This window comes from Lepidochelys olivacea, assembly GCF_965140295.1.
Source record: "Lepidochelys olivacea isolate rLepOli2 genome assembly, chromosome: 7".
Classification (NCBI taxonomy): Eukaryota; Metazoa; Chordata; order Testudines; family Cheloniidae; genus Lepidochelys; species Lepidochelys olivacea.
In genome coordinates, this window is record NC_140417.1 from 37,526,454 (window position 1) to 37,670,632 (window position 144,179).

The 144,179-nt window shown below is 43.3% G+C and overlaps 3 protein-coding genes across 11 annotated transcripts; 1 reads left to right on the top strand and 2 right to left on the bottom strand.

Annotated features, from left to right (window-relative positions):
* Positions 1-19,003: 19,003 nt before the first annotated feature.
* ISY1 (ISY1 splicing factor homolog) lies at positions 19,004-40,949 on the bottom strand. The gene is made up of 11 exons (XM_084633724.1): positions 40,786-40,949; positions 39,938-39,960; positions 38,261-38,312; positions 35,869-35,934; positions 35,288-35,330; positions 34,059-34,171; positions 31,330-31,447; positions 28,718-28,840; positions 24,367-24,476; positions 22,254-22,340; positions 19,004-19,912 (listed from the first exon to the last, which is right to left on the bottom strand). Exons 1-11 carry the CDS (start codon positions 40,786-40,788, stop codon positions 19,805-19,807), a joined length of 846 nt encoding a protein of 281 aa, XP_084489850.1. The 5' UTR covers positions 40,789-40,949; the 3' UTR covers positions 19,004-19,804.
* Positions 40,950-66,272: 25,323 nt separating this feature from the next.
* Positions 66,273-78,052, bottom strand: CNBP (CCHC-type zinc finger nucleic acid binding protein). 8 transcript variants are annotated; one of them, XM_084635562.1, is made up of 5 exons: positions 77,938-78,052; positions 68,757-68,897; positions 68,255-68,347; positions 67,875-68,076; positions 66,273-67,360 (listed from the first exon to the last, which is right to left on the bottom strand). In XM_084635562.1, exons 2-5 carry the CDS (start codon positions 68,878-68,880, stop codon positions 67,243-67,245), a joined length of 537 nt encoding a protein of 178 aa, XP_084491688.1. In that variant the 5' UTR covers positions 68,881-68,897; positions 77,938-78,052; the 3' UTR covers positions 66,273-67,242. The 8 variants fall into 8 exon arrangements, with proteins under 8 accessions (XP_084491688.1, XP_084491692.1, XP_084491689.1 ...); XM_084635566.1 differs by having other exon boundaries at positions 68,778-68,897; positions 77,938-78,047; XM_084635563.1 differs by lacking the exon at positions 77,938-78,052 and adding an exon at positions 77,776-77,904.
* On the top strand, positions 77,489-84,459 carry LOC311524450 (uncharacterized protein; the record flags this gene model as incomplete). Of its 2 annotated transcripts, none has more annotated exons than XM_084635560.1 (2): positions 77,489-77,742; positions 83,062-84,459. In XM_084635560.1, 2 exons carry the CDS (start codon positions 77,489-77,491, stop codon positions 83,951-83,953), a joined length of 1,146 nt encoding a protein of 381 aa, XP_084491686.1. In that variant the 3' UTR covers positions 83,954-84,459. The 2 variants fall into 2 exon arrangements, 1 of the variants encoding a protein (XP_084491686.1); XR_014712562.1 differs by having other exon boundaries at positions 77,712-77,742; positions 82,683-84,459.
* Between the last annotated feature and the right edge of the window lie 59,720 nt (positions 84,460-144,179).

Genomic DNA, 144,179 nt, shown 5'->3' on the forward strand with positions numbered 1-144,179 from the left:
GTGGAGCTGTAACGCAAACAGGACACAGGCATTTTTACCACACTGGTATCTTCTGGTAAATACCATCTATGGAGTTTGCAGCTAAGAGAACATTCAGCCTAAAAGAACTCAGCTGGTGCCAGCCAAGGCTGGTATCCGAGTACGTGGGAACTGATCTTCCACTCAAGTAATTTCTGAACAGGGTGTCTGTTCCCCAACAGGGGGTTCAAGCAGCAGCCACAATTTGCATTTCACTTTCACATCACAGCTTTTTATACATCTATTTAGTCCTTTCACTACTGAACAGTATGGTGGAACTTGTACATTTTTTTTTTTTAATTTTGCCTTTTCTGTAGGGAAGGATAACTCAGTGGTTTGAGCATTGGCCTGCTAAACCCAGGGTTGTGAGTTCAATCCTTGATGGGGCCATTTAGGGATCTGGGGCAAAAATTGGGGATTGGTCCTGTTTTAAGCAGGGGATTGGACTAGATGACCTCCTGAGGTCCCTTCTAACCCTGATATTCTATGATTTCTTCATAGTCTAATTGCTGTTTAATCATTTTGACATTTGTAAGTGCTTTTTCCACCCTTCACACATCATTATGCTGCCACCTTACTTCACTTTGTGATGTTTTGTAGATTCTGCCTCTTCAATTTTATCCTTCCCAACCATTTTATACTCTCTTTTCCTTTATCTATGTTACAGTTTTTCTTCCATTTCCTAGCATATTAAATATATATACTATGCTAATGCTCAGATGCCATTTTCAGAGTACTGCCAATGCTAAAGTTCAAAAGTCTGACTTAGACCCCCCCAAAAAATCTTGTGTTTTTTTAAAAAGTGGGTTTGGTCCTGCTGTCCACCTCCAGTGTGTTAGACAATTACACCAACTTTTGTAAACTTATACTGAGGCAATTTTTTAACCCCTGTTCCAGGAGGTCTTGCTAGAAAACCCAACCAAAATCAGAGCCCAATTGTGCCAGGCACCATACAACACAGAGAAAGCCCCTGCACTGAAGAGTTTACTATTCAGTGCAAAGCATATTGGTGCATTTGTGACACAGGAACTGGAAATAGGACTCTCCACGCTCACTTCGTATAGGGTGTCAAGGTTCCTTCCCCACTCTGAACTCTAGGGTACAGATGTGGGGACCTGCATAAAAAACCCCTAAGCTTATTTTTACCAGCTTAGGTTAAAACTTCCCCAAGGTACAAACTATTTTACCTTTTGTCCCTGGACCTTATTGCTGCCACCATCAAGCGTCTAACAAAAATAACAGGGAAAGAGCCCACTTGGAAACATCTTTCCGCCCAAAATCCCCCCCAAGCCCTACACCCCCTTTCCTGGGGAAGGCTTGATAAAAATCCTCACCAATTTGCATACGTGAACACAGACCCAAACCCTTGGATCTTAAGAACAATGAAAAAGCAATCAGGTTCTTAAAAGAAGAATTTTAATTAAAGAAAAAGTAAAAATCACCTCTGTAAAAATCAGGATGGTAAATACCTTACAGGGTAATCAGATTCAAAACAGAGAATCCCTCTAGGCAAAACCTTAAGTTACAGAAAGACACAAAAACAGGAATATACATTCCATTCAACACAACTTATTTTATCAGCCATTTAAACCAAACAAAATCTAATGCATATCTAACTAGATTGCTTATTAACTCTTTACAGGAGTTCTGACTTGCGTTCCTGCTCTGGTCCTGGCAAAAGCATCACACAGACAGAGAGAACCTTTGTTTCCGCCCCCAACCCTCCAGCTTTGAAAGTATCTTGTCTCCTCATTGGTCATTTTGCTCAGGTGCCAGTGAGGTTATCTTAGCTTCTTAACCCTTTACAGGTGAAAGGGTTTTTCCTCTGGCCAGGAGGGATTTAAAGGTGTTTACCTTTCCCTTTATATTTATGACATAGGGGCTACCAAACATCCATTAAATGGGAACAACTGTTCAACTCTGTTGAGCTGAGCAGGATTCAAACTGGTGACCTACTAGTGAAAAGCTCTGTAGCTCACTGGCATTACCCCAAAGTATCTGAGCACTATATGTGCTAGTTGTATACTTTCGAGAATGAGACTTGCAGCCTGGAAGGATAAGTTTATTAAGTAAATTTCTAACCTCTTGGAGCTTAGACAGGTAGGGTTTTCCATTCTCTGAATTCATAGGTAAGACCTTCCACACATTGTTCTGCCTCCCAAACACACTAAGGGTATGTCTACACTACGAAATTAGGTCCAATTTATAGAAGTCGATTTTTTAGAAAGCGATTTTATACAGTCGATTGTGTGTGTCCCCACTTAAGACCATTAAGTTGGCAGAGTGCGTCCACAGCACCAAGGCTAGCATCGACTTCTGGAGTGCTGCACTGTGGGTAGCTATCCCACAGTTCCCGCAGTCTCCGCTGCCCATTGGAATTCTGGGTTGAGATCCCAATGCCTGATGGGGCAAAAAACATTGTCGCAGGTGGTTCTGGGTACATGTCATCAGGCCCCACCTCTGTGAAAGCAACAGCAGATAATCGTTTTGCACTTTTTTTCTTGGGTTACCCGTGCAGATGCCATACCACAGCAAGCATGGAGCCCGCTCAGCTCATCGTCACCATACGTCTCCTGGGTGCTGGCAGACGCAGGACTGCATTGCTACACAGCAGAAGCTCATTGCCTTATGGCAGCAGACGGTGCAGTACGACTGGTAGCCGTCCTTGTCTCCTGGGTGCTCTTGGCCAGCCTTGGTGAGGTCTGTCAGGAGCGCCTGGACATAAATGGGAGTGACTCGGGTCATTCTCTTCTTTTAAGTTTGGCTAATGGAGATTCAGTCCTACCTGGAATATTGGCAGAGGGATAGCTCAGTGGTTTGAGCATTGGCCTGTTAAACCCAGGGTTATGAGCTCAATCCTTGAGGGGGCCATTCTGCCTCAGGCTGCTCTCACAGCCAGCAGCACCGCAAGCACCCAAAATGGCTAGCAGTTGTGCTGCACCGTCTGCTGCCAGCCTACCCCTTACTCCTCCCTCCATGAAAGCAACAGCCTACAATCATTTCGTGCCTTTTTCTGTGTGGGCACCATATTGCTGTCAGCATCATCATCCCCCCGCCACTTCCGCTGCGACTCTGCTCTCCTGCTCACGCCATACCACGGCAAGCATGGAGCCCACTCAGATCACCACGGCAGTTGTGACCGCTCTAAACACCAAGCGCATTATCCATCAGTATATGCAGAACCAGAACCTGCAAAAGCAGGCGATGGCAGCACGGTGAGGAGAGTGATCAGGACATGGACACAGACTTCTCTCAAAGTACAGGCCCCAGCAATTTGGCCGTCCTGGTGGCAGTGGGGCAGGCTCATGCTGTGGAATGCCGATCCTGGGCCCGGGAAACAAGCACAGACTGGTGGGACCGCATAGTGTTGCTGGTCTGAGACGATTCCCAATGGCTGCGAAACTTTCGTATGCGTAAGGGCACTTTCATGGAACTTTGTGACTTGCTTTCCCCTGCCCTGAAGCACCAGAATACCAAGATGAGAGCAATCTTCACAGTTGAGAAGCGAGTGGCAATAGCCCTGTGGAAGCTTGCAACGCCAGACAGCTACTGGTCAGTTGGGAATCAATTTGGAGTGGGCAAATCTGCTGTGGGGGCTGCTGTGATGCAAGTAGCCAACACGATCACTGACCTGCTGCTATCAAGGGTAGTGACTGGGAAATGTGCAGATCATAGTGGATAGCTTTGCTGCAATGGAATTCCCTAACAGTGGTGGGGCGATAGACGGAACGCGTATCCCTATCTTGGGACCGGACCACCAAGGCAGCCAGTACATAAACTGAAAGGGGTACTTTTCAATGGTGCTGCAAGCACTGGTGGATCACAAGGGACATTTCACCAACATCAACGTGGGATGGCTGGGAAAGGTACATGACGCTCGCATCTTTAGGAACTCTGGTCTGTGGGAATGGCTGCAGCAAGGGACTTACTTTCCAGACCAGAAAATAATCGTTGGGGATGTTGAAATGCCTATAGTTATCCTTGAGGACCCAGCCTACCCCTTAATGCCATGGCTCATGAAGCCATACATAGGCACCCTGGACAGTAGTCAGGAGCTGTTCAACTATAGGCTGAGCAAGTGCAGAATGGTGGTAGAATGTGCATTTGGACGTTTAAAAGCACGCTGGCGCAGTTTACTGACTCAGATCTCAGCAAAACCAATATTCTCATCGTTATTACTACTTGCTGTGTGCTCCACAATATCTGTGAGAGTAAGGGGGAGACGTTTATAGTGGGGTGGGATGTGAGGCAAATCGCCTGACTGCTGATTACATGCTGCCAGACACCAGGGTGGTTAGAAGAGCACAGCAGGGCACGCTGCACATCAGAGAAGCTTTGAAAACCAGTTTCATGACTGACCAGGCTACAGTGTGAAAGTTCTGTTTGTTTCTCCTTGATGAAAATCCGCCTCCTTGGTTCACTGTACTTCCCTGTAAGCCAACCACCCTCCCCTCCCACCTTTGATCACCACTTGCAGAGGCAATAAAGTCATTGTTGTTTCAAATTCATGCATTCTTTATTAATTCATCACACAAATTGGGGGATAACTGCCAAGGTAACCCAGGAGGGGTGGGAGGAGGAGGGAAGCACCGGGTGGGGTGGTGGAGGAGGGAAGGATGGAAGGACAAGGCCACACTGCACTTCAAAACTTATTGAATGCCAGCTTTCTGTTGCTTGGGCAGTCCTCTGGCGTGGAGTAGTCGGGTGCCCAGAGGGCCCCCCCCACTGCATTCTTGGGCATCTGGGTAAGGAGGCTATGGAACTTGGGGAGGAGGGCGGTTGGTTACACAGGGGCTGCAGCGGCCATCTGTGCTCCTGCTGCCTTTCCGGCACCTCAACCATATGCTGGAGCATATCAGTTTGATCCTCCAGTAGCCCCAGCATTGCATCCTGCCTCCTCTCCTCTCCTCGCGCTTATTTTATGCTTTCCTGGACTCTGACATGGTCTCCCTCCACACATTGTGCTGGGCTCTTTCAGTGTGGGAGGACTGCATGAGCTCAGAGAACATTTCATCATGAGTGCGTTTTTTTCGGCTTCTAATCTTTGATAGCCTCTGGGATGGAGATGATACATGGAGAGATGAAACATTTGCAGCTGTAGGAGGGAAAAAAGGGAGATTAGTCTTTAAAAGGAGACATTTTCGAGAACAATGGGTAGACTCTTTCATGGTGAACCAAGCTGTTAACATTACATAGCATGTGTGCTTTCTTTACAAGGTCGCATTTTGCCTCTTATATCGAGGGCCTGCCAGTATGGTGTGAGAGATCACACACGCAGGGCCGGCAGGCAACAGAATTTGGCTTGCAGGTGGACATGGTAAGCTATAGTCTTTTGGTTTCTTTAACCTTCCTAACATGTGGGAATGGTTTCAAACAGCAGTGCCCTCATTTCACATACCAAGCACCCGTTGGGTTGGCCTTTTAAAATGGGTTGGCCATTTAAAAGGAGGGGCTGCGGTTTTCGGGTTAACGTGCAGCACAAACCCAACTAACCATCACCCTCTCCCCCCCCACACACCAAATTCTCTGGGATGATCGCTTCACCCTTCCCCCCACCGCATGGCTAACAGCGGGGATGATTTCTGTTCAGCCTCAGACAAACAGCACAGCAGGAACAGACACCTCTGAATGTCCCCTTAATAAAATTCCCCTATTTCAACCAGGTGACCATAAATGATATCACTCTTCTGAGGATAACACAAAGAGATAAAGAACGGATGTTGCTTGAATGCCAGCAAACACTGGGACCATATGTTGCCATGCTTTGTTATGCAATGACTCCAGACTATGTGCTGCTGGCTTGCCGTGGTAAAGTGTCCTAACATGGAGGACAGAATAAGGCTGCCCTCCTCAGAAACCTTTTGCAAAGGCTTTGGGAGTACATCCAGGAGAGCTTCACTGATGTCCCTGGAGGATTTCCGCTCCATCCCCATACACATTAACAGACTTTTCCAGTAACTGTACTGGCCGCGAATGCATCCCAAGTCTTCAGGGCAAATTAATCTTTAAACATGCTTGCTTTTAAACCGTGTAATACATTTACAAAGGTACACTCACCGGAGGTCCCTTCTCTACCTTCTAGGTCCAGGAGCCTGCCTTCCGTGGGTTGGGAGGGTACTAGATCCAGGGTGAAAAACAGTTCCTGGCTGTCGGGGAAAACAATTTCTCCGCTTGCTTGCTGTGCTTCAACCTCCTCCTCGTCCCCAAAATCCGCATCCCTGTTGCATGAGAGTCCATTGACGGAGTCCACGCACAGGACTTGGGTAGTTGTAGGGGCACCCCCTAGAATGGCATGCAGCTCATCATAGAAGCAGCATGTCTGGGGCTCTGACCCGGAGCAGCCATTTGCCTCTCTGGTAGGCTTGCCTGAGCTCCTTAAGTTTCACACGGCACTGCTGCGGGTCCCTGTTATAGCCTCTGTCCTTCATGCCCTTGGAGATTTTTTCAAATATTTTGGCATTTCGTCTTTTCGAACAGAGTTCTGATAGCATGGATTCGTCTTCCCATACAGCGACCAGATCCAGTACCTCCTGTTCGGTCCATGCTGGAGCTCTTTTGCAATTCTGAGACTCCATGTGCTGAAGAACTCTGCATGGTCACCTGTGCTGATCAGCTCGTCATGCTGGCCAAACAGGAAATGAAATTCAAAAGTTCGCGGGGCTTTTCCTGTCTACCTGGCCAGTGCATCTGAGTTGAGAGTGCTGTCCAGAGCGGTCACAATGGAGCACTCTGGGATAGCTCCTGGAGGCCAATACTGTCTAATTGCATCCACAATACCCCAAATTGGGCTCAGCAAGGTCAATTTCAGTGCTAATCCACTCGTCGGGGCGGAGTACAGAAACTGGTTTTAAGAGCCCTTAAAGTCGGGAAAAATGGCTTCGTGTGTGGATGGGTGCAGGGTAAACCGATCTAACGCTGCTAAATCCAACCTAAACTCGTAGTGTAAACCAAGGCTCAGTCTACAAAGCCAGATGCTTAAAGGAACAAGTCCTATTAACAAATATGAATAATAAAAATGTAACAGTAAAACAAATTCTAGTTATGCAGGCTCCAAATTGATAAATAAAATGTTTTGCAATACAAAATAATTCTAACAATTACTCCAGGGTCCTTTCACTAGAATGCATGCACACACACACAACTGTATATTTCCCAATCCTATATGGGTCATCAGCAAGTTTAAACTCACAGCCTTTACATCCACAACACAGACCTCTTCCATTTCAGCTATAGAAGTCAATGAGAGGGGTACAGGATGTGTTGGGAGAGAAAAATGCTGTTATTCTCAGTGTACCAGCCCACACATGAAGACAACACACATTGCCAGTGGCTCATGCAAATATTTGCAAGACATCAGTAAAACACTGGGTATCAAAATATTTGGTTTCTATTCTTGGCTCTAGGATAGGACTGTGGTCTACTACTACTAACAGCAGAGGGAAATGGTACGTTTGGGTCACCCGCAGGGACTGGACCAGAGCTTATAGATGGTTGTGAAGGGCACAGAAATATTAAAACAGCACTCTGCAGAAGATTTGAGGCTAGAACAAGTGACTTTGGATTGCACTTTTGTGCCCCTGCCTCCAGGAGCATTGTGTGTGGGAGTCTCTTCCTTTGCTTCCCAAAAATCATGCAACAGCAGGAGTTTCTGTTTTTTGTTTTTTTTTTAAAAACACAATTATGAGACTGCCAAGAGGGGCCAACATCACATTCACTGCAATAAATTCATGAGTGCCAGCAACACTGCAATCAGGACTGAGATCCCCTCAGGCTGGGCACTGTACCAACTACGGTTGCCAGGTGTCCGGTTTTCGAACGGACTGGCCGGTCGAAAAGGGACCCTGGCAGCTCCGGTCAGCACTGCCAACCAGGCTGTTAAAAATCCAGTCAGCGGTGCTGCGGATCCAAGGCAGGCTAGTCCCTACCTGTCCTGGCAGTATGCTGCGCCCCAGAAGCAGCCAGCAGGTCTGACTCCTAGGCGGGGAGGCCACGGGGCTCTGTGTGCTGCCCCCTCCCTGAGCACTCCCATTGGCCAGGAACAAGTAGCACATGGAGCCTCCTGGCCCTCCTGCCTAAGAGTCGGACATGCTGGCCACTTCCAGGGTGCAGCACGGTGTGAGGACAGGCAGGGAGCCTGCCTTAGCCCCTCTGTGCTGCTGACCAGGAGCCACCCGAGGTAAGTCCATGCCCCAACCCCGCGCCCCAACCCCCTGCTCCAGCCCTGCAAACCTGGAGCCCTGTTCTGCACCCTAAACTCCTCATCCCCGTCTCTAGCCCAGAGCCTGCACCTCCAGCAGGATCGCTCACCCCCCCACACACAAACCCCAAGCCCCTGTCCCAGTCCAGAACCCCCTCCAATACCCTGAACCCCTCATCCCTGGCCCCACCCCAGAGCCCACACCCCCTCTTGCACCTAACCCCCCCGCCTCAACCCACAGCCCCCTCCCACACTATGAATCCCTCAGTCCCACCCCCCAGCCTGGAGCCCCCTCCTGTACCCCAACCCCTCATCCCCAGCCCCACCCCAGAGCCTACAGCCCCAGCCAGAGCCCTCTCCCGTATTTCAGGCCCCACCGCATTTCTGGCCCCACCCCAGAGCCTGCACCCCCAGTTAGAGCCCTCAACCCCAGGCCCCAGCCCAGTGAAAGTGAGTGAGAGTGGGGGATAGTGAGCCACTGAGGGAGGGGAATGTAGCGAGCGAAGGGTGGGGCCTCAGGGAAGGGACGGAGCTAGGGTGTTCAGTTGTGTGCGATTAAAAAGTTGGCAACCCTAGTACAAACACACAGCACAGCATGGTCCCTGCTCCAGAAGAGTTTCTCTTCCTCCCTGCCATGGAGGAGGATGGGCGATTCCCACCACAGGAGATGTGGGGGGGCTCTGAATTCCTTCGTCTTATAGATTCAGTGCTCCCTGTGAGGCCGGATATGTATTCTGCCCCATCACCAACTCCCATCCTCTGCAGAGCAGAAGCATAATGTACTGGCCCAGTGTACAGGACTATGGTGCCCCCTAGTGATAAAACCACATAAAAAGAAAAGGAGTACTTGTGGCACCTTAGAGACTAACCAATTTATTTGAGCATAAGCTTTCGTGAGCATGCGATGAAGTGAGCTGTAGCTCACGAAAGCTTATGCTCAAATAAATTGGTTAGTCTCTAAGGTGCCACAAGTACTCCTTTTCTTTTTGCGAATACAGACTAACACGTCTGCTACTCTAAAACCACATAAGATAAGAACAGTGGTACTCGGGCATGCCATGGAACTACATACAGCCAGGACACGGAACCCTGCTCGGCACCTGCCTAAATTACCGGCTTTTGGCCAACAACAAGGGTGAAGAAGTGGCCAGTAAATGAGAATCCCTCCCACCCTCCCCTGCTTCTGCCAGCCAAATCAGTGACCTCCCTCCCTGTAACTCCCTCTTTCAGTGGGAGACACAGAGGGAGCTGCAGAAAGGAGGCCAGGGCAGGGAGTGGTGAATTGCTGGCAGGGGGAAGCAGCTGCACCACCCCAGGAGAACAGTCTGACTGCCATAAAAGGTACTGACTGGACAGGTACAGAGAGGCTGAGAAAGGAGTCATATGTGGAAGGAGAACTGAAGACGTGGGATGAAATGGGGACTCAAAGGACTGGAAGGAGGCAGTGGACTAAGATTGGTGTAGGATGTGAAAATGGGGGTGGTTGGGTTCCAGTGTATCTAAAGTGTACAATTTATGCATAGTTCATTGATAATTTCCATAGAGTTCTACATAAATTGAGTGTATTTTCCTTAAGCTTTTTGCTGCACCAGTATGGGCAGGCCTACTGATGACTGGAGTGTAAGGGTAGGTTTAGTGCCCTTGAATTTCTCCCACCTTAGTATTGGGCCAGGAATGTCAAGATACATCCCTGCTTCCAATAAAAAAAACCCAAAGAACATGCATAAGTGCTAATGTCCTCTCCCCCACTAGACCCTGAATATTCACATTTTACCATACATGATTCGTAAGAAAACTCCAGGAAATCCAGAGTCAAAAGAAAGCAGAATACAGGCTAAAAAAAGTCAGAAATAATGGTTGTCTACATTTACATGGAACACAGAATCCACCAGTTAACTCATCCAATAAACAAGCCCCCATAAGTCCAAATCACACAATATTCTGAAAAGTATTACCCAATATTCAGACATGCTGAGCACCAGTGGCTCCCACTGACTTCGCTGCATGAGCTATGGGTGCTCCGTACATCTGGAAATACCAGGCCAGAAAAGAGTTTTCAGTTATTTTGACATGTTTGCTGAGTTTTATATAAAACATTTGGCAACCCAGGAACCAACTCATGATAACCCAGAACTCTAACAGGGACTAGAGAACTTATTTTTGCTTCATATCTAAAATTAGAACTAACACATAATAGAATCAAAGAAGTGTATGGCTTGAGAGAGCCATAGAAGAAGTCATCAAGTCAACCCCCTACACTATGGCAGGACCAAGTAAACCTAGACCACCCTGACAGGTATTTGTCCACCTGTTTTTAAAAGCTTCCAGTGATGGAGATTCCACAACTACCCAATGGAGTCTATTCCAGACTTTAACTACCCTTATAGTCAGAAAGGTTTTCCTAATATTTAACCTAGATTTCCCTTGTTGCAGATTAAGCCCCTTACTTCTTGACCCACCTTCAGTGGTTATGGAGAACATTTGACCACCATCCTCTTTATAGCAGCCCTTAACATAGTTGACAATTGCTCCCCTCCCCTCAGCCTTCTCTTCTCAAAACAAAACATGTCCACCACCTCCCCCCCCTTTTTTTTTTAAAAAAAATCTTTCCTCAGGGGTCAGATTTTTCTAAATATTTTTTTCCATCCCCCTCTCCTTTGGACAGTCTCCAATTTGTCCACATCTTTCCTAAACTGCGATGCCCACAACTGGACACAGTAACTCCATCTGAGGCCTTACCAGTGATGAGTAGAACAGGATAATTTCCTCCTGCATCTTATAAAGGACACTCCTGTTAATGCACTCCAAAATGGTATTAGCCTTTTTTTGCAGCTGCATATTGTTGACTCATTCAATTTGTGATTCACTGTAACTCCCAGATCCTTTTCAGAAGTAATACCACCTAGCCAGCTATTCCCCATTTTGTAGTTAATGCATTTGATTTTTCCTTCCTAAGTGAAGTACCTGGAACTTGTCTTTATTCAGTTTCATCTTGGGGAATTCAGACCAATTCTCCAATTTATCAAAGTCGTTTTGAATTCTAATCCTGTCCTCCAAAATGCTTGCAACCCATTCCAGCTGGGTATCACCTGCAAATTTTATAAGCATACTCTCCACTCCAAGTCATTAATTAAAATATTGACTAGTAGCAGGACTGACCCATGTGGGACCCGAATAGATATGTCCTCTCTGTTTGACAGCAAACCACTGGTAACTACTTTTTTAGTACAGTCTTTCAGCCAGTTGTGCACCCACCTTATAGCAATTTCATCTAGACCACACTTCCCTAGTTTGCTTATGCAAATATCACGTGGGTCTATGTCAAAATCCTTACTAAAATCAAGATGTAATACCATACACCTGCCCCAAGCAGAAAATTACCCAGCAAGAAACAAACATGATGCCCTCACCACAGTATAGCTATTGCCCATCATCATCATCATCGTCCCTCAAATGAAGACACTCTCTCTCCCCCCATCATCAATATCCTTTTTTTGGGGGGAAGGCAGGTGGGGGATGCTCTCGGGCATGCTAGAACTATAATATTCTCTTTCTATGATGCTAGAAAGTGAGCCTCTCCCACTGTAATAGGGCAATGGTTCTCAACATTTTCCAGGACTCCCTTCCCATTTCACAATACAAAAAAGGCAGGCTAGTTATGATCCCCATGTTAAAGGTGTTGTATGGCTTGCCTACAGCATTTTGAAAACATATAGGAGTTATGTAAGAAAGAAGAATAGTTATAGCACTTCTAAGAACTGGAGAGAGCCTTTTCTGGGGAAAGGAGAATGGTGCATTTACAGGCATTCTGAACAAAACATATGGAGAAGGAAACAGTTGCAAGGGAGGATTCCTCTACAAACAAATTTGGAAAGAAAATGGTGACTTTGGAGAATGCATGTCTGGGTGGTGATGGAATTTTTCATTCTGCATTATTTCTAATGTAGGAGCCAGCCAAAGCAGAACTCATTACTCATTACCAAACAGAACTGCACAAAAATGGAACAATCCATGTGAAAGTGATCCATGAAAAGTCAACTCTCCAGGCTCCTTTACCTGGATGTCCTTGTGCCACCTGGTAAGAGTTTGGCAGTTCCTCAAAACTGGCTGATGTCACAGTTTAACAAACAGTCATCTAGGTAAAATCCCAGCAGAGAGACAGGGCTTCCAAATGTACTACCCTTCCTTTAATTTAGGTAAATAGTAAAAAGTAAGTAATGTGGTCCACTGGATAAGCCACTTGTCTGAGAATTGGGAAACATACGTTCTATTCCCAACTCAGCTATTCATTTGTTGTATCACTTTGGGCATGCCTCGTTTCCCCATCAGTAAAATGAGGAACCATCACATTGTGCCACAGTTAATCCATGGAATCACTATCTTCTCTGTTACTTTTGTCATTCTTCCTCCTGTTTGTCATACTAACTTGTTGCATCTTGATTTAAATTAGACTGTAAGCTCTTAGGAATGGGGACCATATCTACCAGTGTGTTTGCACAATGACCTCCAGCCTTTAGTTACACAGCAGGGGTACGTGCACCTTTATCATTGTAACCTACATTCATTAACCCACAAAAGAGGCTAAGGGCTAAACACAGAATCTAGACAGAATTTTATATTCCGTCACAGGAGATTAAGCATTAACCAAGTCATTTATAAATTAACCAATTAAGACTCTTACTTTTCAACAATTCAATTTGTGCAGTTTCATGCATTAGACTCAAGAGCAAAGGGACAGGCGTTGCAGAGTTCTTCCAGCAATACGTTTGTAGCTACAAAATAGACACGGTCTCTCTACACCCTCATGAGTTCTCTCAACAGCTTCAGTAACATCTGGAGCAGTACTTACCCAGAATATCCCACAAACCGTTGGTACAGCTACAGGCATTGTGGGAGGATCAAACAACCGATGTTGTAGAACTCAGTCCCTTGCAGCTGGCCATAGCTGTCCTCTTCAACACTTCAATCTCTGCAACAGTCAAGTGTTTCCATAGAAAATGCATTCACTTCCCAATTAGCTTACTTACAAAAATCCATTTTAGAGTAAGCAATTCTTGGTCTCCTTTTGTAAATCACAATTCACTGTAAAACCCTTCTACCAGTTCTTCCTGACTCTCAGAAGATTTGCCATACCAGATCATAACAATGGTCCATTAAAACTGGGGTCCCTGCTCCAGTAGTGCCCTTTGCTGGATTCTCCAAAAATAGGCAAACCTCTTATAGTGCACAAAGATGTAGGAGAATCTCTTGATGCTTTACATATACTGTTTCATTACCCCATCTTAGCTTGGCATATCCACAAAATACTGGGCATAAAATTATAGTCTCATTTTTAGAATAATGTCCTCATCTTTGACTCTACAACCTGAATTCCATGAGTTGTCTACATGCTGTGCAAAGAATTTTTTCCTTTTTTAAATTTATTTGCCCTTGAAGTAGTGACCCATTCTCTTAATACAGAAAAGCATAAATAGGGACGGATTCATTTTCACCAAATCCTTCATACTCTTAAAAATACCTCTATCTTCTCTGTAAGAGTTTTCCTGAAAGGCTTGGACATTGAATTAAGCAGTCTTGACAAGTGGGGGATAGCAATTGGGAGGAGACTGTTCAAGCATGATGGAGATTAACAAAATGGTAAGCAGAGAAGGGGATAGTGAGATGAGAAAGAGGAGTGGTGGTTTGGAGTAGGGGAATCGAGGAAAGATGGCGAGGTTTGATAACAGAGTAATAGATGAGGGAATGATAAGGGATTGGGTAGAAACGTGAAGAGCAAAGGCAACAAGTGGTGATAGCAATAGTAAAGTTGACTGAGCAGCACAACTAGTCAGAATTTGAAGAGCCTGGAGACAGGAAAGAAAATTGACCATTTCAAGGAGGGCGTAGGAGGTAAGTGCGGATAGTTGGTCAGCGGTCAAGAACCAGTTAATAGCGAGTACTACTAAAGACTCTACACTATGGCCTGCAGTCATACTGCAAAGCACTCCACAGCATTCCCAGGCAAAGGTTATGGCAGAGCCAAAAGGAAAAAGCTGGAGTGACACTAAAAGGTTATTTGTGGGGTTTAGATTGAAAAATGTACAATAGCTCAGGTCATAAGCAGGGCCGGCTCCAGGCACCAGCTTTCTAAGTAGGTGCTTGGGGTGGCATTGAGCATGGGGCAGCAGTCTGTGTCCTGAAGCAGCAATTTGGCAGCAGCTCCTCCCACCGCGGTGGCTTTTGGGCGGTCTTCCGGGCACGGCGGCTATTCGGCAACGACTGCTTGGGGTGGCAAAACTGGTCATAAGACTAATGATATCAAACAGAAGTGGAGCAGTCAGGATAAGATTAATATGGTCATACTGCTAACGGATGGGAGGAAAGTGTTAATGCAGATGAAGGACGTCACACCAGTACCCAGCTGGCAAGCAGAACAGGAACAAACCAACCATGGTGCAGTAATCCTATTGTGGACTTCTAGCTCTCATCTTTTGATATAGTAATGAAGGTGAGAAAAGGTCAAAGATAAAGCTTCTTAGTGGAGACCCAGAAGTATGCTAAACAAATTTGTAAAGCAAAGTCTCTAGAAAGAGGGAAGCAAAAAATACGAGAACAATTTTAAGTTGTCATGGACTTTAAAGTCCAACTGAGTTAAGGAGGGATATAGAGTTTAAGGCATTCTACACACAGGAACAGGCAAAAGAATCTGAGCAGTGTAGGAGGACAAATAGTAAGTGTGCAAGATGGTAGGGTCTCTCAGAATGTCATTTGTCTCCTGAATCTGCATTTCAGAAAGGAAAATGTTACAGTAATTTTTTGTTCAACAAAAAATGGGACAGGCCTGACTTTTAATCTTATACTTTGTCATGTGAGATACAGCCACGAGGTAGAATGATTAGATAAAATTACATTAGTGTTGGTCAATTAAGAAGTCAGCAGATATCTTAATGAAAGTCATTCACCATGCATGCAGTACAATAACTATAGAACACAAGGCTAGGACCAGACTATTTGCAGGCTTTTGTGAGCCAAGACATAACCAGAAAGTGCCCTAGACCAGTGGTTTTCAAAATGCGGGTCGTGAGGCAGTACCGGGTCACAGAATGTAAGGCACTGGGTCGCAGCAGCTCTGGTCAGCACCCCCAGCCAGGCCGTTAAAAGTCCCAGCAGCAGTGCTACCCGGCTAAGGCAGGCCAATTTCTACCTGTTCTGACACCATGCTGTACCCCAGAAGTGGCCAGCAGCAGGTCTGGCTCCTAGGCAGGGGGAGCAGGGGGCACGCCACTGGACTCCATGTGCTGCCCCTGCACCAAGCACCAGCTCCACACTCCCATTGGCTGGAGGGGTGGGGGGAGCAGTGCATTCAGGAGAGAGCCGTGCAGAGCCAGGAACCAGACCTGCTGCTGCCGGCTTCCGGGGCGCAGCGTGGTCCACAGTGCCAGGACAGGCAGGAAGCATGCCTCTGAACCCACGCTGCGCTGCTGATCAGGAGCCGCCCAAGGTAAGCCTGCGCCCCGACCCCACACCCCAATCCCCTGCCCCAGCCCTAAGCACCCCCCCAAACCCGGAGCCCCTTCCTGCACCCAAAACCCCTCATGACCGGCCCCAGCCCAGAACCTGCACCCCAGCCCAGAGCCCTGACCCCCTCCTGCAGCCCAGCCCTGAACTGCCACCAAACCCAGAGCCCCCTCCTCCACCCCAAACCCCTCATTCCCAGCCCCACCCCAGAGCCTGCATCCCCAGCCCAGACCCCCTCCTGCACCCCAACCCCCTGCCCCAGCCCAGAGCCCCCTCCCACACCCTGAACCCCTCATTCCCAGCCCCACCCCACAGCCCTCACCCCCAAGCTCCTCATCCCCAGCTCCGTTGGGTAGCGGGCATCAACAATTTTCTTCAACTGGGTTGCCAGAAAAAAAGTTTGGAAACCACTGCCCTAGACCAGGGGAGAGCAATCAGAGCGCCCAGTTCTGGAACACTTTTGTCAACAGTTCCATTTGCTTCAGTGGAACTACTCACACGAATAAGGATTGTGGGATAGGCTCAGAACTACTGTGAATGATCAGAAATACACCTGGGGAGGTAGGTGAATTTGCTGAAGGTTTTGAATCCTAAGTGTAGGAGTATGAAGGCTACAGGATTGCAGGATCTTTCCAGATACAATCTGGAATAATTGTAACAGTAAAATTATTTTGGCAAATCCTTCTGGTCACTCTTCTCTCTTCCCAAGATACTAGGATTTGGAGACTGGGACTGACAAGGCTACAGTAAGCTGCCTGCTGATTTACTAAACTCCAAGCCCCATTAATGGCTTCTTACCACTGGGGAGAAGAAGCTGGCTCTTCTAGGACCCTTCTCATGTTTCCTTGGCTCGGGTTCAGGTACTTTAGTTGAGCCAATGTTGCTGGTTCATAAATATGGGTCCTACAGGACCTCTCTACTCAGCATGCCCTCTTAAAGGGCCTATTTCTAAGCAGTATCCCGAGACTGATTCTTGCTAGCTAAGGAGGCTCCAGGCCAGGAGCCCTGGGGAAACATTATTGGCATCTGTCTTGTGTAGGAAAGGAGACTTGCTCACAAAGCAGTCAGCAGCTCTTATCTGCAAACCTAAAGAAAAAGGTAAAGAGCAAAAGCTGACAGCATCATACCTTTCTTAGTTATCTGCTCAAGCATATTTAAACATTAATGTAGGCCAGAAAGTAACTGAATAGCAATTGACATTTTTATGACCCACTCCCCAGGAGTCAAACAGCTACTGGGGGAGGGTCACAACCACCCTGCCCTTCCCATATTGCTAAGTGGAAGATGGATCCCAGCATGGAAGGGGTTGATAACCACTGCTTAAGAGCTGCATGTAGCTATATCCTTCATATGGCATAAGGATCAAACAATGTGCAATGGTTGCACAAACCTACTTAGGAGGTTCATTCCTCCAGAAGGTCTGCAGCTTTTCAAAGACTCCTAAATTGTGTCTTAGCACACCATCTCATGGCTATCCTCAGTGGGATGTTAATACTAGATTTTTTGCATAAGCCTACTGAAATTGAACTCTTAAGAGAAAAAACTGGCAAAGGCCTGAAAGTACTGTGACTGTCTTTAAATGAAGTGAAAGGGCCATGGTATTATAACACAAGTACTTATGGTGCTCATGTCTCCCATTCATTAACCCTCTTCTACAAACAATTACCATGACTTTCCCATCAATGTTCTTTACAGAGAAAAGAGGGGGAATTAAATTAAATAAGCTTGCTAAACAAACTGGTTGAGTCAAATCTTGGTCATGAGCCTACAGTCAGTCAAATTAACCCAATTAGGCAAGACATTAATGCAACAGTCAGCCTAAAATTATGTTCTATAATTACATACTATATCTGTTTTTCCACATTAAAACTAAATAAGCTTTCAGTTGCTAAGTGGAAACAACCCTTTTCGGCAGCTGGTATTCTTCTCATGACCCATTTTCAAATTTCTTCTGAAAAACCATCTTTTCCAGCTACCTCTTATTTGCTCTCATTTTACCTTAGCATACTGTAATTCCATGTGTATGGGGATAAAAATCATTGCATACAGCAATTTTCATAAAGTAGTTGAGTCATGTTGCTAAAACACACGGAAGCCCGTTACATAAACCACGTTATGGTGTAACAAACACTACTCTGAAAATATCTGAAGTCCTTATAGGCTTTGCTGACCCTACTCAATGCAGTTTTACCCCAGAGCATAGCATAGGGCATCGCACTGGGTCTTGGTGGTAGGTTTTTGTGGAAGTGGATAAAATGTTTTTTAAAAACTTCAAGTGTTCATGTTGCCTTTACTGTCACTTAGCACAAGATGGTGTTGAAAAGCTGCAGCCCCTGTTTGAAGAGCTCCATTTTCAGAGGATCCAGAGGACAGCATTGAGCAATTGCTCAGCTGCTCTAAGGGCTCTCTCAAGCAGTAGGTTTCTGGCAATCATCCCGTTCAACACATGAGATGCTACCAGAGAAGTTAGTGAAGTGGTACAGGCTGAGGGGCTTTCAATATGCAGGTCACACCCATCTTTACGTTTGTTTCAATGGACCTGTATGGTAACAGCTAATGGCCCTTACCACAGTGGCTGACCAAAATCAGAGCTCAGATTAGGGTAAAATGGCAAAAACTCAGCCCCAAAACAACTGATCTTATGCTGGCTAGCTAGGAAAAAGACTCAGTAAATTGTGGTAGTATTATCAACTCCTTTGATTGAGGGAGATGTGTATTTGTTACTCAGGTTTCCAATTTAGGTGTTGTCAGAGTCTCTGCTTCTACTCAGATTCTCTACTCTTCTTGTAGGTCTAGAAATAGCAGTAGTGGCCTTGAGTGCTTTTATTTTTTTTAAATATCTGTACTAGGCAAGATACAGACCTCATCACAGTAATCCATACCTTTGCCACCTTCAGACTGGATTACTGCAATGCAATACACAGGGGCTACATTTTAAGACTGCCTGGGAACTTTAGCTAGCACAGAATCTGCCTGTTTGTTGAATGCTACATTTCTCACAGACTATGCTCTGTGAACAGGAGTGACTTCCAGTTAGTCTCCATTCATGCCTGTACACTATAAGATGTTCAGGTTTCATAAGTTATTAAAACTACATAGCTTCGGTACCTCAGAGATTGCCTCATCATGTGCTACAGCACCCAAGAGCAGCTGGTGATGTGAGAGTTAACAGCCCTCTGGCTAAGGGATCTTATGACTTCCCTTCTCTAGTTATAGTAAGGAGAAAACACATTATTTTGAGTCAGATGGAAAACAATATAGAAAAAAATTAGTTTGTATAAAATGCTTTACTAAAAAGATCTGAGTAACTTATTACAAAGGTGAAAAAGTAATTACAATAATTGCTGAAATATCCAGCACTCTAGTAATCCATCCAGAAACAGTTATGAATCATAGCAGGAAAAGAAGTTTAGACTACAAGAAAACTGCACCACTTGGGCAGATAATTGAGAGGTTACTTCTTCAGAGTTTGAGTTATTTTTCCGAAATTTATGAAATAATCATGGAAACGGTCTTCAAACTCCATCTCAGACTAACAGGTTATAGGCTATCCTAATAGTTTAGAATTAGCAGACCTGCACCTAGAGGTCACCATAGGACGGCAGAATTAACAGTCAGAATGTGGAGGAATGAAAAGTATTTGCCAGCCATGTCACTCCTAGGGCATCTCCTCTGGCTTCAGAAGGAAACTCTTTGGTTTGCTTTTCCATTCAAGAGTGGTCGCTATGGAAGTGACCACTAGAGAAAAGGGAAAACAGGGAAGTAGGGGAAATAAATGGAAGCTAGAAAAAAAAAATAGTACTGAAAACATGAAGGAGGCCAACTTATTTTTGTTGGTCATTTTTTGAGACTGAGGGACAACAAATACATTCCTTAGGGTGGAGACAGATGAGAGGACAAACCTATATGGAGTAGACTACCTAAAACACTGGAATTTTTTAGGAAAATATGCAGGAGGATCATCTTTTATTCTTAGCATTAGCAAAGACTAACAGTTGCTGATGAGTCTATATTTAGGGGATCAAAGTAACTGCTGTCAGGATGGATTGTAAAAAAATTTAAAAAAAAATCATGCTACTAAGTGGTGAGACACTACAACCCTAGGAGTCTTTTAGCGTCTTCACTTTGTGCCATGAGAGTTTCACTGGCGTACTTCTGGAGGAGCTCCATCTTCTTTCTACGGACAAGAGCTTCCTCAATCTGCAAATACAAAACATAAAATCATTCAACCTTCAGTTCAATCACTAAAACCCAGAGATTCTAGATCAGGCAGAAAAGAAAGCAGCCTGTGAAGGCTGGAAGAAGTTGACCTTTTATCAGAAAGCGGTACTGCACAGGACAGAAGCAGCAATAGTATTCATATTGCTCCCAACGTTCAGCTAAAAAATAATGCCGGTCAGCAAAGCCTATCACTGAAATGGAAGTAACTGATGACTTTACAGCTTTGCTACTGCACATTAGTATTTAAAAAGCTTCTGTGGACTGACTTATCTTCCATTATATTGAATATGACAATCTGCTCATAACTCTGATTGGATAAAATAATTCAAGTGAGTCATTTTCCCATTACAGGGCTTTGCAATGAGATTTGGATGCACAAACATGACAGCTCTAAAAGTAGGCCAAATCCATACCACAATAGGTTAATTTGTACTGTTTACTTTTCATTTCAAAGTTTATTGCTGTTTTTTAAATAAAAGAAACTGCCTGCATATGTTGCAGTCTTAATAAAATCACCACTAGGTTTCTGACAATTACAGGATTAAACATCTTCACTTGAACTCTATATCTATGCTCAAACACATACAACAGTTTTTTAAAGAGATAGCCCTTAGCCACAAAGTCTGGATCTGAACTTCCAAACACATGAGAAAGTTCAGATCCTGGGTTTTGGTCTAAACCAAGCTCTAGTATTTCAAAAGTTTTGTGCAGAAATTCCAATTGCATGTAAAAAATATGGATTTTTCATTTAAAAGGTTGCCAAGGAGAAAATGATCAACAAGTTCTACATTTGTCCTAAGGATATAAATCAGCAGATGCAATTCCACTTGTACAATCAGTGTTGTCATTTATTTTTCCCCATCTCTCTAATTGTTCCCTCTGAAAGTCAAATATCACCACAAGGAGTACAAAATAAGAAGTGGAATTGCACCTACACTGATTTATATCTTTAGGATAAGGCCTTATTATTGATCATACCTTTTTCAGGAACCTTTACATCAGAAGAGGTACAAAGCTTAGTTAATGTAAAACTGGCATTTCTATACAAACATCACAAGATAATTAAAATACACTCCTCATTCCTTTTGAAATCCACATAATTCTTATTCACAAGTACACTGCAAAATCAATGTTATTCCTATTAAAAACTATTACATATTTGTCTGAATGAGACTGTACCTAGTACATGACATTTAAAAAGTTCATTCATTCAGAGAATGAACACCATTATAAATTATATCCACACTGATTTTGATTAAAAATAACTTCCTCTTCAGCTCTAGCTCTAGGCTGCAATAGGCAAACATTAAAATAAGAAATGGATGATTTAGTCATTAGAAACAGATTATTATATTCCAATGAGTAACACTTGCATATAAAAGGGTCTGGTCCATTAACACTTGCATATATTTACCCAAGAGACAACTTTTTTGCTTTACAACTGGAATCCCCCTATAATTCCCCTTGCCTACATCATTGAACAGTAGTTCAGCATCAGATACCCTGTTCTGACTGTTCCTCACAGGGCTGTGCTCACTAAATCAACAGTACTGCTATTCAGACTGCAGCATTTCTCTCTCCTATAATTTTGCCATCTCATTTTAGCATAGATTAACACTGTGCTTATCAACCATTTCATATGGATATATTACTGTTGTCCTCTCTTTCCTCTGAGGCTCTGGTGCCAAGCATTAGGGGGTATCTAGTGCTAGGTAAACATAAACTAGGTGAGAAGTGTCAAGAGTTGTTTCAGGTAAATTGATAAATTAAGCTAAGTATGTACCCTAAAACAATTTCAAAAGTGAACAGAAAAAGAGTGACTGATTTCAGGCTCATCTAACCAGGGCCATTTTTAAGAATGATCACTTGATTCCCTAAACAAACAAAGCAATCAAAAATAGAGGCATTAAAAGTTAACAAGAAAAAAAGCCAGATGCTAAAACTCCAAACTCAAAAACTTAGGAAGTTATTGGTAGCAAACCAGGATTATCTTTCGAGTAACCCATCATAAAGTATATTCTTATTTGCACACTACTTTACAAAATGTTTGAGACTCTCAGAGGAAAACATTCAAAACTACAAACATTATGTCCGATAATGCTCCTGGAAGGTAAACATCCCCATTTCAAAAGATGGGTAAATGGAGGTGAAAAGCTTTAATGATTTCCATAATGAGCCAATATTCAGGAAGAGAACCCAGGAGTTCTGCCCCTTAACCAGTAGGGAACTCCTTCTATAGGATGCGTGCCATTAATTAGGTCCTGCATTGTAACAACCTGCGAATGTCCATTTGTGCCTTTGTCTCCCAGTTATTTCTTACCTCTTGTTGTGATGGCACTGGAACATGGGCAATAAATTTCTGCTGGCCTTCTTCGCCTTCTTTTTCTTTGCTGCTTTCCTCATCAGACTACAAAATGAAAGAAGTTTAAACAAGCTTATTTTGCAGTTTCCATCAACAGGTTACTACAGCTAAACCTCACTGATCTGCAGTAGTAGAGGCAATCCCAAGGCAAATTATTGAAACTTGAGAACCACAAAGCGCTAAGGGCATGACCACTGTAGGAGACACTGCACTCCACGTAGCAATAGGGAAGTATCACACCACCTTTACCCTGCTATTTAAAGTCCTAAAACAGAGTTGCTTACTTTCCTATGTACCAGGTGCCACCCCTTGTGCTGCTGATGTATGGAGCCATGTTCTTACTTTTCCCACATTTCTCCACATGGATGTGGAGCCATGTTCTTACTTTTCCCACATTTCTCAGCTGGGGCAGTGCAGAGAAACTAGTTAACTCAGGCAGGGGATTGGGGCCTTTACAGAGACAGCCATGCCATTTTTCCGTTGAGTGGTTGCTCAAGAGCTGTCACCTCACTCCGCACCGCTGGGCTCAATGTAGCCATGGGAGTTAACACAGATATAGACAGAGCAAGGTGGTGGGGGAACAGCAAGGCAAACTTTGTCAGCTAGACTAGTTCCTATGACAGGCCCAGCAGAGCTGCATGCAAGCGATCAGAACATGCTTCTGCAATGCTGCTGACCTCCCAGGAATAGGAGACAGAAGTAGCCCTATCTCAAGGTCTCAGTGAGTGTGGGATAGGGTTAGGAGTGACATGCACTCCCCCCACTGCCTTGCAGGAAGCGTGATGTCACAGCAGTACCCCTGCTCATTAACACCTGCAGAACCTTGCTAATCTGTGTTTCACAGAAGAGAAAAGCTGGAGGATAGTTTTGTAGTACATCAAAGTGTGAATAAGTGAAGTTCTACTGTACACAAAACAACTTAAGTTCAACTACAGACACTAAATATTCTACATATTGTATGTACACTGTCGTATCTGTACTGATAAGTAAAAACCTTTTGAGAGATTCAGAATCTCAAATGCCATCTATGCCATCCCCCACAAATAAAAACTCAAAATTAGTCTTCTTACTTGGTTTTCATTCCAATCACAGGAAAAAGCCTTCCCAACCTGCTGACTTTGGTCACACTCTAAGCATGCATTAGAATCAAAAGCCCCATTCTAGTGTTAATTTGTATCAACCAAAAACTCACGCATAGGGCCCTACCAAATTCACAGCCATGAAAAACGCACCACAGACTGTGAAATCTGGTCTTGTGTGTGCTTTTACCCTGTACTATACAGATTTCACAGGGGAGACCAGCATTTCTCAAATTGGGGGTCTTGACCCAAAAGGGAGCTGCAGGGGGATCATAAGGTTATTTTAGGCAGGTTGCGGTATTGCCACCCTTATTTCTGCACTGCCTTCAGAGCTGGGCATCCGGAGAGTGGCAGCTGTTGGCCAGGTGCCCAGCTCTGAAGGCAGCGCCCCGCCAGCAGCAGTGCAGAAGTAAGAGTGGCAATACCATACCATGCCACCCTTATTTCTGCACTGCCTTCAGAACTAGGTGGCTGAAGAGTGGCAGCTGCTGACTGAGGGCCCAGCTTTGCAGGAAACAGAGCAGAAGTAAGGGTGGCAATACCATACCATGCCACCCTTACTTCTGCGCTGCTGCTGGCAGTGGCTCTCCAGCTGCCCAGCCCTGAAGGCTGTGCCACCGCCGGTAGCAGCGCAAAAGTAAGGGGAGCAGTACCACAACCCGCCTACAATAACCGTGTGACACCCCTCCACCCCCAGCTCCTTTTGGGTCAGAACCTCTACAATTACAACACACTGAAATTTCAGATTGAAATAGCTGAAATCATGAAAATTATGATTTTAAAAGTCTTATGACAGTGAAATTGACCGAAATGGACCATGAATTTGGTAGGGCCCGACTCATGCAAACAGTACAGAGGGTAGCAAAATTCTCCTCAGAACAAAGCAGCCATTCTGGTTCCAAGTAATTAATGCTGAAGACATCCAAAGGATACTCATGCTATCCAGCCTATTAATTGCTATCAAGACTTCAGTCTCTTATTCACTGTGGTACCTCATCATCAACGGCATATATGTTTATTTCCTCCTCTTCCTCCTCCTTGTCACCTCCTGCAAGTCGTGCCTCTCTCTCTACTTTCCATTTTTCCACTGCTTCTGCTATGACTGGGTAGAAAAACAAAGTGGAGATACTACATAACTAGGTTTAAAAGCAATGTCAGACAAAAAGTCAGTTCTAGAGCTGATGCTAATTCTTCTGAGTTCTTGTATACAGACTTTTATCATGCACTTGTAACAATGCTCCTGGTTAGATCCACAGGGATTGAACCTGGGACCTCCATCTAAAAACCATGAGCTTCTACTGATTGAGCAAAAGGACTAGGTCCATTAGTTCAAAGGCAGAGGAAGACCCAAAACAAGGAAAGGTAGTTATCTACCAAAGGGAGACAAAGTCACACTTAGTGTGAACTGCACTGTAACCAGGCTGAACCTTGAACGTGACCAAGTTGTTAGACTGGTTACAGAACATGGTTAATGGCCCAGACTCCACACTATAATTGTGTTGGAACCAGATCCAGGGAACACTGTTCTAAATGGATTCAATACCACAGCTATATTTGTAGTGCAAGCAGGCACACGAAAACAGGCTGCTTGATGGCAGTTAACGTACCATAAGGCTGTCAAATACAAAATTTCTCGAGTAATTACTACATGGTTAAACCACGTTCTGCTCGACTCATTTTTATTTTCTCCATTTTATAATCCATGCCAAATGAAATGTACTTCTATTTAAGGTAACTGGACTTGGTTGTAGGGACCTTATGTTGTGGATAACTACTGTTGGGCTACTATACCTGGGGTACTGCAAATGCTAATACACCCTTAACCATAACAGTAGCTGGGCTACTTCAAGTTATAAGTAGTGTGAACGTTGCTCCACTCCTCTTTTCTTCATGCCTTTACCTGATTTTGCAGCCTTCACGTTAGGGTCCACATCTATCTCAAATGAGCCTGCAAATATCCTGCAAGGACTACCAACGTATGCAATGACAGCCCATCTCAACCATTCAAGGTTAGTCAGTCTCCTAGCAAAGAAGACAGCAATGTCTCTAAAAAGCCCACAGAGATTTGCTAATAGCTTTCTTATCATGCAGTTAGAGTTACAATACCCAGAAAGCAGCAATTTTTCATCTTTGACAGCAACTAGGGAATTACTAGCCCTTCTTTACTCATGTAAAGAAACAAAACTACAGGAGAAAAAAAACTGACCAGTGTCATATAGCTGTGCTGCTACGTGATAGCATAAGTGATGAAAAAGAAAGCTACTGCTAATTAGGAAAGTTCAAGTAGTGTTTAACCTTTTAATTCTATATCTCACATGAGCAGACCATAAAAGAGCCTGGATGATGTCTCACATAACTGGTGACCTTTATTTTTCTATTAAAAACATCTTAAAGATGTCATGTGCTACTACTTTGGGGCAGTCCTTCATATACTGGGAGGAAAAAAAAAAATATCTGAAGCACCCATCCCAACAATTCTAGGAGCTTACACAAGCTTTTGAAACACACACACACACACGTTAAAAATCCAAAATATTATTTTCCCGAACTCCAATGAATTGCCCACCAAAATAACAACCTTCTTCATGAGACCTCATAACCCTGAACCCCCACCCAATCAAAAGAAGCTAGAGAAAACATATACTCATTACAGCATGCTCCAGAGGCCAACAAATTCCACCTTACACGAACCAATTAAATTCCCTGCTTCCCCGCATTCAAACCAAGGGGCTTGAGCATCTCCATTTATTACAGATGGCACAGTGTCATTTGGGGAGAAAGTTTCTTAAGCAGTCACGTGAATCCAGTATACTACCCCTTCTGTCTGTAACCAAATGATGCCAAGATAAAACACTAGACGTTTTTAATGTTTGCACCAGCCCCTATATATGCTCAGATCTTATTTTCACTCTAATGCTTCACTCCTTTCTGCGTATTTGAGCTCCCAGCCCTTCCCTGTTCCCACCTTTTGCTACCTTCCACCCACTTTAGGCTCCATCCCACAACACTCCAACTGTTGCTACTCTCATATCCCTGCTACTCTCATATCCATTCCTTCCACTGTGCTTTCCCACTATTCTTTCCACAAAGGATCCAATCCCATTCCTGCCAAATGCTTCTATCCCACAGCCAATGGCAGCCCAGTCCCACACTATTACTGCTGCCTTTACCAACCCTCCTTGTGCGCCAAGCACCCTCCTACTCTCACCAGTCCAACCATTGCTAGATCATCACCCACTCCCTTAGATCGGCTTGATCTATTCTTACCTACTTCTGTCCCTGCACATTCCATCCAGGAGGAAGCCAAATTATGCTCCAACCCTAGGTATGCAGCAAGACCCCGATTTGAGGCACTACCATTAGATCCTGTAGTAACTAGGAAGCTAGGCAGCACCCTGCAGTCTTTAGAGGCTCTCTTTTAACATGTTTCAGAGTAGCAGCCGTATTAGTCTATATTCGCAAAAAGAAAAGGAGTACTTGTGGCACCTTGGAGACTAACAAATTTATTTGAGCATAAGCTTTCGTGACAAAAGCTTATGCTCAAATAAATTTGTTAGTCTCTAAGGTGCCACAAGTACTCCTTTTCTTTTAACATGGTTTCCTATATACCTCTCCCTACTGCACAGCTTTCAGCATTCCTGTGCTACTGAAATTGCAGGTAGTGAAAGGGGACCTGGCTTTGCAGCTCAATTCAAGTGCTGTGTATTGTGCAACACATGGGGCCTGCTCAAACATGTTACAACTGAATGTTTGCTCCTTCTAGCTGCAGCAGAACAGATGCAAGTTGATGACTACACAGCCTGGATTAGCATTTATGGTCAGATCAGGTCACAGAGTAGCTATCCGAAAAGAACAGCTCTGCAGGAAAAACAAGCCTGCAGTTAGAAATGAGGGGGGGAAGCCATGAAAGAAAAGGCTGTTATAAGGGACTTGAAAAAAGGTTGAGTGCATAACCTGTGGCTCTGACATCATTTGACTCAGCTGAAGTATATAATACAGGTTTGTCTCTATGTATTCAAAAGAGACTGAAGTAAACCAGAAAGGGACGAAGTCAATGGAATAATATCAAGTCTACAACGACACAGATATTCATTTCAAGAAGGTATAACCTGGGACTTTTACTGGCTATGCAGATGAGCTAACTCAAGTCAACCTAATGTTTTCTCCATAAATATTGAGGTCATAGTGGGAAGAAAAACCAGGTGAAAGGCAGTATTTCATAACTATTTATAGAGCTTCCCCCTGTAATCAATTACAGCAGCTCAGCTATTTCCTCTGTGGCTCATCTAATTTGCTTTAGGCTCATTCCTTCCATAATATAAGAATTACAATGATTAGTTTCCCCTGTATCCTTGTGATTACAGACATAACAGTTTAGCATATGCTTAGGCTAACTGGAGTCAGGTGGTCAATCACACACATGGTTTCTACTCCTTTATGCAGCAAGCCATTTAGGATCAATAAATAACTTAACCAGTCTTACCAATGCACATTTCTAAATGCTAAGTTTAGGTTACATTCCAATGGACTTTTTTTTGTAAGATGTTCTACTGAATTCATGTATGCCCCACCATAGTAATACTAGCAATCAGGGCTAGTATAGCCCTTTTCCAGTGGACCTTAAAGTTCTACACAAAAGCAGGGAAACTGGTATCTTCATTTTACAGACAGGGAACACGGGTACAGAGAGGCTAACGTGCCCAAAGCCTGTGTTAGTGGCAGTACCTGGTATAGTATCTAGATATCCAGGCTCTCCAGCACCCACTGACTCCAGTGGAAAGGTGTAAGCCAGCTGGCTTCCAAAAAAAATTAGTCCTTGCAGCTGTATACTTTTGTTTGGAAGCAGATGGAGGAATGAGAGAAATTGCATCCCCTCTTTAAATGAAAATATGCTAGTTTTCCTGAGTTGGATTTTTATATAACTTACTCAAAGGTTGCTGAATAAAGTTTTACACTGAAATTTCAGCAAGAGACAGCCAGAAAGTGTGACAGGAAGATGCCTACCCTTTTATTTTAAATGGAAGCACAGTAGTTAAATGGGACAACAAAAATATTCCTATCAAAGAGCTTTCAGTACACTAAGTTAAACTATCAAAGGTAGGAGTACTGCTTATTCACTGTAGGTAGAACTACGTACAATGAAGATCTACAAACCACCGAAGAAAAGGCAGTGAAGCACCATTTTAAAAAGTAAAGGCAAAAAACAAAAAAAAAACCCACCAACCCTTCTGCGCTAAGTAACATGCAACTTGGAGATGGTTACATGTAACAAGCTCGGGACACCAGAAACAGCCTTAAATGAAGCTGCACCCAGTTTATATAGGACTTTTTGATTTCACATACCTTTCTTTTCATGTTCCTGTTCCAATGGCTCCAAGACGCCATCATCTTCATCCCTGTAGCCATAATACTCCGCATCAATAGCCTTCATAAGCTCAGCTCGAGTCTTCCTTGGAGGAGGGAGAGCTGAAGGAACAAGAGACCATCACACTCTCAACGACCCGAAAAAAAAGTGATTCTACCAATCCATGAGGGCTGGTCCTGTCCTCATGGATCACATCAACCCTGTACCATTTGTCTAACGAGGCAGATCTGACCATCATCCTAACCCCTCACGTTCCCATCAGCTTCCACTTTCTGGCAATTTTCTTTTAATTGATGCCAGCTTCATGCTGCCAACCAGTGCTCCTAGAAAGTAGTTTCTTTGAGTTCTACAAACCCTACTTCAGCCGTGGATGACAATATCTAAAAGTGGATAGGGAAATCCCATATGGCCCTCTGTGGCTATGTCTACACTGCAATGAAACTGCAGCTGGCCCATGTCGGCTGACTCAGACGCACAGGCTCAGGCTGTGAGGCTATACAATTGCAGCGTACAGGCTCAGGCTGCGGCTGGAGAGCAGGCTCTGGGACCCTGCATGGGGGAGGATCCCAGAGCCTGTGTTCCAGCCCAAGCTCAAACTTCTACACTATAGCTCTGCAGCTTAAATGCTGCAAGCCCAAGTCAGCTGAGACAGGCCGGCTGCGGGTGTTTTATTGCAGTGTAGACATACCCCGGGGGATTCTGGAGCAAGGCTTCCTGAGGAAAAAGTGTAAAATGGTTCCATTTGGGCTTTTAGGCCCAAGTGCCTCTTGACCAAATTATGCAATATTTATGCAGAAGATTGGCTAGGACCAACCAAAGGGTCAATAGGTCCACTAGACACACATTACAGAGATATCCATTGATCACCTGCCTCTTAAAAAAAAAAAAATGACTGAGATAGAAGATTAGATAGGCCATTAATCAGAAACTATATGTAGACTGCTATACTGTTACTGATCAATGGCTTACCTAGTTCACAAGCTAGATTAAATCCAACTCATACAAATAAAGAAAAAATTTTCCATAGGATATTTACCTTTTCCTTTTACTACAAAGTTAGTTCACATTCTTAAGCATTATAGTGAATACAAGAAGCACCTTTTCATGAGATTTAGTCAATATGAAATCTGGAGTGGAGAGCTGAACACAGGTAGAGTCATTTTAACAGGACAGCATCAAATAATTTTAACCAAAGGTTAGTTTTATGAGCTTACAGGCATGCCATCCTGCCTTAGAAAAGTGTGTGGTCTCTACTTCATACTAGATACAGGAGTTGGAGCATGACTGTAAAATAAGGAAGGGAAGAGAAGACAATTTCCCCTTTTGCAAAAAGAAAAGGAGTACTTGTGGCACCTTAGAGACTAACCAATTTATTTGAGCATAAGCTTTCGTGAGCTACAGCTCACTTCATCGGATGCAGTGAGCTGTAGCTCACGAAAGCTTATGCTCAAGCTCACTGCATCCGATGAAGTGAGCTGTAGCTCACGAAAGCTTATGCTCAAATAAATTGGTTAGTCTCTAAGGTGCCACAAGTACTCCTTTTCTTTTTGCGAATACAGACTAACACAGCTGTTACTCTGAAATTTCCCCTTTTATCATCCTGCCCTTGTTTGGAACAGTCACTGAATGAATATAAAATATTTGAGCTTCGGGAGTGCAGAAAAACAATTTTATCTAATTCCAATCAAGTTAATCATGGCTGTGAAAGAATAGGTATGTAAATAAATGGGTTTCTTCTCAGTCAAGGAAAGAGCTTTTAATGGAGGACTTAAGTTATACTATGGTAAATGTCTGACTAGACCAGAGGTGGGCAAACTACGGCTCGCTGGCCACATCCAGCCCACAGGACCGTCCTGCCCGGCCCTTGAGCTCCTGGCCCAGGATGCTAGCCCCCAGCCCCTCCCCCCCCCACAACCATGCTGCCATGCAGGCAGCGCAGCTTGCACCCGCCCACCCCCCAGGCTTTCCAGTAAGCCTGTCCTGCTGCTCTGAGCGGCATGGAAAGGGGGGGAGGGGGAGGCAGGAGGATGGGGCAGAGGTTCGGGTGGAGGGAGGGCGGTCAGGAGACAGAGCAGGGGGGGTTGGATAGGGGGTGGGGTTCTGCGTGGGCGGTCAGGGGTGGAGGGGGAGTTGGATGGGTCCGGGGTTCTGAGGGGGGCAGTCAGGGGACTGGGGGGGTGGTCAGGGGACAAGGAGTAGGGCGGGTTGGAGGGGTCAGGAGTTCTGAGGGGGGCAGTCAGGGGGTGGGAAGTGGGAGAGGGTAGGGGCCAGGCTGTTTGCAGAGGCTCAGACTTCCCTACCCAGCCCTCCATACCGTTTTGCAACCCCAATCTGGCCCTTGGACCAAAAAGTTTGCCCACCCCTGGACTAGACTGATCACTAGCCTAATATGTATGCCCACCTCCTTTTCCCTAGGATTCACCCTACATTCCAGATGACACATTTTGTATGACAGAGATGCTAGAGATCACTGATGTTATCCTGGCTGAAAAAGCCACAATTCTGAAGTGGGGGAAACTTCGCATCTGTGATAGTCACCCATCAATACAGAAACAACAAATAATTCTGAAAAGCAGCTAAAGTTACTTACGTTCCTTTTCAAAGAGCTCTCTGACACCCGGTAAATCTTTAGCAGCTCCAAAATATTTGTAACCCCTGTTTCCTGGAACTTCCTTGCCTTCATGATCTAGCATTTTAGGACCAACTCTCTTTAAAAATAAAGTACATAAAAATCATTGCTCCTGTCCATGGTCATTTTTCTTTCCCCATGTTAATTAGCATTACCCATTCTCTGGCTTACTAGGCTAAAAAACTGTTCTCTAGGTATGTTAGATGATTCAGGAGTAGCAGCCCACTCAGACAATCTTTTTATTTTTCAAAAGAGAAAATGTCCTCTCTTTTATTGAGTGCCAAGCAGTTAGAAGGACTGCGCAAAACATGGAGTACTCTGACCCACGACAGACCCACCTTGTCATCTCACATGCTGGATTTTACAGTAGAGGGACAAGAGGGGATTAAAATGCCATACACAGAAGTTTACGATCCGACTCCCTATGTGATCCTTACCAGTCCAACTTTTAACAGAAGGGCCTGATAAATCAGCACAAATTATTAGGACTTTCAAGTGATTAAAAAAATTAATCGCAATTAACTGCACTGTTAAACAATAATAGAATATTATTTATGTTAATATTTTTGGATGTTTTCTATATTTCCAAATATACTGATTTCAATTACAACACAATACAAAGTGTACAGTGCTCCCTTTATATTTATTTTTGATTTTTTTTTATTTTTGATTTTTTTTTTTTACAGTGCACAAACATTTGCACTGTAAAAAAAACTAATAGTATTTTTAATTAACCTAATGCAAGTACTGTAATACAATCTCTTTATCATGAAAGTTGAACTTACAAACATAGAATTATGTACAAAAAAATAATTGCATTCAAAAACAAATCAAGGTAAAACTTTAGAGCCTACAAGTCCACTCAGTCCTATTTCTTGTTCAGCCACTTGCTCAGACAAACAAGTTTCTTTACATTTGCAGGAGATAATGCTGCTCGCTTCTTGTTTACAATGTCACCTGAAAGTGAGAACAGGTGTTCGCATGGCACTGTTGTAGCCAGCATTGCCAGATATTTAGCGACAGATGCACTAAAGTTTCGTTTGTCCCTTCATACTTCAACACCATTCCAGAGGATATGCATCCATGCTGATGGCGGTTCTGCTCGATAATGATCCAAAGCACTGCAGACTGACGCATGTTCGTTTTCATCATTTCAGTCAGATGCCACCTGCAGAAGGTTGATTTTTGTTTTTGGTGGGTCAGGTTCTGTAGTTTCTGCATTAGTTTTTGTCTTTTAAGACTTTTGGAAGCATGTTCCACACCTTGACCCTCTCAGATTTTGGAAGGCACTTAAACCTTGGTTTGAGTGCTGTAGCTATCTTTAGAAATCTCACATTGGTACCTTCTTTGTGTTTTGTCAAATCTGCTGTGAAAGTGTTCTTAAAACAAGTAATGTGTGCTGGATCATCATCAGAGACTGCTATAACATGAAATATGTGGTAGAATACGGGTAAAACAGAGCAAGAAACATACAATTCTCACCCAAGGAGTTCAGTCACTAATTTAATTAACACATTTTTTTAAAACGAGCATCAGCAGCATAGAAGCATGTCCTCTGGAAGGTGGCCGAAGCATGAATGGGCATACGAATATTTAGCAAATCTGGCACATAAATACCTTGCAATGCCAGCTACAAAAGTGCCATGTGAATGCCTGTTCTCACTTTCTGGTGACATTGTAAATAAGAAATGGGCAGCATTATCTCCTGTAAATGTAAACAAATTTGTATCTCTTAGCGATTGGCTGAACCAGAAGTAGGACTGAGTGGGCCCTGTAGGCTGTAAAGTTTTACATGGTTTTGTTTTTTAGTTCAGTTATGTAACAAAAAAACCCTACATTTGTAAGTTGCACTTTCACAATAAAGAGAATGCACTACAGTACTTGTATGAGGTGAATTGAAAAATACTATTTCTTTTTTTTTTTTTACAGTGTAAATATTTGTAATCAAAAATATAAAGTGAGCACTGTTCACTTTGTATTCTGTGTTGTAACTGAAATCAATACATTTAAAAAGGTAGAAAAACATCCAAAATATTTAATAAATTTCAACTGGTATTCTATTGTTAAACAGAACTAAACTGTGATTAATTTTTTTAATAGCATGAGTTAACTGCGATTAATTGACAGCCCTACAAATTACATTTTGATCTTTCATCATGAGATGTTTTGTGTCAGAGACCTGTATGTCAAAAGTCAAGTATTTAATTATTTCATGATCAGTCAGAGGATTTACTCTCTGCTGATCACCTTTACACACTGACTGACATGTAATATAGGACAGTGGAGCCACAGAAAGTGGCAGATAGAGTTTGTGTATCTCTTCGGATTCTGAACAAAAAATACTAATAGCCTAATCTTAACAAGACCCTAAGGCTGAAAGAAAGCCATCAAATAGTCATTTTCAGAACCTGGAGAGGGAGAGAAAGATAGGACATCACTATTTGATCTAACATGCCATTCAGCGTGTTTAGAGGTTGAACAAGATGTGTTAATCATTGAAATACCAGCCACTAGGAAAAAAATAACCAAACGTGTTTAATACATCTCTGTTGTATACACTATGAAATGCTGGACATCCAATATTCAGTAGATTAAAGTTTCTAGTCTTGGGTTGATGGCCTTTCACTTTGCTAGCCATTCACAGTTAACTGCAGAGATGTTGTTTACCAACACAGTTGTTTTATACTTACTGCATAATCAGGACCTCCCAGCTCCTTTATCCGGACCTCCCAGTGCCCCTTCTCTCTTAGAAGTTTGTTAATTTCATCATTCAAGTCTCGAATTCTGAATTCACCTAAACCAGCTTCAAGATAAAACAAATGAAGAAGTTCTTACAGGCACTGTATACTAACCACTTCGGAAAGACTCATTTCTCTCTGTTCCCCTATGGGGAATACTCTCCAAACTCTTGTTGGAGGCCCAGCACTTTTCTTGCTTTAACCAGAGTTCTTGCCTCATAACAAGCAGTTTGAGGGCTCGAAAGACATAACTTGAGCACACTGCCCCTCCTTGGGGAGAAGGAGTTGGACTAGGTACTGACCCTCCTATAGGAAACTCATTTTTATCCACTCTGCCAGGAAGCAATATCTTAAATGGGGATGAAAAGTGACGGCTCACTGGTCCATGACCAGTACTTAGAGTACATTATTCCTAAAAGCACTGGCCTATCCATTTTTAGTCCTGGCATGTCATGAAATGTATAATGCCTGGGTGTCATTTAACTTAATTTTCTTCAGTATTTGTAGTTGAATACTGACACTTAAACGTCAATCATTTCACAAAACTAAATTCATGAAACCTTAAGACAAGCTTCAACAGCACAGTTAGGTGGATAAAATATTAGACTTTTCTCCCCTATTTAATTGGACTATTGTAGCTCCTCATAAAAGCAGACACAAGAACTGTTCATAACAGCATTTGACATAGCCTCTCAGGTTTCTTAGTGCAGATAATCTCCGTGGCAATAAAGATTTTTAATTTGTGAATTTTTAAAAAAGTAAATATTTACCAACAAATACTGAAAAAAGTGTAAGAGTTAAGCAAACCAACACAACACTTTAAAAATGAGGTCTAGCCATAGATAGCCTTAAAAGCATCCACTAAAAGCAGGCCAGAATTGATGCGAAGGAAGGAGGTAAGATGGCAAATAGAATGATGCAGTTTTAACATCAAACCCATTATTGCTAGAAACAATTGCTATGCTCCACTGAAGAGGTGGAGTTCCTTCTAGCCCCAGTGTCAGATATCGAGCATTAAAATAGTCACCAGGACCACTGTCCAGCAGTGCTATTTTGAGACTGATCCACAACTTAAAAACAGCAGCCAATATGATTTTATAGCCAGGTAAATTAAAGCAGAGAGTTAACTGACATTGGTACCAAAGTTTCACACAAATCAACTGCAATTAAAAGATGCTCACCATTTTGAATCTGTGCCACTTTCTTGGAAATTTCTCCAATAATCTATTTAAATAAAAACAATTACGAAGAAATTAGTTTTTCTTGATGAATCAGAAGTCAAGGTAGTTTCAACTGTTAAACCATTCTACATGCTTAAGAGAACTTATATTTGAAATATCAATAAGATGTTAATAAAAGTTTAATTTGGGCACAAACACTATTTATAATGACTATCTAAAGAACTATCCATACTAGGAAATGCATCATCCATGACTCCTTTTTGTACAGACATTTGCACCTTTGTGCTAACAATAACCTGCAGTCTATCCTTTAACTTTCTGGTTATTATGGTTAAAATATGACACGCTCTATTTTAGCTCAGGACTCAGTCAATCCCTAATTTAACTGTTTACACATGAGTAAGGAGAACAATTCTAGCAGCAAAAAAATTAGATTTAGTTCAGTGTTCAGTACAATTATCTCATTAATTTTGACTGTATAAATATTTTGCTAAAATTATGCATATTTTGATTATTTATCAGTCCATCCTCTACAGAATTAGAAAAGCCTGACGTTCACTGCCTAGATATGCGATGCATACCTGACGTCTCCATTTCTCAGCTTTCGGCAACTCATTACATTCTGATGCAAGAAAAGGTCTTCGCTCCTGTTTGGGAGAAAGACATGTACATTGTAAAGCTTCAAACCACCTAATATTGAAGCTTCACATGTTTCCAAAACAACTGATATTTCATGCTCTGAGTGTAACATGGCCTAGTTGTTCCTGGATTAGTCCCAGGCAAATCAGCCACTCGTGCCTCCTTACTTGAGTTTCCTGTGTTCCCATCCCATCTTTAAAGATTTAATATAACAGCCCTGATTAAATAAATTCCATTTAACCACTGAACACAGCCACCAATTCAAGCCCAGCATGTACAAGTAGAGCCTGTCGTCTTTCCATTCAAATCCTTTTCCCTCCATTCTCCAAACCCTATTCTCTCCATTCTTCATCACCAGCAATGCTCTAGTCAGTGTGACTCAAGCGTAGCATCACTTTTGACTCCTCTGCCCACACCTAGTCCATTCCATTGCTTCTCTACGTCTATAAAGTTTATCCCTTCCTTTCTATTGCTGTTGCTAATATTCCAGTCCATGTCCTAGTTTTCTGCATTAACAACGACAGCTTCCAACTCCATGGCCTCTTACCCTTCCAGTTCATTCAAAAAACTGCTACAAAAATCATTTTCCTTTCCTGCCACTAGCCACTTCACTACCTTTGTTTGCATCCTTCCATTAACATCTGTTATTCCATACATACATTCATAGTATTCCTCACCTTCAAGTCTCCCTACTTACATATTTGCCCCTACAGCTCCTCTTACTCCCACTTCTTACACTCCTTCCAGGCCTTACTTTCACATAATTTATGTCTCCCCTTATGTTTGGAACAGACTCCCAATTAGTGTGTGTCCCCCAACCCCCAAAACACATCATCCCTTCCTCTAGGAAACTCCTGAAAAGCCACCTGTTCAAAGTTTATCTGCAATAGCCATGGTTTCCTACTGCATTACTCTATATCAGGGGTTCTCAAACTTCATTGCACCACAACCCTCTTCTGACAACAAAAATTACTACAGGACCCAGGGGTGGGGGCCATAGTCAAAGCACTACTACCCTAGGCCAGAGAGCCAAAGCCGAAGCTCAAGTGGTTCAGCCCCAGGCCGGGGACCTGTAACCTTAGCCCCAACACCCAGGGCTGATGCCCTCAGGCTTGGGCTTTGGCCCTGGGCCCCAGCAAGTCTAAGACAGCCCTGACGACCCCATTAAAATGGGGTCGCGACTCACAGTTTGAGAACCACTGCTCTATCTTGTCCTCCTCGGAGTTTATAAATGTATCAGTACTCGGGGAAAAGATGCAAAATTGTAACTCAGAACAAAGCCCTTTAGTAGGTTGTGTGTTTCCTTCTGAAAAAACACTTACTCCAAACAAGAAACTTGTCCTCATTTTGAGAAATAAACATTGATCCAAATCCTTCCATTGACCTGATCTTGCAATTCACCTGAAGAGAGTGGACTCCTGCACCCACACAGAGCTCCAGTGGAGTCAATGCATGGCTTCACCTGGGGAGTCAGTTAAGAATCAGGGCCTAAGATAATGGGTCCTTTTTTAGTTTCAGAATCCAACCTTTTGACCAGTGTTTTACGCAAAGCCACTGACCAACAATTTTTCAAGTCATGTGCCAATCTAACTTGATTTGAGGGTTAAAAGTTTCTCCTACCATGCATGGTTAAATTTAAGCATAGATGTGATAGAAGACACCACATGGCTGAATAATGGCACAGCATGCTGTGTCATGTGCAAGCCCGGAGTTTGGATTAGCCCTTGAAGTGGAATGCTTAGGGGTCGCTACTTTGGTAGTACAATACTAGGGAAGTGAAAAGATTATAAAAGGGCTTTTCTAGCTCTCCTGAGCTAACTGGGAAAGAAGCCAAACAAAGCCCATGATCAAAACCAATGTCAATGAATGTACACTCAGTTAGCAGAAGGAAATCTCTATCACTACATTTTTAGAATTGCCTTCTGAATGACCTTGCTGGTATCTCTGTTATTCTTCCAATATCAAGGTATATTGCTTCTACTGTGAAATGCCAACTTGGCTTTGGCCATATGGACTATCTACAGTATTAGAAGTTGATTTAAGCATGGTCCACTGTATGCCTCTCCAGAACAGTTTTTCAGACCTTCCGCAGCAATAACTGTTACTTGTGGGTTTTGTTGCCATACTGCTTTCCAGAGCTTCTCCTAATTTAAGCCCCTTTCCTGGTGACCACCTTAGCCCTTGTGCAGCAATTACATGGGTCACATTCCTTCTGCTCGCAGTTGTTGAAGCAGCACTGCATGTCGCTTTGCATTATGTGCTGATAGGTGAGGACTAATTTCTTGGTTATTCATTTAAAAACCAACATAGAAGACCTATTTTTCTCCAGCCTACCTTAACTTTTCCTTCCTCAAGCTGAGCTTGGCGAAATCTCGCCAAGGCTGTCCTGAAAGGAAGAAAGGAAATTAGTTTACTTTTAAAACCTCTTCATTCTAACAGCAGTGATTTTCTAAACCAAGGTTTTCAAAGGACTTAACTGGTTAAGTTCTGCATGGATACACCTATATTATATATAGGCTTTCAAAAAATAAAATGATAACTACTGTTTCCATTAAGAACATTCCAACATTGAAGAAGCCACCAGTCACCAGTGCAGTCACCCAGCCATGAATTTTGTGTTAGTATTAGAAGTACCAACAGCCTGCTGGGGAGGCAGAGGGAGACTACTACATCAAGCTTGTTCATTTTAAAGAAACATTTCAATAATATTTCTCAACAGCTCAGGAAGAGTCTCCGTACGTTCTGTGGCTGATTAATATACATAGCTTGTTTGTTTTTAAAAATAGGTATGTCTAAAAATTTCTTTAAGTATCTCTCCCACCACTACTACCAAGGGATTCTGCAAAAACCCATCCCTCCACTGTCCCCCATAACCAAAGTTATAGCACCCCTGACTCTAGCCAAGATGACTGCAGGTTACTTCAGATTGGTTCTCCTCTAGTGAGCTAAAGAGGACACAGTTGCTTGAGACAGAAGAAACAGCTCCTAAGGGTATGGGCATAAACATGATAATGCTGCAGTCCTCCCATCGTGGCAGCGAAGGACTGAACTAAGCCTTGGTTGCATGGCAGTGTAACTTCAGGCTACTCCTATGTTAGTTTCCTGTAAATTAAAAACCCAAGAACAAAACACTTTCCTCGCTTTGCAATGAGCTAAGTAACTCTCACAGGACAAAGTACTTTGTGCAACACTAACAGGCCATGCAAAGAATAAAGGGTGCTGCTCATCAAACTGACATACCACATTGATTCATAATATATTAGCATCTAAATTAGCACACATCTCCAATGGGGGGTTGCAATTCTGTAATCAATTCACATTTACAATGCTGAAGACAATTTGACAGAAAAAGAGGCACAAGTGCCATGATAATGCAAGCAGATACTTCAAACCATTCACCTCCTGAATGTTCACCTCTGCCCAGCCAAAAAGACAACACAGCTGTTCCAGTAAGGACCACTAAAAGTGCTACCACACCTGCATCTGACATCTAACTTTAGTAACACTTCTAGAACCCAGAGGCTAAACAGTAACACTGGTTTATGATTTTTCATCTTGTAATGTCCATAACTGCCATAAAAAACAGCTGATTAAGTAGGGGGGAAGTATTACAAAAGTCCTGATACTTTGAGTATCATCACAAATTATACTTTACAGGTATGTTTAACATGGAATATTACTGTGTATTAACCAAGGTTCCTTGAATTTAAGTCAGTGTGGATGAAATACCAATGCCTTTCAAGCATGGAGCAGATCATCAGTCCTGTTCATACATCAAAATACACATATGAAAGATGCATTTGCATATCTATATACACACACACACACTACTACTCTGAAATAAAAACAAGTACTTCATTTAGACGGTAAGACATGCGGACAGAACTTAATAGCTAAAGAACGCATCTAAGTGTTCAGTTACCAAGGTGATGAGCAACATATACCAATAGGCAGTGCACTGTGACAGACACTTTGAATGACAAACATAACCAAGTTCACAGCTGTACTTACATAGCCTTTTCTGCATTTCGAGCCTAAAAAAAAAAAGACAGAGAAACAGATTAACAGGTTAACTAATACTTAAAAGTTCAGCCTCAGTCTAGCACAAAAATGACTAGCACTAGTAAATGCTTGCAAATAATAAAAATAAGAACGAAGTGCCCACCTTTGTTCAAAATCTCCCCAGTCCCCCATCCCAGGCCTTAAATCTTATGTATACTATTTTTGCACCTAGGATGGACCAAGACCTCACTGTGCACTGTACAAACTCAGAAAACACAGTCCCTCTCCAAAAGATGTTATAATCTAAATACAACACCAGAGAACAGATGGCCAGACTGGCAAAGGAGCACAGGGAAATAATGTGACGCTGCTTCAAGGAGAGGGTGAACAAACTGGATTTCCCAGGGAGGCCCACGCATGTGTCCTGGGAGCTGTTGGCAAAGGGCACACAATGAACACAGTGGGACCCCGAGAAAATGCACAGAGCCTGTATGAACTCCACGCTGCCGGGGAAGAACGTTTGTACAGCGCCTAGCACAAGGGTCTGGGGCCCAGGGTCCAAGGCTCCACCACAACACAAATCACAGCAGCAGCCCCCTTGCGAGCCGGAGCTAGTCACTGTGCGAACGCCATGGCCCCAGACGCAGCTGAGAGGAACGTGGGCGCGCGGGTCCCGGCACAACACAGCCGGGGAAGCGGGGCGGAGCCGCCTCTAGAGAAGGCCCAGGCTGGCCGGTGGAGGGGGTCGCGGGGAGCCGGGCGGGGGCGGCCTGTATGCAGAGGGGGCGTGGGGATCCCAAGGGTGCGGGGAAGAGGTCCCAGCAGGGCGCGCGGCGCGGACGCAGCCCGTCACTCACCATGATCCCCGCTGCCTCACGGGCCCCGCAAGTGGCACCTTCTTCTCCGGCCGCCTCCCACGCGCGGACAACAGGAAGCGCCGCCTCGGCGGAGCAGGGCGGAGGTCAGCGGTCAACGTCAGCCGCCAATGCCCCGGAAGAAGATTGAGGAGGCGGCAGAAGCAGGAAGTTGGCTACGGAACGTAAGGTGAGCCAAACCGGAAACGGAACTTCCCCTCCAGCCTAGTCCCAGCCGCTCGCTGGACCGTGACGCAGCGACACTTCCGGCTTTGCACCCCGTGCTCGTACTTTGGCGCTTGCCTGAGCTGTCTTCGCGCAAGAGCAGTGTGTGGTTCTCTGTGGAGCATGCGCAGTGAAGCGCTCACCTCCCTTGCGACCTGCTTGAAGGCGCAGGCAATCTGCTGAGTGGGGTGGGCTCTATGGTGTGTTGAGGCTTTTCCCACGCAGGCAAAGGGTTAGACGGCGTCAGTCTGCAGCGCAGCCACCTGCTACCTTTCCCCAGCACTAAGGCCCAGGTCCTCAGAGGGATTTAGGTGCCTAATGCGGCTCTGGATCTAAATCCTGCCCTAGGCACAGGCAATTAAAAATATTATTTGTAAACCTTCTCTCCCCTGCACATTAACTTTGTTATCCAACCTTCTCAATAGTAGAGGAGTGCAAAACCCTTCGCACCAGTACAGTTCCTCAAAATCTAATGAGTACTTGCGGCACCTTAGAGCCATATGGTTCCCAGGTGGGTCATCAGCAGTGCTGGAAGCTTTAGATCCACAGCGCAGACCTCTCTGCCACTTGGGCTAAGTAATGATACCAGCCATAAAAGGGGAGATGAGGCACATTTTGACAGTGGGTGTAGCTCACGAAAGCTGATGCTCAAATAAATTTGTTAGTCTCTAAGGTGCCACAATTTTCTTTTTGCAGATACAGACTAACATGGCTGCTACTCTGAAACCTGTCATAATCTAATAAATACTTCAAGAGTTCTATTTTTTAAAATGACTATGAAACTAGTATTGTGGGTTTCTGCGTTCATTGACTGTCGGATTCCATAGCACATTTCCTTTATTTGCATGTAAACAGACCTTCGTTAATTGCCAGCCCCATGAACTCTGGTGGTCAAATAGGGTTCTATTCATCTTGCACATCTTCTCCCGTAATACTTGTCTGTAGGCCAAATTATGCCCTCATCTATAAAACCTCTATTATTATTATGCACCCACGTTAATTTACTATTACAGTAGTGCCCAGAGGCCCCAACCAAGATTGGTGTCCCACTGTATATTGGAGATTATGCCCAGTGACACCGCTGCAAATCTATTTAAAAGTAATGTCAGTGTGAGAATGATGGATGGAAATAATCTGGTTTGACGGTCAGAGCTTAGAGTGAGTTTGCAGGGACGGCAGTAAAAAAAACCCCCAAGATATCTTAATTCTTGCAAACCGAGCAAATGTAAATTAGTAAGAAATTAATATGGAGCCATAAGAACGGCCCTATTGGATCAGAACAATTGTCCATCTATCCTGGTATCCTGTCTTCTGACAGTGGCCAATACCAAATGCCTCTGAGGGAATGAACAGTACACGTCAAGTGATCCATCCCCTGTGATCCGCTCCCAGCACCTGGCAATCAGAGGCCTAGGAACACCCAGTGTGGGGGTTGCATCCCTGACCATCTTAGCTAATAGCCATTGATGGAACTATCCCCCATGAACTTATCTAATTCTTTTTTTAACAAAGTTATACTGACTATTATTAGCATACTTCAGTAGTGTCCAACCTGTGGTGCTCAAGGATGACAATATTAAGAAAATGCATTGTGCAGGAGGTCAGACTAGATGATCGTAATGGTCCCTTCTGACCTTAGTTTCTATGAATCTATGAAAATGTGCATTTGATATGAATGAAAATACATTTCCTGATCTGCCCCTGCAGTTTTTTAATGAACGTGTTTGAGAGTTAGCCCCATGGTCACCAGGAGGAAATAGGAATCTCACCTGCCATTGAGCCCCCAAAAGCAAAACAGGAGTTTGCCCAGAGGAGCACTTAGCAGAGGTTGGCTCCTTTCCCTTTCCCACATTGGTGCCATAGGGCACCCCAGGAGAAGTGAATAAACAAGAGAAGCTAGAAGAACCAACAGTCACTTCTATCTCCTTGATTCTCTTCCCCAGACCAGCTTAGAACAAGTAACCTGCGGGCTGCTCCAGCCAATCCCCTGTCTACCCTCAACATGCCTGCTACACCAATGGCTGCAGAGAGGGCACTGGGACAGCTGCCTATGATGGCTTTTTGCCACAGGTGACTCCACAGGAATTCTGGGGGAAATCCCAAGCAGGGGACTTGTGTGTGGTTTCTGCTCCCTTTCTGCCTGAAGGTGCAAAGGGAGCAGAGCAGGACACAGAACCTGCCCCCAGATATTGAGTGCAATCCCATTCCCTTTTTGTAATAAAGTGGTTGTCCCTCAAGCTGAAAGGTTTTGACAGCACCAGTATACCGCACCTATATCCATGACCTATAAAACAGCCATCCCTCCTTCCTAATAAACTCCTCCAATATCAAACCCTGGAGCTGCCACAGCCATTTTAAACTTTTATTTTTCACAGTGGTTGAGCTCCCTGCAGATGCAGACATCTGAAGCCTAGCAAATGCCTACAGTTAGGCTAAATATACCCTGCTAAGTAAACCATGTTGAGAATGATTTAAGATGTTCATAGGTAAAAGTCTGCAGTGCATGGAGTTAATATTCCCAGATGCTGGGACAAACCCAGTATCCAGATTTTAAGATGTCAGGGCAGATCCTCTGCTAAATCAGCAAAACTCCATTGACTTCAGCTAAAAATCGGTGGAGACCTGTGCCAACTTACACCAGCTGAAGATCTGGTCCATAATTTAGCTGAACTTTGATACCTGGTTTTAGACCAGCGGTTCTCAAACTGTGGGTCTCGACCCTGTTTTAATGGGGTCATCAGAATGGAAGGTAGACTTGCTGGGGCCCATGGCCAAAGCCCAAGCCACACAGCCAAAGCTGAAGCCCCAGGGCTTCAGCCCTGGGCAGTGAGGCTCAGGTTACAGGTCATCCGTCCAGGTCAGTGGGGCTCAGACTTTGACTTTGGCCCCTCCATCTGGGGCGGCGGGGCTCAGGCGAACTCAGGCTTTGGTCCTCCCTTGTGGGGTCCCGTAGTCATTTTTGTTGTCAGAATGGGATCATAGTACAATGAAATTTGAGAACCACTGTTTTAGACAGATAATTACCTTCCATGGAGTCAGGAAACTAAGGGTATGTCTACACTACGGAATTAGGTAGAATTTATAGAAGTCGATTTTTTAGAAATCGGTTTTATATATTCGAGTGTGTGTGTCCCCACAGAAAATGCTCTAAGTGCATTAAGTGCATTAACTCGGTGGAGTGCTTCCACAGTACCGAGGCAAGCGTCGACTTCTGGAGTGTTGCACTGTGGGTAGCTATCCCACAGTTCCCGCAGTCTCCGCTGCCCATTGGAATTCTGGGTTGAGATCCCAATGCCTGATGGGGCTAAAATATTGTCACGGGTGGTTCTGGATACATATCGTCAGGCCCCCGTTCCCTCCCTCCCTCCGTGAATGCAAGGGCAGACAATCGTTTCGCGCCTTTTTTCCTGAGTTACCTGTGCAGACGCCATACCACGGCAAGCATGGAGCCCGCTCAGGTAACCGTCACCATATGTCTCCTGGGTGCTGGCAGACGCGGTACTGCATTGCTACACAGTAGCAGCAACCCATTGCCTTCTGGCAGCAGACGGTGCAATATGACTGGTAGCCATCATCTTCATGTCCGAGGTGCTACTGGCCACATCGGCCAGGATCGCCTGGGCAGACATGGGTGCAGGGACTAAATTTGGAGTGACTTGACCAGGTCATTCTCTTTAGTCCTGCAGTCAGTCCTATTGAACCATCTTATGGTGAGCGGGCAGGCGATACGGATTGCTAGCAGTCGTACTGTACCATTTTCTGCCGGACAGGCAAGAGGTGAGGATGGATAGCAGTCATATTGCACCATCTTCTGCCGGGCAGGAAAGAGATGAGGATGGCTAGCAGTCGTATTGCACCATCTTCTGCCGAGCAGCCATGAGATGTGGATGGCATATAGTCCTTCTGCACCATCTGCTGACAGCCAAAGATGTAAAAGATAGATGGAGTGGATCAAAACAAGAAATAGACCAGATTTGTTTTGTACTCATTTGCTTCCCCCCCTCCCCTGTCTAGGGGACTCATTCCTCTAGGTCACACTGCAGTCACTCACAGAGAAGGTGCAGCGATGTAAATCTAGCCATGTATCAATCAGAGGCCAGACTAACCTCCTTGTTCCAATAAGAACAATAACTTAGGTGCACCTTTTCTTATTGGAACCCTCCGTGAAGTCCTGCCTGAAATATTCCTGGATGTAAAGCCACCCCCTTTGTTGATTTTAACTCCCTGAGGCCAACCCTGTAAGCCGTGTCCTCAGTCGCCCCTCCCTGTGTCAGAGCAACGGCAAACAGTCGTGCATCTGAGTTGAGAGTGCTGTCCAGAGCAGTCACAATGGAGCACTCTGATGGGGCTAAAACATTGTCGCGGGTGGTTCTGGGTACATATCATCAGGCCCCTGTTCCCTCCCTCCCTCCGTGAAAGCAAGGGCAGAAAATCGTTTCGCGCCTTTTTTCCTGAGTTACCTGTGCAGACGCCATACCACGGCAAGCATGGAGCCCGCTCAGGTAACCGTCACCCTATGTCTCCTGGGTGCTGGCAGATGTGGTACTGCATTGCTACATAGCAGCATCAACCCCTTGCCTTGTGGCAACAGACGGTACAGTACGACTGGTAGCTGTCATCATCATGTCCGAGGTGCTCCTGGCCACGTCGGCCAGGAGCACCTGGGCAGACATGGGCGCAGGGACTAAATTTGGAGTGACTTGACCAGATCATTCTCTTTAGTCCTGCAGTCAGTCCTATTGAACCGTCTTATGGTGAGCAGGCAGGCGATACGGATTGCTAGCAGTCGTACTGTACCATCTTCTGCCGGGCAGCCATGAGATGTGGATGGCATGCAGTCCTTCTGCACCGTCTGCTGACAGCCAAAGATGTAAAAGATAGATGGAATGGATCAAAACAAGAAATAGACCAGATTTGTTTTATACTCATTTGCTTCCCCCCCTCCCCCGTCTAGGGGACTCATTCCTCTAGGTCACACTGCAGTCACTCACAGAGAAGGTGCAGCGATGTAAATCTAGCCATGTATCAATCAGAGGCCAGGCTAACCTCCTTGTTCCAAAAAGAACAATAACTTAGGTGAACCATTTCTTTTTGGAACCCTCCGTGAAGTCCTGCCTGAAATACTCCTTGATGTAAAGCCACCCCCTTTGTTGATTTTAGCTCCCTGAAGCCAACCCTGTAAGCCGTGTCGTCAGTCGCCCCTCCCTCCGTCAGAGCAACGGCAGACAATTGTTCCACGCCTTTTTTCTGTGCGGACACCATACCAAGGCAAGCATGGAGGCCGCTCAGCTCACTTTGGCAATTAGGAGCACATTAAACACCACACGCATTATCCAGCAGTATATGCAGCACCAGAACCTGGCAAAGCGATACCGGGCGAGGAGGTGACGTCAGCGCGGTCACGTGAGTGATCAGGACATGGACACAGATTTCTCTGAAAGCATGGGCCCTGCCAATACATGCACCATGGTGCTAATGGGGCAGGTTCATGCTGTGGAACGCCAATTCTGGGCTCGGGAAACAAGCACAGACTAGTGGGACCGCATAGTGTTGCAGGTCTGGGACGATTCCCAGTGGCTGCGAAACTTTCGCATGCGTAAGGGCACTTTCATGGAACTTTGTGACTTGCTTTCCCCTGCCCTGAGGTGCAAGAATACCAAGATGAGAGTAGCCCTCACAGTTGAGAAGTGAGTGGCGATATCCCTGTGGAAGCTTGCAACGCCAGACAGCTACCGGTCAGTTGGGAATCAATTTGGAGTGGGCAAATCTACTGTGGGGGCTGCTGTGATGCAAGTAGCCCACGCAATCAAAGATCTGCTGATATCAAGGGTAGTGACCCTGGGAAATGTGCAGGTCATAGTGGATGGCTTTGCTGCAATGGGATTCCCTAACTGTGGTGGGGCCATAGACAGAACCCATATCCCTATCTTGGCACCGGAGCACCAAGCCGGCGAGTACATAAACCGCAAGGGGTACTTTTCAATAGTGCTGCAAGCCCTGGTGGATCACAAGGGACGTTTCACCAACATCAACGTGGGATGGCTGGGAAAGGTACCTGACGCTTGCATCTTCAGGAACTCTGGTCTGTTTCAAAAGCTGCAGGAAGGGACTTTCTTCCCAGACCAAAATAACCGTTGGGGAGATTGAAATGCCTATAGTTATTCTTGGGGAGTAAGGGGGAGACGTTTATGGCAGGGTGGGAGGTTGAGGCAAATCGCTTGGCTGCTGGTTACGCGCTTGGCTGCTGGTTACGCGCAGCCAGACACCAGGGTGGTTAGAAGAGCACAGGAGGGCGCGGTACGCATCAGAGAAGCTTTGAAAACCAGTTTCATGACTGGCCAGGCTACAGTGTGAAAGTTCTGTTTGTTTCTCCTTGATGAAACCCCCCGCCCCTTGGTTCACTCTACTTCCCTGCAAGATAACCACCCTCCCCTCCTCCCTTTAATCATTGCTTGCAGAGGCAATAAAGTCATTGTTGCTTCACATTCATGCATTCTTTATTCATTCATCACACAAATAGGGGAATGACTACCAAGGTAGCCCAGGAGGGGTGGTGGAGGAGGGAAGGAAAATGCCACACAGCACTTTAAAAGTTTACAACTTTAAAATTTATTGAATGCCGGCCTTCTTTTTTTTGGGCAATCCTCTGTGGTGGAGTGGCTGGTTGGCCGGTGGCCCCCCACTGCGTTCTTGGGTGTCTGGGTGTGGAGGCTATGGAACTTGGGGAGGAGGGCGGTTGGTTACACAGGGGCTGTAGTGGCAGTCTGTGCTCCAGCTGCCTTTGCTGCAGCTCAACCATACACTGGAGCATACTGGTTTGGTCCTGCAGCAGCCTCAGCATTGAATCCTGCCTCCTCTCATCATGCTGCCACCACATTTGAGCTTCAGCCCTGTATTCAGCCACTTACTCTCTTCAGCCCGCCACCTCTCCTCCCGGTCATTTTGTGCTTTCCTGCACTCTGACATTATTTGCCTCCACGCATTTGTCTGTGCTCTGTCAGTGTGGGAGGACAGCATGAGCTCAGAGAACATTTCATAACGAGTGCGTTTTTTTTTCTTTCTAAGCTTCACTAGCCTCTGGGAAGGAGAAGATCCTGTGATCATTGAAACACATGCAGCTGGTGGAGAAAAAAAAAGGGATACATTTTATAAAACAGTGGCTACAGTCTTTCAGGGTAAACCTTGCTGTTAACATTACATACATAGCACATGTGCTTTCGTTACAAGGTCGCATTTTGCCTCCCCCCACCGAGTGGCTACCCCCTCAACCCTCCTCCCTCCCCGTGGCTAACAGCGGGGAACATTTCTGTTCAGCCGCAGGCAAACAGCTCAGCAGGAACAGGCTCCTCTGAATGTCCCCTGAAGAAAAGCACCCTATTTCAACCAGGAGATCATGAATGATATCTCACTCTCCTGAGGATAACACAGAGAGGTAAAGACTGGATGTTGTTTGAACACTAGCAAACATACACTGCAATGCTTTGTTGTACAGTGATTCCCGAGTATGTGTTACTGGCCTGGAGTGGTAAAGTGTCCTACCATGAAGGATGCAATAAGGCTGCCCTCCCCAGAAACCTTTTGCAAAGGCTTTGGGAGTACATCCAGGAGAGCCGCGAATGCCAGGGCAAAGTAATCCTTTCACATGCTTGCTTTTAAACCATGTATAGTATTTTAAAAGGTACACTCACCGGAGGTCCCTTCTCCGCCTGCCGGGTCCAGGAGGCAGCCTTGGGTGGGTTCGGGGGGTACTGGCTCCAGGTCCAGGGTGAGAAACAGTTCCTGGCTGTCGGGAAAACCGGTTTCTCCGCTTGCTTGCTGTGAGCTATCTACAACCTCATCATCATCATCATCATCATCTTCTTCGTCCCCAAAACCTGCTTCCATGTTGCCTCCATCTCCATTGAAGGAGTCAAACAACACGGCTGGGGTAGTGGTGGCTGAACCCCCTAAAATGGCATGCAGCTCATCATAGAAGCAGCATGTTTGGGGCTCTGACCCGGAGCAGCCGTTCGCCCCTCTGGTTTTCTGGTAGGCTTGCCTCAGCTCCTTAAGTTTCACGCGGCACTGCTTCGGGTCCCTGTTATGGCCTCTGTCCTTCATGCCCTGGGAGATTTTGACAAAGGTTTTGGCATTTCGAAAACTGGAACGGAGTTCTGATAGCACGGATTCCTCTCCCCATACAGCGATCAGATGCCGTACCTCCCGTTCAGTCCATGCTGGAGCTCTTTTGCGATTCTGGGACTCCATCATGGTCACCTCTGCTGATAAGCTCTGCATGGTCACCTGCAGCTTGCCACGCTGGCCAAACAGGAAATGAGATTCAAAGTTCGCAGTTCTTTTCCTGTCTACCTCGCCAGTGCATCTGAGTTGAGAGTGCTGTCCAGAGCGGTCACAATGGAGCACTCTGGGATAGCTCCTGGAGGCCAATAGTACCCCACAGTACCCCAAATTCGACCCGGCAAGGCCGATTTAAGCACTAATCCACTTGTCAGGGGTGGAGTACGGAAATTGATTTTAAGAGCCCTTTAAGTCGAAATAAAGGGCTTCATCGTGTGGACGGGTGCAGGTTTACATCGATTTAACGCTGCTAAATTCGACCTAAAGTCCTCGTGTAGACCAGGGCTAAGACAAAGCTAATAGGGGGGTACTCAGAGTCTATGGTGGTGAGGACCACATACACACCTAGATAGATGGCTATATGTGTGGCGGGGTACTGTAACAATGCATTTGCATTTTTGTACTTAAATGTAATAATAACAATGAATTTCCCCTGGCTCTCAGATGCTCGTGTTTTTTCAGACTACAATTAGATTTCAAGCTCTTCAAACACAATCTTCAAAGCAAGGATTGTGTCTTCTTGTGTTTGTATATCACCTAGCACAAAGGGGGCCCAATCCTGACTGGAGACTTAGGTACTACCACAATACAAATAAAATAATAAATAATAATAATAATAATATAATTATTACACTGATGTTATTACACTGGTATTGTACACTGACAACCTTAACATTTTTTGCTCTAGGAATACTATTTTACACTTAAGCTTTCTTTGGAAGAGGTTTCCAAAGTGTTAAGTGTGGCTTGTACACAGTTCTGTACTGCTTCTGAATTCTGTTGTGAGTGTAACCCAAAACACATGCCCAGACACGTCAACATGCTAAATGAAGCACCTGAGTCAGCAGCAGTGGAAGCAAATTTTGAAAACAGTACCTAAGTGTACTAAGCATTGCAGGAATGGAAGAGAACACTCAGTTGAATCATGATTTATATACTTGTGCCACTGATGGATATTTGCTGTCACTACACTAAAAGCAACAATACACAATGCTGTAATAAACCCCCTGACATGCCGATCTCACGACTGGTTATATTTTCTTTCAGCATTATATCTAAGGCTCCAGTTCAGCAAAGTATGTGCTTATCCTTAAGCACATGCTTAAGTCCGTCCTTATTCAGCAAAGATACATCAGAGAGTCGGCACTGAACCAATTTCCCAGCATGGTGTCAGAGGCAATCTGTTGCTGAAGGTGCTGTCTTCAGATGAGATGGAAATCTGAGGTTCTGACCGTCTGTGGTCTTTACAGGTTCCTTAGTACTTTTTGAAACAGTTTAGCTTCTAGCAGAATTCCACCATAAGTGATGACATTGTGCTACTACCTCCATGTCTAATGAATTCAGCACAGGCTGAAAGAGGGACATTGTAGATTTTATCCTTCACTGGGTGACCTTGGACATGTCAGGTAACATTTCTGGGGGAAATTCTCAAAAGGTACAAATGGCAGGTAGGTGCCAAATTCTCACTGAAAGTCAATAGGAGTTAGGCAGCCTACCTGTCATCTGTGCTTTGAAAATCTCTCTCTCCCCATTTGTAAAGTAGAGATAATACTAGCTCATCTTTGCAAAGTGCTTTGATTAAAGGTGTTATAGGAGTTGTGACAAAGTTCCTCCCCTACCTTGGTGGGTCTTGCGCTTATTGGCAGATTTGCTCATCTTGGAGCTTCACAGCAGCCCTCAGCTTGGCTGTTTTTCTGAACCCACAGTCCAGGTCAACGACTCCTGTGTCTGACCAGGACTTGGGAGGATTTGGGGGAACGCAGGCCTGCCCTCTACTCCGGGTTCCAGCCCAGGGCCCTGTGGAATGTAGCTGTCTAGAGTGCCTCCTGGAACAGCTGTGCGACAGCTACAACTCCCTGGGCTACTTTCCCATGGCCTCCTCCCAACACCTTCTTTATCCTCACCATAGGATCTTCCTGCTGGCGTCTGATAATGCTTGTACACCTCAGTCCTCCAACAGTCCGCGTTCTCACTCTCAGCTCCTAGTGCCTCTTGCTCCCAGCTCCTCACACGCACACCACAAACTGAAGTGAGCGCCTTTTTAAAACTCCAGGTGCCCTGATTAGCCTGCCTTAATTGGTTCCAGCAGCTTCATGATTGGCTGCAGGTGTTCTAATCAGCCTGTCTGTCTTAATTGTCTCCAGAAGGTTCCTGATTATTCTGGAACCTTCCCTGTTACCTTACCCAGGGAAAAGAGACCTACTTAGCCTGGGGCTAATATATCTGCCTTCTATTACTCTCCTGTAGCCATCTGGCCCGACCCTGTCACAGAGTGCAAAGTATTATCATCCTGTACAAAAAATCCCAACAGTTCTACTTTAAAAGAAAAAAATGCTTACTTACCTGTATAGTAACTGCTGTTCTTCGAAATCTGTTGTGCACATGTAAACGCCACTGCAGGTATATTGTGAGCCCAATGCACTCAAGTCGGAGACTTTTACCAGCAGAACCAAGGGATGGCACATTCACTCCTACTCTCCTTGTGCACTCATCCGAGGACATAAAAGGGGCATATCTACCACCTGCCTCTCCGTTCCTTCACACTTCTGTGTATCTAATGTCCGAAGTAGTGGGGAAGGTGGGAGGGTTGGGAATGTACACATGCACAACACATCTGGAAGAACAACAGACTGTAGAGGTAAGTAACTGTTTTTTCTCCTTCCAGTGATTATGCACATATACATCCCACTGCAAGTGACTCATCAGCAGTTCCCTTACAGGTAGAGGGAATTTGGATCATCTGAACAAATTGTTACCCCAATTTGCAGAAGTTTGCATCATTACAAGAGGCTTGAGTGGTGGCATAATGTCTGGAAAAAGTACATACAGATGACTACATGCTGTTTTGCACATATCTGATATTGGTATATTGCTCAGAAAGGCTGATGAAGCAGACTGAGCCCTGGTGGAGTGAGCTGTATCCTCAGGAGAGGAGAGACTTTAGCAAGTTTGTAGCAGAGCTTCATGCAGTCAGAAATCCAATGTGAGAGATGCTGAGTGGACACTGATAGACCCTTAATGCTCTCAGTGTAGGCAAGAAGAAAGCCTGGGAGAGGCTGTGAAGGTCCTAGTACAGTCCAGGTGGAATGCTAAAGCTCTGTGAATGTCTGATGTGTGAAGTTTTTCTTCAGCTTTAGAAGAATGGGGCTTTGGGGAAAACACCAGGAAATGAACGGTTTGGTTCAAATGCAGAGGTGACAGTACCTTTGACACAAACTTAGGGTGTGGCTTAATGGAAACCTTGTCTTTATGGAACACCATGAAAGGAGGGTCAGCCAGAGGAGCCTGAAGTTCTGAAACCCTCCTTGAGGAAGTGAATGCCACTGGAAACACCATCTTGTTAGACAATAGAGATAGGGAGATTGTTGCCCTAGATTCAAAGGGGGGATCCCATTAGTCTGGAGAGGGCTAGGCTGAGATCCCATGAAAGGAGAATAAAAGTTGAGTAGAAATCTGGAAAGCGGAGGGTGAGAGAAAATGGAAAAGCCCTCTAGTCAGCATTGTGCAGATATGGAAGACAGATGGACTGGCAGGCCAGATGATTTCAAGTGCAAAAGATAGTCCAATACATGTCTAACTCCTGTATGATGGGGCAATAAGTTTTGAAATTGTGCCCAAGTTGAAAACAGCTTCCACTTTTCTGCGTACATGGTTCTAGTGGATTCTTTTCTTCTTACCAAGATGGTCTGCACATATTAGGAGCATGATGTCTCATAAATACTCAACCAAAGCTCATTCATGAGGTGGAGAGTTTGGAGGTTGGGATGCAATTGCCCTGGTTCTGAGACAGGAGATCCTCAACTAGAATTAAAATTATCTGTGGCCAGACAGAGAGTTGATGTAGGTCCATGAACCAATATTCCATTGGCCAAGCTGCTGTCACTAATATTCATCATCCTTTGTCTGTTTTCATTGTCCTGGCTACCCTTGGAATGAAAGGAACTGGAGCGATGCATATATGAGATGACTGGATCAAGGGAGAAGAAAGGCAACTGTGATGGAACAAAATCTCCTACATTTGTTGTTCAGATTGGTTGTGAACAAATCTATTACCGGGCAGTCCCACTAGTGGAAAATCTGGAGGAGAATGTCCTTGCTCATTAATCACTCATACAGGTGTATGAAATCCCTGCTGAGGGCATCTGCACTTGTTTTTCTTATTTCTGGAAGGTGGAATGTCTTCAGGGAGATTGTTTCTTATGCATAGATTCCACAGGTCGATAGCTTCCTGGCATTCCTGAGACAACCTTACACCTCCCCTGCATGTTCAGATAAAACATAGCAGCGTGTATAACCTGGTGCTTGATGATGGACATAAATGTCTCACAGGCCTAGTGAATAGCTTCACACTCCAACATACTTTTATAGAGCAAAACTTACTGGGGCAACCAAAGAGCTTGAGTCTGAAGTTGACCGAGGTAGGCACCCCAGCCTTTGGCAGATGCAGCCGTTACCAGAGTTCTAGTAGGTTCTGGGGACAGAATGGAACTCCTTTGCATGTGTTCCACAAATCCAACCACAAATCCAGAGACTGAAGCACTCATGCAGGTATGCAAATCCACAAGTCCAGAGAATGCCTGGTAGGACACTATACCAATTGGAGCCAGGCCTGCAGACAGTGAAGGTGAAGTCTGGCATGTGGAGTTATGTATGTGCATGAGACCTTGGGACCCAGGAGCTGTAGGCAGGAATGCACTGTTGTTGTTGGATTGGACATGGGGCTTCTGGACAGAAATCCTTCCATCAGAAGGAAAACCATGGCAGGTGAGGCATCAAGGTCCACCCTGATAAAGCGTATGCGTTGTGTTTGTTGTAACTCTCATTTCTCCAAATTTAGCATCCAGCCCAGATAATAACTGCCTGATCATATATATGCTGTTTTGGACTTGGTTGCTTGATGTTCTGTGAACTCATCAATCGTCCAGGTAAGGAAATATTTGAATGCGTAAACGGGTGCAGGGGGACCACTACGCCTGCCATGCAGTTCTTTAGGACCCGTAACCCTGCTATGAAGTCTATAAGATGATCTAAAACAGTGGCTTTCAATCATTCCTGACAACTGTACCCCTTTCAGGAGTCTGATTTATCTTGCATACCCCAAAGTTTCATCTCACTTAAAAACTATTTGCTTACAAAATCAGACATAAAAATACAAAAGTATCATTATTACTGAAAAATAGCTGACTTTCTTTTTTTTTTACCATATAATGATAAAATAAATCAATTGGAATATAAATATCGTACTTACATTTCAGTGTATAGTATATAGAACAACATAAATATGTCATTGTCTGTATGAAATTTTAATTTGTACTGACTTCGCTAGTCCTTTTTATGTTGCCTTGTAAAATTAGGCAAATACCTAGACGAGTTGATGTACCCTCTGGAAGACCTCTGCATACCCCCAGGGGCACACATACTCCTAGTAGAGAACAACTGATCTAAAAGATCTTGAAGGTGATATCATAGAATAATACGACTGGAAAGGAGTTTGCAATTACATGTCTTAGATTGGGGTGGGCAAACTATGTCCTGCAGGCCGGATCTGGCCTGTCAGGGCTTTGGATCTGGCCCACGGGATTGCCAGCCCCATGGTGCAGCGGGGCTAAGGCAGGCTCCCTGCCTGCCCTGGCCCCACACCACTCCCAGAAGTGGCCGGCACCACATCCCTGCAGCCCCTGGAGGAGGGGAGGGCAGAGGGCTCTGCGCGCTGCCCTCGCCTGCAGGCACCACCCCCCTGCAGCTCCCATTGGCTGGGACCGGGAAACTGCAGCCAATGGGAGCTGTGAGGTAGGTACCCACAGGCGAGGGCAGTGCACGGAGCCCTCTGCCCCTCCACCTTTCCCCAGGGATGTGGTGCCAGCAGCTTCTAGGAGCAGCGTGGGGCCAGGGCAGGCAGGGAGCCTGCCTTAGCCCCGCTGCGTACTGCTGCCACCCCAGAGCCGCTCAAGGTAAGCAGCACCGGGCTGGAGCCCATACCCCTCCTGCACCCCAACCCCCTGCCCTGAGCCCCCTCCCACACTCCACACCCTTCCCTGCACCCCAACCCCTTACTCTGAGCCCCTTCCTGCACATACACCCTGCATTCCCTCCTGCACCTCAACCCCCTGCCACAGCCCTACATTGATGACTCTGCATGCAATTTCCTCACCCAGATGTGGCCCTTGGGCCAAAAAGTTTGCCTACCCCTGTCCTAGATAGAGTGCCAGCAGCTTTCCTGCTAAACAGTTGGATTTACAGCTATTGTATTGTCCTCCCAAAACTAAGAGACTTCATATCTGAATCTCATTTACAGTTATGATGGCAGAGCTTTAAAATGGGGTGACAGTGGACTTAGCAAAAATGCATAAATTCTTCATCTGGTGCTGTTGGTAACAAGATGATCTGGAACCAATTTATGGAACATAATTCATTTCAGACCATTACTGGAATGATTTACATCCTGGAGTCTTCTTGGATATATAACTGAAATGGAGTTGTCTGGCTTCATGCATTTTAAAACATTTATCATCTAAATCAGAGACCAAAATGCAAATTCTAACTTCCAGGGACATCATTTTGAGGTCAATATACCAATGATTGAATTACACTGTGATCTACATCTTTTTTTATTTAGCTCTCACAGATAAAATGGAAAATATTCTTCATGTTAATATTTAGTAACCTTTTTGCTTTTTTAATGCTGAATACTCTGGATGCCAGACAACCTAAAGCTATATATACAGTATTGTATCAGTCTCTACAGTTGTGTGGCCTTGCCATTTTATTAGGTATGGTTTGTTATAAAACTGGAAAAATATTTTTCTGCTGTCTAAGTATTCTCTCTCAGCTCTTTTTCTCTTTGCTGAAAGACTTTGGCAACATCTTTGGAAGAAATGAATAATGAGGTCACAGTAGGGGAAGATGCAGCTGCAACTCATATTTGATCCTCCAAGTAATTTTCCAAATACCCCAAAAAGCAAGCGAGGACCTGATAGGCCAAATGAGGAGGAAGCAAAATTCCCTCCTCCTCCTCCTCCCCCTAAACCAGGGTGTCTTTATACATCATAAAGAAGCAGTAAAAGGCACTATTTTGTTTATCTTTGCATTGTACATTTAAACTGTGATCCTATATTCCTAATCAATCTTACCCAGTCTGTAGTTTCTCATATTATCTACAGACACACACACATCAGCATCTAAACTCTACGTAACGGTTTGTGAACCATCCAACCCCCACACAGCAGACCCTCCTACTGCCCAACCTCCTGCTATAGTCCACGGATCAAAACATTCTGCATCTTACCCTCCACATAGGGTCCACAGATTTCACTACGTGCTGAAGACTCCAATCCATCCCTTGTATATAGCTTAGAAACCACATTGGGGTAGATTCAGATGCAATGAGGAGAGGCCTTTGAATACCTGGTTATGACTCCCTGATCTCACATCCTCCAACCCCAGAGCAAGTGAGACTTGCACAGAAGCACCTCAGAACTCCACTCCACCATAACCCCTTTCCCTTCTACTCTGTAGCTAGATGAGAGGAGGCAGCTGGCACAGAAGGCAGAGGAGCTGCCACTGCAGCAGACTGGAGAATCCAGCCCACTGTATCTAGCTCACCCATCATACACATACAAGCCAGATATGCTCCATGAACTCTGTGACCAAAGAACTTGCAAATTCTAACTCCCAGGGACATCATTTTGAGGTCAATATACCAATGGTTAGATTACACTGTGATCTACATAAGTCTTTTTTTTTTTAAGCTCTTTCAGATAAAATGGAAAATATTCTTCATGGGGGGGGGATAGCTCAGTGGTTTGAGCATTGGCCTGCTAAACCCAGGGTTGTGAGTTCAATCCTTGAGAGGGCCATTTAGGGATCTGGGGCAAAAATTGGGGATTGGCCCTGCTTTGAGCAGGGGCTTGGACTAGATGATCTCCTGAGGTCCCTTCCAACCCTGATATTCTATTATTCTAATATTTAGTAGTAGCTTGGAATGCAAGCTTTTTTATGCTGAATACTTTTATGGTGTAGAATTGTGCCTCAGAATCTAAGCCTTTTATTTTTTCCTGAAGGAAAACCTTCCAAACATGAACAAAGTGCAAGCCAATGCAGTTGTCACCTGAGTTTACCGACACCTTGACACAATATCTGAGAGGGATATGAAATTCCCTCATTCCTCTAAATGGGGTGTATTAAAGCTGAAACATACATGATGAAATTTTAAATGTTATCATCGTTGACTATTTCACTTCTGATCATTCTATCAGAGGCGTCCAGTTACAGTACTGTCCTTATCCTTCAGTGGCAAATATTGAGGTTGGGACAGTGGAGCAGCTGAATGTGAGGTTGGGGGAAGTAGTTCTAGCCACTCTCCTTCCTCTCCTATCCCCAAAAAAACACTGAAGCCACAAGAGGGAGAGAAATAATAATCACCACATGTGGTCTCTTGCTGCAAGACTCCTTGGTTTCTGTGGCACTAGTGCAGCAGACTAGAAATTCTGCAGCAGACAGCAAATTCAAAACAGGAGGATTTACTGAATTAAATATGAAAACAATGATACAATCAACTTTGCAAAACTTCGGAAAAGCCTCATGCAAAAGTACCACATTCACTGAAACTAAGACCTTATTACTTCTATATGGAAAAGAGACATCGTTCTCCTAATGCATGTACAGAATCTATTACATTAGAAATTTACAGTCTATGATGTGAAGAGCTTCTAAAGCTATTATACTACTTTGGCGGCAAATAACACTGAGACAGTTCTATGTTTATGGAACCTTAATTGCAAAATCCTTGACTTGGAAATATTTTTTATGAACTACAAAATTCCAGTGAGATTTTCTGTAATTCCAGCCTTGACTCGCTCTTCCTAAAGTTTTTGGTCTAGAAATACATTTTGTTTACTTACTGGGATTTTTTTGTTTTGTTTTTGTTTTGTTTCTTCTTAAATAAAACCAAACTTCTTAGGTGTCTATTTCTTTCTTACACTGTTTACAGTGCTGATTTTCTTTTAAAATAATTTTCAGAAAAGAAAGTCGTATTAGTTTTCAGAACAGCTGGGCGACACCTAACTTTGAGAGGTCCAAAGATCAGCAGCAGCAACCTCTCTCTTCAAGCCAAGACACTCCTGTTCAGTCCAAGGGGAGCAGATTAGATTATTCCCCCATTACTACAATGGAATTTATTAGATTTTTGAGCACAGTGCGGTGATTTCTTGGGGAGGTGTTATTGAGGCTCCACCAAGTATGACTGCAAAACTTCGAAGTTCCTTAAGTCATAGCTATTGGTTTGGCAAAGCTATCAGAACCTACAAGTGTTGCCTAGGGAACTCACAAGGCCTGTAGGACAGCCCGGCCCTTACAGTCTTCACTGGCCTCATCTTGTAAGAAATATGAGGTGTCAATGGTCAAAATGAAGTTTACCACGTGCCAATCTTGTAAATTCCATAGCAGTAGGCTTATAGTTGCAGAACTGCACACTTTATAAGATACAGATGGTATCTGTGGATCACGTAAGACCTAGTAAATCCTGCTGACCTTCAGAGATTGGTAGCAGCAGCTTTCTAAGTTTCTTTAACAGAAGCTATTGCATTTTCAGTCCTAGAACATTTGCGTCCAAAGGCTCTAAATTCATTGATGCAGACCATTTGTTTTTTGAAGCTTTATTCTGCAAGGTGTGCTATGATTAGTCCTCTTATGCTATGAATGAGAAGACATTCACTTCAAGTGGCAATTTTTTGCCACCATCTTTTCAACTATACCACAATTTATTAATCATGTTCAAGTGGTTTGTTTTAAGCATCTGGCTTCCCAAAAGGGGCTCTTACCTGATCATCCTTTTTGGGGGGATGGCTGCACTGGTGCTAGTGCAGATGAGATGGGCTCTTTCAATATGTGCAGCTCAGAGATGCAGTATCCATTAGGAAAAGAATTTTTCAGCATCCAAATAAGAACAAAAGGGCATATACATATACACAAGAGGAAAAAGGGCAAGTTATGACAGCTTCCTGGTGGCCTCCCTTTGCTGTAGAACCTTTATTTGTAATTTTCTTGTGTAGTATATATAAGTCTATGGCTGGATTGCCTAGAAAAATCCACCACTGTTTGGGAAGCGCACACTCAGATGGGTTTCCTTGTGGCTGAAGCAGTTTCACATCAGGTTTATTTCCCTGGAATATGAAGCACTCAAAAATAGACAGATGGTAGCTTTACTGCCTTGATTAGGGTTTTCAACTTGCTCCACCTTGATGACTTAAAGTCATTACAGCAGCTTTGCCTAACCTGCAAACAAACAATGTGCTGATTCTAGCAAAACTGTAGCTTAACAAGAGCTATTTAGGAATTTCCTGAGCTCTAGAACATTTGTGTTGAGAAATGCCTCTGACAAAAGACTATTTTCTTTGAACCAGATGAAGTCTCATTAAGCTCCCCAAACGAGGAGATTGGAGTCTCTCATTACATGAAGCCTTTCACAGATAATGTGGCATCCCCTTCATTGTTTTCCAGTGTTTACCTAAGCAACACATCTGGATCTGATTTGATACTATCACTTCCAATTTGAAAAGTTAACTGGATGGCTCTTTCCTGAAGAGAAACCCGGCAGTCTGCTCCTTGAGCGAAGCTGAGCCAATGGCACTACTTTGATAGGAGACAATTCATCCTAATAGGCAGGTGGTTTAAAACCCAAAAATGAGCAGATGAGCTGATTGCATGCTGTGTTACTGTACTATAAAAGTACATTGAATAAGCTCTTATGAAAGTTCGTAATGTTCTGAACTTGATCATTAGGAAGTGTATACAGGCTGTGGTTATGAATTTATGTGTATAGAAAACTGTGCTCATGACCAATACTATGTCTTCAACTACACCTCCCAAGCCATGAAAACCAGTTGCAAATAACCACCCACTGTACAGTTCAAGAAAAGACAATAATGGACCATTACATTTAATGGGAAGACAGTGAGACATCTGGGCTATCAAGAGGGAATTGACCCACTCTAAATAACTGAGTCACTATGGAGAGAGATTAAGGGAGGCGGGGGGGGGGGGGGGGGGGGAAAGAAGGGAAGGGAAAAAAACTTTTTACAACCAGGCTTGGGCTTGAGGGCTTTTATTCAGAAATTGAGGGACAGAGATTAGGCAGGAGGCTGGCTGAACATTGGATTCCCTCATACAACTAGCAGGAACAGGGGGAAACTAAAGATAAGTTAATTAGTAGAGGAATGCCCAATAGGCAAGTATAAAACCTGAGGTTACACCTTTGTTTATCCTCTGTGTAACCTGTGAAATATTAAGGGAAAGCAAATATCAATTTCAAGTTGTTTTTTCTCAGTAACAGCTCTCTAGCATGCAAGCTGTTTGGAGTGTGTATGGTTAATAAAAGTTGGCAGCTCAGAAGGCTGGTTTCACACCTTTAAACCTTTGAGGAGGGGTGATAAACCCCAGCTGAACAGTCTGAGAGGTCTTAAGAATTTGGGAAGGACAAGTCTGGGGAGTCTTGGGACTGGAAGGGCTGGTAGCATCTCCCTACAAAGGGCAACTAGACCAGTGGAAGCCAGGCTGAGACATTAGGGGCAGGCTACTGTGTCAGGCAATTGAACCACAGCAACCCTGTATAAAAACCCACCAGATTACACTGCTTATGGGTCTGTATACTCTTTTAGAGGTCACAGGGGCATTTACCTTCTTGATCAGTCCCAAGGGAAAGACATCAGCTTTGAGCTGGTCCCAAGCCCAGCTGCCCAAGATAAGTACCCTAAATTAGTTATTTGTCTAGCTACATGATCACAGTAATCCCTACCAAACAGGCAGCAGCCAGTACCACCATCATTTTCTTGAAGGGTTTTAGGGCTGTGGCCAAACTTGAAGGCTAGAGCTTTCTTCTACACATTTTTCAGATTTTCATAAATCTATAAAGTGGGAAATAGGGATGAAATACAATATAGGCACTTTTCAAAAGGTCAAATAAGTTTCCTAAAGGTGTCAGCTGCTGCTGTCAACTTGAAGGATTCTCTTTTAAGCAGCTAGAGAGACAGTGCAACCTTTTTTAAGTTCCACAGCAATGACACTCCTGTCCCAGTTTGTTCAAGAGGGGGAAGAATACACCAGAGAATCTGAGGAGGAGGAGAAACAGCCTACTCTTCAAGAAATTCTGTACAGCTGAGTTGAAAACTGCCTTTTCCCACCCCCAGGGAATTGGTCTGTGGGAGACCAAATGGGAAATACCCTCGAGGACAACATGGAATCAGAGTGAGTGCTGTTAAGTATGACCACGCTTCTTGGCGGAGAGTATCCTCACTCTTGTATTTAGGTAAGGAGCAAGAATATGAACAGAGCTTAAATCAGTTGCTTTAAAACAGCTTAGTGACCTAGCTGAGGGACCAGCTGTTGCTATTTCAAAGACCTATTCTAACCAATAAGTTAATCTTAGAGGATTTAGGTATCATGGTTTCTTGATGAGTTGTGGGAAAGTACTGCTATCTTGCAGTAAAGACCATGTAATGGGGTCTTAGTCTGTGATGAGGGCTCCTATGTGCTATGGTAATACAAAGATGTGACCTTGCCTCATGCTATAACAGCCCAACTCCCAAAACCTTAAATGCCATTAAGACTAGTTTTTTCTGTTCCAGTGAGGAGCCAGATAAAGGGTGCAAGCTTGAGTTTCTAGTTGTTACTTTATGTACAAAGGGTGAAAAACCAAACAGAAAAGCTTTCCAATATTAGAAATTAAGCTCCAGTCTGTTAAAAAAGACAGACTTGATAACTATTGAAATGGTAATACTGACCCATGAGAGAGGTTGAGTGAGTTAAGAATTTTTAAGATATAAACTGTTGCTCTAGTCTATTTAGAAAAAAGCAGGTTAAAAATAATTTAGATTCAACATCCTCCCCCATTCAATCAAGATGAATGCTCAAAGGCATTGTATAAACGAACAGTTTACACAAGGGGGAGCAAGACTATGATCTGCATGTCTGGCTGCTGCCATATAAACATCCAAGAATGTAACTTCACCTTTAAGATGAATAAAAAGCAATTAACTGCTCAGACAATAGGCACTATCTATAAATTAGAAGACACTCAGATTGCTATAAACTAATTAGGAACTCAGCTGCTGCTTCAACTGAAGCCATTGGATTGCATGCCCAAAATGGAACATTGCGAAGTGAAAAAAATAAGTACACAAGAGCAGAAAGGATTATTTGCAGACTTGATTTAGTGATAACCATATTAAAGCTACCATAGAAATTTGGGTACTATCACAGGCTATTTAAGTGCCAGTTTTTAGTATTAGACTGTAATCAGCATGCCCTGAATTTTTGAAAGTGCTCCCCTCTCTGCAAAGGGCCTTTGGTGGATTTTCACTTTGTTTGCCAATTTGCAGCTTTTAGTTTCTTATTGCTTGTAAGATGACACATTTACTGTTCCAATTGCATTTTAGCATGAAAATAAATACCACATTAAATACCACCCCCTGGCAACTTCTGAGGGGGGAGCTTCACAGCACTCACCTGTAAAATCACTAAGTAGACATAGTAAAGCTGGCATTAAAGAAATAACTTTGTCAGGCTTGTAATACAAAACAAAAACATTCTGTAATATCTCAGTTGAAGTAATGATTTTAATGAGTTATTCTGGCTAACGTCTAATGGAAAAAATGAAGCATATTTGTATAAAGTTTCTTCACTTAAAATGGAAAGTATGTATTTCCTGTGAGATTAGAATTAAGAAACTAGATTTCAGTAAATTTGAGTTACTTTGATTACAATCATCAGATATCAAGGCCTTGTCTACACTGAAGTTTTGTTGGCAAAAACCACGGCAATGTGACTTTCTGGGGGCAAAAATGCCATTTTGGTGACAAAATACAACCACCCCAATGAGAGGTAAGTCTTTTTCCTTTAAATTTTTCAGAGTAACAGCCGTGTTAGTCTTTATTCGCAAAAAGAAAAGGAGCACTTGTGGCACCTTAGAGACTCAAATAAATTGGTTAGTCTCTAAGGTGCCACAAGTACTCCTTTTCTTTAAATTTTTGTCAACCAAGTGCCAGCGTAGACACCACACTTAATTTTAAATTGCTTTAATTGGCCTCCAAGTGTCCCACAATGCCCAGGGTGACAGCTCTGGTCAGCAGTTTGAACTCCCCTGCCCTGCAGCCAGGTAAACAACCAACCATTTGCCCCTCCTCCTTAGAAGCCCCAGGAATTTTTGAAATTCCGTTTCCTGTTCTCTCAGGGTGGAGAGGTCTCATTGCATCTTCCCAGGTGACCACAGAAAACACTGACCTGGCTTGGACCACTGTGAAACTGCTGTATCTACTCAGATAAACAAAGCACCCAAGATGGAGCAAAAATGACGTTCCAAGAGATACTGCACTGCTCCAATGCAGAGAAAAGGAAATGGAAGAAGTGCTGGGAAGCCGAAAGGCAGGATAGACCGGAAATAGCAGGAATTTAAGGACTCTATTGAGCAGATGATTAAAGTAATGGAGGAGCAAATACAGATGCTGAAGTCCTTAATAATACTGCAGATGGAACAGATCTGTGCCTGCCTTCCCCTGCAGCACGTTCAGAACTCTTTTCCATGCCCTCCCAAACTCTGCTTCTTGTCCTTTCCATGACTTCTGTTCCCCCTGCCCCCAGACTACTTTCATAATGATAGCGGGACCTACACACAACTCCGAAAGTCTGCCCTTCCCTGGTATCTCCTTTCCTGTCATCTTTGTGTGTGCTGTTCCTTGTGCAATAAAAGCAAAGTTTCTAAATTGTAACTCACCTTTATTTGGTTCCTGCAAATTGAGATAGCAGGCACCACCAATACACACACAGGCAGTTTATTCGTGTGCTTGCTGGAATGTAAGGCCCCAAAACATCACCATTACTTCTTAAGAAAGCTACGTGTAATATGACATTGCAGCACCAATTAGAGATTTACATTACTGGTTCTTATTTTCAAAGTGTTGCCTCAAAGCCTCCCAGATTCAAAATTCCCCCCCTCTGGGCTCCTGCTAGCCCTGGTATCTGGCTGCTCAAAAATCAGCTGCCAAGCAGTCTACCTCAACGCTCTACTCCTCAGCGAGTCTTTCACCCTTAGCTTCACAAAGATTATGCAATGTTCAACATGTGGCTATGACCATGGGAATTCTCCTCATTAAGGTTTAACCTGCCAAAAAGGCATCACCAGCATGGCTTTAATCTGCCAAAAGCCCATTCCACTGTCATCCAGCACCTACTCAGCCTGTTGAACCACTCCTTACTGCTGTCCAGGTTTCCCCATGTAAGGTTTCATGAGCCACAGCTGTAGGAGGTATGCCAGGTCTCCCAGGTTCACTATGGGCATTTCAACATCCCCAACTGTAATCTTCTAGTTTGGAAAGCAACTCCCACTTGTAGCTTTCTATACAGGCTGGTGTTCTGAAGATGTGTGCATCATACACCTTCCTGGACCACCCTATGTGGATGTCAGTGACCCACTCATGGGTGTTTCATAAGTGCCTGCAACATCATGGAGAAGTAACCGTTCTTCTAGAAGTACTCTGTTGCAAGGTGGTCTGGTGCCAAAACTGGAATGTGTGCCATTTATCACCCCTCCACAGTTCAGAAATGGGTTTTCCTAACTACCTCATACACATTTCCCAGAGTCGCATCCTTTGTAGCAGGATGCAATTAACTGCCTTGCACATTCTCATTAATGCAGCCCCAACAGTTGGCTTCCCGACTCCAAATTGATTCACGAGTGATCATTAGCAGTCTAGTGACCAGCTTCCACACTTCTCTACTGAGAGCAGCTCTTATTCTGGTGTCCTTGCACTGCAGTACTGGGACAAGCTCTGCACACAGTTCCAGGAAGGTGGCTTTCTGCATCCAAAAGTTCTGTAGCCACTGCTTGTCATCCCACACCTACCAACTACACAAACCCACCATTGAATGCTTGTTTCACAAATCCAAGAGTGACCGTCTACCCTATGCAGCTGTTTTGTGAATGCCAAAAGCAATCCCACAGCATGTCAGGCAACTGGAAGTCTTCAGTTAGGAACGTCACGATTAACTGCACTGCCATGTCTTCATGACAGTTAAACATAGGAGAGCAGTGCAGGATCCATCTCTTCTCACAAAGATGCTGAGGTGCACAGCAAGGTTGACAGCCACTGAAAAAAATGCCACAAAAGAAAGCCAGAAGCCTATGGAGTGCTGGGACAGAAAGTAACGCATCATGGGACACTGATCTCTGTCCCAAGATGTGCTGTGATCTGGTCTGTCTTCCCACAACATCTAGTAACAAAAGGTATCAAGCTAGACTGGCATAGATACCCACAGTGCATTGCTCACCCTCTAGGCTAGTGCCCCAACTGTGGATGTGCTCTGCTGACAGAGGAAGTGAGTGGGAACATGCTCAAATCATTATAAAAATGGAATGTCATCACCACCACTTTTGTCAATAAAATTTTGTAGCATAGACAAGGCCTAACAGTTCTACCTTTGTCATAAGCTTCTGTCATCTAAATGACAACCTAAAACTACATCTTAATGCACTGCCCTATATTCTGTGGGCACTTGATAGGTCAAAATACTAATTCTTTCTAAACATCTAGTAAGGACATGCTTGCCTTTGAAGAATTAGGCTGTCTGATACCAATATGGTTTATCAGGCTATTGACAGGAGTTAATATTATTACAGCATGATACATAAAGCTGGTCTCTTCACTGCCAGTTTATTCTGCCCAGTCATTAGGATTGTAAAAGACACATATGAACTGATGGTTTAATGGGTAGCCAGTGCAAAGGTTGCAGAGCATAGTGTAAGTAGGAACCAATGGTTTGCAAGTGTCACTGTATGCAAAGAAATTCAGGCCTGTAAATAGTGCTGTATTTTGTTATTTTATGTTATGGGACTCAACTTTATACCAGATAAATTTCATACAAAAGAAAAGTCCAAACTGTAAGCTTTTCAACACCTCCACATTCCCCTCTTTAATATGGTGTTTTGCACTATGTACATGAACAAAAGCTAAACAAAAAGGAACTTTAGCCAAACTCCCCTTCCTCCTCCAGCTTTATTGATAGTTTAAAATTACATTTCTGTGTTCTAGGACTTCAATTGCTTTTACCATTTTACTTTAAAAACTGATTACAAGCAAATGAAACTCAGTTGGTTTAAGTGATATAGTATACAAAAATAACATCTTGATTTCTGTGAAAATGCATTTCTTTGCAACTCCTGAATAGCTCCAAATTGTGTATGTTGTAACTGATGTTCTGGGTTTTAGATTTAGTTTGAAATACTTACTCAAAAGCTTCCCATTACCTTCTGTATTGCTAACATTAACATTCATTGACTGAATTATTGTTACTTTGTTTAATTATTCCTGATTTCCCTCTCTCTCTCTCTCGGCCACTAACAGGCACGTGCATCTGTTTGTTTTGTTTACTCCCACTCAGCTATATGCTCTAGGTAGGGCCTGATAAAGACATTACTTGATGTTATTAACAGCTACTGAGGTCAGACAATCCAAGGCCATCATTGTAATAAAATTAAAGTTAGTTACTTGTGGAAGTTCAGACACTTCCAGGATTTATTCTTCCTCCTGCAAAGGATCACTCTCATGGAACATGGAGAGCGTTTGCTGGTCTGACTCAACTCTTCCCACTCAATCCCTATTCACCAGTGGCATGGAAAGGGGGTTCTTTAACAAAGCATTATACATAACACCTCTACCAAACTAAACATAAACATTTTTGTAGTTAAATGCAGAAAGTTGATTTTTCCACCCCTTTCCTCCTTTTACACGGCAAGTAAAGCTCACTGGCCTGGGAGTAGCCTCTATCTGCCAACCTTTGGCCAGTGAAGAGGATTCAGAGAAAAATAATACAACCATCAATCAGAAAAAGGAGGGGCGATAAAGGAAATAATTAAGCTGTAGCTTCAATTGTGCATTCCCGTGCAAGGTGCCCTGACTCGCCACAGCGATAACAGTTGACTTCGCTTGTCTTGCTGCAGTTGATGGCTACATGCCCAGTTTCACCACACCTGAAGGAGAGAAATAATAGGTTATTGATCAACTAAAAGTGGATTTGTTAGCCTCCTCAAAAGCCAGAACAGGAACTACTTCAACACTGCCGTCAACAGTACAACCTGATGTACCACTAATGAACTCTGCATTTGAGGCTTCTGCTGTATAACTGTTCTAATCAGTTGGAACTACACCCTTCGATATTAGGCAAGCTCAATTCTATGCCAGAGAAATGTGTGCCATTTCTAATATCCTGACTGACCTCACTGAATGTGTTGCACTGCTATACATGCTGAATCCTGTTTAAGTCAAAAGCAACAAGTTGTATCAGACATTAGTCTAAACATTACAGGTGGTGAGTCAAAGTTGGTTTCTTTAGAAAGATCACAAGAAAATAGGCATATACCCAAAACGGATATACAAAGTTAGCTTGTATAAACTTCAAATTAGATTAAGGGTAAGATATCTTACAGCTATTTAAGGTATACTTTTATAGCTTTAGTGCTATAAAAAAAACTTTTAAGTGCTTACCTATAGCACTTAACTTTGGTGCAGTCTTTTTGAATGTGTCCAAATTCCCCACAAGAATAGCATTTCTGCTCATCTGCATGGTCACAGTCACGAGCCAGATGGCCAGGTTTGCCACAGTTGTAGCAGCACTGCTCTCGCTCTCTCTTTGGCTCCTTGCAGTCCTTAGCAATATGGCCACCTCTGCCGCAGTTATAGCAGGCTTCCACAATAAGAAAACAAGCCAAACAAGACTATAAAACCTTGATAAAGTTACAACACAACATGCATTTAACAGAAATAAACGATCAGTTTATTTTTAAATGAACTGACAAACGTGTTCCCCCCCCCCCCCTTCTACAACATTGAGTAAATAAAATATAGAAAAATTTAGTAATATTTACCATCCTCCTGAAGATCACAGTCCTTGGCAAGATGGCCAGACTCACCACAGCGGTAACAGATGTCTGGGAGAGATGAAGACATGAACTGGAAGCCTATTTTAGATAGGGAACATGAAAAGCATTTTTATTTAGGGATCAAAATATACATCAAACAACTTGACAGTGTAAACATAAGGGTTAGGACATTAGCAAAGTGACAATTTGCAGTTTACAATCCTTCCCACAGCAACTTCACTATTCTTAAAGATTTAGTAGCAGAGGGTTGCAGTAAGTCCTCATTAAGACTTAGCAAATATACTTTGGTGTACTGTAAGTACGAAAGATTACCAAATTAAAATTGGAACTACACTTGACAAAATAAGGTTACCAAAATAGATTTAGTGTACTATGCTTGATCTGTGTTTGCTCAGTCACTAAAGTAATACTTGCAAAGATGTCATTAGTATCACATTTGCAATTAGTGAGATTTTACTGTTTGTTCAGATACGTGTAAATTAGAAACCTCTTGCGGAGGTAAATCCACCTCTGCCACGGCTCCGCATCCCACGGCCACGGCCAATTCCAGTAGGGCATTCCCGAGCCCAATGACCAGTACGTCCACACTTGAAGCACTCGTTGCTGCTCATCACTGCGGTTTGATTTCCTACACATAAAAACATTTTAAATTTACAGCAGATATTTATGGGTTTTTTTAAAAGTGAGCCTATTGAAAATTAAATTTGAAGTTGACAGCTTCAGTGAATGTCTAAACTTAACAAATATTTTGTACATACAAAAAAACTTGACTTTTCAACTAGGTCAGTGATTTGACTCTTATTTTAAAGTCAGTGGCTAAGCACTGGGCACCAGTTTGTGGAGGTGTTTAATCAGTTTGACACTGCAGAAATCTCTTCTGCAATTGCAGAAAGAATATTTTCTTTGTTTCAGTTTATTTAGTTCACTCAAAGTTAAGCCAACTGGGAGCTGTATGAGCAGGAATGCTCATTTTCTTCCTGCGATTATATATCAAGACTAGGTGTGAGGATGAGATCTACTAGTTCTAAAATCTATTTTAATTCCAAAGCATGATTTGATGACAAGATTGTATCAGGACTTAAAAAAATTAAAATGCTTCTTGTGCATTTAATTAAGTTTCCATCCAAACAGAGCGGGACACAACTAAAAAAAATGCTTTCTTTGCCATTTTCTATCAATCACTGTAAGAGATTGAAAACAGAATCTGAAGTGTGTATAGGTATAATGTATCCTCATTACACTAAATAGGAGGCTTGTTTGCTATAGGTAATATTTAGTTTCAAATCAATGTTTTAATAGCTACCAAAGAATGAGAAATCAACCTTGTAGAAAAGTGAACCAATTAAAACCAACCCACCCACATTTAAGTAGCTATTTGAGAATCTTCCAGAACACAATAGGTGTTTAAGGACACCATCAATTAAGTTTTGACAAATTTAGATCTTAAGATTTTGTAAAGGTTTTTTGGCATTTTTTAGTTTAGTAAATAAAACAGTTTCACTTTCACATCTCATGCACTACAGTGCTGCATGATGTGATTGCAAACACGGTTGGGGAATTTTAAGTAACTCCTCAGAATTTAAAAATTCCTGGAAACGCTTAGTCTGAAATTTGTAGAAGCTTGCTTAGGCCAAAAGTAAATTTTGAACCCTGTTTGAGTGTCCTTTAACTGTGGCACATTAATATCTAGGGCTGATAAGCTATGTAGAATAACTTTGCTTACACATGAATAACTTTTGCAGTAAAACAGCATATTTTCAGCTATGTTGAAGTTTTATACTGGGAAAATTTCCCTCAGTCACTGAAAGTTACATCTTTAGTAGCACCTGAACTACAGACAATTCAACACAAAGTCACACACACAAAGGCTCAAACAATGATCAACTAAATACACAGCATAAGTCACTCCAGCTTTTATGAAGTCTGCTTGATTAGTATAACAGAAACTCAACAGAAAAGCTCAGTTGCTATCCACCTGTTTGTTATAAAATAGGCTTGCATGTAATGGCCAACATTAGCTATGCAGTTTCAAATGTTTAACTTCTAAATTATGTACTGTTTATTTCTGAAGACTCATCATTAGACTATTCAGGTATTAAATTCTTCAAATACTCAACCATAATGTAAGACTGCGCTTAACAGGAAATAAAGTACAAAAACTGAAAATTTAAACTTTGTTATGAAGATTAAACTTGCTGTAGAACTAGATAGAGATTAGAAAATTTCAAACTAGAAATTGTCATTTCTACTTATATTTAGCTGACCTTTGCATTAACTTAGTTTTTGCATAACTAAAGTTATACTGCTGATCTGACCAAGGAGAGAGACATGGATACAAAGGAAATTCTGCTGTTAACAAAAGTCACTGATTGCTACAATCATGCTAAGTAGTACAACAGCTGGATTTGTGCACTTGTTAACACTGTTACCTAGGTTTCTTTGACATTTTGTTGAGCAGCATCATGCTGCATGGGAAGATTAATGTAAACTGGTACAGTAGTGTATGCAAGACAGACACTAAGAACTACCACCAAACCAGCTGACCAGAAGTATTCTGTACTGAAACATCCAGAGGCCCCAATTTTAATCACTATGCAGACATATTATTAAGTCTCAAATTTAAAAAAAGGGGAGTACAACAAAAGTTAACATGCAAAAATTGGTGCAATAAAAAAGCAGAAAAAGGAGGGGAAAAGGATTGATAAGGGTCTTCTGCTTACAGTATTGCAACTTTGTGACAAGTAAAAAGGAAAGCTGAGAAAATCCTTATGGGCCACTTTTGTTAAGTATTAGCATGGCATCAATACTGATCAACTACTTGATATGAATTTTTTTTATTCCACCTGCTTTTATGTGGCAGGCGATTGAAACTTAGATACTGTGTAGTTGTTCCTATAGTCTTGAGGACCTCTATTTTTTCCCCTGTATCTTTCTGGTAAGGGGGGAGGGGTGCAAACGCAAAAGTTTGAGTACCACTGATTTAGACGCTGTTCTGTATGTTCAAAGGTACCTCTGATTGCAGCATCTACAGCTTATGTTAACCTACCTTGACAGTCACTTTAAACTACTGTATTTCTCTGCACCAAAATTCTAATGTCCACATGTAAGTTTGGGTCACTTTCAGGGCCTCCACTGTGATGCTGACACTTAGAACAATCTATAGCCTGTAACTAGAGACTTGATGAAGATGACAAGTGTATTATAAGACATAATAAAAAGAATGTTTCCACCTTTTAGGAGAAACTGCTTCAGAATTCAGAGAACTACACTGCTAGAAACAGAGGACTGAGTTCTAAAAATATATGCGAACAAGCCATCTAGGGACAGTAGTTCAAATATGGCTTATTGCTGTCCCTTGAAAAAGTATGCGCCATATCTGAACAAATGTAATGCTGCAGAGTTAATGATTTTATTCATTTTAAATTACAATACATAGCCAGGTTTTCCTTCATGGCTGTTTGCAGGTTGGACAGCATGAGTGTTTGTTCATCTATAGCAATCAGTTCTTTGTAAAGAGGCAGACTTTCAGAATCATGTAAATTGGTCAATTTTTCCTGTTAGTCATTAGCATTACTTTTATTTAGAGCCACCCAAGAGTCTCAGTTAAAGATGACCTGCAATGAAAAACCGTGTGGGGTTTTTTGTATGATGCATCATGGCCTGAATATTGTTTAATAATAATAAACCTTAATATTCCAGGGAAGACCTGAATCTTAAGGGACTCAAACACCAGAAGTCAGCACTTCAAGCAACTGCAAGCTAAGCAAGAAGTGGGGAGAAAAAGGTTTAAAGAGTAACTAAAAATCCTGACATTTACCCCAACAAAACTGACATTAAGAGGTTTCAAATATAATAGACATCCTTTTCTCCTTCAGAGAAGGCAGTTTGTTATGCACACTTGACATGACCTTCTCAACACAAGCCCCTTTGCCAAAGAACAAAAAGAAAAAAATAAATAAATACCTTCTCATTTTTTCATTAGGTCTTCATGCATCACAGTGCAGCTGACAAAAAAATCCACACAGGAATGCCTTCTGCAAGTCACCTTAAGGTTACAGCCACATCTTTACTATAAACCTTATTTTCATGTTCATTATACTCAACTAAAAAAAACTTTCAGGATGCACTAAAATTTTGGAAGATTTAAACATGAACAAGTTTTAGTAATATCCTATTCAGAGGAGCTTGATTTTTACCCCATGAGTACATGAACAAGTACAACCGGTGTTGGGGAGTAAGGGGGGGGGGGGGGGAAGAGAAGATTAAGCCAGGACAGCCAAGGACTTGAAGAACCTTGGAAGCTCAAACAGCACAAATAAGATATTATGAACTAGATACCCAATTTAACTCAAAGGCTTTAAGGACAAGGTCAGCTAGGGAAATATGGGTATACAGTATTTAAGTTTCTGCAGCACAGGAGAGCGGGAGGAAGGCAAGGACCCTGCAGAACACTTGAACTCCATAAGCAGTATGCTAGAGCTCTTTCAAAAAAGAGAACAAAAAAAAAAAAAAAAAACAAACAAAGTCTTAACTCTGATACATTGTATGTCCAAGGCCACCTCTATACTACCTGCCAGATGGGCGGGTAGTGATCCGTCTATGGGGATTGATTTATCGCGTCTACACTAGACGCGATAAATAGATCCCCTATCACTCTGCTTTTGACTCCAGAACTCCACCAGGGTGAGAGGCAGAAGCGGAGTCAGAGGAGCAGCAGCTGTTGATCCTGCACCGCAAGGGTGCGAAGTAATTCTAAGTTGATCTAAGCTATTGTCGTAGCTGAAGTTGCATATCTTAGATCGACCCCTCCCCCCCAGTGTAGACTAGGCCCAAATGTCAGTGTGATTTTTACACTAGATTTATCAACTGTAAAGAGCTGAAAACCTTCATTTCCAGATCTTTGAATGTGGGTATATTTAAGCTTTCATATCACAATATAGTACTGCAGTACCTTGCATCTTGTATATCAGAAACTCTAGAACTCTGTTTATATCAAAGGTTAGATTTTTTTTTATTATATAAAAAACTAACCAGGAGCAACAAGGAGTTGCAGTCAGAGATTAGCAACAAGTACTTTCAGTGTTGTGTTACTGTTTGTCATAGTTCCACTCTTCTGTAAAGAGACTTTCCAAACTAAAGTTTTAAAGTGGTCTTCCTTGTAGCACTATGGCCAAAAAGTTTTTCCTTTAGAATACCCAGAAGTCAAATTAAGTTACAGAAAGAAGCTACTGAGAACCCACTGGAAAGCAAGCAAGAGTAATGAGACTAAAAAATGTTGTAATTTAATGGGTCTGAAGAGCTATAACACTCCATTGTTTTTCCTTACAAACCGTTAGTCCAGCATATCTATTGTTTGTTAGAAGTCAAGTTTCCTAAACCACTGTTTTGGTCATAAAACTGACTGCACCTGCACTCACCTTTTAAATAAACTAATGCTTCTGCCATAAGCAGAGAGTTAGACCAAAAAAGAAATGCAAATAGCTCATAATGGAAAGCTTAAGGACTGGGGGAGAAGAGGAAGAGTAGATACAATAGCTTGAAAAATACATTCTAAGTTTTTATGTCCGAGTAAAATGGAGCTAGAAGGTATTTTCTTGAACAACTGAAAAAGCAACTAATGTTTTAGTACTTTCAGTTCATTCTGAGTTATAAATCTAATCCTTGATTATGGAATTTGACCTGCACCATTGCCTTCACTGGATATTTACAACAGCAAATGCATAAAGGCAAAAAAAAACCCAAACAAACAAGAGCAAAGACCAAGTAAGTGAAGACAAGCCACCTTGCTGAATTACTTGTGAGCAGAGCAGCAGTTTCAAGGAGTTAAGACACAGGTCTGTCCAGGGGAGGGAAAAATCCAGACTCCATGCACAGGGGGAAGGGAAAAAAAACACCACACTTTACCCCATGCTGTCCTGCTTCCCCCAGCTTCATCTCATAGGGGCTTTCATCCCTGCCAGTTTGCTTTATTCTAGCAAGCACCCAAACAGTTTCCTAGATTACACACACACACAAAAAAGCTAACGTCAATCAGCCTTAATCCAAGGGCAAGAGCCAACACAATGCCCTGCCCTTTCCCCCCCTCCTATGTGTACTGCAATACAAGCCTTAATGACCCACGGAGCTAACTTCACTTACACTACGTAGATAGTACAGAATGAACAAAAACAATGAGTCTGGTGGCACCTAACAGAACTGTTGAGAGGTCCACAGAGAGATGTTAGCACTACCTTGGAATCCAGAAGTGCCCACAGTTAACTCTGTTGGCAAGTACAACCCTCCTCTTGCCAACAATGGGGCCAATTATCTTCACCATACTTACTAAATATTTCCCCTCAACTTATTAGTATTACCAGCATCTTATACTAGAAGCTGAAGCTTTAACCAGGCACTCACTGCAGCAGCCAGGAGACAGCAACACCCAGGTACAATGAAAGATGTAGACCAAAATACTGATCAAAGTCCAAGTCTATTATTCCCAAACAAAAGCAGTACACACAGTAGAGATTTAAAATGCTGTGGAATTCCAAGGGCAAACCAGCAGGCAAAAGTACCGTTCCCAAAGCCATCTTCAGTATCAGAAGTCCTTGTGGCACCTTAGAGACTAACAAATTTATTTGGGCATAAGCTTTTGTGGGCTAAAACCCACTTCATCAGATGCTTTTGCTGATACAGACTAACACAGCTACCTCTCTGAAACCAGTATCAGAAGTGACTCACCAAACAGTAATCTACGCAAGCAGGGTCCAGACACAAGTTCACACTAACAAAAGTAGTGACAAACTTGAGAATCAGGAACAATACTTGACATTATATTGTTAGATCCATACACCACAACCCAATCAAGGGACAAAGGTGATCAGATACCAGCCAACCTACTCTGCAGTTACTTTTCCTCCCATGAGCTTCCAGAAAGGAGGGTAGGGATAATATGATTCCTGGCAAAATAGGTCAGCATTAACAGGGTAGTCAATACACAAACCACAGGCCAAATCTGGACCACCAGATGCTTTTAAACAGACCCTGACATCTTTTTGTGTACTTATTACTATCATTATTGGGGTTTTTTTTTTTATTATTATTTTCTGTGGAGTCTAGACCGTGACAAAAATAATTTGTCTACTCCTGTTCTAGAGTATGGCCTATTATACACCATGTATTTGAGCAAAGGTGCCTTCCACAAAGAACTATTTACTTCCTCCAAAAGAATTAATTCTTTAATACCAGTCAGGCTGACATACTGTCACTGTAACCCTAATGGGTCCCCAATTAATCTGTATATCACATGACCTGTAAGTATGATACTGGAAGACAATATTGGAGCCAGTGAGTTATTGGCTATTGCAAGCATAGCCTTAACAATGGGGTTCTCAAACTGCGGTCCACAGATCACCAGGAATTTACTAAGGCCTTCTGTTAACCCAACACATGAAACATTTTGAGCACTGAAAAAAAATGGGAAACTAGGAGATTGAGGCAAAGTCAATGAGAGGGTACGCTGCAGAAAGAGACTGCAAGCCACTTGCTTGGATGAAACCTTATTCACATGGGAAACCTAGGCTTCCTAATCCAAGAGGATCTATAGCTAACTGAAACAGGAGTTGAGACTGCCAGTGTAAGTAAGGTGTAAATTTCACTCTAGCTCCCACCTCCTCACAAAACACAACCCCAGTTCAAGAGTCTACGCAGAAAGAGTTACTACTTACATTAATACACCCTAAAAATAATTTGAGATTTTTTTTTAGCTCAAGTTATAGAACAGACTAACTAGAACAATCCCAAGCAAAGATATTTCTACTTGTGCCTCCACTCCACATAGTACATATTCCCACACCTCTTATGCCTATCACTACCATTTCAAGTATCTTTTCTTACCTTCTCCCACCCAACTGACCCCACCACTTAGGTCTCTAAATATTCATACGGGTATAGAAACTTAATTGTAATGTTACATCATGAATATAAGCCCACACCCCCAAATGAATTTATTGTAACATTCTAAATGTTCAGGGGTATACAGTTAACAGTTACTGGTTTCATCTTGCCTAAACCAAGATGGAATTCTTCCAAGAAAGGATGGTCTTGTAGTTCAAGTCCAATTCAAGGTTTTAAAAACCATGTGTTCGGTTTTGGCTCCCAGACTTCCTCTGTGACCTTAGTCACTCACTTAATCTCTACACTTTATCTGTAAAAGGATAATATTTCCTGGCTTTAGAGGCACTCAAATTCTAAGGTGATAGGACCCACCCAAGTACCTAAATAACCACAACTCCTTAAGACATTATTCTGCACCTCTCACTTCCAGATACTAGATAAGCAATATTGGAGTAAGTGAGACTAGACTAGGATGACTTAAAACCTAAGTTTAAAAGACATTCAAATAAAGTGATTGTAAATCAGAAGTGCAACCTTTATCGCAGGAGTTACTCTATTAAGTTGCAGGGCTCACAGACAGAGTGGGACACCTCCTATATCTCCAGTCAGATGTAAATCGATGGAACACCCCAACCCTCCTGAGCCGAGCACATGGTGCAATCACGCCACGGCCCGCCCTCCTGGCCATTACCACCTTCCCGACTCGCGCTAGGTCGCAACAAATGAGAGAAGAGCGGTAGAGCAGACGGCAGCTTGAACACAGAGCACGAGTTCAGCCCCAAACTCCCTTCCCACCCGGATCACACAGCCCAGACCCGCTACTGCCCCCAGGAGCAATAGGCCCGACGCAGCCGGCTGACCCTACGCCCAGCCGGACAAGTGTGTTCATGCCGCGCAGGAAAGGCTGCGGCCCAGCCACCAGCCTCCTCCATCCCCACGCACCGGGATGAGGTGCCCCAGGCAGCCCCCCGCAGGGCGGTTCACCCGGGTCTCGAACGGGGGGGGGGGGCGGCGCTCCGTCCCCAACCCGCTCCGCCGTCGGGCTCCAGACCAGCGATGGCTTCCTCTCACCGCCGCCCACAGGGTGACTCAGCCCGGCCAGCGCGCCCGGCCCACCCGAAGGGACCCCTCACACGCGCGCCGCTTCCAGCCACCTCTCCCTCCAGGGCTGCAGGCAAGCGCGGCAAGGGCTCGGGTGGTTTCCCGCGCGCTAGGCCAGAGTGCGCCACCGCCACCCCCCACGCAGGCCGGGGGCAGGCCTCCCCCCGCTCGCTCCACGAGCCGGCTTGACGGTTACCTGCAGGCTCCCGACCCTCCTGCGATAGGTAGCACGTCCGGGCGACGATGGGCCCGGTTCTCTTTCGATCTCCCCCGCTTGATACTAGAGCCCCGCTGCCTGCGCCACACGCGGTTTGCACACGGCCCCACACACGCGCTTACTCACTCTCACCCCGCCCTTCCCTATCACTCTGCGCACGGCTCATTATCCCGTTCGCACAACCAATGGGGACCCGCCGCTGCCCCCGTGCAGCCAATCACCGCTGGGGATGGGAGGACCAATCAGCGCCGTCGAAAAGGGGGAGGTGCCCGCCTACCAGGTCAGGCCAGTCTCGACTATTTTTTTGCCTTACTGCGCTGTGAAGGAGAAGGGGCGGTTGGCTGGGGGTGGCTATGCCGCCGCCGCCGCCGCTCTAAGGTCACGGGGAGATTGGCGACTCCGAGGGTGCTGCAGTGCGCGGAGGTTCCCCTGGGTTCCCGCAACGCCGCCCTGCCCTTCCTCTATTGTGACTCACAAGCTAGGAAGTTGCGGCTCCCCTCCCCCATCCCGGAGGCAGCCCAGACGCAGTGCTCGGTCCCCGCCCGGCCGTGTTGTTCTCGCGTCACGCGGGGAGGCAGGGAACGCTCGCCCGCCCGCCCTTGTGAGGTGATGCGGCAGAACAGGGGAGTCAGCGCCCGCCTCCCGCCAAAATCCTGAACGAGGCTTGAGGCTCGCACGGTGCGCGAGGAAAGCCAGTCCCTTGGCGGCCCCTGTGGTGGTTGTTTCCTGCCCAAGACGTGCGGTAGCCGCGATTCGACCCGAAACACATGGCCGTGGCCGGCAGGGACCCCGTCCCCCAGTCCCTGGGCTGCGGGGAGCTGCCATTCTACTTCTGACCCCCGTTACCTCCCTTTTCCCTCACCGCCCCCTGGAGACCCCGCTCCCCCCCTTGCCCCACAGTTTGTCTCATTTACAGTCCCCTACCCCTCATATTTTCCTTCTGCTGCACCTCTCCCTGTTCCCTTCTGCTCCCCACATTCTCCTCTCCTTCAATGGGCACTTTCCCAAACAGAGCCTTCTGCCTCTCCTTCCCCTGACCCCTAAGTCTCTCCACTGAACCCCTGTTCCTCTGCACCCCCGGCCTCACCATCTCTCCCTGCACTGATTCCCCTGCACAGGACGCTGTCTCCTCCAGCACCTCACTTTGGGGGCACCACCTGTCCAGGCTGTCCTAGGAAGTCTGGAAGGGTGCTCAGCACATGCTGCCAGCTGTCCAGTTTTATGGACTCAAGATCATCCTGGATGGCCTGTGTTTTTGCATCTGTATGGCAATCTTCCCCCGTATTCTCTGCACATCAGTTCTCCAGCACCTCTCAGTTTCCTTCCTCAGACTCCTTCCTGCTCCCCATTTCCCTGCCTCCTTGTGGAATTTTGAGCAGCCTCTTAACCTTCAAGGAGCACCCACTTACCTGAAGGCATCCTGGCTCCAGTCTCATTAGAAACAGGAGTTAGTGGTATAGCCCCCATCAGTGCAGTATTTGAGCACCTCACAATCTTTAATGAATTTATCCTTACAATACCGCTGGGAGGTAGGGAAGTGCTGTTATCCCCATTTTACAAATGGGGAACCGAGGCACAGAGATACAACTGATTGCAATGGGATTTAACGGCTTAACTACCTTTGAGGAACTAGGCCTAAGTTACTTACCCAAGGTCATACAGGAAGTGGTGGTGGGCATTGTGAATAAGTGAAAATTCTTAAGTTTAATGCCAGTAATGGGATGCTTAATAAATTCCACCAAACATCACTAGAGTCACCATAAAATCATGAGAGTTGGCAACAGTGGTTCTTATCTTACCTCATCAACTGAATGATCGATCACTGCTCCGGTAATATTGTAGGAAAAAGAACATTATTTAGAGCTATGGGTCATGAGATTCCCAAATATATTTGTCTCCTTATTTATGTTTTTTGGTATTTTGCATATTCTCATACGTATATTACAATATACTATCTACCTCAATCTTCAGATGCAAAGACCGTTTTATATGACTTCTCATCCCCCTTCTTCTAGGTACTTCACAAATGAATCACTGGTTAAATATTACACCCAAGAGCTTTCCCTAACTACTCCTTTTCTTTGGTCATCACCAACATCCTGAAAATTCCAGCATCTCAAGCCTATATTGCAGTGTGATTCCCTAGCAATAGGTTTGTTGTATGAATGAGAAAGCTGCCACATGGCTTTAAAATTTACAAACATGAGTCAATAAAATGACAGTGCAAAGTTGATTTTGGAGATTAATAGTTTATAAGGCCAGAAGAGACCACTGTGATTATTTAGTCTGACCTGTATAACACAGAGCAAGGGACTTTCCTGAGATAATTTCTCTTTGAACTGCAGCATATCTTTTAGAAAAGCATCAAATCTTGATTTAAAATTTCCAGTGATTGCAAATCCACTACAACCCTTGGTAAATTGTTCCAGTGGTTAATTACCACTAGAACTGAATGGTCTCTAGATAATACTTAGTCCTGCCTTGAGTGCAGGGGACTGGACTAGATGACCTCTCGAGGTTCCTTCCAGTTCTATGATTCTACCCTCACTGTTAAAAAGACAGATAGCTTCTGACTTACCTTTCCTCTAGATATGAATCTACTTTGTGTTATATCAGTATGGTATGGTGTGTTTATTAGAACATATGATTTACATAAATGTAAAAAAACCCAGTTCTTATATTGACAATTGTGATCTCTTTCAAATTGGTTGTCAATCTTATCCTTTGTTTATATTTTTATAATTCTATGCGTCATACCGCCTACCAAATTAAAATGGTTGGAACTCAGGCTCAGAGCATCAACCTTTGCTAGTGAAAGGATCTTTCACTCCACTAGATATTCAAAATGTCACATTATTGCCTTAGGAGCACTAGCTATTGTTCCAGCAATGTAAAAAATGTCAACAGTGACAACAGACTTTGTATAAACTATTATGTCTTTGCGCTCCCAATAACAAACTTCTCTTTTATCTTTAGTTTTGTGCTAAGACTTCAACAAAATTTTCCATGCCCTTGGTTTTGCTGCCTTAGATACACTGCAAAATTAAAACATGTTAAGAGGTGCCATGATTGGTAACATTCACCGATATTTGTACTTTTAGTTTTATCTCCTGCTGAGTCTGGGCAATAAAGAAGAGAAGAAAATTAATTACTGTTATTTATTTTACAGAAGCACTCAGAGGTTTCAATCAGGATTGTGGCTTTCACTGTTCTGATTGCTCTACAGATACATATTTAAAAAAATAGTCCCATACCTCAAAGACCGGAGGAGTAATATAGAAGAGAGACAATCATTTGTCTTCAAATCTTTTAGAAAACGTATCTGACTGCCCTTAAATCATTATAATTGCAGTCTACTGGCATTCTAGGGGGATCAGTTAGGTTTTGCTTAGAGAACTGGAAGGACCATATAAGTCTATATAATAAGTGTCTGGAACTTTGGGGTTATACAGTATAAGAACAAAAGAGCTGCGATACTGGGTCAGACCATGGTCCGTCTTGCCCAGTATCCCTCTGACAGTGCCCCATACCAGAGTTTCAGGGGGTATGTACAGAACAGAGCAATTATGGAGTGATCCACTCCTGTCTTACACTCCCAGCTTGTAGTCAGAGATTTAAGGTGGCCCCTATAATAATTTCAACTTTTCTTCCCTAATTCTCTGTCCTGTCTTCTTAGTTGTACTTGTGATACTTTTCCTTAGGCTAGGGTGGAGGTGCTTAACATTCCCAAACCTAATTCTGGTGCTGTTCCATGGATGAGTTGGCACTGGAAGCGTTGTGACTGATGCAGTCAACACCTTTCCTCACAGCCTGTGTGAATCATCTGAGCAAAAGCACTGTTTGCATTATTGAAGGGAATCTCAAGTTGTTTAAAAGGAGTCATACAAGGTTTTCAATTAGTTTAACTGGAAATAGAGAAACAAATAGGGTCACCCAGAAAGTTTCATTATTGGTGGGAAAAGGTATTGGTCATCCCCTGTGAACCCACGGGACAAATTTAGGATATAGGAATTTCAAGCTCTGTTTACTTAGACCAAATTAATCTCTGGCAGATGATGCATGACTCCATTGACTACACTGGAATTGTGCATGAAGGATGAATTTGGCCTGTTACAGGCTCAGCTAAGCAGAGCTTGCAGTTCCTGTTTCACTGGTTCCTCTATGACATTTAGGGAAGGACAGTCTTGCAGCTAAAGCACAAAAGTGAGAGTCATCAGGCGTGATATCTCTTCCTGGCTCTGCTAGTAGCTTCCTATGTGCCTTGCAGTGAATTAGTTAATTTCTTTGTGTCTACATTTCCAGGTTTGCAAATGGGCATAATAATGCTTAAGAGTGTTGCAAACTTTAATTCTTTTCTTTAAAGAGGTTTGAAATCTTTAGATAGAAAGCACAGTAGAGGTACGAATTATTTTCATTATTATAAGTAGGGAGTAGAGATGGCCCTAAACCACAATGTTTTGTTTCAGATCCAGTTTAGGTCCAGTTCTAATAAAATTCCATCCCTACCAAGTCTCAAGAACACTATGCAATGGTGCTGAAAGTAGTTTTGTCCTCAGAATAGTAGCAGTTCAGCGGGACCTGTTGTTTCATCACCAGATCTGTTTCCAAATGCAGACAGGACTAAAAGCATTGGTGTGCAGATGAATGAAATCATTTCAAGGACAAGCAATTCAACAAAACAGTTCATGCCATCAATGTCCCTACAATGGTTTCCTCCCTTACTGCAGATACACCTTGTCACAACCTAGCCAAATCTCTCTCTGCAAGCATGCCAGTTTGTTGTGAGTGAACCCAGCTATTGGATCCCAGTGGCTTCAATCTAAGCCAAATGGATCCTGGCAGAACTATGTCACTATTCATAGCTCTGGGTCTCTAAGGGTATGTCTACACTACGAAATTAGGTCAATTTTATAGAAGTCGATTTTTAGAAATCAGTTTTATACAGTTGATTGCATATGTCCCCACTAAGCGCATTAAGTTAGAATCTGGCAGAGTGCGTCCTCACTACCGCGGATAGCATCGACTTACAGAGCGGTGCAGTGTGGGTAGCTATCCCTCAGTTCCCACAGTCTCCGCCAACCATTGGAGTTCTGGGTTAAGCTCCCAATGCTTGATGGGACAAAAACATTGTGGCGGGTGGTTTTGGGTACATGTCGTCAGTCGCCCCTCCCTCCATGAAAGCAACAGCAGCCAATCGTTTCGCGCCTTTTTTCCGTGCAGACGGTATACCACGGCAAGCATGGAGCCCGCTCAGCTCAGCTCACTGTCACCGCTGCTGTTGTGTCCTGGGTGCTCCTGTCAGCAGACGGTGCAGTCGTCATCCACTGCAACTCTGCTCTCCTGCTCTTGTAAATGAACTCATTCCCAATAGCAAATTTCTCCATGTTGTCGTCATCCACTGCTTCCACTGCAACTCTGCTCTCCTGCTCTTGTAAATGAGCTCAGTCTTAATAGCAAATTTCTCCATGTTGTCATCATCCACCGCTTCCGCTGCAACTCTGCTCTCCTGGTATCCACCTTGCAGGTCCTCTTGTTGTTCTGTATAAATATCTATTCTCGTGGCAATCACCACTTCTGCTGCAACTCTGCTTTCCTGCAGACGCCATACCACAGCAAGGATGGAGCCCGCTCAGCTCACCGCTGCTGTTGTGAGCATTGTAAACACTTCACGCATTATCCTGCAGTATGTGCAGAACCTGCAAAAGCAAGTGAGGAGGCGACGACAGCGCAATCACGATAGTGATGAGGACATGGACACAGACTTCTCTCAAAGCACGGGCACTGGCAATTTGGACATCATGGTGGTAACGGGGCAGGTTCCTGCCGTGGAACACCGATTCTGGGCCCGGGAAACAAAGACAGACTGGTGGGACCACAGAGTGTTGCAGGTCTGGGATGATTCACAGTGGCTGCGAAACTTTCACATGCGTAAGGGCACTTTCATGGAACATTGTGACTTGCTTTCCCCTGCCCTGAAGCGCAAGAATACCAAGATGAAAGCAGCCCTCACAGTTGAGAAGCAAGTGGGGATAGCCCTCTGGAAACTTGCAACGCCAGACAGCTACCGGTCAGTCGGGAATCAATTTGGAGTGGGTAAATCTACTGTGGGGGCTGCTGTGATCCAAGTAGCCAATGCTATCACTGAGCTGCTGCTATCAAAGGTAGTGACTCTGAGAAATGTACAGGTCATAGTGGATGGCTTTGCTGCAATGGGATTCCCTAACTATGGTAGGGCAATAGACGAAATGCATATCCCTATCTTGGGACCGGACCACCTTGGCAGCCAGTACGTAAACTGCAACTGTACTTTTCAATGGTGCTGCAAGAACTGGTGGATCACAAGGGACGTTTCACCAACATCAATGTGGGATGGCCGGAAAAGGTGCATGATGCTCGCATCTTCAGGAACTCTGGTCTGTTTGAACAGCTGCAGGAAGGAACTTACTTCCCAGACCGGAAAATTACTGTTGGGGATGTTGAAATGCCTATAGTTATCGTTGGAGACCCAACCTACCCCTTAATGCCATGACTCATGAAGCCATAAACAGGCACCCTGGACAATAGTAACTATTACTATTAATAGTAATAGTAATAGTTCAACTATAGGCTGAGCAAGTGCAGAATGGTGGAAGAATGTGTATTTGGATATTTAAAAGCTCGCTGGTGCGGTTTACTATGTTAAACCTCAGCGAAACCAATGTTCCCATTGTTATTGCTGCTTGCTGTGTGCTCCACAATATCTGTGAGAGTAAGGGGGAGATGTTTATGGCGGGGTGGGCGGTTGAGGCAAATTGCCTGGCAACCGATTATGCACAGCCAGATACCAGGGCGATTAGAAGAGCACAGCTGGGTGCCCTTTACATCAGAGAAGCTTTGAAAACTAAATTCATGACTGGCCAGGCTAAGGTGTGAAAGTTGTGTTAGTTTCTCCTTGATGAAAACCCACCACCTTGGTTGACTCTACTTCCTTGTAAGCTAATCAACCTCCCCACTTCGATCACCACTTTCAGAGGCAATAAAGCCATTATTGTTTCAAAATCATGCATTCTTTATTAATTCATCACACAAATAGGGGGAAAACTCGCAAAGTAGCCCGGGAGTGGTGGGGAGGAGGGAAGCACTGGGTGGGGTGGTGGATAAAGGGAGGATGGAAGGACAAGGCCACACTACAGTTCAAAACTTATTGAATGCCAGCCTTCTGTTGCTTGGGCAATCCTCTGCGGTGGAGTGGCTGGGTGCCCGTAGCCTTCCCCCTCCTGCATTCTTGGGCGTCTGGGTGAGGAGGATATGGAACTTGGGGAGGAGGGTAGATAGTTATACAGGGGCTGCAGTGGTGGTCTATGCTCCTGCTGCCTTTCCTGCAGTTCCACCAGACGCCTGAGCATGGCAGTTTGCTCCCCCATTAGTCTCAGCATTGCATCCTGCCTCCTCTCATCGTACTCCTCCCTCCTCTCATCATCATTCATCTCCTCCCTCCTCTCATCTCCATCTCATCTCATCATACTCCTCCCTCCTCTCATCATTTAACTCTTTCCTGGACTCTGCCATTGTTTGCCTCCACGCATTCTGCTGAGCTCTTTCAGTGCGGGAGAACTGCATGAGCTCTGAAAACATGTCAATCGCGAGTGCATTTTTTTCGCCTTCTTAATCTGTGTTAGCTTCTGGGACGGAGATGATAGGGGGAGCATAGAAACATTTGCAGTTGTGGGAGGAAAAAAGGGAGAGTAGTATTTAAAAAGATACATTTTAGAGAACAAAGGGAAGACTATTTCACACTAAATCAAGCGATTCACATTACATAACACTTATGCTTTTACAAGGTTGCATTTTGCCTCTTACATTGAGTGCCTGCCGGTTTGGTGTGAGACATCACACACGCTCGGCTGGGCAACAGAATTCGGCTTGCAGGCAGCCATGGTAAGGCAAAGGGTTTCAGCTTCTTCAGCCTTCATAACGTGTGGGAATGGTTTCAAACAGCAGTGCCCTCCTTTCCCATACCAAGAAAAGCCCAATGGGTTGGCCATTTAAAAGGAGGGGCTGCAGTTTTAGGGTGAGTGTGCAGCACAACCCAACCCCCCCTCCTCAATTCTCCGGGATAATCACTTCACTTCACACACCCCGCCCCACCCCACCCAACCACCGCGTGGCTAGTATCAGGGAAGATCCCTGTCAGGAAAACGCGAATAGCTCAGCATGAATGGGCCTCCCCCCACCGCATGGCTAACAGCGGGGATGATTTCTTTTCAGCCAAAGGCAAACAGCCCAGCAGGAACGGGCACTTCTGAATGTTCCCTTGGATGGTAGAGTGTCCTACCATGGGGGACGGAATAAGGCTGCCCTCCCCAGAAACCTTCTGCAAAGGCTTTTAGAGTATCTCCAGGAGAGCTTCATGGAGATGTCCCTGGAGAATTTCCGCTCCATCCCCAGAGATGTTAACAGACTTTTCCAGTAGCTATACTGGCCGCGAATGCATCCCAAGTCTTCAGGACAAATTATTCATTAAACACGCTTGCTTTTAAACCCTGTATTATATTTACAAAGGTACACTCACCAGAGGTGCCTTCTCTGGCTTCATGGTCCGGGAGCCTGCCTTGGGAGGGTTGGGAAGGTATTGGCTCCAGGGTAAAGAACAGTTCCTGGCTGCTGGGGAGAAGGGATTCTCCACTTGCCTGCTGTGCGCTATCCTCAACCTCCTCCTCATCTTCCTCATCCACAAAATCCTCATCCTTGTTGCGTGAGACTCCCCCCTTGCAGGTGTCCACAGACAGTGGTGGCGTAGTGGTAGGCCCCCCCCCCCGGTCCCCCCAGAATTGCATGCAGCTCATCATAGAAGCAGCATGTATGGGGCTCTGACCCGGAGCAACCGTTTGCATCCTTTGTTTTTTGATAGGCTTGCCTGAGCTCCTTAATTTTCACGTGGCACTGCTGTGTGTCCCTGTTGTAGCCTCTCTCCATCATGCCCTGTGTGATTTTGGCATATATATTGGCATTTCGTCGTTTGGAACAGAGTTCTGCCTGCACGGATTCTTTTCCCCATACAGCGATCAGATCCAGTACCTCCCGTTCGGTCCATGCTGGAGCTCTTTTGCGATTCTGGGACTGCACAGGTGACCATGCAGAGCTCATCAGCATAGTCGACAAAATAGGCTTGGACGGGTGCAGGGTTAAATCGACCTAACGCTGCTAAATTCGACCTAAACTCATAGTGTAGTCCAGGGCTCAGCCACATTCCCAGATTATGTCTGCATTCCTTCCTTGGGATGTGGGGCTCTGCAGCCCAGCCACCTTAAATCCCAGAACCAGTGCCTCTGCCTTCCTGAGCCCCCAGTTGCTTATACACGTTCCCTCAGAGTCCCATCTCCTTGTGAGCACTGAGCTTCTCGATTAACCTTGTCAGGGACAATGTGGTAGACTAGCAAGGAATACAGGCTTAACAAAAGAATTTATTAACTACAGGCACTTTAAAAGCACTTGGGAGTTACAGATCTTTGGAAAACAACAAACGGTCCTGAATGCACTTCCCCTGAATCTGATCTTACCCCTTCTGTGAGTCCTGGATTTGGTCAGCATTCACAGGCTACATAACCCTTCTTGCCTTCTCCTTCGCCATCCCTTTCTTCTTCTTCGTGCTGATGGATTGGCCCCTCAATTAGAGAAGCACCCCACCTTTTAAAACAGTTCCTGACCTGTTTGGTCACGTGCCAAGCAGGAGAAACTGGAGAGCTCCCAGCTATGTGCTCTAGCTAGGAAATTTCATCTTTTCCCCCTCCCCCCAGGCAGGCTGCTGTGCAGAGAGTTCATTGTTCCAGGGGTTGGCTGGCTGGTCATTGACAGACAATCAGAGTTGATGGCAGATTGCTTTGTTTTAGTTTCTCAGGCATAGGGTATGTCTACACTAGAAATACTAGAGAGGCACAGCAGCACCACTGTAGCTACACTGCTGTAGGGCTTCACTTATTACAGTGACAGAAAGGGTTCTTCCATCACTGTAGTAGATCCACCTCTCTGAGAGGAGGCAGTTAGATCAATGGAAGTATTCTTCCGTTGACCTTGCACTGTCTACACTAGAGCTTAGGTCAGCTTAACTACATCTCTCAGGGGTGTGAGCTGAGAGCAGGGGGAACCTACCTTTCTAGTGTAGACCAGCACATAGTCATTCCACTAGGTGTCAAGCCCCTAACACAAAATGAAAAGGAGTACTTGTGGCACCTTAGAGACTAACAAATTTATTTGAGCATAAGCTTTCGTGAGCTAAAGCTCACTTCATCGGATGCATTCAGTGGAATACAGACTAACACGGCTGCTACTCTGTAACACAAAATGGTTACTCTAATTCACAATGGAGAATGCAGTACAACATGGGGGTCACACCCCAACCTAAAAGATTACAATACAAAGTGGCAGTCACAATGAAGGTTACAATCAAATTTAGAGAAATGTTAAAATTTACAAAGTCGGTGACATAATATCTTTTACTGGACCAAATTCTGTTTCAAGCTTTCGTGCTTATACAGAGCTCTTCTTCAGGTCACCAGTCTCTGTAACATCCTGGCACCAACATGGCTACTACAACTCTGCAATACAACAATCAAATCTGGCATTCACAAAACAAAATGGAGTTCATAATTTGACACAGACATATACCCATTCTGTCACACACCCTACTATTCACACTTCAATTTCTCAGGGGCAGAGGCCATAAGAAATCAAAAATGTAGATATCTGAATAAGTAATAATCGTATAAAGCTTTTAATTCAAAGATCTTAAAATGCTTTTACACGCAGTAATTAACTCTCATGACACCATTAGGAATTAGGTCCTCTAAATTATATACTCCTTTTTCAGACAGGTAGATTGAGCTGCATAGAGATTCATTGACTTGTCTACTGGCAGAGCTGTGAACAATAAATAAAATAATAAAATAATAATAATACCTGTTTTTTATACAGTACTTTTAATCAGGCGATCTCAAAGTGCTTTATAAAGGAGGAAAGTATCATTAACCCCATTTTAGAGGGGAAACTGAGTCACAGAGCAATGAAGTTACTTGCCCAAAGTCACCTAGCAGTCCAGTATCCAAGCCAGGAATAGCACTCAGGTCCAATGATCTATCCACTAGGCCACACTGCCTTTCAAAACCCAGAAGACTTGACTCCCAGTCCCCGCACTCTATTAGAGAACATTTCTTCTCAATACAACATGTTTTTGTTAATGGTAAAATAAATCTTACTCCATCTTGCAAGTTACATTTTTGCCAAATACAATAAACCAAACAGAACCTAAAAACATTCAGTATGGATTATAGCTGACCTTCAGAAAATTATAAAACCCCACGGCTTTTATGTAACAGAAATATTGCTAACTTTAATCCCCATTTTAAAGAAGAAAACAGTATAATAAAGGGGAAAGGATTTGTGTCCAAATATTGACCAGTGACATTATCTATCTGTCATTATGCTCCTCAGAATCTTTGTAACACACTTGGTCTTAAATCATGGTCTACAGGCTAGCACATATGGTTCCAAATTCTCATATCCTGTGGTTCAGCAACACACACATAGCTCACTTAGGAAGAACCGGCATCATTTGGTCCTGGGAGGAGCAGGGAAGAGCCTTCTCCAGTTCTGAGTTTGTATTTCCTAAGAGTAAAAACACAGTAAAAACAACTGGCTGCTGAGGGCCTGATCCAAAGCCCATTGAAATCAGTGGAGTATTTCCATTGACTTCAATGGGCCTTGTGTCAGTGATCAGGACTATTATTAAGGCCTACGCCTAGATATTCCAGCAGGGAGCAAAGGAGGTTGAGAGTAGCCATCGCTGAGAACTCCTAGAGGATGGGTAAGGTTCCAGAAGATTGGAGAAGGGGAAACATTACTTATCTTCAAAAATAGGAACAAAGAGGATCTGGGGAATTAAAAACTAGTCAGCCTAACTTTAATATCTGGAAAGCTCCTGGAACATAAGTACCTGGAAAATAATAGTCCATACTCAAAGAGTAGTTATCAGTGGTTTGCTGTCAGACTGGGAGGGTATATGTACTGAGGCCCTGCAGGGATCACTTCTGGATCTGGTACTATTGAGTATTTTTGTTAATAACTTGGATAATGCAGTGGAAGTATACTTATAAAATTAGCAGATGACTCTAAGGTGGGAGGGGTTGCAAACGCTTTGGAGGATACGATTAGAGTTCAAAATGACCATGACAAACTGGAGAATTGGTCTGAATTCAACAAGATGAAATTCAATAAAAACAAAAGCAAGTACTTCCTTTAGGAAGGAAAAATCAAATTCAAAACTACAAAATGGGGAATGACTGGTGGTACTGCTGAAAAGGATCTGGGGTTATACTGGATCACAAATTGAATACGAGTCAATGTGATGCAGCTGCAAAAAAGGCTACCGTCATTCTGGGGTGTATTAACAGGGATGTCGTATGTAAGACATGGAGGTAGTTGTCCTGCTCTACTCAGCACTGGCAAGGCCTCAGCTGGAGTACTATGTCCAATTCTAGGCTCCACATTTAAGGAAAGATGGGGACAAATTGGAGAGAGTCCAGAGGAGAGCAATAAAAATGACAAAAGTTTTAGAAAACCTGATATATTAGGAAAGGTTAAAAAAACTGGACATATTTGGCTTTGAGAAAAGACTGAAGTGGGACATAACAGTCTGCAGATATGTTAAGGGCTACTATAAAGAGGACAGCAATCAATTGTTCTCCATGTCCTACTGCAGCAAGAGTAATTTAGGTTAGAAATTAGGAAAAACTTTCTAATTCTAAGTTCTCGACTAGGCTTCCATGGTGGCTGTGGAATCCCCATAATTGGAGGTTTTTAAGAACAGGTTGGATGAACATCTGTTAGGGAGGGTGTAGGTTTACTTGGTCCTGGCCACTACGTAGGAGCTTGGATTTGATGATTTCTTGAGGTCCGTTCTGGCCCTACATTCACTAGAAGTAAGATCTACTCCAATTCAAAAAACTGTCCAAAACTTCAGATTGCCCACATGCTCAGGGTTCAGCTGATTGCCATATTTGGGGTCGGGAAGGAATTTTCCTCGAGGGCAGATTGGAAGAGGCCCTGGGGGTTTTCGCCTTCCTCTGTAGCATGGGGCATGGGTCACTTGCTGGAGGATTCTCTGCACCTTGAAGTCTTTAAACCATGATTTGAGGACTTCAAAAGCTCATACACAGGTGAGAAGTTTTTTGCAGGAGTGGGTGGGTGAGATTCTGTGGCCTGCATTGTGCAGGAGGTCAGACTAGATCATAATGGTCCCTTCTGACCTTAATATCTCTGAGTCTATGAGCTCTGTGAGGCACACATAGGGAGACTGAGCTTCTTCCATTTGAATAACCAGGTCCCCATATGTGTGCTATGCATCAACAAGCAACACAGTGTTTGCTGAGTGGCAACAAAAGCACAATACAATGGTTTGAGCCTCCTCAATCATACATGATTGTGAGTAGGAGGGGAAGAGGAGCTCTGCTGCTTGGAAGAAGCAGTAGCCTCCTATCCCCATCTGGCATTTAAAAATGTATATCATAATATTTTAATATATCATTTACTGCAGTATTTTTCTTAAAATCATGACTTTCCTATCAAGTTTTACTCTAGAGAAAGGATGACTGACTGCTGACTGCAAGTGGTGCTTGCCTGCTTGAGGGACAGTTCAGCTATATTTCAGTGGTGATCTTGAGGGATTTCTGAAATCCGAAAAGCAACAACAACTCATGGACTTACGTAGCAATTACCAAGGGAAATCTGCAAGCTTCTTTCACAGGGTATTCACCTCTGTAGTCAGGCTGAGCCATTCCTTCATAGGCTTGTTTATCCATTCTCTAACATACTTGGCAATGACACGTCCTTCCTTCTAAATTACGCAGACTGGTTTCTTAAGTTAAGCTTGTTCTAGTACAGGAGAAAGGAAATGAAATGGAACTTTGCTGTGCCAGGTTTTCCTACATTTCTAAAAATCTGTAATTACTTTGAATGACTAATCATACTTAATTGTAATATGATTTATTGGCTGTGGAGGTAGCAGCCTGAACCCAACCCTGAGAGGAGAAGGATACCACAAGACCATGTGAGCATACTCCTCTTCCTGCTAAACAAAGGGTGACACTGACAGATTCCAAAGGAAAGCTTGTCCAGGCCAAGTAGCTTCAGGATATAGCTGGAGTATAGGGACCCTTACACAGAGAGTTTAAGTAATTTGCAGCGTAGATAGAGGTTCTCAGAACTTGGTCCAAGGTATAAGCCTAGACCAGTAGATGCTGGTGGCATATGAAAATGGAAGGCATAACTGACGTACATAGGTATATTTAGAGCTAATGCCTAGCATAGCGATCACTGTATCTGGCTTAAAAACATGTTGGGTAAAGTCTACCTTAAGGAGCCTCTACTAGCCTGAAAAACCTGAAGTCTTTTGCTGCTCCTCTTGTCCCATTCTTAAAGAATTCATGGAGGAGGGGGGTGCACCTTTTCACTCTTCAAGACATTTTAATCTCCCACTCGATTCCTATACTGTCTCACAATGCCATTTAGAAGCAGGAGCAGTTTTGCACCATGTTCTCAGGGCCATCGATATGTGTAGGTCAGTCAGCTTGCTTTTATTCAGGTAGTTATATTCCTCTTAGCCCAAATGATACATTTAAAAATACATTGGTGTTTGGTTTGACAGTATGACCATCATTAAAAATAATCATTTAGAGCATGATCCTGCAGCTCTTATTCACCACAATAGTCCCATTGAACTCCTTAGGACTATGCACATAAATAAGGCTGCAGACTAGCCTAGGTAATCTGAAGTGTATTATAACATGGAGGCCATTCCATGATAATAATAAGACAATGTATGTTCATTTATTAATTCAAGACATACAATTTCTTCATAGAGCTCTGACGCCCCTAACACTTAAAGAGGATCTTCAACTAGAAAGTCAGATTTTGTAATGCTGCTGTGGCTGCTATCTCAATGTAATGTTCTAATGTTAAAACATTACAATGCAGAACCAAGGTCATGAGGTAGTGTTGATTTTACAGATGAATACATTGAAGCAGATGGAAGTATATTATCAGCTGTCAGATGCTAAAACATCTGCTGCAGTCAATCTGCAGCCTTGGCTGCTTTCAAATACTTTTCTCTCCTAACCCAGTGATTAATACAAGTGATTCCAGAGCTCAAAATTTTGCTGAACCAGAAGCAGCAGATCAATATTCTATTTTTTTTTCTGAAACTATTGGACTCAAAGCAATTGTGAATGTTTTTGATCTTTGACTGGTAATTAAGATGCCTTCACTCTATGAGCCTGATTCTCCTCTCATGTACATATCAGTTTAACACAAGTGCAACTTCATTTACTTCAGTGAAGTTACTCCTGATTTAGACCATCAGGAGAGGAGACTCAGACCCTATAGCTAAATCTTGCCTTTACTTGGCAGCTATGCTAACCTGTATGGACATAATCCTGGAGTCCTTTCTCAGGGTCCAATTCATGGTTGCTATCCCAGCTCTGCCAGCCTAAAGCTGCTGTATAGCCACTGTAACTGGGCACTGGAGAATTTCCCTGGTATAGAAGGACTCTTCACATGGCTGCTGTGGTAAGGGGGAGTTCCTGGGGGGAAAATAGCATGGTCTGAGCACTGCTGCAATCCAAGTATTCCCAACTGCTGGACAGCCCCTTGGTACTACAGGCGGCTTAGTGCAAGGTAGATAAGATCCTGAGGCTGCTGTAACTCTGCTGCTGGTGGGTGAGATGTCTTCAGCCAACCCCAGAAGAGTCATGAAAGTGAAGTAAAGTTCCCTTTGCCTTTCCTGTCTGCAGCCCTCCAACTCAGTTCAGTTGCAACAATGAGTTGGGCCTTCAGTATTGACTAGACTTCAGTTGATTTCAGTGGGAGGAAGGCTGGGTAAGGACTTGGCCCTAGTTGTACCAGAAACTTTTAGCAATACTTGTTTACTCAATATATCCCATTATGTTTCTTGTTTATAGTCTGCTAAATTGGAATGAAAGAAGGCCATTTATTACAACATCTCAAACCAGTGAAATAACCCGCCAGGAAACCATTTGACCTACGGTTATCATGAAGACATTGCTTGGCTAAGAAAAGTTGATCAGCATGATAATTTATAGACAAACACTATACATACCTTCCTATCAAATATACATTCTGCCAACAAGATGTTCATTTAATTGGAAAGATGAAGTATGTTTCTGTGATTCTGCCAGGGTATTAATCTGTTGTGACAACTGTTAAATGTGTTGTGCAAAGATTAATCTGACTTGGCTTTAATCTTTTCAAGTTTGTTGTTTTACTTATATCTACTTTAAAGAGTAATAATTTAGGCAGCACAGAACAACATGCATGGGGTACAGTTCAATAAAGTTACACAAAGCTCTTACACTGTTGTGGGTATGAAATTATATGTCTTTGTGACTACTACAAATGAATTTTTTGAAAACCCTCACTGATACAAAGTCTCCATTGGTACCAAAAGGTTAGAAGATTTTTTAAAAGAGAAATGGTTAAAAAAACAAGCATGTGTAAGGTATTTATAGTTATCTGTCTCATCCTATACCAGGGTGGTATGCTTTCAGTGAGTAAGCAGTGTGAGTAACTTCCAAGCAAGGCTGATGTTTATTTAAAAATGTAAATCTTAATATATATAACAACCCTCCGCCCCAGATTTTGTTAGAATACGTCCATGTTCATTTCAATCAAAACCAAAGACTGTTAGGCTCTACCAACACAGAGGAAGAGTTTTGTAGTTCTTGCATATTTTATATGCTAAAAATAGCCATGTTCTCATTTTAGTAGCATGAGAAACCTCAAGCTGAGGGTGAGCAAAGGACCATAAAAAAAGTGCATTATTAGGAGGTCAAAAAAGCAACAGAGCAGACAGTATCAGAATGAAAAGGTCAGAGGGAGATAGGCATGTCAGATATTCTGCATGATTAAGTTAATGGAGTTGTTTTACCACCACAGCAAAACGCTTATAAACTAGATAGAGCTATGACTTAGGTGAGGCAGCCATTAAAGCTCAAGAAAAATAGAAGGCATGGCTCACCTGGAAACCAGAGGTGGTGTGTTTGGAGTAATAATATTTAAAAGTGTACAGATGAATTAGGAAGACTCCTGTGAACAATCCCACTTTCTAGTTCTAGTGTAACAATTCCATCCAGTTTGTAGAAGGATGAAATGTATTTCCTTTAGTAATAGTTTACTGATGGCAAGAAAGCCCCTAGTTCAGTAACACTGGTAACAATGAGGCTAGCTTTATAGATTCAGCTGATTGCTATAAGTGGAGAAATTCCTTCAGTGTCAATTCTGTTTAATAAGTTACATTATCCTAACAAAAACCCCACCCCAGTTTGTTTTCTGTGCTCTCAACACCCAGCACCACACTCCAGTATTCCTCTGTTGAGGAATCCTCCAATTGCATAGGGCTGTCACAGTTGAGTCCTATGCCCTATCCCCTCCTAGCTTAAGGGACACAGGCAGGGTAAACGGGTATTGCCAGGGTACAGGAATGTCCTAGTAATTCCAGCTGCTGGGCAGCCAGGTCAGCAGGCCCAGGATCAGAGGGGTATAAAGTTGATTTAAAGCCACCTTTGCACATCACCCCTTAACAATCTCAGAAGCGCAAAGGCTTAGTTCAGGAATCTGGCCCATAGTCTTGCACTCTGCTTACTACTGCTTCCAGTTAACATGAGTGCACGTCCCTGATTTAAAAATAACCCACATACCAGCCATCCACAGCAAGGCACTATTTAGATTGACTATTCTGGGCCATTTACTGGTTAGCTTGTATCAAATCTAACTTGGTGAACTTCTTTCCTCCTGCTAACACTGAAACACATAAGTGATCTACATCTAAGCCAGTATTGCCACTCTATTGTCTCCACAAATTTGTGTTTCTGAATCATTTTGATTCAGACTTCTCTCTGAGAAGCAGGGCAGATTGCTCTCTCATTTTCCTGCTTTTTGAATTGCTGATTCACAATGCCACAAGGCATAAGGCACTAGACTAGCTTTATAAAATTTTGGAATAGTTTTCTCTGAAACACAGTTTTATCTCAGTTCTTCTAAGCAAACCCATTCCTAGCTTAAATGCAGGTACAGCTTTTGATTCATTCTTGACCATTCAAATTTTTCTTGTCTATATAAACACTTTTCAAAATACCTTTGCTCTACACCAGTGGTTTTCAAACTTTTGTACTGGTGACTCCTTTTACATAGAAAGCTTCTGAGTCTGGCCCCTCCTTATAAATTAAAAACACTTTTTATATATTTAACACCATTATAAATGCTGAAGGCAAAACGGGCTTTGGGGTGGAGCCTGACAGCTCGTGCCCCACCATGTAAGAACCTTGTGAGCCACTGAGTTATCCCGACCCCCAGTTTGAGAACCCCTGCTCGACACATTAAAACCATGAAATTTACTACCTCATCTAGAAACATCCCACTTACTGGCATTTAATTTCTAACTGCTGCTAGAACAAATTACTGGCCTATACATTTCAGAATTTATTCTTGAATGGTTTTTGTTTCTCCCCTCCGCCCCCACCCAACCTAGCACTTATTGCTATCCCTGGATGTAGTTCCATTTTGAGATTTCTACCATTACATTTCACTTTCACAAAGTATAGTTATCACTCACAATCTGCATTCATATCAGTGATTTCGTTCTCTATAGTTTCTGTTTTACAGTCTTGGGAATGTGGAATATTAGCAGAAAGTGATTTGTTGCCTGTTACTGTTATTGCTACAGTAGAAACACTGGGTTCATTCAGCTCTGACATACACAAGTGTACTGCATTTAGTGGAGGTACTCCTGATTTAGTATAGCCAAAGCTGGGAGCCCTGCCTATTATTAAGGCTGCCTGACACTTCCCATTATAAGACACTGTTTTCAGTTGCTCACAACTTTGCCAAACGTTAACAGTTCAGACTCAAATTTTCCATGATGGGTGTCTGCCTCAGTTTTGTTGTTGTTGAAGTTTCAGCAAAAATGGTTCTGCTGTTTCCAGTACAGGAAAATATGTTTTTTTGCCCATGTTGAAAATTCTTACAACCATTTCAGGGGTGCTGGGACAACTTCTATAGTGGGGGTGCTGAGAGCCATTGACCCAAATTGTAAACCCAGTATACGATAGAAATAATTTCAAGCCAGGGGCAGCAGCACCCTTAGTTCCAGCACCTATGAACCATTTCACTGACAAGCTCTAGTACCCCTTGCCTTTTGAGCAAATGCTTGAAACCTGGTCGGGGAGGCCTGCTGTCAGGGATGTGCCTTTTGCCATTCCTGTAAAAAACCACCACAAGTTTGGCCAAGCTATAAGCTTTTGAAAAATTTCACTTCACACTTGCTGACATGCCCATGTTGTGTGTTCTTTGTTACCCAAGTGTCCAAAATCAGGCTCTAGACATCCCAAATTGGGTACCCAAAATTACAGGCCATGTCTACACCATAAACTTTGATCGACACAAGTTATGTCCGTGCACAGATGCCAAAGTTAGTGTATCACTTGTGCAAGTTTATGTACTTGGTTTGCTACGCTGGTGCTGAGCATACTCACCAGGAGTGCTTGCATCAAAGTGCAGTGCACCATAGGTAGGTTATCCCACTGTGCAACACGCTCCCATCTCGTGCAATGCCAATGGCTATAGCTGCCTGTTGCATGCTGCATAATATATGTGAGGCAAAGGGAGAAATGCTGCTGCTGGCATGGAGGGCAGAGGTAGAGGCAGAGCGGAGGTCCAGTGAGTTTGAACAGCCAGACACAAGGGCAATTACAAGAACGAAACATGGAGCGATGCGGTTATGGGATGCTTTGAAAGAGCACTTTAATGGTCAGCCACATTAACATGCTGTGCTTGACTGCACCCCAGCCCTGAAAGTTTTTGGGCGGTTAGGAATTGTGTAGTGCTTTAGTGTACATACAATATAGTGTCTTACAGTGAACCTATGAGCGATTGTGTTTTGCTGTACATTTATAAACTATTACATTTTCTTTCACTGAAACTATGAATTATATGGTGCTTGCAGTACATTTACACATATGCCTGGTTGTTTTCTTGACCCTACAAGTCCTGTCTGTGTTGATGTACACCTACAACTAGTGGCTGCTTTGAGTACTGCAGTAGGTATGAACTAATTAACATTTATTTATTTTAAAAGAAAAGTTTATTGACTGACAAAAGGGGTGAAAAATGTGCAAATAAAAAAGGGCAATGCAAATTTCAAACATAAGTTAACCAAATGGAACTTTAAATTTAGAAAAGCAGCATTTCAGTGCACTAATGTAGTCCATTTTTGCTACACATAGACACTGACCTGCGAGAGGCATAGTTAGTTTGTGAAGCTGTGGTTGTCCACAGCTGGGGACAGGAAGGACTGGAAGGGGTAGGGATGAGACCCTGATGACACATGGAATGTTGCGGGTGTGTAAGGAGGTGCTGAAGTGTAGTTCTCCATTGGCTGTAGCGGGAGGCAAGCCCATGACTGTTGAACCTGTAGGTCAACAGGAGTTTGTAGCATTTATACTTGCTATTGGAGAAGCCGCATTATACCCTGGTGTATCTCCTTCTGTAACTCATGCACCTTTCCCTCTAGATACCGCCTGTAATATTGACCATCCAGGGAGTCTGTTGACAGTCTGGTGCAGCACTGACTTGCAGTATCTCACTGAACATCTCCTCCTGTGTACTCTTCTTTCTCCTCCTGGTCAGCTGTTCTACAGGTGTGGTGGGGGTAGAACCGCTCAAGGGTGCATGGCAGCAGCTACAGACAACGCACACAGAGGTATCGTATTTATAGTCCCATCAGAAAGCAAATGGGAAATTCCAGAACTCCCTTCCCTTGCTCCCCAAATGTTTTAAACAAGACATGGTTATTGACACTTCAGCTATGGAGTGCCTCGGCACAGCACCCCTCTCCAGTCTCAGTCATGGTGAGCATGGCCTAGCTGGAGGTTGGGGACAGGGAAGGAGGAGGAGAAATTAACATTTTCAGTTGTATGAAACCGTGTTTTGATCCCTAGTTCCATGGGTACAAATAGTGCCAATTTTCAGTGCCATGGCTCTCTATTTTCCATAGGCATTGGTGATTTTAGTGGCTCTCTCACTTCTGATGGTAACAAAGGCACAAAGAGCACAGTTGCGTCTGGTGTCCTGAAGCTGCCCTGGCCCATACACCACTAGCCTCTTCACTGCAATGGTGCCAGCTGAACTCACTGGGAAGTGGTGTGGGAAAGTGTCCTACAGCAGAGGAAGAAATAAGGCAGTCAATCCTAGAAACCCTCAGGAGAGGATTGCAGAGTATGTCCATGAAAATTTCATAGCAATCTCTTAGGAGGATTCAAGGGACAGGCCCCCACACCCCAATCCTCCAAGGGAATGAAAAACAGATAACTACTTCTGTTTGTTGTACCACTACCTCTTCTCATAGGAGTTAAAAAAAAAAAAAAAGGAAGAGTTGATACCTGTGTCTTGGTAACTTGGGGACAGAGTGGGCACCATCTTTGCATGCATTTTCCCTAACAGTGTTTAAATGTACACATGTTGCTTCTCCTGCATTGGGCTCATCCCTGCTTGGCTGTTGGGCATTGTGGGATAGCTGCTGGAGGGCTGTTGGTGACATAGTGCAAGTACATCAACCATGACTTCAGGTCATTTGGGGAGGTGTGTTGCCATAATGGCGCTTACATCAGCAGGAGACAAATTTGAGTCTAGACAGATGCATAAGTAGGTCAATGGAAGGTCTTATGTTAACCTCAGTTTCACTTCACAGCTGCCCCTCCTACCGTCTACTATCCTGCCCTGCCTCCCCCCCTTTCCCTTCCTTTCGGTTGTCTCATACCTAGATTGTAAGCTTTGTAACAGGGTCTGTCTTTTTGTTCTGTGTTTGTATAGCACCCAGCCCAATTGGATTCTGGTCCATGACTGGAACTTCTAGGTGCTATGATAATATAAATAATAATGGATACTTTTGACACTACTCTTTCAGAGCCTGTTAGCCATTTAAAATGGCTATAAGACCCCTTCATATCCCAGAGGTGGTGTAATATAAATTCATGTTTGTGAACCACTCAGATACTATGATGAGTGTCATAGGACAGCCATGAGAAAAATACTATCCTTACAACAGGGTTTAATTAGCATGCAGTAAATAAGGCAGGGGCCCACCCACTGAACAATGAGGATAAAACAAAACATTGAATAGCTGTTTATTCAGTGAGCACTGTCTATTCTGTGTGTTGAATAAGGCAGAGTGGAAAAAAATAGTATGGGACATTCAAAACTGTATCATCACGCATTTGCGCATGATGGACAAATTAAGGTTGCATGAGCAACTGTTCCTAACTTTTGAGTACTTGAACCTTAATGTTCTTTTAACATAGTTTGTCTGTAATACAAGCATAAGGCAGAGGAGAAACAGGCCTATTATCTTGTTAGAGTTTCTGTGTGTGATGCTTCAGATCAGTATCTGGGTGACAACACAGCAACTGCCCTGTTGTGAAGGACAATGCCAGATTTTCATAAGACTCTCACATATATCCCCATATCGAGTATACTCACAACTGGGGTTTCTTAAACCTGCATTCAGTGGGAAACACCCAGTTGCTAAACCCCAGAAACTAAACAGAAGCCCCTTATTTCTGACTATTCTGCATCTTTGTCTCAGTGATGTGTTCCTCATTAACAAGATCTTTGCTGTGTCTGTTCTCTTCCATATAGGTTCTTGTACTGCATTGATTCCATATAGGTTCTTGTACTGCATTGATTCCATATAGGTTCATGTGGTCAGGCAGGAGTGGCTGGAAAAAGCTTTACATAGTGTCAGCACTGCTTCAGGATTCTCCATAGCGCTTAAGATTCTTGTCCCAAGTTTTCAGCCTCTAACTTCCTGCAGAGGTTACTGTTGTCAACCAATGCCATAATGCGAGAGTGTTCCAGCTTAGCTTGCCTAGTATGGAGAATCTGTTCCTACCCCTCATACTGGAATCAGAAACAGACCGCTGCTCTTCCAGGAGTTGTAAGATTAAGATATTACCGCCATGCACTTTGCCTCGCTCAGGATTAAGGGTCACATTACCAAAGGTGAAGAGGATGCCTGCCAGACTGGGACTCCTAAATAAGGAGCCATTGGAAAGGAGTCCCACCCTTCACAATTGGCTCCTTGAGGAAGCTGCATTAAATAGGGCAAATGTGTGTATGCACTGGCACATGCATGTACATGTGGTATGCTTGCTGGGAAGGTCTCAAGCTTAATCCTAGCCTTGCCCTGCTTACACATTTCTCTAGGCTGTTGGGCTAACATGGGGAAGCTATGTCTCATAGTTGCTACAAGGGAATTTGACCCAGATCTTGTGAGGCTCAGTCCAATGCCTCACCCACAAAAAGACACTTCGGTATGTTCAGGCAGGGTGGGCATGGAAGGGTTTGGTTTTATGCTAGTCCATTCACCCATCACTACTAATACCCTGCTAAGGGAATAAGCTTCCAGTGCTGAAATGATTTTGAAAGTTAACAGAACTAGTTCTTGTACAGGTAAGGCAGAATGTTCTGTCCAATTAACACACACTTAAATGACTTGTTCAAGTACGAGATCTATTAAGTCGTGATGGATTAACTGAATTGCATAAAAATACCCTCCCATGCATATCCTGTATGAACTTCATCACTTATTTCCAGAAACAAGCTACCCAAACAGAGATCAAAATTTTCAGAGATGTGTTCTTAATTCTCATTACTAGCCAGGACTAGATGATCCAAACCACAAGGGCTGTTCCATCTGAGACTAGAAGCAATAGTGTTGGAAATCTGATTGTAAGCTCTCTAAGGTAGGGAATGTACTATTTGTAAAGAACAATGTCTTTACAGTGTGGTACATCTTATTAACATTAAAACAAAATCTCATGAAAGCATGTTCCTGTGAGACAAGTTTATTTCTGCATTTGCTAGTGGGTGCATAGTTCAAAGAAGCTTCAAATAAGCATCCAAAAGTTTGCTAATCTGATCCTTAACGCTGAATTCTTGAAGCTTACCCCTCCCAGTGATTCATCTGAAGAGCAGTCAGGCAGTTTGCCATCACTCAGTGCACAGAATTTATTCTGGATAGCTTTTTAAAGCTTTTGTTTGCATGATCCACTGTATTTGGAAATGTAAGTTACAGAAGTTCATGAGTTGTAAGGTGGTAAATCTGGTCAGCAACTCAAAAAAAAAAAAAAGAACACCCCCCCAAAGGAAACTAATCTTCAGTGACCAAGGAGTCTTTCTGCACCGCTTTATTCTTAGTGCGCACAGGCTTATAATAAAAGATCTGTAAAGCCCTTTGGTACAGGGATAGTCTTGTGGTGTGTGTGTACAGTGCCTCACGCACGATGGGAGCCCAATCCCTGATTGTGGCCCCTGGACACCATCAAAGTCTCTACTTGAGGAGAAGCCAGTGGAGGTAGGCGGACAGCTTCCATTAAACCTCAGCTCTCTAGCAATAGCCCAGAGCTCTAACAAGAGTCTTCTCAAGGTGACTTTCAAAAAGGCTCCCTTCTGAGTGCTCAACTGGGTACTTGATTTCTCCAGCCTGTACACTTGAGTAAAATCTTGCAGTCAAGGAGGCCCTCTGGACCCTGTCCCAGTCTCACTGCTGTGATCTAACACCCACCCTCCTTCAGTACAACTCCTGGTGACATCTCTTAAAATCAGCTGATTTTACCATTCTCAGGAGGCAGTGGCTTGTTTTTCTAGGCCTGCCCCAGAAACTTCCATGGAAGCACTGAACTCATTGAATATTAGAGCTTAGTTGGAATTTTTTTATTTGAATGGTTTTTGTTGAAATCAAAATGCTTTAAAATGTTGATTCTTATTAAGTTTCGTTTTGAAAAATGAAACAAGGCATTTTAGTAACAGTGAAGTGTCCCATTTTGGAATGGGAAGTTGAGAGTTTTTTTAACTCTTCAACCTACTCATTCATATATGTTTTAACTTAAAAAAAATCAAAATCATAACAAATATTTTGATTTTATGAAAATCAATCCAAGACCATTTTTTCCCCAAAATTTGCAAAAAAATTTGACTTTTTGGTTTTAGAATGCAGGGGGGGGGGGGAGAAAAGGACAACCACAGAATTTTCCTTAAAAAGAAAATCCAGTTCCCACCCAGGTCTATTCAATATCAGTTGGAAGAAGTTGGTAGAAAAAGCCATTCTGCAAATTAAAATATCAGCTAAGCTTAGCACATACATTTGAAGTTGCCTGTTATTTCATACTCTGAGACTAGTCATTAGCAAATGCATTTGGCAATCCTTTTTGGGTATTATTTTTGTTTTCCCAAGCAAAGTAGTTCCATTCCACTGGGCAGTTAATCTTTGGTTTAATGGGAATATATTGATTGTTTTAAAGGTCCAATTCATTAAATCCTGCACAAAGTCTTTCAAAAGAAAACAAACTTACAAAGTCTTCACCCAAGTCCCAAGCTAGGCACAGCCACTCCTCCCTGGAGGTCCAGCTTCCTCCTCTGCCAGCATCTCTTAACTAGAGAGCATCATCTTCTTCCTGCTGATTCAAGGCACTGCAGGAGCCTTCTCAGTGCTTACAGACATCTGCCCAACAACCTGCAGCTGTCTGCCCCTTGATAAGGCATAGCTGTCTTCCCTTAAGTCCTATTAGGCAGCAGCTAATTATAGTCCAGGTGCACTGGATCCTGCTCCCTCTTAAAGGGGCCCATCACCCTGCAACAGGAGCACTGCTAGCTCTGCCCATAATACAAGGCACACACAGCATATTACCTATGTTTTTTAAAGTTGCTAGAAGTACCTGTCATTGTTTCATTAGCTTTGGAACTATGAAAGGCACGGAACACTGTTCTTTCAGATGAAGCTGCCAGTGTGCTATGTCCCAGGAGTTTCAGCTGATTGTGCAGAGTAGGACACTGGGAGGGGAATGCACAGTCCAAAAGCTTCACACAGAAGCCTTCTATGCGAGGTATTAAGGTAGCATTACCCCTTCTCGACCCAAGCAGTGAGACAAAAGTCAAGGTCCTGAGAGCTAATGAGTTAAGAGAAGAAATTTTTAATGGAGCCAGGAATTACTGTTACAATCCTATTTACAAAGAATGCACAAAGTCCTCTTTCTCTGAACACAGCAGGAATGAAACAGCAAGAGACTGTTTCTTTGCTTCCCAGTCTAGCCCCCTTTCTTGACAGCACTCAGCCCAAGCTGTGTCTGATGCTTCCTTGCTGCCTCCTTGCTGGGGTCTTTCTCGTCATTCTCTGTCACATCTACACCCCTCCACCAAACAATGCCCAGCAAAACACCTCCACTCACATATACCTTTGGTTTGAGTGGAAGCTGCTATTGTTTCAGCTATTTCTTACATTTATCCCAAATGAAGGGTGATGGTTATACCCCTAGGTTCAGTGAGGTTTAAACCAGCCCATACCACTCGACAAAATTAAAATAGCTTGCCTTAGGCCATATCCACACTATGGGTGTTATAAGCAGCATAGCTATGGTGATGTAACCCCACAGTGTAGATGCAGAGTACCATCATTGGAGAAACTCCAGCTCCCCAAGCAATGGTAGCTAGGTCAACTAGGTAGCTAATTCTTCTATTGACCTAGCTGCATTTACGCCAGGGGATAGGTTGGTATAGCTATGGTGCTCAGCGGGATTTTTCACGTCCCTGAGCACTGCAGATATGTCAATCATAGGCTTTGTCTACACTGGCAACTGAACAATAAAACTGTTGTTGTTCAGAGGTGTTAAAAAGCCCACACCCCGAAAGACAAAAGTTTTGTCAACGTAAAGCACTGGTGTGAACAGCACTTTGTCGGCAGGAGTGCTCTCCTGCCAACAAAGCTAACGCCACGCTACTGTTGGGAGTGGAAATATTTTGTCAGCAGGAGAGCTCTGGAGACATCATGCCTTTCTTTCTTCACAAGCTTGGGTAAACAAGGCTAGCACAGTGTCCTGAAAGTCAACCATTCTGAGCTATGTATATGTTCTAATACAGGGGGTCCCCTCCTGGAGGGGTTTCTGGTAGAATTCCTCTTCTGGACAGAGGGCTCTGCAACATCTTTGCTGACTGCAGCTGTGGTGATAATATATGAGGGGAAGGCAGCCTCAGGCTGGAAGGCCCTAAACCATTTAGGACCTTGTAGATTGCATGGATGGTGGAATTTACCCATTGCCACAGAACTATGCTCCAGAATCTCAGCTTTCATTTTTAAGCATGTTTCTAGCCACTCTGGTTGTAGAGATAACCTTGAAGATATGACGAGAGTCTGAAGATGCAGACGCTGCAAAGAGCATGAAAGTATAGCTCAGAAGGCTGAACTACCCATTCATGGACTCTGCTGAGCAGTGGTAATGGAATCTGGCCTTTTCCCAAGCGTCTTCTCAAATCAGCATCTTTTCCAGAAAGTTTGCCATTTTGCTGCAGTTAGGTACACACCCCACTTTCCTTGGTCTCCCTGCAGTGGCTTCTTGCTCCCCAACTCTTCCCACTGGTGCATTAACTGAGTACAGGGCCTGCTCCTTACAGTGTTACAGCTCGTCAAGGACCCACAGTTAGAGCCAGCTTGTGACCAAACCCTTTTGCTCCTGTTGGAGCCAATGAAGTCAGAAATGTAGGATGGCCAGCTCAACTGCTGGATGAACAGTGCAGCAGAAGAGGCCAAGGGAAATGAGCTGCTGAAGCTGACTACAAAGTCCCTCTGCCCTGAGGAAGGAGGCACGGGACTGGGCTCCCTGGACAACATCCTGGGAGCTGGGCACCAGGGAATAGGAGCCAGGCTAGGTGGGGAGCACAACAAGAAATCCCTCCTTGAAACTGATCACTGCTGAAAGTAACCAATGAATCTTACATTAATTACCTTATTTTCAACTATGAGTGATAGCTGTTTGGGTTTTTAGTAAAGAAGAAGGATGGGAATAGAGAGTATTTCATGGCAATAGAATTCATGCTGTGGAATTGACGGTTTGTTGCAATGGAACATAAAAGGGGCCTGCTTATGTCGAACTTCTCCTCAAACCAGTAAGCAGCAGCCAAAACAGATCATGGAGCACTAGTAACATTTTCCTAGGTGAGAATCCACTCATTAAACATGCTGCCACATTCTTGATCCACTTTGGTTTTCAGGTAGACTGAAGGAGTCCCCACTTAGAGCACTTTGCAGTGTCAAACTCTGAGGTGAGGAGGTGGGCAGGCATTATCAAGGAATTAGGTTCTCAGATTGGGATAAAAGGCACTGTTACTTAGACTAGTCCTTTGTGATTATTTCACATTTACAACAGAAGTTTGGTTTCAAATGGCATTTATCTTGCTCTGATTGTGCAGCTTGGTTTTTAAATACTAATTATGCAAGTTAAGGGATATTGTGATATCCATATACTTTCATCGTGGTCAAGAAGCCCATGTTTTCTCTTACTCCACTAACGGAAATGACTATGATAGCAGTTGTGAAAGTGAGTGAATTTAATACAGTGTATTGTTAAAAAGGACAAACTCAAAATCTTGTCAAATTAAGAAGTGAGTTAAAAGTGCTTTTAGGTACCAAGCCTGCCCTTCAATCTAGCAGTTTTTGTAGGTATTTACAATAACATTAAAGTGTTTTTCTGTCCATTTGCTGCTGTGTGCAAGACTCACACATATATCAAGATAAGCTATATGGGGAATAACAATAAAATGGATGACAAATCTTCAAAGTAAACAAACTGGGGGAAAATAGGGGTCTTTAGCTGTTACTGTAACAGTGGGTTTAAAAAGAATCCAAAGTACTCTGAGAGTACTTTTTAAAGGAATAAAGAGAGTTTATAGGATTGGCCCTGTAGAGTAATACTTTAGTCCATAAAAAGATATTTACTGTACTCAAAACAAATTCCATACATAACAAACCTGGCTGAGATTCTCAAAGCCGTGTAGGGGATTTAGATGCATCTCTCACTAAATTTAAATGGAAAGTGTGTCTAAAAAAATCTTCTAGACTGCTTTGATAATCTCAGCCTATGTCTTCTCTTTCACTCAGTCCCTGTTCTTCTGATTGTCAAAATGTTCAGTCTTACTCATGTGATCAGTCCATTGGATCTGCCTGGTGTAGTCACTTACACCTGTGAAGTGGGTGTAAAATATTACACAATCAGAAAGTTAGCATTCTACACCTCCTTTGCACAGGAATAATTAAGTGACTACCCAAGGTGCAAAGCAGTGACGAGGCAAGCCTCTGCCTTTGAAATGGTAGGTTACATGATTACTAGCTTATTCCATTACCTAAACAATTAAAAAAAAAAACATTTACAAGTCTTAGTTTTGGAATTGAAGAGATTTATCTAATGGTTCAAACTTAAGTCTTTCAAAACATTTGAAAAAAACCTGTGTATATATAAGACCAAGCACAACAGCAATAAGGCCATGTCTACACTAGAGAGATTACAGTGGCACAGTTGTACTGATGCCGCTGCACCAATGTAAGATCTCCCATGTAGCTGCTCCATGCCAATTGGAGAGAGAGTTCTCTCGTCGACATAATTAAACCAACCCCAACGAGTGGCGGTAGCTATGTCGGCAAGACAGTCTCCCACCAACATAGCGTCCCCACTGGTGCTTCTGTCAGTGTAACTTATGTTGTTCAGGGGTGTGAAACAAGTTATACCAACAAAAGTGCTAGTGTAGACATAACCTAATTCTTCACGTTTCTACGGCATCTGTCTTCAAGGATCTCTGTGTTCCACAAACCTTAGCAAGGTATTTCAGCCCCACTGTGATGGAAGTCCAAGATAAATAGAATCCATCACTGAAGTACAGATACCTCTCTGGTAAGAAGTAGCATCTGCTTAAAAGCTTCTGTAATTGTTTTGACCACTATTTTAGATTGTGATCTTTTTTAGGAAAAAGATCAGCAATACAGGGTCATATATAATTTGATTTTCACAGAAGCTCACATCAAAATTCTTTAATTGTATTTAATGTCAGGTACAGATGAAGGAAAGAAGGTGGTGATTATTCATACCTCAAGAAGGGGCTCCATATGAACAAGAGACAAGGTCACTGATCTACCCAATAAAGAGATAAAGGGGCTACAGCTGCACCTAGACTTAACAGTTAAAATTATTAGACATGCAGCTCTTGCCTTCAGGAGATCTTTGATTTCAGACTAGCAGTACAAAACATATCTTATACTTAAGATTGTTTCTTAAGTAAGCTTAGAGGTAGGGTAGGAAAGAATTACCTGCAAAGATACTGTGGGAACAGCATCCATCTATGACATTCATTATTCTAGAACAGAATGGCATTTCTCTTTGCCCAAGAGCATCTGTTTCCTGACTAAATTCTGACTTCACAAGATCTTATTACAGCAAAAGTTAACTATAAGGAGAAAAAAAAAATCTAATCTATTTGGGGCTAACTTAGCCCCAAACAATCAGTAATAGCACCTTATTTTATAGTTCTTGATTTTAATGGTTTATTCCAAAATAAATTCTCCTTTAATCTTCAGTCCACTGAACTGTGAGAGTCTAGGTATACTGTACAAATACAAATATTCAAGCCTATGGGGCAATGATTCTAGAAATATTATTCAGAAGTCACTTTTCCTTGAAACAGCTCTCTCTGTATGGTCAGTTTTACTGCAAGAGGAGGAAAGCAAAGTGCTATCCAACACCCAGCAAACCAAGAATTTTACTTCTTATCTTGTAATGAAAATAACCTTAGGTGTTACTTGCACCTACTATTGGTACAAAGTGTTCAGACAGTGACTTAAATTGACAGTGTAAGGAGTGTATGAGTTAGGCAGTATACAGACTTGATGAACAGGTTTTTGATCATGAAACTCCAGTCAGCTTTAATAGGAGCTGAGCAGCTAAAACCTCCATGCATCTAGTTTGGAATGCAAGCTTTCAGGATCCACCTAGTGTGGCTTACACAGTAGGTTAACTTCCATATATTTTCCTTTGCATGGCTGAAACCTGCAGCATAGACAGCTGACAATTGAAGTCTGTATTAGCTACATCACTGAGAGCAGCTTTGCCAGTATGTCTCAACTCCATAAACGCAAGATGACATAGGACCTGCAAGCCGCAGCAGGTTTTAAGTTTCAGGTGGGAGGGAGTGCACATGCAGTGCACTAACCAATTGGCTCCTCTATCTCCCTCCTGTATTGCCAACTTCGTAGGGGTTAATGTGGATTTCTTCTCATTCACCAGTAAACCCAAATGTGCAAACAGCTGGAAGATGGACATGATGCTGGCCCGCACCTGAGTGGCCCCTGACCAGAGTACAGGAACAGCTGGATGCCCATCTCCCTGAGATAGGCCTCCATCACTGCAAGGCCGTTTATAAATACAAGGCGTGCTATACAGAATCCTAAGGCAGAATCCAGTATAGGTAGTGTTTGTTCAGCACAAACCTCAAGAAGCACCTGTACGCTAGGTGCATCATAGTGTGAAAATTTGCATCCTTGAACTAGAGAGCAGTATACCAGTCTTTTTGGCCTAGGGAGGGGTTGATTGATGTGAGGGAGACCACAAAGTGAGAAGAAAGATCCAAGAGGGAGAGTAGAAAAGTTACCACCAACATAACCATCCCATTACCAGTTTTACATAGGGAAGGGGGGGTGGGCTAAGAAACTGAAGGGAGAAAAAATGGTATTAAAGTTAATAGGCCTGTTTTCAAATGGGCTATTATAAACATCCAACATTACCTTCTCTTAAGTAGTGCATATTTCTGTCCAAATACTCTGCTCCAGCAGACAGCTTTTGTGGTTTATAACTGATGGTGCTCATGACCACCCTGAGCGCTGTAAATATAATGAAAGCCATCCAAGTCTATGGCTGTGATGGTTTTCATTATTATACTACTCAGGGTGGTTACAAACTGTACTACAGTTTAGAAGCCATGGTGTAATTTTCCAATTTTTGTATTAAAAAAGCCCCTCCTTCTCTTGGAGGCATCATTAAGCTCCACCCTAAACCAACACTATCATTGCTTCCATAGAAACTAAGTGGGATGGGTGCAGAGCAGAGAAAAGGGTAAACAAATAAAAAGCAAAAAAAAAAAGGAATGCTTAATGTTTTTATTGCGCTTTTGGGGCAGCCATGTTATTCATGTAGCCTAGCCAATGCAGCAGAGATGGTTTTTCCAGACTCACAGCCATAAAATCCTTTAAAGCACCAAAATCATCTTTCTCTGTCATAGAGTTGCTACTTCTCAGTTTTCACAAGATAACCTTCTTCACAATTGGGCTGTTCAATGTCATTACAAGGCATTGGAAGAGTGGTCTTGCACACAAGTTGCAGAGCTGCGTATTAGACCTGGACTCTATTCTTGGGACCATCCCTGTCTTGGTATGACCATGAGAAAGTTGTTTAAGCTGTATGCCTCAGTTTCCACATTTGCAAAGTGAGGGAAACACTTGCTTTACAGCAGTGTTATGGGGTTGACTTCAATAACATCTGTAAAGTTTTAGGGTGGTAGCTACTATGGGAGTGCAAAATGTTTAAATTTCTGATTATTTTATTTATTTCAAATCCTGAGTCTCGGGCTGATTCCATGTCACATGGTGTTACTGGTGTCATGGGGTAGCAACACATCAGAGTATCACAACTCCATACTGTGTCATTATGAAGGAATGACTAGGACAGAGTTAACAAAGTGGCAACTGTACATTTCTGTGCTCTCTTTCCTCCATTCTCCTACTCCTGTGTTTTCTCTTCTGCTGTGCCACCCCCCTGCTCTTCTACAGCTGCCATTCCTCTGCATCTCTCACTGTTTCTCAGCTCTTCTTCTCCAGGACTCTCTCTCCTCTGATGTCCAATGATGCAACAGTAAAGTGTCTCCCCAGAAACAGCATCACCAGTAGGGGAAACTGAAGCACTGTGTCTACACTATGTGCCACCAAGGAGCTTCAGAACTGCAGTGACAGCAGAGCACTAGGAACAGACAAACTCATGGCTTGGGAGATTTGGGCCTGCTTTTCAGCATCCTTTGCAGCCAAGGCCAGCCCTGGCACCAAGTGAAAATTGGTAGCTTTAGTCAGATTTAAATGCTGTTGATTCAGTGTATTTCACTGCTACGCTGCTCATTAGGAGAATGATAGAGATATCAGATAAACTGGTTCAATTACAACAAGAACCGACCCTTCTCCTTACTGCCTGGCAATTCACTGAACCCATATTTTTTCAGGTTAGAAAATGTTTTTCTCAAGGGGCTCCTCTCCCTCTTACTGAGATCCTGGGCTCCAGCCATGCCCCAGTCTCCCTTTCCAGACTGCCCCCCCCAAAGGTTCTTGGTGCTCCCCTCCCTCTGAGAGCCAGAAGGTGAACTTAACCCTTCCCCATGCTAATCCTTCAGTAGTTTCTTGGCTCCCCAGTAGGTGATGTGGTTCCAAGCTCTGAAATGCAGCCCCCACACAGGCAGCCCCAAGCTGAAATCTCTCAACTCCAAACAGGCTTCCTTCCTCCTGTTCTGTTATCTTCTCTGCAGCCCTGCTCCACTCCTTTGTCTGTCCTCACCATCTCCTCCCCAACTTCCTCTTCCTCATTCTAGTCCCCTCCCAGTGTGTGACTCAACAGGCTGTAGTGACTTGACTTATACCTCTTTATTCCACATAGAACATAGAGCTTTCACCACTGCCTTCCATCTGTGACAGTCTCTTGCTGCAGCCTTAACTTCTTCCTATGTCATTTTGAGAGCTTTCAATGCTTCTTCTATTGTGCAGTTCTGTGTTGTCTTTGGTCTACCTTGTCACGTTTTACCTGGGGGTTCCAGTCCAACACCTGTCTTATGCTATTTGTGTCTTTCCCCCATGGGTGTCCTATTCATCTGCATTTTCATTTTGTAATTTCCTGTCTTATCAGTTTCTGTTTTGTCCTCCTCCAGAGTTTTTATGACTTTTTTCTGGTCATCTGATACTGAAGATTTGTCTAAAGGAGTTGTTTATGGAAGTTTGGAGTTTAGACAGTCAGATCTTAAAGACTCCAAGTTTCAGCACCATATAGTAAAGAAACTGTATAATGGTGTTAAATATTCTAAGTTTAGCTTGTAGGGCAAGAGTTCTGTTTCTTCAGATTGTCTTTGGAGTTATGAAGGCATGTCTGGCTTTCATCATCCTCTGTTCCACTTACAGTGCTGCTAAGATATGTGAAATATCAGAGTTCTTCAACATCAGCTCCAGAAAAGGTTATGGGTGTTTCTTGTTGCATGTTGATTAACAAGTTTTAGTTTTTTTACTGTCCATTGTCAACCCTACTGATTGTGAATAGGCCTGGAGATAATTTGTTTTGCCTTGTATGTCTCTATGGGCATAGGATAGCAAACTGTGGTCATCTACATAGTAAAGATCTTCTAAATTCTGCCTGAAAGTCCATTGTATGCCCCTCGTTACCCAGTCGACTACTAGTAAAGAGATCATGGGTCATATAAGGCATCCTTATCTGACGCTGGTAGTAACCTCTAATGGCTTAGTCAGTTCACTGTTCTGTATTACTTAGCATGTCATATCTTCACAGCAGCTCTGAATGATGTGGGGATTCCATAGTGGCATCACTTCCACAAAATTGATCTATTTGATCTATACACAATTTCTCCTGTCTGAACCCTGCCTGTTCTTCTCATCATCTTGAATCTACTGTGTTCTTTATTCTGTCTAGAATAATGTGTGTAAATACCTGACTTGGGGTAGACAATAATTGAATGTGCCTCCATTTTTTGATAGCTTCATCATATGACACTTTCTCCGCCTGTTTGTTATTTTTTTCTTCCCCTATCTTTTGTAACAGGCCTATCAAAATGTCTGTGTTCTTCAAGTCTGCCTTAAGAACCTCCATTGGGACCTGGTGCCTTTCCACTTTTTAACCAGTTGACTGCCCTCTCTACGTCTACTATGGTGATAGGCCTTAGTTAGATGTCTAGATCTCCTTCTCTGCTTCAGGGGTTGGTCACTGGCTTACCATTCAGTAGTTGACAAAAGTTCATCTGTGTAATGATATTGTACTGTGTCTTCATGTCACTTTGTGCTGCATCAGTCTGTGCATCTGTTGCCCTTTTGTCTATCTATAAAATCTTGCTTGTCTTTCCTAGCACTCTTTTTGACCTCTTTGTTCTGCATAGCATATTCTTCCTAGAGTCATGGAGTCTGCGTACTTGCCTGATTTAGTTTAAATTTCAGTCTCTATTTTTGGCCCCGTACCCTCAGCTAACCATTCTTTGTGGTGTTTCTTCCTGAATCCCAGTACTTTACAAACTTTCACTAAAGTTTCCTTTAAAAGGCAAATGAAAATAGATACTGTTCCATCATCCTCATCTTCAAGCACCTGGTATTTATTTAGTGATGTTATAAAATGGGCATCTACTGTTCAGATCTCTTTTTTGTTCTTACTTTTATTCTCAGTTTAGTTACTACTAAAGTGTGGTCCGTTTCTACATCTGCTCCATTTCTGCTTTTAAAGTTCATCTCCATTTACACCAAACTGTAATGTGATCAGTATGATTCCTTGTTCTGTGATCTGGTGACCTCCAAGTTATATTATGAACTGTCTGGTGAGGGAAGATAGTACCTCCAATGACCAGGTGATTCATTCCACAAAAATCAGCAAACATTTCACCATTTTCATTCATTTCACCAAGGCCTTATTTCTTCCCTGCCAGTTTCGTTGCTTCCTACTTTAGTATTCATATCTCCCATTACAAGGTGGGCATCTCTTTTGAGGACCTTATCTGTAGCTGCTCATAGAAGTTCTTTTTTGTCTTGGCTTGCTTCATTTGTTGGAGCGGAACATTAAATACAAGACACTTTCTGGAACTTTGATGTAAGTTGTACTGTTATAATCCTCTCCGAACCAGTATAGGTTAGTACAGCTTTAAACTGTGTCATTTGCCAGTAACTCCAAGAGCCTGTACTGGGAGTTGGGGATCGCACATAGGTTTTGGCTGCCCTCCTTGATAGTATCTGACCCACACCATCTCTGTGTATACCACTGACATTCAGTATCCCAGAATATAGGAAATATGTCCAGCTGACAAAGTTATTTGTCCTCATGTTACCCATCTTAGTACAGGCTATGTTAACGTCATTAATAATGGAATGGAAAATACTTCTTGATATAACTCATTTCACAGCTAGGTATTTTATTCTGAAAGTCTTCTAAATAATTAGATTGCAGTTAGTAGCACATGAATATCCAACTTCAGTGTTCCACCTATTTAAAAAAAATTAGATAGTTTTCTTGAACTGTAAATTAGGATAAGCTACTAGCTGCTGTCTTTCTGGACACCTTACCAAGTCATTGTTAAGGGCAGTCTAACTGGTCCCAACTGGCAAAAAAACCAACAACTTGCTGCCGAATGGGGAGGCGGAACCCTGCCCACCGAACATGGAGGTGGAGCGATGGTGCGGCTGCTGAATTGCTGCCGGCGACCGAGGAAGAGTCGCGTCCCTGCCGCTGAATTGCCGCCGAGCGCGGAACGCCCCACAGCCTGGCGTCCTTCCACCCCTTTACATTTGCCGCCCCAGGCACCTGCTTGGTTTGCTGGTGCCTGAAGCCGGCCCTGTAACTGGTGACCCAAGCTTAGCTTGCCTATTTTATTTTAAAAAATCTAAACTGAATCTGTGTGTCAGCCACAAGAGGGAGCAAGTGGCATGAGGTAGAATGAAATCAGCTACTTAGGGCTTTGTCTACCCGCCAGGAAAAAGTCGCACAAATTCAATTTAAGGTGCTATTTTAAATCAGCTTATTTAAAAGCAGTGAAAATACTATATGGACACTCTTAGTTAAGTTGAGAAATGGCTTATTTTTGTTCATTTGTTTATTTTAAATAGATTCCACGTTGACAGGGTAAGTCAAAAAGGCTTTTGTACTGGTTTAATAACATTGTTTTCAAAACCCATTTAAATTTAACCAGTGCAGTTTTTGCATTTAGATAAGGCTTAAGTCTGAAATACATTAAATAAGCTTAGAGATGTGTGACTTTAACTTGAAAAGTAAATTGTGTTACATTCGTTAGCAAATTAACAAATATTCCCATCTTTAGAAGAAGCTACTCACCTCCTTTTGAACTTTTCACACCGATTTTATTGCGTTTGGCATCTTTCATAACAACTATATCTCAGAACACTAAAATAACTATAAGTACAGTGACAGAGCCAGTCAGAGAGGGAGTGAGAAATTAACAAGTAAAAACAATAGAGAAGAGATGTTCTAGCCAAGGATTTTATGTTGCCACCCATTACCATCGGATCTGGGCACCTTCCATATTAAATTAACAGCAAAAATGTCATGGAGTCTCTGGTAAGTCTCCCTTTCTGGAGTGAAAATTCAGCGTGGGGCAGAATTTGTGTTTTTAGAAAGTGTGTATGGTGGCGGGGGGATTAGGGTGGAAAGGTGCATCAATATTAAGTGTTGTCTTATGGAGAAAAGCCTTTTACACAGAGGAAAGTTGTGGTTTGCCTAAAGATTGTTGGACTCCTGATACATCTAATCTCCTCTGGATGTTTGATCCATAGCCAGACTCCTCTTGGGGATAATGCTTTGTCCCCAGTTCTCATGTGCTTCCCCTTAAGTTTGTGATTTGCATTGTCACAGGGGAGCTCAGATGTCATGGCAGTTCATAGATCAAATTTAAGCCTTTACTGTAGCTTAGGCTTCACCCATTAATTCCTTTGAAGATTAGAACCAAAGTCTTAAGTTTCATATTTCAGAAGCCAGTTTAATCGTGAGAGTCAATGAGGCAGAGACACAGGAAAAGCTGTTCTAGATATTGAGATGCAAAGGACAAAGCTATTGTACCCAGTGTGATAAGATTATGTAGAAAGATAAAGGAAACCACTACTACAGGAGTGGAGGAAGTAGGGAGTAGAGCAAAGTAAGGTCTAAGGGAGGCTGAGGCAAGGCTTCGGATAGACAGCTTTGAAATCAAGAGGGTAGTTTTGAACTGGAACCTGACCTGAACGGAGGCGTGAGTGGACTCTGAGGATGAGAATGATGTGGCATACTTTGTACACATAAGAAGTCAGGCAATAGCATTCTCCATGTTTTGGAGTCAAGAATTTGGTGGTAAGCAAACTTACCAACAAGGGAAAGGAAGAGAGTTCAGTGGGAGGATGTCAAGGATGCTGATAGTCTGAGTTCAGAAGGGAGCTAGAAATGACAGCTGTATGTTCCTTTTGACCACAAAAACTAGGGTTCTTGAATCATCAAGCTGTTAGATCTAGATATTTATTTGATCCCCATCAGCATAGCATCCAAGTAACTGAAATGGATTCACATTTATTGGGTCATGGCCAGCAAAGAAAATGGATGGGAAGGAGTCATTAAAGGTGTCAGATATGTATGGTACATTTCAGTATCATCAGCATGAAGATAGTTGGGTTATCTTGGGTCTGCCCTTAATCCTAAAAAAAATAAATTAGAAAGTGAATAAACAAAAAAGTAGAGAATTAAAGAATATGGATGCTAGAGGCAGTGTTCTTAGAGCAGAGGTGAAACCAACAGAGCCAGAAGGGGAGTGGTTAGACTGAACACCCATTTAATTCATCCAGTTACTTCTAAAATAAGAGCTTTTTGATTATCAGTAAGGCTACGATTTTGTCACGGAGGTCACGGAAGTCACAGATTTGGTGACTTCCGCATACCTCCATGACTTCAGCCCCAGAGGCTGGGAGTTGCAGGGTCCTGCCACCTCCCGCAGTGGCAGGGAGCTATAAGGTAGCCCTGCCACCTGAGGCAGCGGGCCCCCAAGCTCCCAGATGCCATGGGCAGTGGGGGTACCTCACAGCTCCCAGTCACCTCAGGCAGGGGGTACCCCACAGCTCCTGGCCTCTGTGGGGAACAGGGGGATCCTGACAAGCTCCCTGCCACGGCCGTGGGGCACAGGTACCCCAGCAGCTCCCCGCCACTGGGCTGCTGCAGGGCAGGGGGACTCCAGAAGCTCCCCACCACTTCCACAGGGCAGGGGTACCCAAAGCTCACCTCTGCTTCAGTGGGGGCAGAGGGACCACCACAGCCCCTGGCCACCATGGGGGGCAAGGGGACCCCCGCAGCTCCCCACTACGGTGGCGGCAGGGGGATTCCCACAGCTCACCGCCATTGGGGAGGGGGCAGGGAGACCCTGCAGCTCCCCTCCAGCACTGGGGGCAGTGGGACCCTGGAGCTCTGAGTCCCCATGGGTGGTGGGGGTCCCAGAGCTCCCAGCCACCCTGCAGCTGCTCAGTACCTTCCCATTTTATCATGGATATTTTTAGTAAAAGTCACGGACAGGTTACAGGCAATAAAGAAAAATTCACGGAAGCCCGTGACCTGTCCTTGACTTTTACTAAAAATATCCGTGACAAAATCTTAGCCTTAATTATGAGGAACAGGGCCGGATTAAGGCAGGGACTTTAGGGGCTGCAGCCCAGGGCCCCGGCTCAAGGGGGGCCCTGCAAAAATAAATCACAGGCAGCGATCTCCTGGGGCAGGGGGAGGCGTGGAATGCGGGCTGTCTCCCTGGAACTTATGAACCCCATTGCTGGAAAGTTGGTGAAAGTAAGCCAGCAAGAGCTGGTATGACGTGCCAGACTGGACCAGCTTCCCCAGGCCGGCGATTTAAAGGGCCCGGGGCTCCCTGCAGCGGCCGGAGCCCTTGGCCCTTTAAATCGTCTCCCAAGCTCCACTGCTGGAGCCCTGGGGTAGTGGCGGCAGCTAGGTGCCCCTGGGGCTCCATCAGTGATTTAAAGGGCCTGGAGCTCTGCTGCGGTAGCGGGTGGCTGGAGCCTCGGGCCCTTTAAATTGCCCCTGAGCCCCGGGCTCCCAGCCGCCTCTGCAGCTGGTAGCTCCGGGGGTGATTTAAAGGGCTGGGGCTCCCAGCCACCACTACTGCAGCCGGAGTCCAGGGCCTTTAAATCTTGATTTAAAGGGCCTGGGTATTTAAAGGCCCCGCCTCTTCCAGTTGAGGCCATGCCCCCTGTTCAGGACTCCGGCGTACTGATAAGTCCTTTAGGTTACTTTCATCCCTGGTGGTGGGATATCAGAGTGTGACTTCACTTGTGGGATGATACTTGAGCCCATAACCTGAGCCCAGGAGGGGGTTGGGGCCAGGTGACACCTCCTGCCTGGGAAACTGGACAAAAGCTGGAGAAGGAGCTGGGGTGTGTGGCTGGGGAAGACTGCTGGAGGGGGTTTCAGTTTGGAGCTGGCTGCGGAAACAGAGGGAGGCCCAGAACCAGGGCCTGGGCTCCCTATCCCCCAAGAGGTATCTGACTGAGGCGTCCTGGTTCCTGTACCTACAAGCTCTGTTTTGGACTGTGTTCCTGTCATCTAATAAACCTTCTCTTTTTACTGGCTGGCTGAGAGTCACGGTGACTCGCAGGAAGTGGCGGGTGCAGAGCCCTGACTCCCCCATGCTCCGTGACACTGGACCATTAAGTAAGCAGGTCAGGGGATCTGTAGGAAGCTGCAACCCTGTTTTCCTGACAGCTTTATTTTTAAAAAACCATATTCATTTGGAGAAATTAATTGACTACATAATAATATATTAATTTGACCTTGTATTGGACAAAGTTGGCAAGGCTTGGTCATGTAACTAGTCCTACTAAAGCAGTTTTCAGAGTAACAGCCGTGTTAGTCTGTATTCGCAAAAAGAAAAGGAGTACTTGTGGCACCTTAGAGACTAACCAATTTATTTGAGCATAAGCTTTCGTGAGCTACAGTCCCTCTATTTGGTGCTGGGGCTGCAGGGAGGAGATTGGTAAAGCTAGACAGTTTTCAGAGATCTATATTTTAATTAATTAATGGACTTACATTAGCAGGCTGGTTGAATTCTTTTCTTATTGCTATTTTTATTTTTACTAGCAATTATTACTCAGTGCAGCTCTTTTTCAGTTATTCAACTGCCAACCATACAGATGGTTTGACATGTTTGCTTTCAGCAGCTGAGAAGATTGTAAAAGCAGCTTAATTTCCCATAAGGCTTTTTTTTTTTTTTTTTAACATTGGCAGTTAGACCACAAAATAAACCACATCTGACTAATTTTATAATACACCAAATATTTTCTTCATTTGTTCCACATGTCATAGAGGTGAACAGGATAGCTCCAGAGGGGATACCTACACTGGAGGCTGCGGAGTTTATACAGGAAACCATGATTCCTCACTCCTATACCCCCTTTCACAGACTCACACACACACACTCCACAAATCATGGACACTAGAATTTGCAAACCACAACTGTTTTCAGCAGTTGCGGAAATATCCCTAAACCTCGTCCATGTTGTCCAAACCAACTCAGCCCGTTGTACCACCATAGCAGCTGGTGTTTGACACAGTAATACCAATCCTAAAAGACATCTAAAGACACAGAGTCCTCTGTCTATATGTACAGTTCTGTCTACTCATTAATCTGAAGGAAAGACAGACAGATTGATCCTAGTACATACACCAAACTTGTACATACACCTAGTACATATAGCAGCTCTCATTTGCTCTTTATCTCTCTGTTGTCAGAGGACCTTCAGTCTGCAGTCAGCAGAGCCAGCTCCTGTACTTCAGAAGCACTACTATAGTTAAGACTGATACTTTAAAAAAAAATACAAATCTATTAAACTATAAGTTAAAGTGCTAACGTCCGCATGGTTACTGGGTGAGTCTTGAAAACTGCTGTACCTCTGGAGTCCAGAGTTGGATTAAGTCATTTGAACTAGTGTTTGCCCCGATACAGTCTCCATAAGAGAAAAAACAACTCATGGCATCAAATTACATTGTTTCTAATTTTTTGCCCACACTTGGGGCTCAAAATACAGCCTGCTACTAACCAAACTGCTCTCAACCACTCAGCCTTGACTTTGAGGGTCTGGATACCCACTGCCCTTTTGGGGAAGCAATATTTAAAAACTTATATAGGGTAAAACTTGCATCTCAAGCCAGGTTATCGAGCCAGAGAAAGTCAATTGTGCACATACAGCAGGATTAGGCCTCGACTGCAAACATTCTGGCATGCAACCAACTATTTCCTGGTATTCAGAGGTTTAAGTAAGTGAGCATTCAATGTTCTGAAAGAGTACAAGGCACTGCCAGTCAACCGTAACTGTGTGAAGTTTTTGGACAGCTAATCTGTATATTATAAATAGTACTTTGTTCTAACTGGGCTGTCTTTTCCCAGGACTGTTTATTCATTTATCAGTGATGTTTGATATGACGTATGTCAACTTATTGACTTAACAAAATCACCGTCTGCACTGAGAAAATGCACATGTAAAAATTGCTAAGTTTTCCCCTTGTATGTTGGGCAGTCACGAGCTGGATATTGCTGGGCTTATTGGAGCTTCCCAAATCTTCAATCCAAAGTTTGACCAGCTTTTTAGAAATAAGGGATCTCTTAATATAAATAGCTAAATACATAAATATTTAAAGTTGGTTTACTAAAGGCATACTAATTAGGTTGGACTGATAAGAGGTTGATTGAGAGAGAAGGTAATGATGATGTCATAATAAATGAGATCATTATGATGCAACTAAATGTGATGCTGTACCAAGCATAATATACCTAAAACCCTCCCCTTCTAGCCCCGAACCCACTATGATATCCTTCCCTTCTAGTGCCTGGCCTATCCCTTTCAACCATCCTTACCATGGGAGGGAAGCAACTAGGATTTGGTGTAGGGCCTAAGCCTCTAAACCAATGACTGGCCATCACTCCTTGAAATACAGAATCACATCAAACAAGTTTTAAGATATTTGGAGATACTTGTTAAGGAATATAGATTTTGTAAAGAAGCTCTACTAGAATCTAAAGGCTGTCTAAAACCCTAATGTATTTTCTTGGATGGATAATGCAAAAGTAAATTGTAAGAGACCTAGGTATTTACCTTATAATCTTTGATGAAAGTTATGTATATCTTCTTTTGACCAACAAAAAGTGTAATAAATGCAGTTCAGAGTTATTTTGAAATTTCCTCACTCCTTCCAGGAAAGGGCTAATGCTAACTGGAACCAAACATTGTCATGGAGAAACAAAACACACATTTTACAGAAGACACAATCTAACCCCATAGTCTATACAAATGAGTCTGCATCAGCCAGTTTTAAAGAAAACCCTTTTTCTTGGCAGATCAAAGTAGTAGTATGGGGGGAGGGATAGCTCAGTGGTTTGAGCATTGGCCTGCTAAACCCAAGGTTGTGAGCTCAGTTCTTGAGGGGGCCATTTAGAGATCTGGGGATTGGTCCTGCTTTGAGCAGGGGGTTGGATTAGATGATCTCCTGAGGTCGCTTCCAACCCTGATATTCTATGAATCTATAATATCTAATTTGAGGCTACAACAAGCATATACACACACAAGCTACTGTTTTGTTTTAAAGTATTTGTAGTGATTTTGTGGGTGCTTATAAACTCAAGTTATTGTAATTATGAGAAATAGGATGTTCTGTGCAGGTCTAATAATTTTAAGGTCTTCCATTCATACCTTTAGGAAACTATAGGCAGTAACAACTGTACAGTGCCTAGTTGTCCTGGTCCATGACTAGAGCTCCAAGGTGCTTCAGTAATAGAAATAAATAATCATTACAGTAACTAGATTTTATTAAGTTGTGTTAATTTTTGTTTTCCAATACAATCACAATGCAAAAAGAAAAAATGATTATAACCTTAATTACCATCTGTGACACCACAGCATTAACACACCTGTGCAAACAGCATATAACAATCTTACTATTAAACTGCATAAATCAATACTTTACAAAACACAGACACAGACAAGGCAGGCCAGGGAGCATGAAGAAAGTCCAGCGGGAAAGAGGTCTGGAGTGGACTAAGCCTTTGGGTGGCCCTTAGTCAAGATGTTTCTAAAAAGCCCAGATTTCTTCTAATGTATGTAGTCGATCCCTGAAGTGGAAGGTGACTCTTTCTTTGGCAGAATACCATTGTTGTTTTACTTTTCCACCTCTGTCAATTTATTCACTTTGTGATCATAACTGCTCCCGAACCACAAATTCTGTGCTGCTGAGAGGCCCGAATTTGCACATAAATATCTGAATATGTAGTTTCTTGCCAATGTTTGCTCGCTAAAGCCTAAAATCTGTTTAATTCTGTCAACACCTTTCCACAGATGTTTAACTGGAGGACATTCCCATGACATGGGCACCAGTGTGGTATTATCTTTACCACAATGCCAGCATGTATCCAAAGGAAGAGATTTTATCTCATATAGTCTTTGCAGTGTCCAATACATTCTAAATATTTTGTTTTATTAAATATAAACAACTCTACAGAAGCATGTTTTGCATTGACTAATACAATTGACTATTGTGGAGCCTTTAAAGGACACGCCAGCACTTTATCCTAGGTTTTAATATCCTCAGGATTCAGTCCTTTTTCCTCAAAAGGCATACATAGACGATATGGGTCTGGGAAGTTCATGGATCATCTCTACTATCCCAAATCTTCTGGGGTGGGAGGCAGTCCCATGGCATTTAGACCAAAAGTGGTAATTCAGTAACCGTTTCAGCCAAATAGATAGATAGATAGCCAGCCATATGGCCAGGAGGTTATACTAATGTTGTAGGACCTGGAATGAAACTATACGCACATCATGAACGAACAGAGAGGCACAATAACTTACTCAAGTTACTCAAGGCTGATGGGACGGAGCCAAGATTAGAGGTCAGGAGCTCTGGATACCAGACCAGTTTTCAGGCCTCTAGACCAGTGGGTCTCAAACTTTTTTACTGGTGATCCCTTTCACATTGCAAGCCTTTGGGTACAATCCCCCACAATAAATTAAACACACTTTTTAATATATTTAAAACCATTATAAATGCTGGAAGCAAGTACGGTTTGGGGTGGAGGTTGACAGCTTGCGACCCCTCATGAGGGGTCCCGACCCCTAGTTTGAGAACCCCTGCTCTAGACCATCCAGTTAATTAGAGACAGACCCATATAAGGATGAATGCTTAGCATGGTGCAGCAGAATTAAGCAAAACAAAACAGGTAACCAGAGTTTACAGGGAGGAGTTTTGCAACTCAATTTAAGTGTGAAGAGCCTTAAAAGACAAGGTAAATCCTGATGGCCAGGGGGCATGTCTAGAATAGCATTGGTGCTAAAAGCAATAGGGCAACACAGAATCTAGAACACAGAACAAGGGTCCTTCAAGTTGATGGAGATATCACTGAACCACAACTGGAGTTTCACATATGGTGGGATTGATCCTGCTTTTTCAAACTTCAGGCTGTTCTCCTGTAGCCTCCCAGCAACTCTCCATGCCCAGGCTCCCCTTTCCTTTGGGAAGAAATTCAGAGAACAACAGATGATTAAGGGGCCAAAAGCTCATTTACAATCCTAGACTTTGGTTCCATACACATTGGTAGTTATGTCATGTCCCCTTTTAACAAGATAGAGTAGCTGCCACCACCAGGAGGCCCAAAAGTTGCGGGCAGTTCAAAATTCACATAACTGATACTATCTACATGGTTAGAAGTGATCCTCACCTATTTGAAAGCTCTACACTGAACAAAACTGGCATAGGTCTCTTGATTGAGATGGATCCAAGATGTCCAAAGCTGTCTTTTAAAAGTGACAACAGTCTTTAAGCTGAAACTGTAGCAGACACAGATGGTAACCACTAGGAAACAGTCCTGCTTTCCAGTTTAACAACCCCTCTTCAGTTGCTTTTAACTTTATTAAACAAATTCCTTTTCAGCTGAAACTTTCCATGCTTAGTCCTAGATCAAAGGCTAACTTTATTTTTTGAAAGCCTGAATGAAATGAGTGGTCAGTTTTGAGTTATTCAAATGTGTGTGTGTGCGGGGGGGGTGATGCTATTATGTTGCAGTCAGAAATTTTGCATTCTGGTTACTCAAAAGCTGTTTAAGATCCCCTAAGCAGCTTAAATAGTTTAATCCACTTTAACTGTATATTCAGCAGTACATCTGGATTGTGGAAGATCAGTGAAATGTGGTTTAGTTGAATAAAATCAGTTTAAGGTGGCTTCAGGTAAGAGTCTCCGCTGTGTTCCAGCACCTAGGCTACAGAGGGGTTCGTGTAAGTGTGCTATGAGGATCAGGGGCTGTGTCACGCTGTCTGGAGTAGCTCACGAATGTGAGTGTGCATCTCAGGGCAGACCGTCAGAAAACAGGACAGTCACTCCACACTGGTGGTGTATTCTGTAACTAGATTTCATCAAGCCAGTAACAAATGTGAACTCCTGAATCACTGTACCAGTCTTACCACAGAGTCACAGCACTCCCCTTAGGCTTTGTCTATACTAGCACTTTTGTCAGTCACGGGTGTGGGGAAAAAAACAAACACACCCCCAACCAATATAAGTGTCACCGACAAAAGCACTGGTATGGACAGTGCTATGTCACTTCTTGTTGGGGGTGGTTTAATTATGCCGGCATAGAGTGGCTACACAGGAGACCTTATAGAGGCGCAGCTGCAGCAGTACAGCTGCTGTAAGATCAGTAGCATAGACATAGACTGGAGAGTCTAAAGCTATCTTGCCACCCAGACAAACTGGACTTTGTGATAAAAGGACTTTGTGATAAAACTGTGCAGTGAACCAGATCAGGTTGCTCCCAGTCCCAAGAGACCAGTCACTTACCCCAGATCAATTGGCACTCTATGTCTTACACCAAAGACAATGCTGGCAGCCAGTTCTATAGTCAACTAACTAAAGGTTTATTAGCTGAGAAAAGGAAATGAGACAAAAAGGAAAGGAGTACTTGTGGCATCTTAGAGACTAACCAATTTATCCGATGAAGTGATCTGTAGCTCACGAAAGCTTATGCTCAAATAAATTGGTTAGTCTCTAAGCTGCCACAAGTACTCCTTTTCTTTTTGCGAATACAGACTAACACGGCTGTTACTCTGAAAGGAAATGAGAGTTACTGAGAGGTTAAAGCAGGTAAAAATATATGCACAGGTGAGTCACAGTTCATAATTTAAAATGGTGGCAGTGATGTAATAAACTGCCAGTTTCCCAGAAGTCTTCTCAGGGTACCCAGATTGTCTCTTGGGATTTCCTCTTTGCTTCTGGTATGTTTCCCTTCAAGAGTGCAAGCAGTCCAGAGATGAAGGATCTTTTCTTGAATCCGTACTTGTAGCTTCTTCTCACAGAAAAGAAGTGGACAGTGATATTATCTACATGGACTTTTCCTTTGATGAGAGTGAGTGAGGAATGCACTTAGAGTCCTTAACCTCCAGTCATCACATACAATGGCCACTTGCTTTGAAATAAGCACTTCTCTGTTAAAGTTCTTCTTTGCATTCCACAAGGCTTCTTTCACATTTGATGGGTTATTTAGTTACAGGGGTATGAACAATGTAAATGTTTGCTATTGCATTATAACAGGATACATATAAAGTGAAAACAATGCAAGCAACTTTCCATTAGTTTTCATTAAGTTTAAACACCAAATACACTCTTACACATTTAACAATTGCTTTGATCTATATGAATACACAAGTGAATTGGCCTGGGGCTCTGGCATGAGCTGGCACCTGGTCTGCCAGCATCACAGCCAGCTCCCAGACAACCACCCCAGTGTTGCACTGAGCAGATTTGCACAGGACAGAATCTGGCCTTTTAAATCAAATAACTCCACCTTCAAGGTGATGCACAAACTCCCTCATTGGAAGCACTCTAGATTTTCTTCTAAAGGCACATTAAAATGGAACACTAAGATTGATCACTCAAAAGGGGGGCAATTCCAGAGTTGAGGTTGTTGCCACATGAACTTGGCTCTGGTGCACGTATTTCTCTTTGTGATGCAAACCTCAATTATTATTGTTTGCTCTTAGGGTATACCGTTAAATATGCATGATGCACAATGTGGCAGAGCAACCTTGTGTTTGAGAGTTTCCTGATTTGTGTACTTTGTATCTCCACCTTTGGGAGAATTGAAAAGAGAATTTTGCTTTTAGTTTGGTAGGTTCCCCCACACCGCTGTGTGCAGGGCCTATCTCACTTGATTATTCCACAGTGCTTCCACTGCAAAGTTCCTCTTCTAGGCCATGAAGACATGGGACTAATGTAAAATGTAGCTTGTGCAGTGCAGCACCTAAGTCAGCAGTATGCACTTGGCCTTGTTAGACAGACTGGCTGAAGAAACAAAAAAATATGCAAAGCAGTTCAGCTTGTTTTACCATGTGTGCAAAAGCCAAGTTACCCTTATGTAAAAAGCCCAAAGAGGAGGTGTAACCTGGAATTTAGGTCCAGTCTGAAAATAGCTGAAAGTCTTTAGGTAATGTAATGAATCATAGATAATAGCTCTGGAAAAGACATATCATATCCACATATGCAGAACATATTTAGTCTCTTACCTTTCAGATACCTGCCTGTGCCTTTAAAGGGAGGTTGTCAGTCAGATAAACTAAAGCTATGCTGAACAATAGATGTGGGCTGGAAAAACCTGCAGAGGAGCAAGCCAGGTTTACATTAGGCATTTTCCATACGGCATTTTGAAAAGTTACACTGACCAAGACCTAAGAAACTGAGGAAACAGTACAGGCAATAACTGCACTTAGCAAGGTGTACAGTAAACAGACTTGAGAGAACGTGATAGGCTCAGTTAAATTTGGGATTTAGGGATTTGGAGTGCAAGAGGGGGCTTTGGGCTGGGGCCAAGGGGTTCAGAGAGCAAGACAGGGCTGGAGCAGGGGGTTGGGGTGCAGGAGTGGGTTTGGGGTGAGGGCTCTGGGAGGGAGTTTGGGTGTGGGAGAGGGCTCAGGGCTGGGGGAGGGAGTTGGGGTGCGGGCTCCAGTCGGGCGGGGCTTACCTCGGGCAGCTCCCAGAAGTGACTAGCATGTCCCTCTGGCTTCTAGGCTCAGGGGCAGCCAGGTGGCTCTGCACGCTGCCCCCGCCTGCAGGCGCTGCCCCCGCAGCTCCAACTGGCTGTGGTTCCCAGCCAATGGGAGCTGCGGAGTTAGCACTCAGGGTGGGGGCAGACTCACTGGCCACCCCTGTGCCTAGGAACCAGATATGCCATCCACTTCCGGGAGCCGCGTGGAGCCAGGGCAGGTAGGGAGCCTGCCTTAGCCCCGCTGCGCTGCTGATTGGACTTTTAGCAGCCTATTAAAATATCCCGAATTGCTTTCAATAGTCCCCAGGAGATCAATGCCAATTTCAGTGGACTCCTGGCCAATCTGGGAAGGTTGGCCACCCTCATCCATCCCAGAGACCCTCATCCCAGCATGCACCTAGCTAGCCAGAGGATCACATAAGAGTTCTGGTTGCCCTCTGGTGCAAGTACAGGAAAGAATATTGGTCTGATCGCCCTAACCCCTCAACCAGACCCAAAAATTCTCTTAATTTTTTAAATGAAGAAAATCTGAAATATTCTATAGTAAGTATCTGGGGACTGGTAATCTGTTCTGCAGCAACTCCTGAACAGGTTAACATGTGGAAATGTACCAGGTATCTACTTTTGGCCTTGCCTTGATGCAGAAGATAAAAGGAGAAATTTTTTTTATTTCCATGGATATAGTGTTCTTGCATTGCCTTGGCAGGACCATCCACCTCAGACGGACTGAGGTACTCATGCAGGCCTCTTAGGAAAGGACTATGATTGAACCAGGAACGAATAAAGTATACAGGGTTGATTTGCTACAAGAAATGTTTAATGACCTAACCCAGGTTACTGCAGCATCAGTGTGGAGGCAGCTACAGGGGTATGAGCAGAGCGTGGCTCCGCAGCACAGGTGCTCATAGGGAGGCTTGACCTTGGTAACCTCTGCAGTGAAGACACCCGAGAGGCTTAAGTCAAGCTGGTTTCTTCCTGGCTCATACAGTCATATGGGGTTGTACAATTGTAACATAGTTAACAGTTCTGTTGATAAACAGCATGCACCTCACTGTCCCATAGCTGTGTCTGCTGTAGCGTTAACAGTAGTAGAAACTTATTTTTGTCTGAAGAGCAATTAGGCGTGACTGAATACAGATGGAGTCAATTTCTAGGTATAGTTCTATCTATAACAGCATGTCAAGACTAGATTTTGATGTGGGCATGACTAAAACCATGCAAGCAAATTAAAGAAAATAGCTGCTACAGCTGAAACACCAGATGTCTCCTGTAGTTACATTAGCCATCACAGATAGGATAAACTCAGATTAGCTCACAAAAATCACTTTAATGTTAAAAATGATTAGAGGGTCTCCATAGCACCAGTTGTATTTACGGTCTCATTCTTCCTGCAAATTAGTTGAGACTGATCATTGTAATTAATATATTCTCCATTATAACACCATTCTTTCAGAACCATAGTTTTTTGGCTTTATAAATAATGATCAAAGTTCAGATAAGCATTCATGAGTCTGTATGTTCATCTGACATGTAGGGCTAGCCCCGTGCTGCACAGAGTTCCCTCTTTGGTCTGCACACAACCTTTTGCCTTGCAGCAAGCCCTGCAACTCTCCCAACCTTCCTCTCTTAAAGGGCCCAGTTCCCTACTACTTGGCAAGTTTAAATAAAATAGTGAGCTTAGATACAGAACCGTTATAGCAGCAATTCCTTAGAATTGATATATCTAAGAACCAAACAATGTGATTTAGAAGAGCTTGCATAGAAAAAGGAGAGCTGATCAAAGGTCTGGCAGCTGTCTCTAACCTCACATTCTTAGCAAATTCATGTTTGTTGCTAAAGTCATATTTTAATAGATAGCCAGTAGCCTTGTATAACATTTTCTGGCTTTGACTCAGTCCAGGGGGAGTTCTGTTATGGTAGTAGCTCTCCTAAATTATACTTGTCTCAATATGCAAACCAGGCTCTGCAGAGAGATATTTTTAAAGCAGCCCTGTAAAGTCGAAAAATACATGTTTTTGAAAAAAAGTTCATTGTTACTACTAAACTAGATTAAGTGGTTAATTTCAGATTTAATAATGCACTTTTTACTGGTGTTTCCAACAGAATGTGTCTGCTTGGAGAATGAGGCTCGCCTAGAAACAAGTGACATTAACCAGTCAGTTTCTTGTTCTCTTGTATTAGTTCAGTATTTGCAATAGTTAATTTGCAAATACTGTAAAAGAATGTTTATATCCGGAAACTGTTTTAATTTATTTGATTTCCCTCTGTTCCTTTGTAAAATCTGAACATTGAATTTACACTACTCAAAGCATATGCACTTGGAAAACTTTTTTCCTCTCTATACACGAGGGGAGGGACAAGCTTGCCAAGTTAAGGGCTACAGAATCAGTCCCAATAGGGAAACATGTGAAGTCTCTACTTCTGGGCTGACAACAGGCAGATTGAGGCAGGAGGAGCCACATGGGGGTCAGAGATTTCCTTTACTCCCATTGCTGGAGCAAGGAGTTCTGGGACCTAAACCGATTCTGATGTCAGAGTAGCTGCTATAGACACTAGAGACAAAGTCAAATACTTTCATGATACGGAACATGTTTCTCACATTGACAGTTGCTGACATGATCCACACCTTATGGCTTTATCTTCCTAAGAGCTTTTAGTCTATCAGTCTATCAGATTGGAGAGAACAGATAATAATTATAACCCACCAAAAAGTCTAAAAATCCTTGACCCACCAAGTCTGGATGAAGACCAACTTAGCAGACCCAGACATTCTACTTGGTGGCCTGGAGATCTAAGTGATGTATGTCTAGTAGGGCTGTCAATTAATCGTCGTTAACTCATGCGATTAACTAAAAAAAATTAATCATGATTAATCACACAGTTAAACAATAGAATACCAATTGAAATTTATTAAATATTTTGGATGTTTTTCTACATTTTCAAATATATTGATTTCTATTACAACACAGAATACAAAGTGTACAGTGCTCACTTTATATTATTATTTTTATTACAAATATTTGCACTGTAAAAATGATAAACAAAAGAAATAGTATTTTTCAATTCACCTCATACAAGTACTATAGTGCGATCTCTTTATCGTGAAAGTGCAATTTACAAATGTAGATTTTATTTGTTACATAACTGAGCTCAAAAACAAAACAATGTAAAACGTTAGAGCCTACAAGTCCACTCAGTCCTACTTGTCAGTCAACTGCTAAGACAAACAAGTTTGTTTACATTTACGGGAGATCATGCTGCCTGCTTCTTATTTACAATGTCACCTGAAAGTGAGAACAGGCATTCGCATGGCACTTTTGTAGCTGGTGTTGCAAGGTATTAATGTGTCAGATATGCTAAATATTCGTATGCCCCTTCATGCTTTGGCCACAATTCCAGAGGACAGGCTTCCATGCTGATGATACTCGCTAAAAAAATAAGGCGTTGATTAAATTTGTGACTGAACTCCTTGGGGGAGAACTGTATGTCTTCAGCTCTGTTTTACCCGCATTCTGCCATATATTTCATGTTCTGGCAGTCTCGGATGATGACCCAGCACATGTTTGTTTTAAGAACACTTTACAACAGATTTGACAAAATGCAAAGGAGGTACCAATGTGAGATTTCTCAAAATAGCTACAGCACTTGACCCAAGGTTTAAGAATCTGAAGTGCCGTCCAAAATCTGAGAGGGATGAGGTGTGGAGCATGCTTTCAGAAGTCTTAAAAGAGCAATACTCAGATGCGGAAACTACAGAACCTGAACCACCAAAAGGAAAATCTATTGCTGGTGGCATCGGACTCAGATAATGAAAATGAACATGCATCGGTCCGCTCTGCTTTGGATCATTATCGAGCAGAACCCATCATTAGCATGGACACAGGTCTTATGGAATGGTGGTTGAAGATGAAGGGACATATGAATCTTCAGCGCCTCTGGCATGTAAATATCTTGCGATGCTGGCTACAACAGTGCCATGCAAACACCTTTTCTGACTTTCAGGTGACACTGTAATCAAGAAGCGGGCAGCATTATCTCCTGCAAATTGTAACCAAGTTTGTCTGAGCGATTGGCTGAAGTAGGACTGAGTGGACTTGTAGGCCCTAAAATTGTACATTGTTTTGTTTTTGAGAACAGTTACGTAACAACAACAAAAATTTACATTTGTAAGTTGCACTTTCATGATAAAAAGATTGCACTACAATACGTGTATGGGGTGAATTGAAAAATACTATTCCTTTTTGTTTTTTACAGTGCAAATATTTCTAATAAAAAATATAAAGTGAGCACTGTACACTTTGTATTCTGTGTTGTAACTGAAATAAATATATTTGAAAATGTAGAAAACATCCAAAAATATTTAAATAAATGGTATTCAATTATTGTTTAACAACGTGAGTAATCGCGATTAATTTTTTCAATCGCTTGACAGACCTAATGTCTAGCATACAACATTCTCTGCCAAATTCTCAGGCTCTCTTAAAGTACCTGCGGTAGTAATACTCTGCACTTACCATATACACAGTAGTGCTTCAGCCAGTGATCTCAAAGTGCTTTACAAAGATTGACTAAGCCTCACATCGTCTTAAGTACAGTAGAGTTCTGCTTACCTGAACCTCCTTTTCTAACAAATTGCCAGTTTTCTCTATTGATTTAGTTTTCCAAACTCTTGATTATCCAAACATATTTACTGCTGCTACACAAGCAGTATCAAAAAGTGATTTTACTGTATTTTCCATTTTACAAATGGAGAAACTGGCAGAGAAGTTACATGACTTGTCCCCACAATCACATGACAAGTCAGTTGCAGAGCGAAAACTAAAACCCAGAAGTCCTGGTTCACAGTCCCTTGCTTTAAATTAAACATTACACCACAGAGTTGAATTTGTTTGTTCATTAGTTTTTCTGATGCATAAAAAATAGAAAAGGAGTACTTGTGGCACCTTAGCAACTAACCAATTTATTTGAGCATAAGCTTTCGTCAGCTACAGCTCACTGGCTCACGAAAGCTTATGCTCAAATAAATTGGTTAGTCGCTAAGGTGCCACAAGTACTCCTTTTCTTTTTGCGAATACAGACTAACACGGCTGCTACTCTGAAACCTGTCATAAAAAATAGAGGAGCCTATTACCAACAGTATATTTCCTTCTGCATTGTTTATTCTATGCTATCATTTCCAGAATTATCTGTGTCCCAGACATTCATTAATTGTGGTTTCTCATTGAGTCACATTGTGTGATTTACCTCTTGGAAGTAGAAAGACAGAGCTTGGTGACTAGTTCTAGAGATGATGTATCACTTGGATTAGAATTCTCTTCCCAGCTCAGACTTAGTTCCTGTGTCTCTGATCTTGTCTGCCTCAGTTTCTCAGTCTGTAAAATGATAATGAGGCTTACTCTCTCATTCTCAGACTTATATTATCAAGTACTTTGAAATCATGTATGGAAGGTACTAGAGAAATTGTAAGTATTATAGCTGCTTAAGATACTACAGTGATCAATGCTATGGAAATTTGTATAAGACGACCATGTAATTCTGATATGCATTTTTGCCCCCAAAAAAGCTAACTACTATTTTTTTTCCTTAAAAACAAAACCTGTCATAGGGCTTCTCACAGAGGCCAGCCAACAACAAAACCTGTTGGAGTGATGGAATAAAATGCATTTTGATAAAAAGGTAGAAATTGATTAAGCTTCCAAAAGATCCCCCCCCCCCCAAAAAAAAAAGCCTGAGGAAAAAGGATCAGACTATGAATTGTTATTTGAGCTTTTAATTAAATGTTATCTTTAATCTCAGTGTCAGATTGTGGGATCTGAAAATGTACGTCATAGATTTGCTATTTCTTTGCAGCAGCAGAGTTGTACATTTTGGTCCTGAAGTTAATCACACAAGCAGGGTCCTTAACTGCTGCAGTTAGACAAGTCTGTCTGTCTGATGCCAGTCTCTATTCTTGAAAATGTGCACACTCCTGCCTGGCAGAAGAGCTTGTCTGCCAGGTTGGTGGTCCTGATCCGAAGGAGCAAGTGTAGGTCAGACTCAAAACTAGTAGGCTAGTAACAAAGTAAAGAAACTACACCAAGAGTCACAAAGCACGTGCAAGTCAGTGGCAAAGCTGTACGTCTGGAACTTAAGTTGCCTTTGTTTTATATAAGTCTTTGAAAATACAATGTTCTTTTTTGTCACCAGAACAGCTGGAGTCATTCTAGTTGATGCAGTAATCTTCTTTTACTTAAGCAATTAGTTATGAGGAAGTACAAAGTATGTTATGATATTATAAAAAAAAATCTGTCAGTGTATTGACAAGAACAGATTAAGATAACTCTATATCCATAAATTATCAGAGTGTGTGAGAAGGGGAATATTTCTTAAGGCAAGAATATGTTCAAAGTACTTCAGAGTTGACAGTTTAAGTGGTCACTTTACAATATATCCATTCCCATCTGTGGGAGCATCCTGACATGTAACTACTTTAAAAGGTCTCTCCCCACTAGTAAATGTGGGCTACGAGCATTCCATGTAAAATGTAAATCCTGAAGGCCAAAAATCAGCAAAGAAGCAAAGGATTTACCACCATCTGAGCATACCTAGCTGGACTACATCTGGTTATGTTATGTGGGTATCCCAGGACTTCTGTATAGTCCTTCACTCCAAGGTGAAAATGTTCCCCAGCCCTCATTTGGTAGCTCCAGAGGCACGCAAATATAGCTTTTCTTTGGACTTCTAACTCTTCCAGGATTGGACTCCATAAGAATAAGGAGTAATTCTGAATACAGTAACTCCTCGCTTAACATTGTAGTTATGTTCTTGAAAATATGCGACTTTCCGTGAAACTATGTTAAGCGAATCCAATTTCCCCATTAGAATTAATGTAAATGGGGTCGGGGGGAGTGGTTAGGTTCCAAGGAAATCTTTTCAACAAACAAAAGACATTATAGACATATACCGTATAAGTTTTAAATAAGTTCTAATCAGAGGATTGTCTGGGGGCCTGCTCATGAGCTCCCCGAGCTTCTCCTAAAGCAGCTGTGCTGATATCAGGTGGGATATTTCCCAGGGAATGCCTTGCTGCTAAATGATGAACTAGCACTCGGCTGAGCCCTCAAGGGTTAACACGCTGTTGTTAATGTAGCCTAAAAAGAAAAGGAGTACTTGTGGCACCTTAGAGACTAACCAATTTATTTGAGCATAAGCTTTCGTGAGCTACAGCTCACTTCATCGGATGCATACTGTGGAAAATACAGAAGATGTTTTTATACACACAGACCATGAAAAAATGGGTGTTTATCACTACAAAAGGTTTTCTCTCCCCCCACCCCACTCTCCTGCTGGTAATAGTTTATCTAAAGTGATCAGTCTCCTTACAATGTGTATGATAATGTAGCCTAACACTCTACAAGACAGTATTGAAGGAGGCAGGAGACACAATAGATGCACCGCAGCGCATCCCTGCGGAAACTGAATGTGATGATGAACCCATGCTATACCACTGGAGCACACCACTCCCTCCTCTGGAAGGCATATACATGGCTGCACAGGCGCTGACTTCTCAAAGTGCCAGGGGGTGCTCGACCCCCGGCTCTGCCCCAGGCCCGCCCCACTCCACCCCCTCCCCCGAGAGTGGTGCGTCATCACTCTTCTCTCCTCCCTCCCAGAGCCTCCTGAATCCTGCAAAAGAGCTGCTTGCTGGGGCAGGGAGGGAGGGGGAAGTTGCTGATCCACAGGGCCTGCCAGCAGGCAGGAGGCACTGGGGGTGGCGGAGGGGAGCTGATAGGGGGGCTACCGGCCCACCCTGGCTCCAAGCCCCACCCTGGTTCCAAGCCCCATCCGTTAACAGGTGGCAACCAAACAACGTTATAAGCAAACATTACGCAACTTTAAACGAGCATGTCCTCTAATAGATCAGCGACATAACAATGAAACAACGTGAACCGGGAGGACATTAAGTGAGGAGTTACTGTAGAGCCAGGTGCCATGCAAGCTTCCCTCCAGGCAATCTCTGAAGGCTGAAATCTGTCCCTAAATGAGCTAGTGTCGTGTACAGTACACAATTTCCATTGGCAGTTAAACAAAAAGATCCTGGATGCTGAACCGCTTTCAAATCAAGCCCAGCATTGTTGCAATTGTTTAACTGTTAAATATAGATTTATACTTGCAAACATTATACTTCATTAATGAAATGGTTAGTGTTGGTATGGTGCTCTGAAGCCTTAGGTGTTAAATATTCTTCATTTCATATTTTTGCTCCAATGATGGCCAAATTCTTTAAATTCAAAGCTAGGACCAGATTCTGGTAGCATCTAAGAGCCTGCTGTGAAGAGCTCATAAGAATGGCCATAGTGGATCAGACCAATAGTCAAGGCTATGATTTAATCATGCGTACTTTTAGTAAAAGTCATGGACAGGTCATGGGCAAGAAACAAAAAATCATGACCCATGACCTGTCCATGACTTATATCATAAATACCCCTGATTTAATCTTAGGAGGGTGCCGGGAGCGGGGAGCACCAGGGGGCCCACAGCTGTTCCGATCGCCGCCAGGGGCAGGGAGCCCTGGGGCCAGCCACTGCTCCGGCCATCCCAGGACCAGTGCCGGGAGCTGCTGAGCTGCGGCTGCTCCCACTGCCCTCAGGACCGCTGCTCAGGCGGACCCCGGGGCCAGCCGCATCGGCCACTGTTTGGGCAGCCCTGGGGTCAGCCACACTGGCCACTGCAGAAGTCACGGAGGTTGCAGGACGTCACAGAATCCATGACTTCTGTGACCTCCATGACAAACACGGAGCCCTACCAATGGTCCATCTAGCCCAGTATCCTGTCTTCTGACAGTGGTCAGTGCCAGATGCTTCAGAGGGAATGAAAAGAACAGTGAACAGGACAATTTATCAAGTGATCCATCCCCTGTTCTCTAGTACAGATCCTTTGGGGGACCCCACTATTCACCTCTCTGCACTCTGAAAACTGACCATTGATTCCTACCCGTTGTTTCTATCTTTTAACTAGTTATTGATCTAGGAGAGGACCTTCCCTCTTATCCCAAGACACCTTACTTTTCTCAGAGCCTTTGGTGAGGGACCTTGTCAAAGGCTTTCTGAAAGTCCAGGTTCACTGTATCATCTTTGTCCACATGTTTATTGACTCCCTAAAAGAATTCCAATAGTTTGGTGAGGCAAGATTTCCCTTTACAAAAGCCATGTTGACTCCACCCCAACATATAGTGTTCACAGAGACAATCTGTGCCTGACAGTCATGGGGAGGGGGAGCAGAGTGATGGCAGCCAGCTTCAACAGTGTTACTGAGTACGCTCGGTCTGTGTGAGCATGCTCAGTACAAGCCAAGCAACAAATCTGAGGGGGCATGTGACCCCACATGTGTTCCCTGCTGCCACATCGCCTCTCAGTGTTCACCTACATATCTGATATTTCTGTTCTTTACTATGGTTTCAACCAATTTGTATGTGTACTGTTGACTGTTGTCAGGCTTACCAGCCTGTAATTGCCAGGATTGCCTCTGGAGCCTTTTTTGAAAAATTGGCATAATATTAGCAATCCAGCAGTCATTTGGTACAGAGGCTGATTTAAACATTAGGTTACATACCAGTTAGTAATGCATTTGATATTTGAGTTCCTTCAGAATTCTCAGGTGAATACCAACAAGTCCTGGTGACTCATTACTGTTTAATTTATCAATCTGTTCCAAAACATCTTCTATTGACAACTCAATCCAAGTTAGCTCCGCCCCCTCATCAAGAATGGCTCAGGTATGGGAATCTGCCTCAGATCCTCTGCAGTGAAGACTGATGCAAATAATTCATTTAGCTTCTCCACAACGGCTTTGTCTTCCAGGAGTGCTCCTTTAGTACCTCAATCCTCTGCTGGCCCCAGCAATTGGCAGGCTTCCTGCTTTTGCTGTACTTACAAAAACTAACTGCAAATTTTTATTCTCTTTTGCTAGGTGCCCTTCAACTTCTTTTTTGGACTGCCTAATTATACTTTTACATTTGATTTGCTAGAATGTATGATCCTTTCGATTTTCTTCGGTAGGATTTGACTTCCAGTTTTTAAAGGATGTCTTTGTTTCTGAGCACCTCTTTTACTGTGTTGTTTAAACATTGTGGCTTTTTGGGGGGTCCTTTTACTATTTTTTTTATTTGGGGTGCACATATATATTTTGAAACTCTATTATGGTGTTTTTAAAAAGTTTCCATGCAGCTTGCAGGCACCAATGCAAAGTGCTCAGTCATGCCTATGCATTTTGTACTGCTCTACTATGTCCTGGGAAGTCTCAGGTATGTCCCTATGTCTCCAGTAGTTCCTCCAGTTTGACCACTCTGGTTTCAAGAGCCCATACTCTGACGGCCATGAAATGGTTTCCATCATACATAGGGTTTACAATGTGATTCAATGGCTCTCAGCACCCCCACTATACAAATTGTTCCAGCACCCCTGCTTCTACCTGCATTAGTTTTACTCTTGTGGAGGATTTTTTGTTTGTTCTTTGTGTGTGGATTTGTGTGTGTTTTGGGGGGGATTTTTGGGGGGTAGGGTGGGATGTTATTGGCCTAAGTTTAGAGAGTATTTAGAAGTATCTTGCTCTCATGCTCCATCCATTCCCCTGTTTTGCTGCTCCTGTTTACTTGCTCCTCTGGCCATTTATGAGACGGCTTTTTAAACCCTCTGTGCTCCCTGAGTTAGCCGCAACCCCTCATCAAGGGATCCTAAAGGGACTAGGGATCAAAGGATGGCAGGGTTAGAGCCTCATTAGGGAGCTCACAGCCTTGCCAAGCAGGCCACTAAGCTCAGCACACAGCTCCCCCCCGAAATAGATCACACTATAAACTTCAAGCAAGCAAGCACAGAATAAAAACTCACCCCAAGAGTTACATTGTTACTCCTCTTTTATTTAGAGAACTCCCTTGCCAAATTCCCGTTTGCTTATGAGCTGACTGTTCTCCCTAAATTAGCTCCGCCCCCTCATCAAGAAATTCTAAAGAGATTAGGGATCAACTCTCAGTGACCTCTGATTTGGGATTTTTGAATATTAATACAATAAAAGCATGAGCTTAGTTTCATAGTAGATAAGTGACTTTCATGCACCATGTTTCGCATTAGCTGACCCAGGTTTGAACTCTGCAACCACAGCAGGTGCAGATATTTATTGGTTAATATTTGATGGACATATCATTTCTCACCACCAATTAAAGAGAAGTGTGAACAGGTGCATTCCCCATTGGGATCTAAAAGTCCATGCCTGCTTGAGTCAACTCACCTCTTCAGAGGGTTTGGCTCCATTAACAATAAGATCAGGTAGCACTTAAGTTTCCTCCATTAGGATTTGTCAGCCCTTACCAGAGATTCTCTCTAGTGAGAGACTCTCACCCATCTTATTATCAGAGTGGGGTAATGAGTCTGCCTTGTCAACATAAGCCTTTCACCCTCCTTCCACTAAAACCACCACAATGACTGTTTCAATAGTAGCGGCAATAGTGTAGCTGTGAGGGGGTGGGGGTTTCAAAAGCACCTAGGAGCCTAAGTCACTTAGGAACTTTTGAAGATTTCACCCAAGATATCTGCAGCCACAGGCATTTTAAATCAACGTCACCTAGACTTGCTCTGAGCAGGATTAGATGACTCTGGTTCCAGTTATCTAGATTCTTGCATTGGTGCCATCACTGCAGTATTCAGCAAAATACACTTAAGCCTTTCCCAGGAGGAGCAACAACATGCCAACAGGGTGTGGTACTGCAGGCCTATTACCAGAAGGAAGAAATAGGAGGTAGTGTTCTTATACCATTTTAAACAATTCAGCTACTGTTTCATAGCATAGCTTCAGTTTGACCTTTCATTTTAACTGTGCAAGATAAAAATCTCAGAGGAACAAGTATAGGTTTGTACCATGTCTAGCACAGCAGTGCTGGAAGGCCTCTAGATGCTATTTTAATACAAGCAATAAATGTTGGTAGATGATACTGGGAGTAGAAGAATATTCATCTGGGGTTCTGGAAAGATTGGGTGAGGAAAGACTCAGAACTGTAAATTGACGAAGATAATGGACAGGCATTTGCTCATTTTTGTCTATCATAACTCTTAATTTTGTAAGTTAGTGACAAGACCTATAGAAATACATCAGTTCAAACAGTCTTTACTATTGTAAAACTAAGCCTTTAAAAACTGGAATAATTTGCACTTTCAAGTGGTTTCTCCATGACGTCTGCTGTTTTGTGTGCTTTATGTCATCTCCACAGTTTCCTTTTAAAACTAGGTACGTGTCCTGGCTCAAATTATTACTCTCATTGAGCTTGTTCTGATGATTGATGCTTGTACTATAACTATCCCAGGGCTTTTTTGCAGTTTGAGTTCAATTAGAAGTAGCCTGAATTGGTTTCTCTAGATTAGAACACTCCAGCTCTCTTGGTTGTGCAGTTGAATCCATCTCTCAATATAAAGCCAGCAGCTTAATTATAGCCTATGTTATTATTTCCCAAACTTTTAAAAGTTTACATGTGTCATACTAGTCATACTTCCCTGCAATCTCTCTATGTGATGTTAAAGGCCTACCCATCTTGCTTTATACAATCTTCTGCACTCTTCTCCCCACTAGTTCTTTACACCACCTCCCCACCACATAGGAAGGTTCAGGTGGGTATTGTCAGTTGTTTTCTTCACTGCAGCCATTTTGAATCCATTCAGGTGTGCAGTTCCCTCTGAAGTCAATGTGAGCTGTGTATATTGAAGAATGGAACTGGAACAGTTTATGACCAAGAAATTGAAAACTGAATGATTTCAAATACAAAAACTATTCCTAAATTTGTCTGTTACCACATTTCATAGCTCTCACTGAGGTAACCTCTAACAAATTTCTACTATCAATGTAGTCACCTTCAGTCAAATCTTGAGGTACTTAATTTTTATTCATCCTAAACTCCCACTGAAGCTTATGGTTTGTCTCACAGAGGATGGAGGAAGGAACTCACGATTTGGTCCTAAATTTTTATTTATTTATTTTTTTACTTCTGAACCATGCAACTGCACCCTCAGTGGTATTTCTCCAGTCTCAGTTTAGAATCTCCTTTAGATACATAGTGTAAGACTCTTAACTGAAATATAGTGAAACAAGTCTCTCAGGGGTTAAATATTAAACCAATATCTCCCCTTGCCTAGATTTCTAGTTCCCCTGGCCACCAGGAAATTTAGACTAGAAATTAGACAAAGGTTTCTAACCATCAGAGGAGTGAAGTTTTGGAATAGCCTTCCAAGGGAAGCAGTGTGGGCAAAAGATCTGGCTTTAAGATTAAACTCGATAAGTTTATGGAGGAGATGGTATGATGGGATAACATGGTTTTGGTAATTAAATATTCATGGTAAATAGGCCCAATGGCCTGTGATGGGATATTAGATGGGGTGGGATCCAAGTTACCCAGGAAAGAATTTTCTGTAGTATCTGGCTGATGAATCTTGCCCATATGCTCAGGGTTTAGCTGATCACCATATTTGGGGTCGGGAAGGAATTTTCCTCCAGGGCAGACTGGAAGAGGCCCTGGAGGTTTTTCGCCTTCCTCTGTAGCATGGGGCACAGGTTACTTGCTGGAGGATTCTCTGCTCCTTGAAGTCTTTAAACTACGATTTGAGGACTTCAATAGCACAGATATAGGTGTGAGGTTTTTTGCAGGAGTGGTGGGTGAAATTCTGTGGCCTGCGTTGTGCAGGAGGTCAGACTAGATGATCATAATGGTCCCTTCTGACCTAAATATCTATGAATCATCTACTGCATCCAAGCACTGCCCAGGGAGAAGAAAGGTCACTCGGGGAAAGCTTATAACAAGTCTGTATACAAATGCAGGAAACATGACAGTGTGGGAAGCTATCTTTCCTAGAGATTAGTTTAAAGAAACTGTTTACTGAAGGAGATTACGCAGCACAATGATTACGGTCACAACAAAACTCACTAGCATTTGAGTGTATAACAGAAGAACTTATGTTTACACTAATGCACAGGATTTGCCATCAACCCTAGAAATATTTACATACACAGGGCTTACAGGCTTCTTGGGTGTCCAGCAGCTCTAACATAAATTCACCCCCTGTGGTTCTGTGTCAGAGGTGCTGTGATTCGCTCTGCTATAGAAATCACGGCCATCACCGCTAACTCAGCTCTTATTGCTTGAGGCATTGGTGATTTAACAACATTTGCACTGTCCTCAGGAACCTGCCTTAGGCCACAATCCAAGCCTCCCAGCATATTTAGCTTCATTCCTACCCAGCACAAACATCAGTGTCCTTAGTGCAGCACCCAAAACTCACATGTTGAGAGCACTGCTTTGTATCATCTGATGGCTCTGAAAAGACAAGAAGTTAAAGGTCTCACTTCAGGCAGACTGGCTGAAGTATGGAGGTGCAATATACACCACCTCCATACAACAGGCTGGCCCTCTGTATTACAGGGTATTAACTGCTGCCATCCTCATTCTCCTGAGGGTTTCTGCCTGGCTAGGGCAGCCTTAAATTATAGTTTGGAATCTAAGAGCCCTGCCGGAAGAGGCTAATCTGGGAACGTGCTGATTCCATGTATCCTCTGCCAAAGTGGCAGCAGTTAATACCCTGTAATACCCATTCCCTAGCCAGTACTACCCACTTTTAAGGTTGTGCTAATCCACACAGGTTCTCTGGTGGAGGAGAGTCTGTGGTCACTTTCTACAACTGCAGTCTCTCATAGCACAGGTCAGTGGGCTTTCTGCCCTGGGAGCCTTCTCCAAAGTCTCAGCAAATACCATCATAATATGACTCTGGGACAATGTTAGAGCTTCTGAACCTCCTGCTGCAGCTATAGACTGGCACCAGTTGCTCAGGGGCCCAGTGCCAGAGACCATAAAGGAGTTTCTGATCTACTATAGTCTTCTAAAAAAGGTAAATTTTACCAATTTAGTAATTTAAGATAGTCAGTAAATACCCAGACAGTATGGGTCGTGTCAACCTCATTGATACAAGCCTTTAAAAAAGGGATCTACATTGTGCATGTTTGTCCTGTTACATTACTAGAAGGTGAAATAGCTCTATTTTCTGTAAATATCGCTGGGCTTAGTTTTGATCACAGAAATTGATAGCAGTTTGCATCTTTGGTTTCTATTTACACACCACTAAACCTTCCCAGCTCTTCCTCTATGCCTTTTGATGAATTTCTCCTGATCCCTTTCCAGGCCCTGATGTAAGATAAATAGAGGATTCAGACTATTTGGTTTTGGCCAGTGCCAAGGTTTCTGCCCTTGGCAGCATGGTGATCATGGCTGCAATTCCTGGCTCTCAGGGGCTTGATATCTAGTTACATTTGCTGGCGTCAAGCAGACTGTAAAGGCCACTGTGAAATCTAGAATCTAAAAATAAAATAGTGAAAAAGCATATAACTAAAAAAAGGAGAATATTAAAATCCAGGGGAAATTGCAGGCAGTTTTGGAAAAGACACCGTAAACTAGCTCAAGAGAAAATGCTAACATCTTGCGTTTTAGTTTAAATGAAGATTGTGGGTTTGCCTTTTTTAGCTCTATCACCCATGTGACACTCAAGAGTTCAGCGTGTGTGGGTCCAGCATCCAGGTATTTCTGCTAACAAAGAGTGCATGAGAGCCTTTTGGAAAGGCAAATCATTCTGACAGTCTCAGTCTATTCCCCTCATTCTCCCGCCTCTTAGAATTGTTAACCCTCTGTGTGCATCCTTCCAGTCACTTTGGGGTGCTTTCTCAGCCCTCTAGATTTCTCTGTGAGATCACAAAACAGGATGATGGCAGTAAATAGAAGCTATAGGGGAAAGGAAGTTTTCAGGCTTCCTTTAGTAAGTCTTACAGGGATGGATGGTGGGTGACTTCTGTGATGATTGACCCTGAAGTCTTACAGGGATGATTGACTTCTGTGTTTTTAATAGGAGTCTGTTGGTTGTGAACTGACATACAGAGGACAATTTCGTCGGGAAATCATCAAAGTTAAAGGTCAAAGATCATGACTAGGTGGGTGTTGTTTGTTTTGGAAAGCTGGGAGGACGAGGCTGAGAAAAGGACAAGTGCTAGTCAGCGGCATATTTTTCTCCTTTCACTAAGTTTGCGATTGCACCTTTCTGATCTTTAGGAAAAAAAAAATGGGACAGGTCAAGTGATCTTTGAGGTTGTCTTTCCCTGTTTGAACATTAAACCAGAAATAGGAATTAGCTTTTATGACGCATATGCTCTTTTTTGTGCCTGTTTCTTTTCCCACTAGCATGACTCCATTTTGAGGTTTTATTAATAAAGCCTCATTTTTGAAAGGTTTATAACCAAACTATAAGAATTCACTATAGATTTAAACAAGGTCTCATTGCAGAAGCAATTAAAAACAGTTACATCTTCAGTTAGCCCATGGTGTGCTGTGTCGCCTTGAAACTATCAAGAAATGTCTGATACTGAGGTTTAAAAATAAGTGTGTGTTTACACAACCATTTATTGCTTATTCAGTACTATGGCTCCATAACTGGAGTTGATTGCAGTGACAATGCATTCACAGTGGTAGCTCCTTTGGAAGTTTTCCTACAGGTTAGAGCTCTCCAAATGCTTTGCCAGATATAGATCTATTACTGGGTTCATTTTCATCAAGCTGTGCAGAAATTTAGCTATGTGACTCATGGGAGTTGTGAAGTTATCTCCCTGCATGCTAGACTGAAAATGCAGCCCTGCATGCACTGTAATACCTCAGCACAGTTAAGTGAACTCAGGAGATTTCTAGGCTTAACTCTCAATCAAATTCCAGTTCTTTGCTGAAGGGGTTGTCTTAGTGGTCTAAACATCAGGTATGAAATACCTAGCTTCCCTACAAATCACTGATTTGGATATTGTTAGAATTGACTTGGCACCCTTTATCTTGAATACTGTAGCTCATGCTCTGTATTTTCTAAAGAAACTCTCAAATTGATCTCCCAGCCATTTTGAGTGAATATTAAAAATCTCATGGCTTTTTCAGTAAGGGTTAGGTCCAGTGTCCTCAGCAGAAACATAGCTGGAATGGGAGGTAACCTGCCATGTACTTCATATAAAAGATTTTCTTCTATAATGTTGTTTTGATTTTTAGTGGGAGATTAGAGTATTTAATTATCCAAAACAATTCACTTTACTAAGATAATCAGTATATTCTGTGTTAAACCTATATTGGTAATCTATGTTTCCCCTCCTTGCACTTCATTAACTTTGCAGAGTAGATTAGAATCATATGTTTTAACTTATGTTGGGGGGAAGCTAATACAACCATCAAGCAGTCATTTTGGGTTGGATTACCGTAGCTCACTGTGTGTTCTAAACATGAATCAACCTACACTAAGTTTGCAAATTATTTGGTACTTACATACTGTGACAAACCCAGAGCAGTTGGGTGCAGGAGTCTGGGAGAAGGAAAACACACTGGATGAATAGTTTTCTGTTTCCTGAGTGACCAGGGCAGGGGCTACTCCAGAGCAGTCAGGAAGGTGCTAGAAGCAATTAAGTCAGGCAGACTCCATAAGACAGCAAGACCAAAAGGGAAAGGAGGGCTGCCTAGGCCTTGGACACCCAAATCCTGCTACAAGGGCAAAGGGCCGCCTGTGTAGGTGGGCAGACATGGGCTACTAAAAGGAAGGACCCCGAGATGCGGGAAGGTTCCGAAACTGGTTCCGACCCCAACCCCACAGAGCCGGCCGAGAGGATAGAAGATCCTTCAGAGTTCCAGCTGATAAGTCCCGGGATGGCAACTTTCAGACGGGACCAACTGGAGGACTCAAGGTATGAAAGCGCCAGGAAGGAGGTGGCTGAGATAGATGGGGTACCCGTAGCGGGAAAACCTCGAGAGCCGGACCGTACTTCATAATCAAGAAGGACCTCCTGTACTGGGTCGTGCGCATACAGGAGCAAGAGGTACACCAGCTTCTAGTACCCTGGAAACACCAGAGGGTAATATTAAACCTTGCCCACAGTCAC

Excerpts from the sequence above, each read along its gene's own strand:
- CNBP (XM_084635562.1), bottom strand. The coding sequence starts at position 68,880 with ATGAGCAGCAACGAGTGCTTCAAGTGTGGACGTACTGGTCATTGGGCT. Across the intron at positions 68,348-68,756 it reads TGGATTTACCTCCGCAAGAG|GCTTCCAGTTCATGTCTTCA; the intron begins GTTTCTAATTTA and ends TATCTAAAATAG. Across the intron at positions 68,077-68,254 it reads CTGTGATCTTCAGGAGGATG|AAGCCTGCTATAACTGCGGC; the intron begins GTAAATATTACT and ends TTCTTATTGTGG.
- ISY1 (XM_084633724.1), bottom strand. Across the intron at positions 38,313-39,937 it reads CGAAATGCAGAAAAGGCTAT|GACAGCCTTGGCGAGATTTC; the intron begins GTAAGTACAGCT and ends TCTTCCTTTCAG. Across the intron at positions 24,477-28,717 it reads ACAGGAACATGAAAAGAAAG|TCATAGCAGAAGCAGTGGAA; the intron begins GTATGTGAAATC and ends TTTTCTACCCAG.